We start from the raw sequence: 144,179 nt of genomic DNA on the forward strand, positions 1-144,179 counted from the left end.
AGTTCTTTGCTGGGACCCCGATTTAGTTATTAAGTGGAAGTCCGAGCTGAGTTCTTCGCTGGCACATGTTGGATTTAAGAGAGCTGTATAGGGGATCAGCTCCCATATATATTATGATTGATATTACTGGGTGTGTGAGTGCTCCAAATTACCTTTTTGCTGTTATGATGTGAATTTATTGCTGATGTTGCATTTCACTCTACAGGGTGTATTAGTTTTAGATAGTTATAGAGATTATGATTAAAATTGATATTTTACTCTCTGAGTCGAACTCTCACTCCTGTTCAATATTTTTCCAGGCCACAGGAGGATATTTTGAGGTTAACCTGCTTTTCTCCCTCGCAGGTTATTTATTCATGTTTGTGTAATTCTATAAATTTCTAGAATTTCCGCATGTGTTAGAAACCTTCATTTAAATTGGATCTGTAATATAAATTCTTATTTTGGATCTGTAAACTTACTATTTTATGCATGTTGATGGACTGGATAAGGGAGCAGAGCTCCCATTTATTTGATGTTCTTATGAGTATGTGAAGGGTGAGCTGAGCTCCCCAAATTAATATATACATTGTGTTTATAGGTCGGATGAGTCAAAAACTCCTCGTTGAAAGGTCCATTTTATGGCCGGACTCTGTCCGGTTGATATCTTAAAATTGGGCCCAAATGGGCCTTAGGGTTGGGTTAGTGAATAATTAGGCTTACTACGGGCCTCGGGGGCTTGAGGCAGGCCTAGGTCCTAGTGCCGGTCCGGCCCATAGGTTGGGTCGTGACAATAACTTTTTAATTGGATTGTACACAAATTTTGGGATCTTGAATTAAATCGGAGAATCGTATTGAACTAATAAAAACTGAATTTATTTTGATATTTTGATTTGATTATTATTCATTAAAAATTATATTAGAACTGTATAGGAACCAAACCAAAATCATACCCAATCAAGAATAATTTTTTACATATATATTTTCCATGAGTATTTATATATATCATATACTTTCAATATAATTACAATTTTAAATGTACCTAAGTTAATACTTTATACATGGCAAAGAGTCAGACTAGAATTGATCCACAGCCGATTGTTGATTTAAACTGTAGAATCCTTATTTTTTTGTTTAATTTTAATTTAATTCTAATTTTGATAAATTTAATGATTGTTCTTTTTTTATTTTATTTAAAAGATTTATTTTTAAACAGATCAAACAGATTGATTTAATTTAATTTAAAATAGTTTTGATTTTAAATTGAGTTGATTAAGTAGATTTTGCTTAAAAAAAGTTTAATAGATTTAAATGAAAATCAATTGTGACGAAAAAGTTTATAAAATATTTACATTTTACTTTTGAATACATGAATATATTTTACTTATTTAAAAAATAATTAAGTTAATTTCAGTAAATAAAATTTTTTAATATAAAATTTCAATTAAAAATAAATATAGGATATATTTTATTTAATAAATATATTTTATATAATAAATAAAAAAAATTAAATATAAGGTTTAAAATAATAAACTATCTTATTAATCAAATAAACTTCAAGAATTATATTATAATTTATTATTAACTTTTCTGAATTCAATTTAGTTCTTTGGATATAATAGTAACAAATGTTAAAGATTTGATATTTTTATATAAATTAAAAGAATTAAATATAATCATAAATTCGTGTAAAGGTTTAGTATTTTTTTTTATCTAATTAGCCTTAAATTAAGTTTAAAATTTTCGCTCTTAATTTAATATTTACTAAAAAAAAAATAAAAAAATTCTTGACTTATTTTTTGTATTCTTGCATTGGAGTAGTTATCGTAGAGTGTACTTTAAATTATTTAGCAGGCAAAATTGGTTAGCCAGTCAGTTGAGCTGGAATAGAAGTTTGCTAGATTTGTTAGAGGCGGCTATCAGCTAAAGCATGCGATAAGCTGTGTATAAGACAGGGTACCCCAAGTTGATGCAAGTTCCCTATATTTGGAAGTTTTGGAGTTACTAGAGGGAGTTGCTTTCTCTGATCTTCTCATCTGTTTCTTTTTTTAAAATTAAGTAAGTAATGGTTAGAGCAGAATAAGAGAAGGTGACCTCATAGGTAGGGAAGGTGAAGCCATCTTTGATTTCTTTTCTCGTTCTTTGTTTTTTTTTTTTTTTTTTTTTCAAAAAGAAAAATTTCTAAATGATGATGAATTTATAAATTATAAAAATAATATTTTAATAAGTTAATAAAAAGTAATATTTTTTATTCAGAAGAGCATCTTCCAGCCATTTTCCCCTAGGTTGGTGACACATATACTGAACTCCAGATATCAAATATAAGAATTTATCTATAAATAAGTTTTGCTATTAAATTCAAGGAAAAATGAAAAAAATTATTTGTTAATTTTATTCCAAACATAGCATTAGTACAAACCAAAGTTGTTCTTTAGAACACGTAAATTTTCTTTTTATGCAGGCTGATATTAATTGGCACAAGAATTAGAGCTTCTTTCTTGTAAGTTGTAAAACCAGCAGCCTCTTCCATGTTAATATCTTCCTCCTCCATATTGTAAGCCAACTTCCAATCATAGCAGAAGAGAAGGTTTGCAAGTAGCTACTCCCATGGAAATTCCAGGACAGCCTCTCCTGCCACCGCCAAATGGTAACAATTCATAATGCTGCCTTTAAAGTCAATGGGATTGTCTATAAACCTCTCTGGAAAAGAACTCTTCAGGGTTTCTCCAAATCTTGGGTTCCCTTCCTATTGCCTACACCTTGGCTTGGATTCGAGTCTTGGGCTGAATCTCATAGCCATTGATGCTGAATTTGGACATCGTTTCTCTTGGAATTAGCAGTGTGCCTGGTGGGTGCTTTCCTTCACTACCATCTTTAGGTATCCAAGTTTCTTAATGTCATTTTCAGAGACTCTTGTTTTCTTTCCAATACAAGTTCTGATTCCTTCTTGCGCTTTAAAGACACACTGATTATTTAAATTTTAAAAGAATTTGATTAATAATTTTTTTTAAAAATTATATGCCACATGACATTTTTAAATACTTATATTAGATTATGTGGCAACTATTGAGAAAGTCATTTCAAAAATTTATGACACATGGCTCTTTTTTAAACACCATAACTAAGTTAAATGACTTAATTATATAAGCCATTCTTTTAATCTCAGTTTACATATATGTATCTCAGTAAAAATAGTATATGTGCGAGTTAAAAAAAAAAAAAAAGAAAAATAGTATCATTTTATTATTATTTTTTTTTTGTTTTATGTTGTTTTATTTGAAAGCTTCAATGATTTGTAATATTTCTCTGCTGTAATTGCAGAATTGAGCATGTGTTTATTCCACAGGTTAATGAATTAGCTAATCAATTTGCCTCATAAACTTGAAACTCTGAATGAACAAATTTACAAAATCTTGATCTGGGTTCTGGTTAAATCTTCATGCCTGTAATGCAGAATTTTGGAGTATGGACCGGTTAGCCATGTCCTTCAGGAAAAAACTCTAGTGGAAATCTTAGAAGAGAATAACCAATGTCGGTGCCATTGCTATATTTTCATGCGCAACTCGGGAAACTTTTGAGGGGAATATTGTTGTGGTGTGAAGCATGCATACCACCACCAATGGCGTATCGCCTGGCCCGGTTCCAGTTGGAGCAACTAGTATCTTTATTGCAGTATCAACTGTTCATTGCACTGATGCTTGTGAGTTTGTTATTAATGAGCTAAAGGCATCTGTTCCAATATGGAAGAAGAGGTTTATTCTAATGGAGAGGAAGGAAGGAAATAGGGAAGCCTGGAAATGGATTGTCAGGAATTTTTTTTTCCTGACTTCTGTTTAAAAACAGAAGGCAAATAAAATGGGAAATAAAAATGGATGATGAAACCTGTTTTGCACCAGTATCTTATGTCAACTCTTAAGTAAATTTGTTGGTTCGTCCCATTCTTTTTTCTGGTTTGTTTTTCGCTCAAATTCAACTCAAAGCCAAGCCAAATTCGCTTTTTGCATAATCTAGTTGATAAACAGATCATTCCAATAAACATTTAATTTTCTAGATAATCAAAGTTAGCATTCCTTACATATAAAAAAATCCAATAACACTGACTTAAAATCAAAGCATTTCGTATGCATCTTTACAACTCTTTCACCCAAAAAAGTATATGGGAGAAATGTTCTTCAGGATGATTGTGCCAAAAGACTTTTGGCTGGGGTAAGAAGAGCCACAGCTCCGCGATCTGCACCTGAGAATTTCTTTTGCACAGCCTTGAGCTTGCTTTCAGCAGATGCAGAATGAAATTTAACCAGAAGCTTTGCACAATCCCTGTCACATTAAAAAGTAAGAAGAGTTTGTTGTTGTGCTCTGCTACCAAATAAATATTGTGCAAATTTGGTGCATAGGGGTCATAAATTAAATGCAAGTAAAAATTACATTAACATGTCTTCACTGTATCCTGTGTGATGCTTTAGAGTTTCAGTCCAAAATGGGCTCTTATCAAGGGTACAACGTGCAGCATACACAGCCGATGCAGCAATCAACGAGGGGCAGAACATGATGACCACTGGATATTGCATCAGACCAAGTTCAGCCAGGAAAAACACCATATTCTCCATCTATATCGTTGAGATAGTTAATCAATTAATTAATCTGGGACAAATCTAACTGGAAATGCAGAGTTAGAAAAGCAAATCTTGAAAAGGATATATATATTCTGTACCTCCTTATCAGATAGAACTGAGGCTTTGATGTATCTAACAAGGAAGACATATGGCGTAGGAACAGTTAAATACCATTCCAACTTTCCCAAGATAGCTTTTTCCATTGTCAGAACTTGTTCTCTGATATAGGCATTATCCGATATGCAGATAAAGTCACCAACCTGCAAATTTCAAAAGCAAAAATTATGCCAAGAAATGCATGTCAGTTTGCACAATTACTTCAAGGACTTAATAGGACATGACAGAGAATACCTCTGGTGCCCATATTTCTTCATACTTGCATGCAATGAGCATTGAGCTGATGCCAACCAATTGAAGTTCCCTCCTTGGTACAACTTTTACGGCAAGGAATCTATCAATTATATTTATGGTAAGGTAAAGAGTTTCCGGCATGAGTTCAAATTTGCGATGAACTTCAACCAACCAATCCACGAGAATTGATCTCATCTTTGCATTTATGTCAGGCTGCAAGTGCATATAGTCATGCACCCTACCATCAGCCTACAAAGGGCATCCATCAGCTTTAATCTTTGAAAAAGGGAGAAGGAGAAAATGGAGAGTTGAAAGATATGATTACTTCTGTGAGCTTGTAAAACTTGTAGATATCATCAACATATTCAACCGCTGCCAACTCATTTTCAAGATCAGTTGCATCTATGTTCACCAGTGATTGCTCTGGCTTTTTGGCAAGTCCACATGCAGCCTGAGGTTAATTGAACCAAGTCAGCACCCCCCAATCACAAACCAACAACAAAATAGAACAATTTAAAAAATAATAATAGAAAAAGAAAACCTTGCTCCGAGCAGTCAGGATTGAAGTGAGGGTTTTGACATCCTTTCTTGAAGACCCTTCTTTTGACACTCTTCTGCCAACAAGTTTACTCTTCTCACTTTCATCATCAGAGCTTATCACAATCACCGTCTCTGGTACGTGCTTCTTCTCAACTAGCTTTTTAGTAGCTACCCTTGTTGCCACAGGGCCTTTTCCAGCTCCAACCACATTACTAACATCTGTGACTGGTTTCTGCCAATTGGGAAGTTAAAGAAATTCAATAGGATGCTATTCTAGATCTGGTTCTATTTGGTAATGAAGTAGAAAACGATTTTTTCATCACCTTACCTTCACTTGCAGAGCACGATCATTCACCAAATTACCAATGTCTTTAAGTACTCTTCTATTCCTTCCATCTGCTACAACGTTGTTCTTCTGCTTCACTTCTTCTGAAAAAGCAAAAATAATATGGATAAAAAAAAAAATTAGCAGCTCTGGAGAATTCTCAGCAAAACTTGAGTCAAAATACATAAAAAAGGAACATATAAAATAAGCAATAAATGTACCAACTGAAAACATAATATTAGAAAGAAAATTCCTTCTTTGATGATCAAAATCTGACAGAAGATTAAGAGGGGAAAGGACCATTCATTGAATCACATTCATAATCTCGAAGAAAAGAAACTATAAATTAACTTTCCCTTAAGATGAAAATTTTTACACCAAGAACCAACCCTCTTACAGATTTTGCAAAATAGTTGAAAGAAAAAGAATGTTCCAAGAAAAAGACAGTGAACGTGAAGAATATCTAATGATAAATTCCTCTAATATATTCGAAAGGTACAAATCAAAAGCTCAAAATTGAATACCCTGTTGTCACTGTGAAATTTAGGAGAAAAACACATATAAGTGGAAACCCACCTACAATGTCAGATCTTAAAAAGAATACAAATTAATCAAAGAACTTATCCCATGCAAAATCAATGAAGAAAGAACTAACCAATAAGATTATTAGCAACAAGAATTACAGGAAGACCAATCTCAGACTCTAAGGATCGAAAGTAAAAACTCCACAAGAAAAACTACGGCAAGTAAGATCCAACCGCCACACCAACCCAATCATTCTATAAAAAGGCCGAGAATTATCATATTGTAACAATATCTATAAGATAAAAAGAATAAAACCCAATTTTCAGCACGTCTTTAAGGAATATAATACTCCAATTACTAAATGAATAAAACCATAGAAGAAATCAAGAACAGAACAAAACTCAAAAAATAAAACAGAGAACCCCCACCGCTGTTTGCAGTTAATTGAAGAACCCTTTAACTCCCCAAAAAAGGAAAACAAAGAAAATTAAAAAGAAAAGAGGAAAAGTAACCTTTTAGCTGTTGATGAGGAACATCAGCTTTCGACGCCATTTCAGGATCTTCTTCTTCTTGGTTTTTGCCAAATACTCTTGCCAACAGTGATGAAAGAAACTCTTGGAGAAGACTAGTGCGCGTCTCTCCTTCTTCTGCGTCTACGGTCGCCACTCTTCTCTCTCCCGGTTCTATCAATACAAAAGCCCCTTTTGTAATCCTTCTAAAATCCTTCTTTTTTTCTCTGTTTCTTGTTCGTTTTCTCAACTTCTCTGGAATGGGAAAGGAAGAGAGGGTTAAAATCCTTCCTCTTAAATTCTCTCTCTGCAAATCCTTTCTAAGGAAGGGATGCGAGCATCCCCAACGGTCTTATTTTTTTTTTGTTTATTTTCAACCGTTGGATCTTTCAGGATCTAATGGATATCTAGTGGTTAACGCTGCTGAATGCTGGGGTTCGAGTTTTGGAATTTTCTAGCCGTTAGTGGTACGGGCATTTCTACTGGACCGGTTCGGATCGGATAAATTGCTCCGAACTAGTACCGGATTTGTGGATCATGGGCCATTTTGGAAGCAAATCACACAGCTTGTTGAGTTACACTCAATACCATTTACTTGCCTTTTTCTTAATAAATTTTTTCATATATATTTATTGAAATAAAATAATTGATAATTTTTTGTTGAAATCAATGAGTTGAAAAGCGAACCACAAAGCATTTCAGATATCAAATTAAGCACCTTAATTTAAAATATAGGGGCCTAGAATACATTGAATTGATAAACTAAAATCACAGAGATCCAGTAAAGCAGAGAATGGCCTGAAACTTTAGACGAATGGGAAATATACATACAGTGTAATAGCACAAGGCATATCAATGCAATAAACCTCGTATTTCTAGGAATTGTTCAGCTTACAGCGATGGAATGCTTCAAATTGCAGTTCATTTACCCCAACAACTCCATTTTAAGTAATCTAGGATTCCTGGATGCCCAAATCTAGGATTCCTCTATCATAATGACATGGCACAGAGCATAATTACTAATGCAAACTTGTGTTTCAACTTTCTTTATAGAATCACAAACTTTAGCTTTTCTATCTCATTCAAGTTTAGGAATTGAACAAAACCCAATTAACTTTCTTTCAATAAAATCACAAGCCAAAGTCCTTGCCTATTTTTCCACAGGAACATTCATAACCTTTTAGTGGTCTGCTACACATACGATTTCTGCAGAATGTGGAAATATAAACAATAGCACTGCTTAGCATACCAGAATCTACAGGGGCTACATGACCAATGGATGATTCACCAAAGCCAGGATCCAGAACTTCTTCAATATGCTACCATGCAGGCAACAAGCTAATTTATTACATTTTAGAGATCAGATAGTTTTAATTATTCACGCTGCATAATAAGCAATAATCTTTTATGGTAAAAAATGCAACATTATAGCAAGAATAAGATTGATGCTTAGTTTAGTTGAGTTAAACTGAAGTTCCACTTATTACATGAAGAATGTAATTCAACTTTGTGAATCAGCAAAGAGAATTTACCCATAGCATAGCTAGAAATGCAGATGAACATAAATAACCTGCAACTGAGATGTGTAAAGAGGCCAATAAATAATTGATCATGATTCACTGGATGCTTGGCAGGAGGATCATTAGCACAGCAACATTCCCCACTTGAAGTAATTCACAATAGCACCTTGAAGCAACTTTCCAAGCCTCGTTTCGAATCCCAGACACTTCTCTCTCAATCTTGGGAGCAGTCTCATTCAAATAATCTATGTTTACACCAGTCCCATTAATCTCTTTGACTGCATTATTTCCTGTTTCAATTGTTTTTCCCATCGCCTAAGGCTTCACATTTTAACCTTTTTGAATGCAAATTGTTCTCAAATCCCTTCTCATTAACGTGAGACTCTAGTGAAGTTGAATGGTTCATGGGAATTACTAAAACACGGGCATGTGACCCATATCTGCTTGAAAACAAGATGTAAAAAACTTGGATTGACCCCATCTTGAATCAGAGGCATTAAAAGCTCTACAATTTGAATTGACCACACATTTGTTAACAACGATTCTGGACCTATCAGTGACCCACTCACCATGGTAATGGAATCTACAGTGATGTGCTGATCTCGATTGTGATATCAGCAAATTGGAATTGAGATTTTTCATATATATAGAAGAAATATAATGTCCTTCAAATGAACACAATAGACTAAACACCTTATCAATTCAAAGGGAAAGACATATGAAAGTGGCAATGGATTCCTTGCTGCCTGGAGTTGAAGAGGACTCCAGTCTGATAATCAGGGGAGGAAACAATGAGGAAGAACTGAATATGGAGAGAAAGGAGGGAGCATAACCGGTGACTTGACGATCCGGTTTATTACTATTATTTTTTAATCTTTATATCAATGTCCAAGATTTGCCAGAAACGCATGATGCTTGTCTACAGCACCAGAAGATCCCACCTTTTAAGTCCATAGAAGCTCAAAGCTCCACCGTTGCGCAGCAAAATAGGAAACTTGAGTCCATGTCAGACAGCTGCAATTCTCGCCACTTCTCGTGGCTAATGAAATCTTGCTTCCCCAACCCACAAGACACCAACAAATCTCTCTCTCCAAATCCCATTCAATCCATCACTATCTCCCCTTCCTCCTCCACCACCCTCTGTTCTCTCCCTGATGACCTTCTCTTAGAATGCCTCTCCAGGGTCCCCTCTGCCTCCCTTCCTTCTCTCTCCCTTGTCTGCCGCCGGTGGTCCTACCTCCTTCGTTCCCCATCTTTCCTATCCCTTCGCCGCCTTCATAACCTCCTCCACCCTACTGTCTTCGCCTTCTCTGCGTCCGATTCTGGCGTCTTTGCTGCCTCTCTTCGCTTCCAAGATGATCAAATCAACATCCATGGACTGGGGAAGGTTGCTTCGTGTCTTCCATTTCAAATTGCTTCACTGGATAATATTTCTCATTCCCGATTGTCTGCAATTGGACCCAGAATCTACATTATTGGGCGGAATGGATTGCTTTGTTATGATACTTGGAGCGGCACTGTTTCTCTCAGGTCTCCTATGATTTTTTCCAGGAAGAAATTCGCCAGCGCCGTAGTCTCTGGCAAAATCTACGTAGCCGGAGGTGGATCACGGGTGGCAACGGCGGTTGAGGAGTATGACCCAGAAAGCGATACATGGACAGTGGTGGCACACGCTCCCAGGAGAAGATTTGGATGCATTGGGGCAGCCGTTGATGGTGTCTTCTATGTAATTGGAGGATTGAAAATTGGTGGAGTGACCGGAAATGAATTCTCACGCTTGGCCACGGCGGGGGCAGAAGCTCATGTGTATGCCAGCACAATGGACTTGTACGATGTGGAGGCAGGTGTGTGGCTTAGGAGCCGAGCGGTTCCCGGTGGCGGGTGTGTGGTGGCAGCATGTGCAGCAGCAGGGCATGTTTACATTTTAGCTAGCCACGCAGTGGAGCTATCATTTTGGCGATTTGACGCTCGTAGACAAACCACCGGCGGCGGTGGATTCGGGGAGTGGTGTAGGATGAAGAGCCCTCCACTGCCAGCTCAAGTTAGACTAGACAGTATAGTGAGGTTCAGCTGCGTAGGAGTGGAAGACAAGGTGGTGCTGATTCAAGTTAATGGTTGCATTGACGATTTGTTGAGGAGGAGCGGAAGAAATATCAGAGGATTAAGGGAAGGATTGATATTGGTTTACGATTCTAGCCGTGGAGAGTGGAGTAGGGGCCCGGATCTGCCGGAAGTGATTAGACGCGCCGCCTGTGTGACTGTGGAATGCTGAGGGGGCGTAATTTTGACTAAATTGAGCCGAGAAAGCGGTGCATGTTAGGGAAAGCTTGCATTATGGAGGCTAACTTGCGCAAATAGATGTCGTTTTGGTAGCAGACAACAATGATCAATGTAACATGTGTTTGATTGCCATTTACGATAAAGATAAAGCGAAGCCTCGGGGCACATATGGTCTGATTTTTTTTTTTTTTTTTAAATTAAAAATGGTGTTGATTGGTGTATTTTATTTTTTAATTATATTTATAATAATAAGAAAAGGAAAAGGGTCGGTGGGAATCATAGATTTGTCCAATTGGATGGAGAGGTTGACCTCATGCTCATGTGCTCCTATAATTAGAGTCTTTATTCACATATTATAATTATGAGACGTTGGATTCCTTTTTTGTTTTAATTTGAATTTATATGACTTTCTTTCTTTCTTTCCATAATTAGAATTGGGATGGAAGTTGAAGAAACATTTGTAAATGAGAAGCTTTCCATTTCACTTTCTGGTTTTTTTTAAGAGGGAAATGCAATATATTTGAGTGTCTAAATATAACAGATTTCTGCTTCTACATTAGCTACGTATGTGGTAGAGTAAATCTAAACAATAAGAAGATGAAATTCTTAGTAAGGAGGGAAAGCCACTTCCAGATTTACTTTGTTGATCAAAGGGAGATGAAACCCAAAAAAAAAAAAATTGAAATCAAAATATGTTTGAATAAAAGTCTTTTGCTTTCCATCAAGGTATTTCCAGAGTGAATTGGAGAAAATTCTCTGTTAAAATTAAAAATTTTGTTAAATTTATTCAAACCTTTGGAAATCTTCATTCTAATGGAGGGTGGTGCCAAGAAAGAGAGCACAAAGTGGTGAGACTTCTGTTTAGAAAGTAGAGAGAGAAAGAGTGAATATGTTGATAGAGAGAGATTGAAAAAGATAATTAACAGAGGAGAGTCTCGCTGGAAGAAAATAAATGCAAAAAAGAATTAAAAAAAATAATAATTTATCTAAAAAGTAAAATCCACTTTTCCTTATTCTTTGCTTACAGTTTTTTTTTTTTTTATTTTAGAAAACGCTAATAACAAAAAAAAAAAAAAAAAAAGAAAACTTAAAACAGAGGCAAATGTGTTTTGCGTTTTTTCAAAGAAGAAAAAACGAAAAACATTAAAACAGCAATGATACTGAGTTTTGCTTACAATTTTTTTTTTTAATGCCTTTTAACTAAAAAAATAATAATAATAATTATTACATTTTTATTATTATTATTATTATTTTTTAAATAATGATCACATAATTGTTGAAAAATATTGTTATCGTTAGTCTAATATAAAGCAAAAGATTGGAGATGCAGGGGATCGAACCCTGTACCTCTCGCATGCAAAGCGGGCGCTCTACCATTTGAGCTACATCCCCGACAAGGCGCATTGAATAAAAATAAATAAATTTATTAGTTTAAAATATCTTCAAGCTGACCATCACCGGTGTCGAGTGATGTTTTAGCTTCTGCTGCTAATTGAACATGCAATTGGTCTGCGATGATTGGTTGTATAATCTTTTTGTTTTCACCAAATAACTAATAACAAACTAGTAGGAATTTGAAAGTGATTATTAGGTTAAAACATATTAGAGATGCAACTTAACTTTGTCCAATCATTTAACCAAGCATCCCGACAATCTAATAATACTATTACTGCCATGGACAGGCTGACGGAGAAAGAATTTTGCTCATTATGTCATTGTTTTGGCCCAAATCTTAATGGAAACAAAAAAAAAAAAAAAATGATATCGAAGTTTCAATAATGAAGATAAGAGAAATTGCAGCAGTGATGCAGAAATCATAATATATTATTTGGGGTATGTTTAGTTTAACTGTTGCCATTAGCGGTCAAATGTTAGCCATCGTAAGTCTTAAATTGGGTTGGTGAATGGGTTTTAGCATTATGGCTCGTGAAAAGGGTTACTCAGTGCACGAAGTATCCCCCACTTGTGGGTTGTGGGAGGTCTTTTATTTTTGTGCAATTTTAAATGTGGAAGCTGTCCTTTTGTGCCTTGTTCTGCTGACATAATTCATTTTCTTGGCATGATAAGACTGTGCTGTAATAATCATTCTTAAGTCTTATGTATTGTGTGATACTATTCTTATCTTAATATTGTTTTCTGCTGGGGGAAAAAATTAGAACTGAGACATGCTATATAAAACTGCAGGTTGCTGCAGTTCCAGACGATGTTGGAACCGGTGGTGCTCTTTGGGCCATTGCACACCATTTGACTGCAAAGGACATTCTGGTTAGCACTCAAATCTTTTATGATGTTTGGGTTCTCAACAATTGTTTATTTTACAGCCACTGGTGTTTCATCTTTCTTCAGGTTGTGACTGGTGATCTTCTTTCTGATGTTCCTCCCGGTGCAGTTGTGGCTGCTCATAGACGACATGATGCAGTGATGACTACAATGCTTTGCTCTGCTCCTGTAGGAGGACCTTCTGAATCAGGGTCCGCTGCTGGAAAAGGCAAAATTAAGAAACCATGAAAATACAACATCGCTGGGTTGGACCCTTCAAAGCACTTTTTATTACACATAGCAGCATGTTGGTATTTTGAGTTTATGTTGTTTTACTTTATCTGTTGATTATGTGTCATCTTGGAGCTTCTTGCAGGAGCTGAAGTTGAGAAAGATATTCGAATTCAGAAGAGTATTCTTCGTGCAGTGGGGCAGGTAATGGAGGTCATTTGCCCCTCTCATCTTATTACTTCTAATAAACATTTCCCAGCAGTTGACAACTAATGAACATTGGGTAAACTTAATTCAAGATACTGAATTGCTTGGTGTCTCCAACCCAACGCTTGATTCTTCATCATTTACTAGAGCGAATAAGCATCCGTTTACCCTTTCTGTGTGCTGGCTGAGGAAAATCCTCAGTTACTGAATTAATTGTACCCTTTCCTTGTGGTTTTCAAATCTTCGGTTTCTGTCTCAACTTTTATATGCTAGGAAGCATTGAAGTCTAGCAACATGTATTGATTTTCAAAAACATTTTTTATTCCTTGCCACTTTTTCTTTGTAATCCTTCATAGTGCAGTAAATAGTACAATTTTTTTTCTTAAAAAAAAGGTGAGTTATCTATGGAGACTCAAATTTAAATGTAAACTTGTTAGATGGGAATGTATTTAGAAAATTTGCTTGCTTCTTACTCTAATCTTCTTTTTAAATATTTTTCATTAGATGGAATACCATCTGATCTTATGGATGCTTATATGTATGCATTCAAGAGGTTTGCCTTTTTCAGCTGTCTTGGCTTCAGAATTTCTTTTTATCAGGCGTCCATAATCCTCATTTTTCCTGTTGATGTTTTTTAGGCCTGTTCTGCAAGAAGTTTTAGATGAGAAGGATAGATTTCAAAGCTTAAAACAGGATGTACTGCCTTATCTTGTTTGAAGCCAGCTGGTAAGTCTAATTAAGTCTCCATTTTGCATTTTTGTGATACTTTTTGCGGTTATGTAAAACTTAAAAGTAGTTTAAATTGTTTGACGGACATCAGAGATCACAGACATTACTGAATGGCATGCCACAAGCAGAAAAAAAAATGGAAATGAGAAGGTTGCTTCCAAGAAAAATCAAGTAGTGGTATCTCAAATACTGGCCAATGCTTCCACACCGGGCTTTCATAAACTTTATGCACTGGGTCATAGTGGTTCTGCTTCTGTTCGACAAGCTCATAAATGCTGTCCTTATATTGCAAGCAACAGTAAATATTGTGCACGCTTAAATTCTATTCAGGCATTCAGTGATGTAAATCGACAAGTTATTCAATTTTTAAATCAGGTCATAGGTGAGGCAAATCATCTGTCAGGCTATTCGTTCTCTGCTCATAATAACATCATCCATCCTTCAGCACAGCTTGGTTCAAAAACTACTGTGAGTACAATATGCTTTGCAAACACAACCAACTATTTTCAGTAATGATGCCTTATTCTAGGATTAGATATAATACATCGTTTAATGTGAAGGTTTGTAACGGCATGTTAGGTTGATGGCTTTTTATATTCCAGTTTCCCAATCCAAAAATTTATCTTTGTACTTATAGAGTAGTTGATGGCTGTAGGTGGGACCTCATCGTATGTTGGGAGAAGGTTCACAAATGGGTGATAAGTGTACTGTGAAGCGATCTGTAGTTGGTCGTCACTGCCGGATACGTTCTAATGTGAAGGTATTATGATTTTTCAGCCCTTAATGCGAATTACAATGTAAATTCAGAAATGGAGAATGACGTATTTTAGCTTTTTTTTTTCTTCATTTTATTTGTTATTTCAGGTTGTTAATTCTGTTATAATGAACCATGTTACAATTGGAGATGGCAGTTCAATCCAAGGTTGCATCAATGTACAGCTCCAAGAGCGAGCTGGACTGAAAGATTGTCAGGTAATCCTTCTTCTTGCTGAAATATGTTTGCCCTACAGTGCATGCATTCATGTGACCTATACTTGTTTGCCATGTGCTTCATTCCAGGTTGGAGCAGGTTTTGTGGTTGCTGCAGGCTGTGAGTACAAGGGAGATCCTTGGCCAGAAAAGAGAACTAAAAGCAGAAATGCTAATCTCAGGGATTCGTCTCAATTTTGTACAATGCGTCTTCATAGGTCGTGGCAAAATTTTCAGGAAGTGATAGTCTGCTACCATTGAATGCCGGATTAAACATACGGCAAGGAAAGAGAAATTCCCAATGTCTACAATTGTATCATCCATCACTTATCATTTGTTCTGTTTTTTAGTTCTGTTTTTTCGGTTGGGGGGTTGATAATTTTTTGTTGTGCTTCTTGTGTTGCTTGCCATGTATTTTATTGACTGAATTACGGAACATTAGGTTCAATTTTACCATATCATTGTAAAAGATATTAATTTTACTGGTTATTGAATACAAAAGCGTTTACCATTCTTAAGAATATCATTGTTAAGATGTCATATCATTCTACGGATTTGGATGTTAAAGTTCTAAACATAAGATTGAGGCAATTTCTTGATTGTTACTATTTCAAAAAGTTCTGCTAAGCTGCTGCTGGTGCAGAATCGTTAGGCCATTGATGCAGTTGGTTGACAAGGGAAAGACCAAAAACTTTCTGCCTCATCATAGTTATTAAAGGCTCAAGGCGCATTAAAACGCCAAGGAGTCCTAGAGCGCAAGGCTCAGGCGCGCGCCTGAGCAAGGTGAGGCACAAAAGTAAAATATTTAAAAAGTTCATAAAAATCAAATAGATGTAATGCTTTTCTTTTTTTTCCTTTGGCATATATATTGAATTGGGTTTGCTGGTTTGAGTTTAAGTGGTTGTCATTTTTGCCAATAAAAGTGCTCGCTAAAGATAGAAATAAAGAAAGTATGCCTTTTTAGAATCTTGTGCCTAGAACAAAGGCGCACACCTAGGCGCATAAGACGCTAGGGTTCGAGCCTGGTGAGCCTTGAGCCTAAGGCGTGCCTTTAATAACTATGTGCCTCATACAAGCTACATTTTTTCCAGGAGCCACTCCAAAGGCCGCTTAGAACCGCATAGACGTAATGCTCAAGCACACCTGAGCACACAGCTTCTCGTCTTCTAGACTTTTAACAGACAACAGAATTACATCCTCACCATTGCTTTCTTGTTACAGAAGATTTGAAGCCTAACACCTGGGTAGATCGGTATCATATCTTTGCAAAGCCGATCGTATTTTTCCCATCATGACCTTCGCTAACTAATCCGAAAAGAGAACTGGCCAATACATGGGTGCCTCGGATAACTCTACGCATGCCACAATAAGTATTTTCCAGTGTTTCTACAAGTATACTGTATCAACATTTACTTTTTCTAAATTGTCTTTCAATCATAAATTAAAAAAAAATATATAATTTATCACACAGTAAGAACTTTTTCAGCCATTTGCTTCACATTAAAGCATGCACTGTCAACATGCCAAGTCAACAATTTTTTAGAATTGATCTAATCTGAGCACACACAATTCCCCTGGTTTATTAAATATAAATGCAGTGTCCAGGTGGGAAGGAACGAAAACCCCGAACCATCTCCAGACACTATTAAATCTAAAATAATGTACAACCTAGCAGTGGCTTTAAATAATTGATTTACAAATATGTGTTATTGTACAACACTCATCAAAAGGGAGAAAGAAAGACGAGAGATCTTTAACACGACAGAAGAAACAAAAAGAAAAGTTGTGTGAAGTTGCACAATATCCTGTATTAGTACCTGTGGGAGGAGAATAAAAGGTTACTCTACTTGAAAGAATTGAAGAAGCTAATAGTGTCATTGAGTGCCTGTATGAAAGCATCAACATCCTCTTTAGTATTGTAGAAATAGAGACTAGCACGTGCACTTGCATTTACTCCTAAATGCCGATGAAGAGGTTGGGCACAGTGGTGACCTGATCTGATAGCCACTCCATGCTGAAATTTAGTAATGTTAGTTGCCATTCAAGATGAAATCCTTTCGCTGAACTCTAGCATCTTTTCCCATATTATTTAGAGAAATAGCTAATTATCTGGGAAAGAAATCTAATAAAAACATCATTAAGAATAGGTCCTTAACCTGTTGGTCCAGAAAGGTTGCAATATCTGTGGGGTGAATATTCTCAACATTGAAAGAACAGAGAGCAGCACGGTGAACAGTTTCTGAAGGTTTTGGTCCATAGATATGAACATTGGGGACAGTGCAGAGGCTTTCATATAAATAATTAGCCAACTCGATCTGTAAATCAACTCATCAGTGAACATTAATTTCGTTTAGAATGGTCATATTCATTATTCAATACCTCATGGATAGGTTTAAAAATGCTAATACGAAATAGCTGCCTTACTCCCATCCTACAACCACCCCATCAAATCCAGACCATATCATCCTTAATCATGCATATTCGAGTTTCTCCAATCCAAGATTAAATTGCTTAGCATGAAACAATTTCAATCCCACCATTAAAATGCCAGTAAAATGCAACTCATTTCATAGTCAAGAATGTCAGAAAAATATTGAATATAAATGTCATAAAAAATGCAACTCGCCTCATAGTCATGAATCTTTTGCATGCCAATTCCTGACAAATAATCAATTGCTGCTCCTAGCCCAATTGCTTCTCCAATTGCAGGAGTTCCTGCCTCAAATCTAAACCATATAAAAAGCACATTAGGCAATAAAGCATTAAATTTAAAACAGCACATAACAAGTACTTCGACACAACAATGGCAGGTGTTGCAAGCTGGGGTCCCTTTAAACATACAATTACATGAAGCATGGCCATCTTGAATTTCATTTTTCAAAAGTTGCTAATATTAACTCAACTTAACTCAACTCAACTCAATTCAGCTAAGCTTTTATCCCAAAAATTTATTGGGATCGGCTATATGGATTCTCTTTCTCCACTCTAAACAATTTTGGGTTAAATCCTCGGAAATGTGTAATACATCTAAGTCATGTTGTACTGCTCTTCTTCAAATCAATTTAGGTCTACCCTTTCTTTTCTTTCTATCCTCTAACCCAATGTACTCTACTTATCTAACTGAAACCTCCGTATGTCTACGCTTCACATGACCAAGCCATCTCAATCTCTCTTCTCTCAACTTATACTCAATTGGCACCACTCCTACCTTTTCTCTAATACTTTTATCACGGACTTTATCTAGTTTAATATGGCCACTTATCCACCTTAACATTCTCATCTCCACAACTCTCATCTTAGCCACATACGGCTCCTTCATTGCCCAACACTCACTAACATAAAATATGGCCAGTCGTATGGCTGTATTAGATTAAAAAAAAAATCCTTAATATGAAGAAATGCAGATAGAAAATTCGCAGTATGAAGGACTTTATAAATAGTATTACATCACTGATTAAAGCCATTTAGATTTTTGGTGAAGGAAGTTTGCACTTACAGGTCAAAGTGTACAAGAAAGGTATGAATCTGAAACTAGGATCTAATAATGGAAATTAGTACAACAACAACAACGTAGGGATAAGCATAACTTGTTTAGGGAGTTGAACAAAAATCTTTCATCAGTTTACCAGAAACAAATGCTCCATGCAGACAAGATCATCTAATTCAATTCTAATAAGCCAGAATGAAGAATAGACAGAAAGAATAGAATTCCTTTTATTATTATTATTACTATTTTGAATTTTCTCTTTTATTAATTCTTTTTGTTTCAAGGGAGAGAGAGGCATGTATTTAAACCTCTAAGACTGACTGGCTGGAGGACATGGAAGGTGATTTGACCACAAGGTAAAGAAGGACATAGACTGTTGAGAATCTCTATGAAGTGAATATGACATCAATCCACTGAACCAACAAACTCTCTTCACATTTAATTGCTAAAGCAAAAGACTGCATTTTAATTTTCAACAATAACAAATTGACAAATCACCTTTTAGATTGTTAGTTAATCCTAATCCTAACTAATCACAAATGCAGAAAAACATGAGTTGGGCGGTCAGCAGCCACATCATGAATGAATTGTCAAAAGGACACGCCTCATTTGTATCGCTCATTATGATGTGAAAAACCCATCACCTTCAATCTGCTAATGACATAAGGCTCCATTTTGATAGGTGATCATTTAAAATGAAAGTAAATTTGGATTTTTGTTTCAAGAGAAAATTTATAGAACATTGATATAATGCCAAATTCAAATGCTCATGCATTTCAAATCCTCATCTATCAATATGGAGCCCTAATGAATTTTATAAATTTTTATTTGAAAACAAAACAAAAGCATTGATGATCTAGAATATAAGAAGGAATCATGTACAAAGATTTTGCGTAGACTGAAGACTTGAAGAAAAGGGCAAATAAAAAATTACGAAAGCTGGTGAGAATTGTACAAGAAATGTTTATGCATCAAGTTTGTTTATTTCAAACATTTCCATGGGTTTCATAAGAATTTATGTACATCTCCTGAGTGTATGATAAATTTAAAAGAACTGTTAAGTCTGAAATTTAACACTAAGTTCAAGGTATCTAATAGACAATTGCTGGTCTGCAGGTGGGATTAGGTAAACAATAAATACCCTACAAAATGGGCATGACCTAATGCAAGGTAGAGGAAGGAAAGAGAAACTGCTAGTATTGTGTCAGTGCATTCATTCAGTTCTAAGATAATACAATTAAACAAGTTAACCAACCTTGATGGAGGATCTGCATAAGTAGAATGATCTAAAAATACATCAGAGATCATTTCTCCACCACCTACAAAAGCAAAACAAAAAAATCAAGGCATGTCAATGCACATTCAAATACCACTTCCTCTGATATACATAAACTTTTTGCAATGAAGAATTAAACTAACTATAGGGGGAGGAAAAGATCTGTGCAGCCCCTTAAAGTAATAACTTACCTAAAAATGGAGGCATTGTGGACAAGAGATCACTTTTACCATATAAGAATCCAATGCCTGTGGGCCCACACATCTGGAGAATGATTATTCCTTAACTTCATATAGTTGCCTGAAGTTTATATTTCAGTATACAAGACAATAACCTAACCTTGTGAGAAGAAGCAACAAGAAAATCAGTGTCAAGGCGCTGGACATCAACCACCATGTGTGGAACACTTTGACAAGCATCTATAAGCACTTTAGCCCCAACAACATGTGCCCATTGGATTATGTCTTCAACAGGAAGGAAAGAAGCTAAAGAAAAAACATGTACAGGTCAGTTAAAACTAAAAAATATAATTAAATCTTTGTGTTTTTCTATTACTTTAAAAGTAAACGAGTCAGAGTAAAATGTGCTTTTTGCTAAGCAATAAGTTAACATCCACTGTGTACTATAATTAAGATTGCATGAGAAAGAAATTTTAAACTATCCAAGATATCATTAAGTAATGTACTTCATAAGAAATGGGAAGATAACAGAGACAAGAAAAGAGAATTAAAACAAGACATCTTCTTACATGCATCCTCCCATAGCATCCATGGCATTAGTCTCCCACAATATATTTATTTAATAAAGATTAAAGGGTGCTAATAATTTTAGTCTCAGTATTCTAAGTTACTAGTAGAATTCTGTTAATTAGGTTAAATGGATATCTTATCCTCCAAGTTGTAAACTTTTTCCCCTCTCTCAATAAAATCTTTTTTCTTATAAAAAGAGAAAAAGAAAATGACTACATATAGTCAGCAGAAGCCAGAAAGATACTAAAGCAGAAAAACCCACCAAGGACGTTTGAGATGTGATGAACAACTACAAGTTTTGTCTTCTTTGAGAATATTTCTTTTAATTTCTGTATATCTGGAACTTCGTTTTCATTCAGAGTTACAAATTTCAGAACAGCACCAGTCCTCTGAGATACAATTTGCCATGGAACAATTGCACTGTGATGTTCAGCAACTGTAAGTATAACCTGGAAGAAAAGAAGATATTTGTAAGAGGTTGATTAGTCAAGGTTTAATAATAATATAAAGAACAAGAAATTAAAATGGTAATCTAGTTAAAAAATTTAAAAATTAACCATAGCACAATTCAATTCATAGAAGGTATACAATTATTCAAAATTTAATTCAGGAATACTATATGATAGGTTTCTGTCATCAAGACCATCCTAACATATTGCTCAGAATGATTATGTGAAGCACACATGGGTAGCATCATACTTATTTATGTTCTGGTAGAAGTTGCAATGCTCCATATTCATAAGAGTATAAGTAGGACATTAGAATATTAAAGTTGTAAAAGCAATTCAACCTCAAACTCCGCTTTCATTAGGCTAATAGTAAGAAGGATTAAAGCAATAATTCAAAGCAGTAAAAAAAAAGCAATGAGACCTAAAGAGGAAGCTGAAGGCTTTTGCTCCCATTTAGGTAAGCCACAATTATTTAAATAAATAAATAAAGAAGGTGCTTTATTCTCCCTTATTTTTCTCTCCTCTTTCCCTCCCTCCAACATGGAACAAAAGACCAACTAAAGTTCATAAGATCAAGAAATGGAATAGACGACCAGAATGCCCCAAATATTCAATTCATTAAACAAAAGCCCAAACTATTTGCTAGCTTTAATAAATCTCAAAAGCTGACTGGCTCCAGCTTCAAAGTGGCCTAGATACAACCAGAATAAACCTCCAGAACTTTCTAGAATGTACGGCTTCCTATAAGCTCCAATTAGAAAATTTAACCATATCTAACCCTAGCAAAAAAAAATTTGACAGAAAAAGTGAAATGTGCCAAAAATAGGTATGTAATTAAATTCATTTTCAGAACGAATACAACATTGAAAATAATAATAGACAGCATAAGTCAAGCCAAAAGAATAAACACACCTCATCTCCTGATTTTAAATTTGCAAGGCCCCAGGAGTAGGCTACCAAATTGATAGCTTCAGTAGCATTCCTGGTAAAAACAATCTCTCTGGACTCAGAAGCATTTATAAAAGCTGCCACCTTCTTTCTGGCCAACTCATACTCATCAGTTGCCTTCGCACTATATTGAAAGAAACATGCAAGTTATGGTTACTTACTACCAAAAGATAACAAAACAGAAACTCAACACATTAGCCTCCAAGCTGAAAATTTATACAAGTTTTGCTCACAATTTTAAGAAAACAAGAAGAATTTCCACCTTAAATAGTGAATTCCTCGGTGAACATTTGAATTGTAAGTTTCATAATAGTTCTGTAAAGCCTTCAACACTGAAATAGGCTTCTGGGACGTTGCAGCATTATCTAAGTACACAAGTTTTGAGCCATTTATCTCCTGCAACATCACACAGAGAGACATACTATAAAGCCTAATCACTACAAAATGATAAGAATGAGAATCAAATTAGAGCCCAGTACATATATCCAGCTCCAGAATAATACATAACAAAATTTCAACTTTATTCATAATTTGTTGCAGTAAATAACAAAACCAAAATTTTCAAAGGCAGAGATAGAAGAAAAAGCAAATAGACGGACCTGGTGAAGGATAGGGAAATCAGGTCGAGTGATGTGACCTAGGGAGAGGGAACCAAGGGCCTGGTCACCCTCTCGGCCAGTGGTAGCTAATGCGGGGATAGAAGAACAAGAGAATCTAGGCAAGCCACACCGTATAATTGCAGGGCTCCGAGAGGCGGCTGGGCTGGGGTTTAGGAACTTAAACGATGGGATTTTGAACACCACACCATCCATCATCATCATCATCTACCAAAGATAAAATTGGAAGCAAAGGAAACAGAAGAACTCAATCTCTTACTGCTGCTATACTCCTTCAGTGTTTAATGGTTCAAAATTTCAGTGAACTTGGATCGAGGGGAAAAAGAGAGACGAAGAAGCCGCTAACACAACAAAGCCGCCAATAATTGGAATTTGGAAACACAAGCACAACAACCCATTAGTGGTCTACCGGTCTTAGCAGTCCTTTCTGCTTCGAAACGACATCGTTTCAATGTTCCAAATCAAAGAAAAATACAATCATTTTGGCTTTTATCCGAGGTGTACCGGGATAGGGAAGTACACCAGCAAAAAATTAATTTATTTAAATTTAAATTCAATTAACAATTTTCCTTAAAAAATTTAATTAATAATATTAATATTTAAATTCATCTTAAGTTTCATTAAAATTGATCTTAAAATATTTAAATTTGTTATAAATTTAATTATCATTTGAATTAAATTAATAATTTTATAAAATTAAATTTTATTTATTTAAAATATAATATTTGAAAATAAAAACAAATATTATTATAAAAAATATAATTAAATTTATTTAATAAGTTATATAAATTAGTTTGGATGATGATACTTAACGCATCAAATTTGAATTTGATGTAAATTCAATGTGAATATTATTTTTTAAATTAAATTATATTATTGAAAGTCGTTTCAATTGAATTCAATTGAGTCTTTGATTAAAAAAAATTGAAATGAATCGAGAATTTAAAAATACTTAACCTATTTTTCATCCAGAAAATGTAGAATAGAAGACTTTTTAAAATTTGACAATATGATTTCACAATTTTTTTAAAATTATCTGAGGTGTAGCATTGGCGTCCCTCGACAAAGAACAATGAAAGAAGAGGCATAGAGAGCGAGGCACGTATCCTTAATTTCATTAATGAGTAATTTCTTCATTTTTTAGCCTGACTTTTCTAGATTAGGCTTTAATCTTATAACAAATTAAAATTAATGAAAAATTAGTCGTTAATCTTTGAATGAACCCTACAAGGAAGCCACCTAGGTTTGCTAATGTACCTCCACGACTGAGGGTGAGCAGATTTCGATTTGAATTAAAAAATTAAATCAAATTGAGTTAATTCGATTCAATTGGTTTGATTTTAAAATTTAATCGGTTTAGTTTGATTTTATATTATAAAAATTTCAGTTATTTCGATTCGATTCAATTTTAAAGAAAAAAAATCGATTAAATCAAACTAAATTGAATAATAATTTTATATATTCAAATTGAACCAAATCAATTTTTGAATTATTTTATTTTTATGGAGAATTTATGAATTATATTTAATTATATATATATATTATTTAATTTTATTAATTAATATTTATTAGGTTCAAATCAAAGTCAAAGTTAGATCAAATAACTAAAAATCAAATCTAAATTTAAAAATCAATAAAAAATCAAAATAAATCAATTTAAATCGAATTGAACCGAAATGAAACGATTCAATTTAATTTTTATCCATTTCGATTCAATTCAATTTCTAAAATATATAATTCAATTTTCATAATTTAATTCAATTCAATTTGATTTAATTCAATTTAAACCAAATACTCACTCCTATCCACAAGGATATAAAAATTGAAAAACTAAATGCACGATTCTAAATGTAAACTTCTTAAGGATAATTTCAATGATTATTTTATTTCACTCACTTAATGTTAAAATAAAATCTCTTCATTTTAATTTTATTAATTTTCGGATTAAAAGACTTTCTATAAATAAAATTAAAATTAAAAAATTTTATTTTAATAAATTAAAATTAAAATAACCAGTGCAATTTACCATTGTAGACAATAATCCACTTTTATGCTTGGAATTTGTTACTTATTTACCCATTTTAAAGGAAATTGTTCTGAAATTATATATGAGAAATGGCTATATATCAATATATATGAACAAGGATTGTTATTTTCAAATATTCCATTCATCAAATTCATGACATTTCACACTTTGATTTTTTTGCCATTGCATTATTGCAATGCAAATGAAGCAGACGTCCATTCTTATAGAGCTACTACTCATCAGCAATAGAACTCCAAGAAGTAATGCAATCAAATACTTGGTCAATTGATTATTACTAATGAAATTCAAAGCGGATCAGTTGAACATTATTCATTTAAATTCTGTAGCATTACAGAGCTTCAACCACTGCTTTCCCCTTAATGCCTAACCAAGGTCATAAGATAATGGATGAAAAATCCAAGAGGTAGCATATGTGCAACCTTTACAGCAGACAAAACTAGATGTAAAATTACCATCATGCTACAGGAAAATATAAAAGAAATTGATAATGATTGTATAATGTGATTTTTCCCCTCCTAACTTTCATTAGGATAGATCATTACAAGAAGATAGGATTACAACGACTATGAAATGGAAAATAAAACTAGACTACAGAAATTTCTTTGAATCACAAAAAGACGTGTCATGTTGCCAAAAAGATAAAATTTACCCCAGAACACAAGCTCATGAAATGTTGGTGTGACAAAGGAAAACAAAATGAGAAAACAAATGTGAACTAGAAATCACTTACTTTGTCGTACAAGCGACCACATGACTTGAGATGCTACACGCTTCTTGCAAAATTGAAGCATACAGCAACATTAAGAGAGGCTTTTTCCCCTTTTTCATAATTTATTTCCAGGCGAGGTCATTAGTAGAATTAAAAAAAAAAGGCTATCGCTGCTTTAAGGAAGGAAGCAAGCACTCGTAGACACGCTCCATTCGTGATGTCACTACAAGCTTATACGTAGTTTGAAGGCCGGGTTTTCCCAGATCAATAATATCCTGCCTCAAACTGTTTGACATAACACAAGTCAGCTACAGGGAAAAAAAATGCATACGCCTTACTCCATAAAATTCAAATAACAAGTTAACCCGGTAGATTATTCTAACCTTTGCCATTCACCAGTTGACTTTGCATGCCTCTCAACAGCATGAAATAGGCGATCCAAACTGTATAACACCAATCCAAACATGCATTGCGACTCCTTTTCCTTAAAAAAAAAAAAAAAAAAGAAGATTTTTATGAACTTCCAGTTCCAATAATTTATTTATTACATATATTCTCTCCTCTTGTTCTACCTTCCTCCTCTCACCCCCCACCCCCCCCCCCCAAAAAAAAAAAAAAAACCCTTTATTTTTGTGTGAATGTGGTTTCAGGAGAGACATAGGATTTGGCAAGCAGTTAGTTACAATTTATACAGATACAGTGTCTTTTTAATTTTTCAATAGCAAATAGTCGCAATTGCTTCAAAAATATAGCTATCAAATCACATGGGGTTCTTGAACACTAGCCGCTGAGAATTTTTTTTTGCTTACGCACAGATGCAGGAAGAAAATCAGATCATGCACCACATACTTATAAATGTCAGTCAAATCAATTGAGATGATCACATTTGCACGTCAAGATGCATGGGCAAGCCACAAGAATCAGTCGGTAAAAGAAAAATTAAGGCCCTAGTGCTTTTGGCAGAGGTTGAGATAGAAAATGGATAGCCCTCAGCCCAAATCTTTCCAGAAGCAGAAGAAATAACTACAATTTGTACTGGAAAAGGTCATTAGGAGAAGGTCATTATACGTAAAAGTTGTATTATACGTAAGGATGATTATACACAAATGTGATTATCTAGTTTCTTACCAGTCCTTGGTCAACAAATGTTTGGTACTGCAAAATCCTTTTTTCAACTTCCACTAAGAGTAGCCTCCTTTGGCGCCGAGCAATTCTTCCCCTGCCTTCTGCTTTAGTGTCCTGATTTATGCAACCAATGTGATAGCAAAGAACAACAATTAAGCAATTTTCAAAATTTGGTGACTATAACAGAAAAACAAAAATTGATTAGGTTGAAATCTTTAGCACAATCAATTGATCTTTGATCTTAGTTACAGAAACAATCATATACATTGAGATGAGGTGTTACAGCACTGAAAATATTGATTTGTTACAAGTTAGTTAAACCCAAAATTTAACATACTCAACTCAACTCAACTCAACTAAACATTTATCTCAAAAATTTGGGGTCGGCTATATGGATTCACTTTCTCCACTCTAAACGATTTTGGGTTAAATCCTCAAAAATGTGTAATGCTTCTAGGTCATGTTGTACTACTCTCCTCCAACATGACTACTCTCCTCCAAGTCAATTTAGGTCTAACCCTTTTTTTCTTTCTATCCTCTAACCTAATGTGCTCTACTTGTCTAACTGGAGCCTCCGTTTCACATGACCAAACCACCTCAATCTCTCTTCTCTCAACTTATCTTCAATTGGCACCACTCCTACCTTTTCTCTAATACTCTTATTACGGACTTTATCTAATCTAGTATGGCCACTCATCCACCTTAACATTCTCAGTACGAACTTTCATTTTCACAAATCTTTACATAATAATAGTGCATTTGAATAATTTTATTGAAAGCAAAACATAAACAATCAAATTCTAAAAAATGTCTGATGAGGTGACATTTGGTTAGGGAATTTGAAATCCAAAGATTTAAGTTGAAATAAATTTGGACTTCTAATGGAGAATTCTTAAGTGAAAATCTTGGTCTCTTGTTCAACCATAAGAAAAGAGGAGAAATTTTTAAAAAAATAGGAAAAACAACAGGGAGTACACCTCCATGAGTATTTTAAACCTCATTCAAGCAATATAAATGAATAAGGGGGAAAAATATTTTACCAAATACCTCTATTTCAAACTTCTCCTGTCCAAACTATCTAAATGAAACTTCATTCTTGTAACATGAAATTTCCTAAGTTGCAATACATAAATTTACCATATTCACCTTTCTATGGAATATAATGTTTCTACAGCATTTTACAAGGTTTATGGAATTTTTGCTTTAGAAATTAAAATTAAATTCAATAAGAGTTTTTTTTTTTTACTGTGTACATAAAGTGAACACTATTTGTGAAATCAAGCAACCCAACCACAAAATAATGTCATAAAATAAGAGAAATTAAATGGATGATTCCATGAAAAGAGTCAGAAACTCAAGACAGTGTACACAAGCTAAACAGAAACTTCAGATATGTATTATCATTAGCCAGTATAGGGCACATAGTATAACATATAATTGAATTCAAGTGATAGCCCCGTGAAAAAATCATTACAATTTCCTTACCTGTTTGAACCATGCACGCACTAACATTAGCAGAATAATAGAGAGAAAAAATGCTGGCAAGGCAGCTAGAATAGCAAAGTTGATTTCATTTGCCTTGAGAATCTGATCCAGTTCAAGCATTGCCCTGTTCAAAGATTAAATGAGACAAACTAGAAGCTAAATGAGATTTGATCATCTTTCAAAGATACCAGTTCCTGAACTTACGTCTCAATGTCTAGTTTTAGCTTCTGAACCTGAAATGCAGAAAACCCATTATAATATGACAAGAATTACAAACAGAAATTTCATATTAAACTAGCCTGCAGCACCTGGATGAGCAAAGCGCGAGCAAGCTCCCCACTTAAAAGATTTTGAATAGGGTGCATAAGTTCTTTCTCATACCTAAATTTGACAAAAACCAAGGAAGTTACTATTCATTCAAGGAAAAAAAAAAATCAGCAAACATAAACCAGTAGTTCAAGGAACAAGGCATTACAAATAACAATAGCAAGGCATTAGTTTCAAGATACTTGAGAGTATCAAAAGTCTAAGTAATTTACTGCACTTCAAATCATTGAGAAATGAAGATCTGCGATTCATATACATTCAAATAGGGCCCACAGACTGGACCTTTGCAACCTTTCAGAACATATGCCAAGAATCAAGGCAGTTAAAATTGTTAAACATGTAATATGCTTTAGCATCTGATGAAAGCTAAGTAAACCAGAAATACATGCAACCTGCAGGCACACATAGATAAATTGTGTATGTATCCATACACTTGTATAAACATGCTATAATAAGATTTATCTCATCTTATGCAATGCCTTCAGCAATTTTAAAGAATTTAAAAGACTCTATCAACTTCTGCAATCAACCCATAATACCCAATCTCAGTTTTAGGACCTAGTGAAAATTCTCTCTATTCCCTGCCCAATCCCTAGTGCTGTTCTATATGCAACTTTCAGCATCTCATTGCCTCATTATTTGCAAATACAATCATAGGTAATTACCCATAAGATTTAAAAGGAAAACGACCTACCTTGCCATAACTATTTCAAGCATTTCCTGATCTGATGCATTCTCTGGAAACTTTTGTCCTTTTGTCTGCTCACTAAAAGCCAATAACATTCTGTGCCAAGCAAATAATCAGGTAGAGTTAAATGAAAGTTGAGCTCAACAAAGCCAAATTACTTTGTCAGAAAATTGAAGTTTAAATAGTCTTCATGGTGTGCATTTAATGGCAAAAATTTTCTACTATTTATGGCAGTTTCAGAGTTCCATAGACTCAAATTGTTACAAGCACAAGAAAAGTTCCTGAATGGCCCCAAATTTTTCTTATTCTTTAATAAATAAATAAATAAATAAAGGTCACAAAAGAGGTGCAACCTATGAGCAAAAGAAAAGGTAAACCAAGATTCGCATCAAGTGAAGTGAGTGAGAAAATTTTAATATCACCAAACCTTTCCAAGAATATAGTCCTAAACCAAGCAAAACGGAGCAAAAGTATCCATATGGACAATTCCAACTAAATTGCGATAGAAGCTGAGAATGCTAATGTAATAGCATAAATTCATACACAAATATATGATATTCTTTACAAATAAACCATCTCCTTCACCATTTACTATGGTGAATAACTTATGCATTCTTCAGCATTCCTTGGTCGTCCTTTGTCATAATTAAACATGCATCTAACTCAAAACTACATCTAAGGGAATGAATTTTGAGTGAGATTATATGCAAATAGTCTAAGGAGAAAAGGGGGACAAAAACATATTGACATTATATGATTCTGGTTAACCCATAAGGCATATATAGGGTACTTTTTAGAGGAAGGTAAGATGTAAATTTTTGCATAATGAGACATCACCATCCAATGCTATGAGAAAAAAGATAGAAAAATTGGAAAGAAAACTTTGACCTGTGCAAAGAATTTGCAGTCAGCTGCACTTCTTCTATCTCCATCACTCCTTTGTGTCTCTTCCTGAATGTATCAAAAAGTTCATCTCTAATAGACAAAAGCTGCCCATAAATCAAGTGAAACATGATTAAATCACTTGAAATTTTCACATAATCCCTTGATATAATACATATGAATATTATTTAGAGAGAGAGAGAGAGATAGAGAGATTTTGGCATTCAAAATAAATGATTTGCAAAACCAATAAACAAAGAGACTAATACTGACACAGAACCTAGCTCCCTGCACCTTAAATAATTTTAATCAACCAAAAAATGGGGCATATAACTACATCCTGCCTACAAAGAAAGAAAAATAACAAATTGCTAACTGGGACTTGGGTTTCATGGTATGGGGAAGTAGGTACACTTCATCAAATAATTCATGTGAATGTTCAGAGGAACCCAGAAGCTAATGGCAGGTCACCATGAATAAAGGGTCACTCTGCCATTCAAAAAATCCAGCATTTACCCATGATTTCAAGAAGCATATTACATGTACTTAATATAGTCCACTTAGGCAAACTGAAGTTTACAATAAAAGGAAACATAGAGCCAAGCTAAATATTTTGAGTTTATTAATGGATTAACAATATGATTCCATGGCAGAAATTTTTTCTTAAAAAAAAAAAATTATCAACCAATTACCATATTAAAACCACTAGAAGATGTGTTAAGATTGGGATTCACATTTCTAGAACCAAATATATATTAAGATTGGGACTGATCCTCAAGCAAACCAGTAGAAGATGTGTTAAGAATGGGATTCACATTTCTAGAACCAAATATATATTGAGATTGGTTCTGATCCTTAAGCAAGTAGGAACTCGATATCCCTATTAGCATTTACTTTACTTTTCCAACTAGTGAGTTGGCCTTTCAAAATTTCTACGACAGTAGAAGTAAGTCACAGGTCCTTTAAAATGCAAACTACACAAAAACAAGAGTTCATTGGTCAAAGCAACTTAATAATGAGAAAAGGAAGCTAGAGAATACTGGCTGCTCCACATGTTCATTAAAGAAGCTAACAGTTGAGTCCTTTGCATCACGAATCCAATTGTCAATATCAGGACTTCCCATCAAACGACTATGCCTCAGGAGCCACATAGAACAAACAGATAGACCAACTGCACCACATGTGTAAGGAATCCAGTACTGTGTTACTTTCTTTGGCTTTTGGTGTTTGGCCACCTAAGAAAATATTACTTATGCATTATATACCTCAAAAACTCAAATTTAAATCGCTAAGACAATCAATTACAAGATGTCAATATGAATTCAATCCACAAAATAAAAAGATTATATAAGTATTCTTACTATAATAGATAAGTAGGAGCCCAATTTCTGTATATTTTTATTAACCAAGTTGATGGCATCTGCAATTTCACATTCAGTCCACTGAGAGCCTTCTTGATTAACTTCTGGCAGTGTCTCAAACAGCAAAGGGAACGAATAGCTTCCATCAACAGAAGAATCAGCCTGCATAATCATTGCATATTGAATTAAAAATGTGAAAGCCTATATAACAATTAACAAGTGAATATCTAAAACATTTAGGATATCAGAATGAGCACAAGAATAAAATGCAAAAAGTGAAGGAAGGGGGGGGAGGGAGGAAGACTATCACGAGAAAGAAGAAAAGAAAAAAATTCATAATCATCTAATGTTTTTATAATTACCCTGCGAATTGCATGTAGATGGCCAATTGATGCCTCCAAATTTGAAAATAAACTATTAATAGTAACTAGCAATGATGGGAATGACTTTTCTGGATCCTTCACCAACTCTTCTCCACATCTGTCAACTTCCATGTAAACCTGTAAATACAAGCAGGAAGTCCATTCGCAATCAATTCTACATGTTTTTGAGAATATGCAGTGCTTATATGTGCATCATTAACATGTATAATGAATTATGCTGCTGGGTAGACTCAAATAGGCTAGAAATAAAAACTTCACAAAGTTTACCACAATTGAGGTAAACCTTCCTTGTTGCATAGAAAGAAAAGGAGCTAAGACAAACCAAGACAATGTAACAAATTTACTAAGAGAGAAAAGAAAGAAAAAGAGACAGACACCAAGTGCTAGTATACCGGCAAACTTTTTTAGTTGGATAACTGTATCCCTAGAAACTTAACATGCTAACAGATTTAAGCAGATGCACTTAAAAGCCCTCAGCAATTTAAATCAGCACCATCCCAAGGAATGCTATGGAACTCCTCTCTTCATAAGAACATTTGTGAACCACACCTCCTGTCTTTGACACTTGGATCTTAGGTAGTATTACTAACTCGGGAAAAATGATCAATTTAAAAATTACGACTTCTGTATGTATGTGTGTGTGTGAGCATGCACCACATAAATAGAGTCTACTATAGAGGAATATAGGTTCAACTTCAAATTGAGAAATGAGAACCAAATCAAGCTGTAAGAGTCAACATAAGTTCTCAAAAATCAGTTACAAATAGCACATACTTAGTAAACACATAAAATATGTTGAAAAATAAAATATTTTAACAAATATAGATTGACCAAGTGGCCAATTGAAAAGACGTGCTTTTGATGCAAGTGATATGGGACTAGTCACACCATGATTAATCCTTTTTAAACATCTATAGAATCTATAAAATAATTCCATGAAACAAATCAGTGAAATACATTATCATATTAACTTAATAAAAAATGATATTTATATCTGCTCATATTGCAATGTAGAGAAAGAGATAATATTCCTTTATCCAAGCATGACTTTCATACTATTACTCTCACAATTTCTCCTATCAAGTAAACCATCTGCGTCCACATCTATAATTCTAGTATTTCATCATCAACTCAAGTAAGCCTTTATTTCAAATAAGCCTTTATCTCAAGAATTTGGGGTCGGCTATATGGATTCTCTTTCTCCATTCTAAACGATTTTGGGTTAAGTCCTCGAAAATGTATAATGCTTCTAAGTCATGTTCTACTACTCTTCTCCAAGTCAGTTTAGGTTTATCCCTTCTTTTCTCTCTATTCTCTAACCTAATATGCTCTACTTGTCTAACTAGAGCCTCCGTATGTCTACGCTTCACATGATCAAACCACCTCAATCTCCCTTCTCTCAACTTATTCTCAATTGGCAACACTCTTACATTTTCTCTAATACTCTCATTACGGACTTTATCTAGTTTAGTATGACCACTTATCCACCTTAACATTTTCATCTCCGCAACTCTTATTTTAGACAAATACAACTCCTTTAATGCCCAATATTCACTACCATATAACATAGCCGGTCGTATGGCTATACGATAAAATTTTCTTTTTAACTTATTGAGAATTTTGCGATCACATAAAACTTCCGTGACACTTCTCCACTTCAACCATCCGACTTTAATCCTATGACTAACATCCTCCTCACATCCCCCATCTACTTGAAGGACTGAGCCGATATATTTAAAGTGATTACTTTGGGACAGTACCACTACATCCAAACTAACTCCTTCCCTATCACCAGTTTGGTCTTCACTGAACTTGCAATGAATGTATTCTGTTTTTGTTCTATTTAACTTAAAGCCCTTTGACTCTAGAGTACTTCCCCAAAACTCTAGCTTTTTATTGACTCCTTCTCACATCTCATCTATCAGAACTATATCATCCACAAACATCATGCACCAAGGGATACTATCTTGTATATGCTTTATCAATTCATCTAAAACTAATGTAAAAAGGTAAGGACTTACGGCTGAACTTTAGTGTAATCTAACTAAGATAGGAAAATCTCTTGTGTCCCCTCCCACTGTGCGCACAATAGTAGTTGCTCCTTCTTACATATCTTTCAACACTTGTATGTACCTAATAGATACCATCTTTTGTTCTAACACTCTCCATAAGATATCTCTTGGAACATTATCATAAGCCTTCTCCAAATCGAAAAAAACCATGTATAGATCTTTCTTCACATCTCTATATTTCTACATCAAGCTTCTAATGAGAAAGATCGTTTTTATAGTTGAACGACTAGGCATGAAGCCAAATTAATTGGGAGAGATAGAAGTGTCATGACGTAGTCGATGTTCCATAACTCTCTCTCATAACTTCATAGTATGGCTCATGAGTTTAATTCCTTTGTGGTTTGAGCAACTCTGTATGTCTCCCTTATTTTTAAAAAAAGGTACTAAAATGCTCCTCCTCCATTCATCAAGCATTTTCTTTGAGTTTAGAATCTTATTAAACAATTTAGTTAACCATGCCACTCTCATATCTCCCAAACACTTCCACACTTCAATTGGTATTCCATCGGATCCACAGGCTTTATCCACTTTCATTCTCTTAAGTGCTTACTTTACTTCTAAAAATCTAATCCTTCTAGCATAATTCACATTCTTTTCTATTGCTCTATAGTTTATATTCATTCTATTACCACTTTGACTATTGTTAAAGAGGTCATTAAAATAATTTCTCCATCTTTCTTTAATGTCCTCATCTTTCACCAACATTTTTACTTCTTTATCCTTAATGCACCTAACTTGATTGAGATCTTGACATTTCTTTTCTCTCCTCCTTGCTAATCTATAAATATTTTCCTCCCCTTCTTTAGTTACAAGTTTCTCATATAACTTTCTAGTATTTCATCATCACAATAGCAAAAAAAAAAAAAAAAAAAAAAAAAAGCCTATATTGCGTTCCAAAAACCAAAATAAAACAAAATCAAACTAGTTAGGAATCCTGATTTTGACTTATTATCAACTTTAGCAATTCCCGTCTCCTCTTCTTTAATGGAAACAATAAGAAGAAAAAGGAGACTATGAGAGGAAAAAGAAAAAGTGAAGGTACGCAAATAACTTTTTTTCTTTTAAATAAAGGTAAAGAAATAATTAGAGAAAGAAAATAGCGGAAGAGCAATTAAAGATTTGATTCAAGCAAGGGAACAATCTACCTAGTTCATTTCAAACTAATACTCAACTAAACTAAACTAAACTAAACTTTTATCCTAAAAATTTGGAGTCGACTATATGGATTCTCTTTCTCCACTCTAAATGATTTTGGATTAAATCCTCGAAAATATTTAATACTTCTAGGTCATGTTGTACTACTCTCCTCCAGGTCAGTTTAGGTCTACCCCTTCTTTTCTTTCTATCATCTAACTGCTCTACTTGTCTAACTGGAGCCTCCATATATCTACGCTTCACATGACCAAACTACCTCAATCTCCCTTCTCTCAACTTATCCTCAATTAACACCACTCCTAGATTTTCTCTAATACTCTCATTACGGACTTTATCTAATCTAGTATGGCTATTAATCCACCTTAACATTCTCATCTCCGCAACTCTTATCTTAGACACATACGACTCCTTCAGTGCCCAACACTCACTACCATATAACATTACCGGTCATATGGCTGTATGGTAAAATTTTCCTTTCAACTTATTGAAAATCTTGCGATCACATAAAACTTCCATGGCACGTCTTCACTTCAACCATCCAGCTTTAATCCTATGACTATCATCCTCCTCACATCCCCCATCTATTTGAAAGACTGAGCTGAGATATTTAAAGTGATTATTTTAGGACAATACCACTCCATCCAAACTAACTCCTTCCCTATCACCATTTCGGCCTTCACTGAACTTGCAATGCATGTATTCTGTTTTCGTTCTACTTAACTTAAAGCCCTTTGACTCTAGAGTACTTCTTCAAAGCTCATGCTTTCTATTGACTCCTCGCGTCTCACCTATCAGAACTATATCATCCGCAAACACCATGCACCAAGGAATACTCTCTTGTATGTGTTTCGTCAATTCATCTAAAACTAATGTAAAAAGGCAAGGGCTTACGACTGGACTTTAGTGTAATCCAACTGAAATAGAAAAATCTCGTGTCCCCTCCCACTGTACGCACAATAGTAGTTGCTCCTTCATACATATCTTTCAACACTTGTATGTACCTAATAGATACCCTCTTTTGTTCTAACACTCTCCATAAGACATCTCTTGAAACACTATCATAAGCCTTCTCCAAATCGATAAAAACCATGTGTGCTCCATATTTCTCCATCAAGCTTCTAATGAGAAAGATCGCTTTCATAGTTAAACAACCGGGCATGAAGCCAAATTGATTGGGAGAGATAGAAGTGTCATGACGTAGTCGATGTTCCACAACTCTCTCCCACAGCTTCATAGTATGACTCATGAGTTTAATTCCTCTATAATTTGAACAACTCTCTATGTCTCCCTTATTTTTAAAAATACGTACTAAAATATTCCTTCATTCATCAGGTATTTTCTTTGAGTTTAGAATTTTATTAAACAATTTAGTTAACCATGTCACTACTATATCTCCCAAACACTTCCACACTTTAATTGGTATTCCATCGGGTCCACAGGGTTTAACCACTTTCATTCTCTTAAATGCTTCCTTTACTTCTAAAGATCTAATATTTCTAGTATAATTCATATTCTTTTCTATTGCTCTGTATTCTATATTCACGCTATTACCTTTTTGACTATTATTAAAAAGATCATCAAAATAATTTCTCCATCTTTCTTTAATGTCCTCATCTTTCACAAACTCATTTCAAACAAATACAACTACAAAATTAATTTGATTCAAGATTTTAATGGTAGATTAATCTATAATTCTTATTCCATTCAATTTCATTTTCATATGCTTGATTGGAATTGAATGACATCAAATAGAATCTAATTACACGATTTGATAACAAGAATAACCACATTAGACTGAGAAAAGCTTAAAAAGAATTAAAATTCAATATTAAAACAAGACATGCTCCAGTCAATAATTAAAATAATATTATCCAACAATCTAAAAAAAAAAACCCCTATATCTTTTAAAAAATACAGAATTATTACTCAAGTCATAACTTTCTCAAAAAAAAAAAAAAATCTAACCCTATGAGGTCAAGGACTCAAAAAGCTTCTAGTCATATACTTGACAAAGTGTTAGTCCTAAACTCACTGGGATGGCTACACGAATTTTTTTCCCCTTGGTTCAGCTACATTGGCTTTTTCTGGTGATAGACTGGAAAGAAGATTCCAGCACAACTGAACTATAGGGATTGATCATTAGTTATATAAAAAAGATGGCTGAAGTTCTATAAATATATTGTCAATCAAGTAGCTAACGCCTAGCACAGTTTATATAGGTTTGTTTGACGTGAGCATGTTAATAAGCATATAATTTTGACTCATGCCTCACATTTTTATGCTTCCTAAAGACCGTATCTCACCATCCATGGCGGGGAATAATCAATCAGTCAACATTGAACAGTTTCACACGGGGATGTACCGTGCATCTATTCTACTGAAACACACTGGAGGCCTCCAATCCCACTGGATGCCAGCATATGATTAATGATGATCAAGGAAAGTATACGCACATAGACAAATCAAAGAAGGGAGAAAATCAATATAAGCACATGGACAAATCAAAGAAAGGGAAATGAATAGATTAAGATTGTTGATGAAGAGGAAGTACAAACGCTAGCAAAAATCGAAACAAGTGAACAAACATTATCAACACTGAAATACACAAATGAAACGAGACAGAGAACAAGATGGAGCAAACCTCAGCCAAGAATGTAGCAAGCACACGTCTTAATGTCGTTAAAACATCCAGCCTCTCAGATATATAAGCAGATGCAGATTGGCAAAGATGGTGCACTGAAGGACCATCAGCAATGCATTCTTGCACCAACTGAACTGTTCCATAAATGAAAGCTCGAGGCCCTCTCTCGAAAATCATGAAGCATAATTTTCGAGAATTAGAACTCTGAAATTTAATGGAAAAACCCAACAAGAAATTATTCACATGAAACATAAATAAGAATGCACATATACACTAAACTATGTTCACCTCTGCTCTAGATTGCCAAAATCGCAAATTCTTTTCTACATTATGCAAATTTACTAAGATGTGGCCCATTATATCCTCCAATACTTCATATACCACAGAAGCCTCTTTCACGACCCTGAATAAACAGAGAGAGAGACCGAAAAAACAATTTGATCTTGTATCAAATTTTTGATTAAAACACAGAAGATTAAGTGTTATATATATATATATATATATATATATATATATATATATAAGAAGAGGTCATACAGAGAAGATTCAGGAGAGTAGGATGGCAAGGGGAGAGGGAGGCAAGGCCTTCGTCTGCGAGAAGAGGCGCGAGCTGTTTGGCGGGAGAAATTGAAGATTTTCCCGATAACATTGGAGTTGGACGAGGGAAGGAAAGTGAAGAATCGGTTCCATAGATAGTGGGAGTAGAATGAGACTAGGGTTTTGACCCCTTGGGGTTCGTCTTGAGAAGGACGATCCTCCATGGATACTCTGCGTTTCTTCTGGGTCTGTCAGTCGGTTTATGAGTTTTCAACTGATGTGATGTGGCCTCCAAGTTAAACATTGAGGCTTGAGCACAATGATATGCAAATCCGAAAGTTACCCCTTCTTGTTTTTAAATTACGATCATGCAACTCCTTTTTTTATTATTTTTGTTTTTACATTTATAGCATATTTGATATATATATATATATATATATATATATATATATATATATATATGATTAAATGGATTTGAGGTCCTATGTCTGGCATACTTCCATTCCATGAATCACTTTCTTCTTCCATTTTCCTGAATGCAATCCTCCGAGTCCACCACAGGAGCTTTGCCATATTTAGGACATGTTTGACATTATCGTTATAATACAAATGGCAAAATGTTATCAACAGCTATTTATAAAAGCTTCAAATGCATACTTTAAAAAAAAAATGTGAAATATAGTCTATTACCAAAGAGAATTTCCTTTCAAGCTTTTGTCTAAAACTGACAACTAGCAACAACAATGGCAAACAAACATTGTTTGCTTAAAATATAAGCTTGGCGATAGAATGAAGGTCCTCTTGAAGCATGCTGCATTAAGGCACATCCCCTACAGTAAGGAAGAAAAACTTCCACAATTTTGATAATTCAATTCATAACCCAGTTTTCACCTATTTCCACAATGTAACTCATGTGGTTTGAACAAAATTCAAAAAACCACCTGCTTACATTTTCAATATGAAAAATTTGATATTTCAATTGCAGTTTTGAGCTTCTGGAGAAACAAATATCTGTAGGGCCTTCATGAATTCTCTCTAACAATAGTTAACATGATGGATTTTGAGCTATATGAAAATTAGCACAGCCAAAATTAATAGTTAACGTCAATTTGGTCAATCAAGCATTGAGAATATATGAAAAAATTGTTTGGGTCTATGGAATTCCGGGTAGAATACTTATTCTCTTACTTTGGTTTGGATTTTGAATAAGGCATAATAAATACATAATCACAACTTTGGTTCATATCTTAAATATGGAATAGTTACTCCATTTTACAGCTCTTCTGCAAATTTTTAGAATATACATATATCCCATTTATATGAAAAGTAGTCATTCCATGGACACAAAACAACAATTCTATTCCACTAACCAAAGAGGCAAAGAGAGCCTTTTAGTGTAGCTGCATCAGCTGAAATATCTTACCTTATTTTCATGTAACTGACATCAGTTTAGATGTACTTAATATTTGTATGAATGAATTATATGCATCAGAACCTCAAGGCAACATATAATAACTCTTTCACTTCAATATGATCAAACATACATCAGAAATCATCAAATAAATCTCAGCATCTTAAGCCACATTAATCTTCAAAAATACCAATACAGAAGCAGCCAAAGCAGTCCCTACAAGTGTGCACATCATATTCTGTTCTAGAGATGTAGCATAAAGCAGTGTCTCACCAAACATTGCAGTTTAGATCTAATGATTATTAAGCTTGTTCTCATATGAGGCCAAGCTTATATTAGATACACCCCAGAGTAAAAGCTCATCTAAACCATGACAGATATCCAAGAAGTTTAGACAGCTGGAATTTACAGGTGGTTTCTTTCTTTCCTTCTTCCTTCTTTTCCCCAAAGTTATATAATAAACATAAGTTAGATACTTTTCATTCTAATTGAAATGTGTAAATCCAGTGTATCATATAAGCAAATATTAATCAATGAATTTTATATTTACAGACATAGTTGCCTCCACCACCTGTCCTAGAGTAAATAAAATAAAACAATGGATTGCAAGGGAAAGATATTAGGAAGAGAAACTGCAAAAAAATTAATTGCAATAAGAATTTAATTTACAATTAGATATCTTTTGAGTTAATAGTGATAGAAAAACTTGAAGCTTCATTAGCATCGTGAAGCATTAAAAAAGTGCACAAAATTACAGGCAAAGAGGCAAAGGTTAATCAACTAAAACTTGTTCCATTTTGAAGCTGAGGGAATAGCTGTCCCCTTCATCATGGATGACGATTGGTTAACTATAGCACAAATTTTGATTGACGAATGAGTAAACATGCCAATAACAACTCACTACCCCCTATTCAACACACATTTGAACAAAATTAAATTTACTAAATGCATCCACCAAAACTAGGTCTTATGCACCAAAAGAACCTACACCGAGAAGAAATTTATGAAAGAGATAGTAGCATGTCAGATGGAGATTTTAAGTAACAATGAGGCAAGTTTTATATTGAATAAATTGTCATTCCAGCTGCAGCTAACATACATAAGTATGATCACTAACCTGCCACGAAAACTATTTTTTCTAGTAAATTCAGAATTTCACCTTGATGCCTAGTGCCATAAATTGAGGAAACTTTCCTCATAAATCATATAATATATAAATTTGATGCTGAGAAACTAAAAAATCCCTTCCCTCTCAAAATAATGACCACCACTCATTTCCCCAATTTAATCAGGAATCATTAGAAATTTTAAACTAATTCCTAAATATATCAATCCAACAAAACCACTTCCATCTCCATCAACATCCGGAGAACTACATATGCTTATTCTTTATGGTCACCCCAAGTTCCCCTGCAACAATGACTGTAGTTGCCATATCAAGAAACATGCCATGCTCAACAACGCCTGCCAGCCTCAAAATTGCATCACTTGCAGCTTTCAAGTCCCCAATATCTCTCTTGAAGTACAAATCCACAATATAATTCCCATTATCAGTAACAAAAGGCTCCCCAGCATTCTCCTTGCCGTTAGAACCCTTGGTCCTCAGCTTGGCCGCACATCCTGCGTACCCAAACAACTCTTGCAACTTCTTGGCAGTGAATTTCCAACAAAATGGCACAATTTCAACAGGCATAGCTAATCCGCTACCCCCAATATATTTCACCATTTTGGACTCATCAACAATTACAACGAACTTCTTGCAAGCACCCTCTATCATTTTCTCCCTCAACAAAGACCCACCTCGGCCTTTCACTAAATTGAGATTGGGATCAACCTCATCGGCCCCATCAATTGCGAGATCGATAATCGGATAGGAGTCAAGGTCTGATAAGGGGATTCCCAAAGAAAGAGCTTGTTCATGGGTCTTTTTTGAGGTGGGTATGCCGATAATATTCTTGAGCTTGCCTTGGCGCAAAAGCTCACCAATTCGGTCCACAGCATGCTTGGCTGTCGAGCCAGTGCCGAGGCCGATAACCATGCCGGATTCAACATACTCAACGGCTTTATAGGCAGCGATTTTCTTAAGCTCATCTTGGGTAAGTATTACTGGGGATGGAGACAGAGGGGACAAGCCTGTCTCCATGGATTCTGAGGCAACAAAACTGAAATGAGGATAAGGAATGGCCATTTCTTAAATATGGGAACCCCCCAAAAAAAAGGAACAAATGGGTTAATTCAGTTGAAAAGAATATGGTTAATGAAAATCTAAACCAGAATCATTTGCAAGGCCGAGAAAATCTAGATGAAAAAGGAAAAGGATTTGAAAGAAAGGTGACGAAGAAGGAAACCCACATGATAAAATCAGGGTTGAAGAGAATGGAGGCTAGAGGGAGGGGCGGAGTTGGGATCATGGAAGAGAGTATATATAGAGGAGGAGGAAGAAGGGTTGAAGGCGCGTTTAGTGAGAGATTCCTGGAAGGAAGGAAATCTCATCTTGACTGTCCAGGAGCTTTTAATATTTAATATTATTATATGAATTTAATAAAAATTATTGGCCATGTATAAAAATATAAGTTAATATTAAATTTTTTCTTTTAATATTTTCAGTAATGAAATCTAACTTATTCAATTCAATTTAATTATTATCAAAATTTTAAATAATTATTATTTAAAATGTTAAATTAGCATTTAAATGAACAAAAGAAATGAAGTTGAAATGTAGATTTTTAAGCCACTAAATTTTAATATTTTGACTCGACTCATTAACCAAGTTCAACTCAATTAAAAATTTCAAATTTAAAAATCTATAATTCAAATAAAATAATGTACAAGTAGGTGATTCATTTACACGCTTGTTGCCGCTAAGGGTAGTAATTATTTTTTTTTTTTTGAAAACAAGGGTAATAACTATCTTCTTTTATATTTGTTTTTTTTTTCCAGAGTATAAATTGATTTTAGCTTTTTTTTTTCAATAGAATTTAACTAATTAGATAGAAGCATGAATCATGACTAGTAATTGGATTATGTCACAGCTGTTCTTTAAATAAATCAAATAGAAACCCATAAATTTATTTTCCTTTAGAAATTATAATTTTGTAAAAATTTAATTTAATTAATTATTTTTTATTAAATTTTATATTTAAAATGAAGAAATTTAATTATTTTAATTTTAAAATTATTTTAAAAAATAAAAATTTTAAAATAATTATGTGAGAATTTTTTAAATTTTTTGTATAAATAATTTATTCTAAAAAAAATCATCATAAAATAGCCATGAATTTTGCTTACCGCATCAAATGAATGGTGAGAGGCAGTAGATAACACCAATTATTTATATTGCTATTGGAGGATGGTGAAGATAACATTTGTTTAGTAGGGGAAGTGGGGAATGGAAATTCGATATTAAAACTACCAGTTGAGTGATATGCTTTCAAATTATTTCTATAATTTAAAATGATATTTTAGAACTAAATTTACATAATAATAATGATGTAATATCTTGAGTTTTTAAATAATTATTTTATGTGAGAATTAACTAGTTTACAAGGTTCAGAAGGGGCATTATGTAGTTATTGTGTTGTGAGCCTGAGACTTTTTAGATTGAGAAGTGTTAGTTTAAGTTATTTTGCAAGTTGGGCAGATCCTAAGTACAGAAAAAATTTTGCTAAATTTCCGACATAAACCTAGGGTGTCTTAGGCTCTTTAATTATTTGTTTTGAGTTAATATTGATAAATTTCTTGAATATAATTATTTAAGGGATCCAAGTCAAACTTCCTCATCTTCTCAGTCATCCCAGTGATATTTAGCTAATCTGTGAGTAGATATTGATTTTATTTATAATTTTAATATTATTATATATTCAAGGCATGCTCATGCATTCACTTATAAATATATTTATGTAGTTAAATACTAGGCATTCCTTGTATTGCATTTTTATTTTATGAAACTATTGTGGATGTCACCTTAATGTAATTTGAAGCTAAGTGTGTGTATCGGCGTGCATGTGGTATGATATTAGATATAGGTAGGACGGGTAGAACGGTTGGAGCTTGACTCGCTAAAACCAGATCCTTTTTGTGGATAAATCATGATGAATACGGCTTTGAGTTGATCTCGCTGACCCCCGCATTTGGATTATTAAGAGAAAGTCCGACTCGAGTTGATCTTGCTGGCAGAGGTTCGAATTAAGAGAGTTGTATAAGAGATCAACTCCCATATATATATGATATGATTGATGTGACATACAGGTGTGTGAGTGCTCCAAATTATCTTTTATGCGAATATTGTTTCACTTGTTTGGTAATATGTGTGTAAGTTGCATTTCATATATAGAAATGTACTAGGATTAGATAGTTACAGAAATTGTATTTAAAAATCAATACCTTACTCTATGAGTCAAACATTCACTCCTGTTCAACTATTTTTCCTCAGGTAATAGGAGAGCTCTTTGTATTTAACCTGCTTTCTTCCTTGCAAGTTTACTAGAGGTAGATTTATTATGTTCTTATTTCCTTGTTTATATTTTAGAAACTCTGCATGTACCATTGGTGTATTAAACTTTCTGAGACTGTAATAACTTATTCTGTTGGATGTTGTAAAGGTTATTATGTGGTTGTGCTTGGATGAGGGAGCTGAGCTCCCATTGGATGATATGTATTTCTTTGAAGATTGTGAAGATAAACTGAGCTTCCCAAATTGAGATATATTGTGATTATAGGTCGAGTGAGCTATTGCTCCGTTGGGTAGTCCAATTTATGGCTGGACTCTGTCCGTTTAAAGTGGTCTATAATTATGGGCCTTATAGTTGGACTAGAAATAGTTAAGCTTACTACAGGTTTTGGGAGTCTTATGCTAACCCAAATCCTAGTGCCAGTCCGACCCAGAATTTGAATCGTGACAAAGTTGGTATCAGAGCTTAGGCTCTAGATTCATGGGAAAATGTATATCTAGAGTTATCACATGCGAAGTATAGGATCTTATTTCATCCACTTCTGTAATTCCTTGTTTCTAGACTTTGCGTTATTCCTTGGGTAGTATAAGAGTGCTTTAGTTTAGTATCTTGATTTTTGTAGAGTACATGGTGATGTAAACTAGGGCTAGCAAACGTGTTGAGGTCTATCATGGGAATACGTACTCTAAGAAGTTTTGTGTTTTTGTCTGTATGGGGCTAGGTGGCATGCCTATCTAGCACAAGGCATGAGTACAAAAAGGTGAGTTATGGCAATATAGTTGCCCTAGATAGGGGTGAGGGTAACGCTGCTGATAATCGTCAGTGGATAGCCCAGTCAAAGTAAGTTTATGATATTAGTGAGTTTAAGAGAGATGAGAGATTGAGAAACTAAGTCTGTTGGAACGCACTGTAGTAACTATGCAATGTTCTCGATATTTGTGCTGTAAGCTGCAGATTACAGTACCAACATGAAATTATTGTGTAGAGTTGTGTGTTTCTCCGCGGTGCACTATGATGAGGATGGTTGCAGACAGCCTCTATTTTAGTACAGTTATGCCAGAACAAAGTTATATTTTTGCAAAAAAGTTTGAAACTCCTAATTAGGGGTTTAAACCCTTGAGCTAGAATATCAAAGGTCACAGTTGGGCAGTAACTAGAGTCAATAGCTTAGTCACCCTAGCATGAACTAGAATTATATCAGGAGTTGCCATAAGACTAAAGGTTTTAGTATAATCACAAAGTAAGGGTAACACCTACAGAGTGAGACCATTTAGTTCTGATATGGGGTCTTAGACAGTTTTAGCATTACAATGGACGTTCTGCCTAAAGTTTAGTAAAAATAGTATCTTCTTTGTGTGACAGCAAGGCACAGAGTACGACTTTGCTTCCTTAAAAAAGACCGGATGCTATGAATAATGTTCATAGCTTGTGAAACGACACTTTAAGGGGTTTGCAGTATGATAAAAAAGAAGATAGCCTGACATGATTGTGGCAAGGTGGCAGATGTAATATCTCTTTTGTAGTCAGTTGTGATGTAGGGTATGGTCTTATCCTTTTAAAAGGGATAGAAGGTTACTACTGATGATGGTGACCTATGGAATAGTATCCTAGATGGGACAGTAGAGTGTGGTAGAGAGTTGTTGACTCATGTATCCTAGAGAGGATACAAGTTCCATTATAGGAACCATAAGTAATCAGATCATGATGGATGAAAGGTCTGTGAATTGAATGACGGGTTATGGTACCCAATATCTTAAATTTTGGCTAATTGAGTTGATATTGGAAAATAGAATCCCTGTAGATCCCCTCCTCGAGGTAGTAGAGGGTAGCATGTAGTCTAATGGACAACAACAAAGATCTCACAGTGAATATATGACTACTATTCCCTGAGTTTCTCCTTAAGTTCTTATTGCTCGAGACAAAAGTATACTCTAAGTAAAGGAAAGGATAAGCACAGAAGTTAGCATAGATAAATCATAGAATATATATATATATATAAAGTGTAGAAGAGAAAGATAAAATAGTTAGATCAAATACAGCAGGAGAGATAACCTAAATGCCAGTAGAAGTACTAGCTAGAGTAGTTAGAGGACCAATTCTGAGTAACATCAAGGTGTTGATGACTTGATAAAGACAGTTAAGGGATATAGGCTTCTGATATAATAGTCAAGTCAAGAAAGAGAATATAGTTAAAGAATAGAATAATTAAAGTTCAGATTTGGGTAAGATAAAAGGAGTTGGCTAAAGAACAAACTGAAAGGCCCAAATTAGAATAAGATTAGGAAGAGTAGAGTTAAGATATAGAGGAAGCAAAATGCGATTCTAAGAAAGGTAACAAGATAAATAGAGAAGTAAGGATAGAGAGCTTAGAAAAGGATGGCATTAGGGAGAATGTTTATCAAGGTATAAAACCCAAGAGTGCAGAACTTAGAGCAAGTCGTAGTTGATATAGTGTTAGGAGCCAAATCATGGAGCTTAGAGTTGTAAGATCTGGAATAATTTTTGTCTATTTTCTATCCCTAAGGTAGAATTAGAGGCAATGGCTATTATTATGAGATAAGAATATGAATGACTGAATATATGAGACATTTGCTATAAATCGGAGTTCGCAGCTAAAGGATATTTTAGTAGGCACATTATATCCAAAGAGTTGTCACCTCTATTTATCTCCATTGATCAGTATGTGATGCTGATATATATAGGATGGTGAGTCTCATACCATCTGATATGAGATATCGGGATAAACACAGTGGGCACTTATGAGATAAGTAGGCCAAACTTGTGATGTATAGATAACAAGAATATGGTGTTTACTCAAGTCAATAAAATGTTATCTGTGTCATACTAGTGCATATAATCCTCAGACTTGAGATGACACGATTGTCTCTTATATAGGTGGTTTGAGTTTAATATCACTTACATATCTGTACTGTGTATGGATATTTCGTTGTGTGTTGGCTTAGATCAGTTATATATTGGGACACGTGTTCAGTCAAGAAGGGATCCATAGCCTTGAGTAAACAGGGTTAAAAGTCCTATGCGGATTTGAGCTGTTCTTGATAAGATTAAGTTTCTGGCCAAGACAGATGACTTTGTCAGGAAAGATGTTTCCTGATAGTAAAGTCTTATATGTCAAGAATTAGATTTCAAATGAGTGCATAAGATTCCATGATAAGGGGTTTGACTCTACCATGACCCTTAATGGGATTGGGACATTATACGAAGGGATTTTAGTGCACGGTGACATATGATTAAAGGTTCATATTTTAAGGTATTCCTTATTACTAATTGGGTGGCCGTGACATGCTATGCTAAATGTCAACCATGGTCTATGAGATACGTAAAATGATTTAGAGAAATTATTTACGGTAAGGAAAAGTTTCAATGATATTAGGAGTTAATATCATTGAAACTCTTCCTTACCATTTCTTATTGCCAATTAGTAATGAGCCTAGAAAGTCACACACCTACACAAGTTAACTATCAAGTAAATTATGATTTAATTGATTAATTAAAGAGTTTAATTAATTAATTAAATACATTTATTTTGCAATAAAATTGTAAAGTCCCTAGCATGACTTGAAACCAAATCTTGAATATTTGATGTATTATATAAATTGGATTTATATTTAAAGAGTTTAAATATAAATTTAATTGTGAAGTTAATTAATTAATTAATATGTGATATAAATTAATTTGAGGAAAAAATTACAATTTTGAGTTGAGAACTAAAAAATGCATACAAGGGCATTTTGGTAATTTCATATAGTGACACGTGGCACCAAGAGATTGTGACACATGGCATTCATAAAAGTGTGCCACTTGTCTTCCATTAATGGAAGATAACTTTTGATGATTTAATCTTGGCTTGACAAGTGGCTTGATGTGACTAAGACACCTAAAAGTTAGATTAAATAAGAAAATAGAGTCTGTAATTGGGAGTTAGGCAAGTGTTTTTAATGTGACCAACCAAGCAACTTTGCGAGGAAACATGAGTGATAGTTTGATAATAGGTAATAGAACAATAGTAGAGAATAGGACAGGTATAAATGTTACTCACAAGTTACTAAGAAGTACAAAGATCAAAGTAATGAATGGAAGACTAAAGATAGTTCTAGAAGGATTTGATAGTAAGAGATATCTTCTAGAATATCGCAGAAGACAAAAACACATAATAATAATGCTAGGTATGAAATACAAATGGAGTGTAAACAGATATAGTAAATTATGAGATTATATGCCAGGCAAAGTAGTGGTACAATAAGGAGTTGATGCACTGAAATCCTATAGGTAGAGCACAATAATTGCGATGAGATGATGAAAATTGAAGAGGAGGATCAAGAAATATGGGTAAATTTGAGACTGAAGTCTGGAAAGCCGTAGGCAATAGGTGTGGCTATATCAAGAAGAATGAATGCATAAAGTATCTTGTCTGGGATTGTGGTACAACACCCATTTCTCACTACCACAATAGTTCAGGTGGAAATTATAAGTTCAATGATACCTATATAACCATGAAGAGTAATTCCTTACAAAGGATAGTAGGGAACGATAATGTTTTGATAGTCATGTTAAGAAGGAGATACAAGAAGAATCATCCATGGTGAATGGCTTCTGTTTCATAAAATGAGTAGTATGTTAGTATTATAGTATGATACTATATGGTGGATGTGCTAATGAAAACCAATCACAGAGTTAGAATTTTAAAAGTAATAGAGTTGGCAATCAAGCTAGAATTAAGAAATAATAAAAATGTGTATTTTCCCATTCCTAGAGTGAAAGAGTTTAGCTTTGATGATGACAGAAGTGTAGCTCCATACAATCTAGTGTCAGCCATAAGTGCCAAAAAAATGTTAAAGCATGACTGTCAAGGTTATGTGGCTCTAATGAGAGACACATCTGTTGAAGGTACTTGTGTGAAAAGTGTAACTGTTGTTAGGGAATTTATGAATGTTTTTCATGAGGAACTTCCTGGGATGCCACCTGATAGGGAGATTGAATTCTGCATAGATACTATGCCTGGTACAAACCCCATTTCTATACCACCCTACAGGATGGCACTAGCAGAGCTAAAAAAATTGAAAGAATAGCTACAGGAGCTTTTGGACAATGATTTTATCTGCCCAAGTACATCACCTTAGGGTGCTCCTGTTTTGTTTGTAAAGAAGAAGGATGGGTCATTGAGGTTGTGCGTTAACTACAGACAAGCTGAACAAGGTGACAATTAAGAATAAGCATCCGTCACCTTAGATTAATGACTTATTTGACTAGTTGCAAAGAGTAAGATACTTCTCTAAGATAGACCTACGATCGGGCTATCATTAGCTGAGAATAAGGAGTTAGAATGTGCCAAAAATAGCATTCAGGACTAAGTATGATCATTATGAGTTCTTGATGATGTTATTTGGACTCACTAATACACCAGCGGCATTTATGGATTTAATGAATAGGGTGTTTAGGCCGTTCCTGGATTGCTTTGTCATTGTTTTTATAGATGACATTTTAGTATATTCTCAGACCAAGGAAGAACATGCTTGGCATTTAAGGATGGTGTTGCAGACTTTGAGGAAGCATCAGTTATATGTTAAGTTTTCAAAGTGTAAGTTCTGGCCAGAAAGTATTTCATTATTATGATATGTGGTCTTTAGTAAAGGTATTCAAGTAGATCCTAAAAAAATTGAAGCAGTAACTAATTGGCTTAGGCCTACTATAGTCAATGAGGTGTGAAGTTTTTTAGGCCTAACAGGTTATCACAGGCGCTTTGTACAGATCTTCTCTAGGATAGTAACTCCTCTGACACGGTTGACTCGAAAGAATATTCTGTTTTTCTGGTCAGATGAGTGTGAGGAAAGCTTCCAGAAGCTTAAGGACTATTTAATTTCAGCTCCTGTGTTAACTTTGTCTGTGAGTTGAGAAGGGTATACAGTATACTGTGATGCTTCTAGAGTTGAATTGGAGTGTGTTTTGATGCAACATGGTAAAGTGGTGGTTTATGCTTCAAGACAGTTAAAGCAAGTAGAACTACCCCACTCATGATCTGAAAATGGTGGCTCTTGTCTTTACACTAAAAATCTAGAGGCACTACCTATGTGGTGAGGTGTGTGAGATATACACCTACCATAAAAGCTTGAAGTATATCTTTCAATAGAGGGATTTAAATTTGAGGCAGAGGATATGAATGGAGCTTCTGAAGGACTATGACTGCACCATCCAATACCATTCAGGTAAAACAAATGTAGTAGTGAATGTTTTGAGCAGGGAATCTTCTGGTAGCTCGGCACATATGTCAGCAGAGAGGAGACCATTAATTCGGGAGTTGCATTAGTTGATGGATCAGGGTTTGATCTTGGACATAACTGATTTGGGTGCACTTTTGGCACAATTTAGAGTAAGGTTGGATCTGCGAGATCGGATTAGGTTTCCTAACACACAGACCCACAATTAATGTAGATTGTGGAAAGAGTACAGCAAGGGAAAGACTATGACTTTGGGTTTAATGGAGATGGTACCTTTGTGCAAGGCTCCAGGGTTTGTGTGCCCAATATGGATAACCTAAGAAATGAGATTATGCAATAGTGTTCATCCAGGATCTACAAAGATATACCATGATGTGAAATATAGGTATTGGTGGAATGACATGAAAAGAGACATAGCAGATTTTGTGTTAAAATGCTTAACTTGTCAGAAAGTAAAGTTTGAGCATCATAGGCCATTAGGGAAGTTGCAGGAGATCCCCATCTCAGAGTGGAAGTAAAAAATGATCACCATAGACTTCGTGACTGGGTTGCCTTGTACTACCCAAGGGTATGATTCTATATGGGTGATTATGGATCATTTGACCAAGTCAACTCACTTTTTACCTATACGAATCACCTATTTTGTTGCTTAGTATGCAAGATTGTACATCCGTGAGATAGTCAGATTGTATGAGATTCCTGTTTCCATAATATTTGACAGATGGCCCTAGTTCACTTCTCGGTTCTAGAGGAAACTTTAGGAAGCACTTGGCACACAACTAAATTTTAGTACGGCTTTCCACCCACAGATAGCTGGACAGTCTAAAAGGACAATTCAAACATTGGATATGCTTCAAATGTGTGTCATGGATTTTAGAGGTCAATGGGATAGTCAGCTACCATTAGTGGAGTTTGCTTATAATAACAGCTATCATTCCAGTATTAGAATGATACCCTACAAGGCATTATATGGCAGAAAGTGTAAGTCTCCTCTGTGTTAAACAAAAGTTGGAAAGACGAAAGTACATGATTTAGATCTAGTGCAGTAAACTTCAAAGATGGTTCCTTTGATCAAAGAATGTTTAAAGACAACTTTCAGCAAACAGAAAAGTTATGCAGATCCAAGGAGGAAAGATGTAGAATTTGCAGTGAGTGATTATATATTCTTAAAGGTCTCTCCTATGAAATGGGCTATAAAATTTGAAAAAAAAGGTAAGTTGGCACCCCATTACATAGGACCTTTTGAGCTCACGGACAGAATGGGAGCAATTGCTTATTGGTTGGAGTTACTACCAAACCTTTCTTATGTCCACCCAGTGTTCTATATTTTCATGCTTAGTAAATATGTTTCCGATCCTTCTCATATGCTGCAACCAGACACAGTGTAATTAAATGATAACTTGACTTTTAAGGAATAACCAGTGGCTATAGTGGATTATCAGATGAGGCAACTTCAGTCAAAACAGATCTCTATGGTTAAAGTCCTGTGGAGAAATCAATCGATAGAGGAATGCACTTGGGAGTCAGAGTGAGATATGCGCAACAAGTACCCATACATGTTTAGTATGTAACTCAGTGTTTTTTTCTATAATGAGGGAAGAATGTAACGTCCTGAATTTTTAAATAATTATTTTATATAAGAATTAAGTAGTTTGGCAGGCCCAGTAAGGGCATTGTGTAGTTATTGTGCTGTGAGCCCGAGGCTTTTTAAATTGAGAAGTGTTAGTTGAGTTATTTTGTAGGTTGAGTATGTCCTAAGTACAGAGAAAATTCTACTGAATTTTTGACATAAACCTAAGGTGTTTTAGGCTCTTTAATTCTTTGTTTTGAGTTAATATTGATAAATTTCTTAAATATTATTGTTTAGGTAATCCGAGTCAACCTTCCTCATCTTCTCAGCCGCCTCAGTGACATTTGGATAATCTGTTAGTACACATTGATTTTATTTATAATTTCAACATTATTATATATTCAAGACATGCTCATGCATTCACTTATAAATATATTTACGTAGTTAAATACTAGGCATGCCTTGTATTGCATTTTTATTTAATAAAACTATTGTGGATGTCACTTTAATGTAATTTGGAGCTATGTGCATGTGTCTGCGTGCATATGGTGTGATATTGGACATGGATAGAACGGCTGGAGCTTGACTCGCTGGGACCAGTGTTATCAAAGGCGAGCGAGGCGCCCCTCTGTCGCCTCGACTGAAACGCCTGGCTAGACTTTGGGGAGGCGACGCCTCAAGCCTACGAGGCGAGAGGCGACGCCTCTTCATAGTTTTTTATTTATTATGTATAATTTTATAGCATCACTTTTATCATATACATAAGCTGAAAATTCAGGTATGAACTATTTCTTTTTTTAACATCTCTTATTATTATGTGTGTTGTTACTTATGCTATATATTTTAATTTTACAGTCTCATACTCTCACTTGTATCTTATACTTAAGCTGGAAATACAGGTATGCACTATTTTCAATTTCTCTTATTTTAAATATAGACATAGTGTAAATAATATATATTTTTTTCTTTTTAATATGCTTTTTTACTTATCAACTATTTAAAAGTGTGTGTGTGTGTATATATATATATATACAAAATTTAAACAATTAAAGTTATGGCGCCTTGCTTCAAAAAGGGCCTCGCCTCGCCTCTTGCCTAAGGCCATAGAGTACTCTATCGCTTTAGTGTCGCCTTTCGCCTTGATAACACTGGCTGGGACCCGATCCTTTTTGTGGATAAGTAGGGATGAGTACGGTTTTGAGTTGATCTCGCTGACCCCCGCATTTGGATTATTAAGAGAAAGTCTGGCTCGAGTTAATCTCGCTAGCAGAGGTTGAAATTAAGAGAGTTGTATAGGGAATCAACTTTCATATATATATATATATATATATATATATATATATATATATATATATATATATATATGATATGATTGATGTGACACGAGTGTGTGAATGCTCCAAATTATCTTTTGTACAAATATTATTTGACTTATTTGGTAATATGTGTGTATGTCGCATTTCATACATAAGAATGCACTAGGCTAAGATAATTATAAAAATTGTATTTAAAAATCAATATCTTACTCTATGAGTCGAATGCTCACTCCTGTTCAACTATTTTTACTTAGATAACATGAGAGTTCTTTGAGTTTAACCTGCTTTCTTCCTCGCAAGTTTACTAGAAATAGATATATTACGTTCTTATTTCCTTATTTTTATTCTAGAAACTCCGTATGTACCATTAGTATATTAAACTTTCTGAGACTGTAATAACTTATTCTGTTGGATGTTGTAAAGTTTATTATGTGGTTGTGCTTGGATGAGAGAGCTGAGCTCCCATTGAATTATATGTATTTCTTTAAGGATTGTAAGGGTGAGCTGAGCTCCCCAAATTCAAATATATTGTGATTATAAGTCGGGTGAGCTATTGCTTCCCGTTGGGTAGCTCAATTTATGACCGGACTGTATTCGTTTATTTTCTTAAAATTAGACAATAATTATGAGCCTTATAATTAGGTTAGGAATAGTTAGGCTTACTACAAGTTTTGGAGATCTTATGCTGACCCAAGTCCTAGTACCGTTCCGGCCTAGAATTTGAGTCGTGACAAATAAGTTCTATAAATTTTAAGGAAACATAGCATCAAATTATAAGTAGTTGATTTCCCTCCGAAAAATCTCTATTTTCATTATTTACTCACAAAAAGAGGTAGAATATTGCCAATTCAGATTTCTCTAATATAGTAATTCTGAACATTATAGATTATAATATATTTACAGGCCTCAATGTTAAAATTTGTTAACTAATAAAATTACAGAAAAAGTTTGATTAATTGAACAACAAATTCATAAAATTATTTGCAGTAAAATAATACCCAATGACGAAAAAAATCCAGATCTCTATGCACATTAATCAATTCTTTTTTCAATTTTATTAATTCTACCAGTAACTTTTTACGGTACTAAAAATCTATGCATGAAAGATCACGAAGGACGGAACAAGCATGTCAAGTATCAACACGGACTCCTCAATCCTCCGTTACTAGTTTTGTTTGTGTGATTGCATGTGACAAAAGGGTACATCTAAGCTAAAGACCCCACAAAATGGAACCAATCATCTTATAGATTGAATGATAGCTTCTTCAGAATAATCCCAATTTCATTTTTGCAAGTCATGGTATCAAACTAGTCCATATCAAGTTGGAGAAGTGAGGTTGGTGTCCAGATATTGATACTGACCCACCGAGTCTTGAGTAATAAGAAGAAAAAAAATCTAAATATAATTATATATTTTTATATTACAGCAAGGTAGCGTTCGGGCTAGCTTCACACACGCCTCAATTACTCTACCTCTTCAAGTGAGTCCAAAGGCATGTTCTCACACTCAACCTATGTATTTAGGAAATATCTTTAGAGTGCTAGTTATGAAAATCAAACCCAGAATGATAGATTTGAAAGAAAATACATGTGCCAATTTAAAGGAAAAGCATTGATCACATTGGATATGCTTAAATTGCAAAATTCTAGCTCCAGCCAGTACTTCTCTCATCTAAGAATGGCATATTAAAATTTGTGATTCAAGATGATTATCATTCAGAGTCTAGCCAAAGGTTTTGATTTTGTTTTCCTGTAGAACAGGATAACCCAACAAAAAAATTAAGAGTGAGAGAGGATAGGAGAGTTTTAGGGGGGATATTTAACAATGTAGTTATGTTTGATATAAGATTTCTACCAAACTCGCATAATGTGGTTGATGCATGTAGAAGCAAAAGATACATTATGACACACTTTGCTTCTGTAAGGTTGAAATAAGTTAAATAAGATTCGTCAACCAAAAAGAAGAAAAAAATGCTGGGCACGGAAACATCACTGAAAAATAAGTGAGAAAACAGAATAAACATTTTTCAACAAAATAAATATTATGAACGCCCTAAATCCCCTAGTCAGAAAAGAAACTGTTAAAAGCACAATGAGTACTTAATTTCCTTTTCCCTTTTCTTATCTATATATTTACTTTTTGTTTCTATGTTTTGTAGGGACGTAGAAGCACAATAAGCACTTTGACTTTGCAATTAGAATTCTACTACAACATAGTGAAGTGTCATGTGTTCAAGTTATGCTGGAGCTAAGGCTAATAAAGACATGTGGTGCTTAAGGTCATGATATACAATACAAAGCATCCTCCAAAATGCAAAGTCATGATTTCCCTCAACATGCAACTTACTGCTGCAGGTCTACAATTATGAAAGGTTATACGCATTATGCTCATAGTAATCATAGTAATACTAACCTTATCACTAAACGCTGTAGCATTCTGTTTTTGTATCCTATTCCGACAGAGCAATTGGAGCCGTTGTAAGTATATCACACAAAATTACTCATCAGATTTCAAGAAAATCCAGATCTTCATTTTGTGATGGAGGAAAAGAACTCTTTGATTCAATCAAGCTATACCCAGGTACCTTAGAGACATTCTTTTCTTTCATCAAGTCCCTAATTATCTCAGCCTCGTCATATCTACCCGCTGATGCATACATGTTGGACAAAAGCACATAATATCCAGCTTTCTCTGGCTTCAACCTAATTAATTTCTTTGCAATTCGTTCTCCTACCTCAACATTATTATGAATTCTACATCCTGCTAATATGGCACCTAGCACTGCTTCATCAGGTTCCATGGGCATTTCTTCGATAAATCTCTCTGCCTCTTCCAAAAGCCCAGCTCTCCCTAGACAATCAACCATACTAGAATAATGTTTGAATCCAGCCAACAGCCCATAATGTTTGATCATTTTGAAGTGGGAACGTGCTTCCTCCACCAAGCCCCCATGGGCACACGCTGATAAGACACCAAGAAAAGTTACATCATTGGGTTTAATCCCTCTCATATGCATCTGATCAAAAAGCGCCAAAGCAATACTAACATTGCCACTCAATCCGTAACCCAAAATTAAAGAGCTCCAAGAAAACACGTCTGTTTCAGTCATTTCAACGAAAACTCTGTGCGCATAAGCTAGCGCTGCACATTTAACGTACATATCGACTATGGCGTTCCCTAAACTTAACTCGAACACCAAGCAATTTCTCACACACCACCCATGAACACTTTTTCCATGCTTTAAGCATCCCAATTGACCACACACCAAAAGCAAGCTCACCATAACAACCCCATCAAGCGTGACACCCACATCAACCATCTCCCTAAACACTTGCAATCCCAACATTGGTTCCCCATGTTGAGCATAACCAGCCAGAATTGCAGTCCATAACACCGCATCTCTCTTAGACATTCCATCAAACAACACTCTAGCATAAAACAAATTGCCAAAAGTAACGTACATAAAAATCAAAGCAGATGCAACAAATAAACTCACTGCCCAACCCGTTTTCACACACAATCCATGTATTGAATTCCCAAGTTCCACCGATCCCGAGCCAGCACACGCCCGTAAAACAAGAGGAAGAGAGAAGTCATCGGGTCGAACATGGGATCCCCTCCACATTTGAAGAAACAAGTCTAAAGATTTCTCGGGAAAATTCGACCGAGAAAACTCACCAATTATGATGTTCCAAGAGTAGATATTTCTACATGGCATGTGAAAAAAAACCGGAAGAGAATGAGGGATGAGTTTGTTATGATGGGAATACATCAAAACGAGCTTAGAAGTGAGGACTACATTGTCGTATAGGGAGGTGCGGAGTAAGCGAGCATGGAGGTGGCGCAGATGAGTTGGGTTAGGGGAAGAGTGAAGAAGGGAAAAATAGTGTGAAATGAGAGAAGTATTTTGTGGGTTCGTGGAAGTGGTGGTGGAGAAGAAGAGCTTATTTAAGAGAAGAAACTTTGTTCTTGCCAAGAACAACGAAGCTAAGTGCATAGCCAATCCAGCCACTGCCGTTGAGCGAGAGCAGACACTATCGATGGCTCCAATATGATTATTTATATATGATCCGTAAGAAATAATTTAATATTACAGCATAATTCATAAAAATGAGAGAAATTTATTCTTTGAAAAAAAAATAGAGAAATTTATTATCTCAATTAAATAAAAAAATATGAATTTATTATAAAATTTTATGGGGAAATTATTAAAATTTTGATAAAAGTTTATTTAATTATTTAAAATTTAAACCAATTTTGTATTTAGCAAAAATAATATTCGTTTTTTAACAAACATTTTACCTTACAATCAAAGATTATAGATGGGGATTGTAGGGGAAAAGGGGAAGAATTCTACTAATTACCTTTCTATATCTCAGACTATGTAGTGCTGACCGGAAAATCATCTCTGCAAGTCCCTGCAACATCAAAGAAAAATCTTACATGGATTCTACCATTTCCCTTTCATTATATTTTACAATGAAATATGAACAGAGATGATAATTTCCATTCCATTCAATTAATTGGAAGCAGATAATATACCTATATTTGTGCTCCAATTTCTGTGTCAAAACTCTCATGCCTCTTGTGAACAAGTGCAGCCAAAGAACCATCCTTCATGTCACAGCAAGAGAATTCATTTAGTATCAACATCAAGAAAAGAAGATGAAGATTAAAAATCTGACCTCAATCAGATTGGCAGCATTTCTAGGTCCGCAAGCCAGGGTATCCATTCCAGCAATATGAGCAATAAATAGGTCCTCAACATCAATACTCTCTCTTCGCCTATGAGCATTATGAAATCATAAGATTGTAAACACACCTCCATTGCTTTCTTGAGCTGCAGTATATGCGAAAACACCAACCTCAGAACTGAGAAGAAAAAGCCCAAAAGTTCAATGATTATGCAATCTAGATTCCATTTGTACTTCAGCATTCAACTAAAGATAAGAGTCAAAGTACCTATTAGCAGCACTATGCATAAATCGAGGAGGGACAAACAACTGAGCCGTACCCCCACAAAGGACGGATTTTGGTTCCCTGTGTGGTCACAAAATTGAGGTGCTTAAAAGGGCATAGGATTTTGTAAGCTCAATATATGCAACTGGAAAAAGAAAGAACACTGCTACTGTCTGATAAAAGAAGCATCCAACAATAGGCCAAGTCCAATTCCTAGGTCCCATTGAACCAATGATATCAAATATGGATAAAATTGTCCAAGCCCGATGGCCCATTGAAGCAAGACAGGATACATGAGTTAATTGCTACTTCATTCATGTAAAACTACCTGAAGCTCTTTAGCGAGGGCCACCACTTGATCCAAGTTTGCATTGCTTTCCTGTTAAAAAAAAATAAAGAGCACCGGATTACTAGTTTCAGTAGGCAGACCTATGTTCAATGAAAATCTAAATCATCAGAAGCAAAGATCAATTTTAGAAGGAAAAGATTTGCTTCCCAAATGCTAAAATCATGACCAAGCAACCCTTTTTCTTAAAATCTTAGATGGACTCACCTCCAGAGTTTTGCCTTCAGGTGCAATATCCCTATCATGGAAACACCACCTATCAACTCCAAGCTTTTCAAGGAACTCAAAATTGGCTCTCACTGAAATGTTGTAAATAGATCAATTATTGCCATTTATACACTACATGATCCTTGATATGATGCTTAATCTTTATCAATCTTACTTCCCCTTGTGGCCATAGCCAATGAATTGGTACCATCCCCCCAGGGCCAATATTTGGTTGGTGCACCAAATGGGTCGCCTCCTGCCCCACGGAATGTATGCCAAAATGCTACACTGAACCTCATCCATTCCCATGGACATAAATCACTCTCAGGAACATCAAGCAATGGATACAATGTACAATATTAAGAATGAAATACCACCTTCATTGTCTTCCCAAGAATAATTTCTTCTGCGTTATACCATTTGAATGCAAGTGGATTTTTACTAGAAGGGCCCTGTGGATAAAAACAAAATATGCATATTTACACCACCACAAAATTGCAAAGAAAGATGCAGAGTGAGAACCGCAAATGGAGAGACTGTTACGATAAGACACAAATCTAAAGCATACACAAATTGCACAATCACACAATATATAGAAAAGAGAGAAGAATATTATTATCTGGTTTACGTCCATGGGCAAGATAAAAGAAAAAATATTATTATCTGGTCCCCTAAAGGCAGACTATTATAATATTTATACTAGTCTATACCTCGGAAGCATTGCCCCCGCACCCCCAAAGAGAGTCGCAGCCCGAAATTTTCGGGTTATATCACAATTCAGACATATATAAAAGGCTAAAATAAATTGAAATAGCATAATCCTGAAACAACTTTCAGAATGACTCAAAAAATGGGGTTGAAGAGATTTTAATTAAAAAAATGCTTTTAAACCAAACAATGGCACTGTAATTAGTACAGTTTCAAATGATTGAACATACAGACACAAAATAGTATATAAACATACTTGCCTCATACTTAATTTTGGGAATGCCAGGGAAAAATTCCCCTCTCCATTCATCTGAATCACTGCATCCACTGCTAAGACCAGGAGGGCATGTTGGGGGACTACCAGCGATCTCAGTGCAAGACAATGAAGGGAAAGAAATGAAATTGTGGTTGAATAATAAGTAAAAACGACTCCAAGGAGGATAATAGAATGTACATATTGTGTGAGTTTGGTTGTTCATAGTCATACCTACCAAAGCAAACACATTGATTCTAACACTAGAAAGTAAAATGCACATCTAAAATTCTAGAGCACATGGCCCCATACAAAATACAAATGCGATCTTTATTGAGGCTTACCACTCCAGAAGTGATTATATTCAAGAAAAGAAGAATCAGCGATATCTTCCCATCCTTCATTTTCCTCATCTTACACAAATCATTCAAAATATGCAAAATCTACACAAGACGAAGCAACCAAGTCAGCATCAAAATATATTCAACCCATTTATATATACTCATGAATAGCAATAAAAGGGATGCATAATATAAGACAAAACCATATGATGCTAATATTCACATACAAAAAATGTGTATTTCTATCAACCCATAATCCAATTTGAGAATTTTATCATGAGAATTTTGTGATCTAGCACACAGCTACAAATGGGTAGACAACAAAAGGATGAGATACTAACCCATAATCCAATTTGTGAATTTTATCATGAGAATTTTGTGATCTAGCACACAGCCACAAATGGGTAGACAAGAAAAGGATGAGATACCAACCCAGTAGTAAAGCTGGCAACAAGGGAAACAAAAGAAACCACTCAGCTTGATTATTTTTTAATAGAGATCAACCAAATCACTAGAATAATGAGAAACAGTCAGAGTTTTTATTTAACAATTCAAAAAATAAATAAAAAAAAACCATTATCACAAAGATGAACAAAAGAAAGGAACACCAAAACCCAAGGAAAGATCAGAGGGAGAACTGGGAATAGTGTGGACTGTGGATTACAATAGATACAAACTGGAAGTATGTTTCAAAATGGTAATGTGGAGGTGAGGATGATAGAGATTATTTTTTAATCTATTTTCTAATTTTTAAAATTTTAACTTAATTATTTTTTTGCAGCATTAAAAATTGAGAATACTTTTCTATTCAGGATTAAGATAAAGCATTTTAGAGTATCCTCTTGAGGATGATAGAGGTCAAAACACATCTGCATGCAATTTCTTTCTTCTACAAAGCATGTTATTGATAATTAATTGCTCAATATCTATTATTCATGAAAATAGATAAACATGAAATATTAAAGCGCAATTAGCTATTGATAAATGAATTTTAATAAACAAATAAGAAAATAAATTACGTAGAAATTAAGTTGGCAAACAGTAATTAACAACTATGTTTTGATGGTGAACAGTTCAATTATTGATCTTTCTAACTCAAAATCAAAAAATATTTTCTATTAATTTATTAATATTTAGAATATATATATAATTTATTAATCTAATGCACACAATTTTTTTTTTTTTATTCAAAGGAAGGGACAGAATCCCAAAAGAAACAAAAGCTCAATGAACAACCAGAACCACCCTCGGGCAAGAGATCCCTTGCATGTCCCAGAGAATGAAGAAGCGAAGCCGCTTCACTGGGAGGACTGGAAAGCCTTTGACAGCCAATGGACGACCCAACAGCAAGATTAGAGAGACAATCTGCTGCCTTGTTGACAATGCCGAAGATGCACACTCCAATAACACCGCTTAAGTGGCTCACAAACAATAGCATTTTAGAATTTTTTTATATTAAAATTTACAATTTTAGATGTAATAGGATAATTTTTTATAATTAAATCTCATCACTTGTTATTTAATTTTTTATATATAATTTTTTTTATATGATATAATATTATCATAATATGTAATGTATTTTTTTTTATTATTTTTATATATTTAAGAATCATTTGTTTCACAAAAAATAATTTTTTGAAAAATATTTTTTTTATATTTTTTAGTATTTATGATACTAAAAAAAATGAGTTAACCAAAAATATTTTAATATTTATGTAATTATCATTAATTTGTTTTAACTACATGCCCCAAATTCTGCCTTATTATTACTCTTTGAATGTGGCAATGTGCGCTGTGCTCATCATTTGTATTGTGGATTTCCTTACACGAAGATATTTCCTTTGGGTTTTCATTATATTTGTATAATTTTGTTATTCAAAATCTCGAAAATACTAATACTTGATAATTATATTAAGTTCGCAATACTATGTGTAAAAATATGATTATATTTATTGAAAATGTTGCTTTTAATTTAATATGATAAGTTTATAAATATTTAAAATAATTAAAAAAATAAATAAGTGAAAATAGATTTGGTGTTTAAAGTTTTCTTATTAATTTTTATTTATAATAAATTAAATAATAATTAATGAATTAATAACAATTATAAAATTAAGATTATAAAATTAATAAACTTTTAAATTATAATTTATAATAAAATTTTTGGTATAAGTAGAATTATTATTAAAATGATATTAAAATTTTAATTTATATTAGTTATAAAAATATTATAAATTAAGTTTCTTTACAGACTTATTTTGTCGCGAAAACTCTCATCCCCAAAACCTAGCTAAGAAAATTAGACTAAATTGAAATTGCCTAATATAAGACTAGTTATCGTCAGGGATAATTATTAGCGACAAATCATCTTTCGCTAAATATATTAGCAACGGCTTTTTCGTCAGTGATGCATAAGTATGGGTTAGTGACTAATTGTCGCAAAACAGTATTATTAGCGGCGAACATTTCTGTCGCCAAAAAGTTTTTAGTGGTATTTTGTAATTAATATAAATAATAAACGGTATTTTTATTTATCCTAATGTTTTCCTTTTCACCTTTATATGTTATATAGATTATTCAAATGTTATTTAAATCTATTTAATTTATATATTTTAATAATAACTTAAATAAAAGATCTTTTTATTAATCATTTATATTTTAAAAAAATTAATAATCTTATAAAATATCTAAAATTTAATTATGTCAAATATAATATTTTAAAATTTATAAATATTATTATTATAAAATTATAATTATTAATTTATTTATATACTCAAAACATAAAATTCAAACTCGATACGAATATTATTTTTCTAATTCGAATCCATCTCATATTTTATTATATACAAGCAAATGTATATTATTGACTTTTTTCACATCAATAAAGATCATATATAAATTATTAGTAAAACATATTTATATAAGTCTCAATATAATATTTATATAATTATTAATTACAATATATCTCTATTATATTGTTTTCCACAATAAAATTGTAAGCATATGCACATTTTCCTAGTGCATAAAAAAAGTATTTATTACCATGTGTTAATTGTTTTAATTTAAAAAAAATGATAAAACATCATGAGTGCACAATAAAAATAAAAAAGTCATGAGCGCAAAATAAAAACGAAAAATGACGATAATGTTTTTATTTTTAATTTTGTTCGAATTCATATATATTTTAATTTTTTATTTTTTTTATTACTTGAATGTCTTATCTGAAAGAATTAATAAAATGTTTTTTATACTAAAATTGATTATCTCTTTTATATTATTTAAATTTTGTTATTAAAATATTTAAATAATATTTTTATATAAATATAAAATAAATCCAACAATGAATTCAATAACTATAATTAAAAAAATATATATAAATATAAATAAAGGTTTAAAGCAATAAAAAGAATGCATATTTGTAGGATGATTTCATATCTCGGAAAAAAAGCTCTCAAGTTATTAAAAATTGTAAATATCAAAAAAAAAAATGTTAATGAGTGTTTATCATCTAATTGAAGAAAAAAAAATGATGGATTGAAATTTTATAAAAAAAAAAAAAAGATAACTTAAAAAATTAATTAAAAAAATAATAAAATTATTTTAATTTAATCTCTCAAATTCAATGGGTTAATGAGTGGATTGTTATTTTTATGTAAAAAAGGTAAATAATTTTTTTACAAAAAGTAAAAAAAAAAATTGTAAGCAAATGTCTTGAATACTGTTAAACTTAGAAGATTTTAAACAAATTTAAAAATAAAATCTAAAAAAATTGGTGTTCAAGAGTGGAGTGGTGGAGTCATGGAGGAAAAGGGGCATTGGGTTAGTATTCCAATAATTCTAATTGATTTAAATAAAGATATATAAATTACTTTTAAATAGTTTTAGTTCTTAACTAACTCAAATAATTATTTAACGGAAATTATAAAAATATCAAAATGCAAATATATAATTGGATTTTAATTATATATGACCCTTATTCTATTATTTTTTTTCTTAAAATTTTGATTTTAGCTTCTAATGGCATGGTTTTAGCTCACAATCCTAAAAATTGTTTACCTTAATTTTACGGTTTTCACTATAGCTAGAATTTTTAAAAAAATTAAATAAATAAAATTAGCCAATGACGAAGAGTCAGGCTTCCGTATTCAAATGTATACAACTAATCAATTTATAAATATTATATTAATTAAAATTATGATAAATTATATATATATATATATATATATTATTTTCATGAAAAAAATATTGGCAACCGATCGAATTGGTTATTAATTCATTAAAATCAATTTAGCAACTAATTTAATAAATTACAATGAGACTATTTGTTAAATTGATTCGCAACTAATTGATAAATCAGTAGCAAATAGTAATTGAAAATTGAATTAATTGCTAAAATGATCAAATTCTAAAAATAAAATTTTTAATTAAAAATTATTAGTTACTAATAGCAACTAATATATAATCGGTTAAATAAATTTTAAAATAACAAATAAAAAATATCGTAAAAAATTATTCTAAAAATTACAAAATAATAATTTCTTAATGGAAAATTATTCTAAAAACTACTAAAATAATATTTTATTAATGAAAAATAAGTACTAAAAATTAATATAAATACAAATGGCTAATAATAATTATTAATCAAAATAATAACTAAAAAATTAAATATAAAAATATACTTATAAAATAAATTAGTAAAAAAGTTGACATATATATTATATCAAAAATTAAGAAAAAATACTAAAAAATAATATTATAAATAATTTACTAACAAAAAATATATGAACAAAAATAAATTATAATAAAAAATAAATTAAATAAAAAAGATAAGAAAGAAAAAGAAGATGAAGAAGAAATTAGATGAGAAAAAAAAAAGAATATGAAGAAGAAAAATGATAAAAAGAAATGATAAAAAATAAAATAAAAGAGAAAGAAAAATAAGAAAGAAAAAAAATGTTGGAAAAGAAAATAAATGAGAAAGAAAAAAATATTGAAAAAGAAAATAGATGAGAAAGAAAAAGATAATAGAGAAAATTATAACAACCCAATTATATATAGAGAGAGAGAGAAAAAAAATATTTTAAAATTGTGATTGTAATTTATTACTATCTTATTCAAGGTCCTAAATTAGTATTTTTAAAATAATGATATTTTACCTTATCAATGTCATTTTCTACATGTATTATTATTATAATTATTTTAAATTGTTATTCGTAATTTTGTTTTTATTAAACATAAATTATTGTTAATTTATTAAATGAGAATAAAATAATTAAATTTCCCTAGAGTATAGTTATTTTTATCTTTACTAAAGTTTTATTAAATTTTAACATAATAAAAGAATTTTGGGCCTAATTGTAAACACATAAAAAGTTGGGGGACTTATTGGTAATTAAAAGTTTAGAAAAAAAATTTTTGGGCTGTCCCTCCCCACCATCCCCCCTCCCCCCCCCCCCCCCTCCTCTTCTCTTCCCCATCACTCTTCCCCTTCCTCTTCCCTTATTTTCTCCAACGGTCCCTCATCCCCACGGCCAGTGAGGCTCCTAGTGACTTCCCCTTGGCTGGACGATGGCGGACGGGGAATAGTGGCTCACCGGCAAGGAGATCGAAGAGAGAGAGAGAGAGAGAGAGAGAGAGAGAGAGAGAGAGAGAGAGAGTTTTCCAAGCCATTTCCAGCCAACTCCGGCGACCCATCGGCATGGGAAAGGTGGGGCTCGACTATTGGGACCATGGACTTCCCATCCCGACCAGCGATGTCCCGTTCCATGGAGGTTTTCGAAAGTTTTCAAAGAGAGAGAAAGAGGAGAGAGAAAATAGTGGCATCACCTTTTCGGACACTTTTTCGACAATCCAACTTTCGGATTGAAAATTCAAGACTACCGATAAACTCAGAGTGATGAAATCTTTGAGATGGGACCGGCCCTGCTCCAATTGGACATCGTTTAAAAAAAGCGATCATCGACAGTCTCAAAAATTAAAAATAATTTTATGATAATTATTAACAAATTTTGGACTTAATTTAGGTGCAATCAGATCGATGATAGCTCACCGGCGCCGGGACTACATTTTCAGCCAGATCCAGTTGCCTAGTGGCCTGTCTTGGAACGTGATCGATATTATACTCAATCCTAGCGTTTTTAGATGTTTTGGATGTGTTTCAGGTGTCAGATTTGACATAGGTAAACTCGAACTCTAGGTTGCTCAATTCGCCTAATACCGGTTTATAATAAAACTTCATAAAAATATTCGTGGGTGATTAGAAAATTATAAATCTTTTTGCAATAGTCTTATAATTTTATTAAGGGCTGCGAGGTAAAATTTTAGAATTTTTATAGCTCGTTTGAGTAATTTTTACAGAGTATCAGTTTTAGGGGCAAAAACATAATTTTTTATTTTATGAGATTTGCTTGGATTGAAGGGCGTAGGAGGGGTCATGTGATATTGATGGGATGTGAATGTGAGATTTGTGATTTTAGAAGTGTTATTTGAACTACTTTGCAAGTTGGGTAAGTTCTTGGTATAGGGGAGACTCTACCGGATTTCTGGTATAAATTAGGGTGCCCTTATTTCTTTAAAATTCTTGATTTGGGTTAGCACTAATAAATTTATAACATAATTATCTAGGTGATCAGGGTCATCCATCCTTTTCCCCTCAACCACCATAGCAGTTTCTGATCAATCTGTGAGTAGATATTGATTTTATTTATAATTTCAATATTATTATATTTCAGGCATGACTATGCATCACTTATACATATATGTATGTAGTTAAATATTAGGCACACCCTATTTTGCATTTCTACCTGATGATATTGCTTTGATTGTTGTGCTATGACAATCTGGAGCTGTGTGTGTGAGTTGATGTGTATGTGGTATATATAGATATGGGTAGGACAGGTAGACGCGGCTGGAGCTTGACTCGCTGGGACCCGATCCTTATTATGAATAATTCGGGATAGGCACGACTTTGAGTTGATCTCGCTGGCTCCCGCATTTGGATAATAAAAGAAAGGTCGACTTTGAGTTGATCTCACTGGCAAAGGTTAGAACTAAGAGAGCTGTATAGGGGGATCAGTTCCCCATATATGTATGTGTGAGTATGGATTTGACACGGGTGTGTGAGTGCTCTAGATTGACTTTGATGTGACATGATTTGATTTGTATGGCTGGAATGAAGATGGTGCATTTCATTTTTAAAGATGCATTAGAATTAGATAGTTATAGGAATTATATGAAAATCAATATCTTATTGTATGAGTCAAACACTTACTCCTGTTCATCCTATTTTTCTAGGATACAGGAGAAATTCTTTTTCATAGTAACCTGCTCTCTTTCCTGCAGGTTTATTAACAGTTATTTATTTGTAATATATTTTCTAAATTTGTAAATTTAGAACTCCGTATGTAATTGCAATATTATGGATCTTATTAGAGATATTGTTAAATTGAGTTATTGGTTTTTACTAAACAAAAATTTTTATGATATATAAATAACTTGTAAATGGTAGTAATAGGATTGAGCTAGGCTCCCAATCATCGGATTAGGCTAATCCGAATTAAAATGAATATTTTATTTTTATTTTATTTACATGTTGGGCCTCAGTTTTTAGGCCTTGGTTATGGATTTGGGAACAGTAAGGCTTACTATAGGCCTCGGGAGCTTTATGCCAGCCTAGGTCCTAGTGCTAGTCAGGCCCATGGGTTCGGGTCATGACAATAATGGTATCAGAGCTTAGGCTCTAGATTCATGGGAAAGAGTATAATTGGGAGTGTAAAAGGGGTCTTTTTAGGAGGTCACATGTGGAGTATAGGATCCTGTTTTATCTTCTTTTGTAACTCCTTATTCCTAGCTTCTGTGTTATACCTCGGGTAAAATAAGAATGCTTCAATTAGTGTCTTGATTTTCATGGAATACATAAAGATGTAAAATAGAGTTAGCAGACGTGTTGGGATCTGCCATGGGAATACATACTCCAAAGAATGTTGTGTTTTTGTCAATATAAGGCTAATGATGTGCCTATCTAGTGTAAGGTGCTAGTATTTAAAGGTGACTTATAACAGCATAACTGCCCTTGATGGGAGTGAGGATATCACTATTGGCAATCGCTAATGGATAGCCTAATCCGTGAAAGTTATAGTATCAGTAAATCCGAGAGAGATAAAAGATTGGGAAATTAGTCTTTTGGGACATACCATAGTAACTATGCAATATTCTCAATGTTTGCACTCTAAGCTGCAGATTACAGTACCGACATGAAATTATTATATAGAGCTACGTGCTTCCCCGTGGTGCACCATAATGAGGGTGTTTACAGACTGTCTCTGTTATGCAATATTCTCAATGTTTGTGCTCTAAGCTGCAGATTACAGTACCGACATGAAATTATTATATAGAGCTACGTGCTTCCCCGTGGTGCACCATAATGAGGGTGTTTACAGACTGTCTCTATTTTGATATAGTTATGCCAGAACAAAGTTCTATTTCTGTAGAAGAGTTTGGAACTCTTAGTTAGCGACTTAAAACCCTTGAGCTAGAATATCAAAGGCCACAGTTGAGCAATAACTAAAGTCATTGACTCAGTTATCCTAACTTGAGCATAGAATTAAAGCATAAGTGGCACGAGACTAGAGGTTTTTAGTATAGTTACAGTGTAATGATGACACCTACTTAGTGGATCATCTGGTCTTTGAAATGAGATCATTGGTAGTATTGGTGTTACGGTGGACATATTGCCTAAGGTTTAATGAAGGTAACACCTCCTTTGTGTAACAGCGGAGTGTAGGTATGGTTTTACTCCCTAAAGGAGACTGGAGGTTATGAATAATATTCGTAGCCTACAAAATGGAATTATAGGAAAGTTTACAATATAAAAAGAGAGTTGATAGCCCTATATATAGTTGTGGTAATATAGTAGATGTAGTACCTCTCTTACAGTCAGTTATGCTATAGAGTATAGAAATGTCTTCTCAAGAGAGAAAGAAGAGTACCATTAATATAATAATCTATGGAATGATGTCATAAATGGGATCATAGCGTGATAGAGAATAGTTGGCTCAGGTACCCCCCCCCCCCCTTCCCTTAGGGAGAGTACGATTTTCGTTGTAAGGATCATAAAAGATCAGATCATGATAGACTCAAAGCTTTTGAGTAGTAAGGAAAAAGGGGATCCTGGAGATTCCCTCCTTGAGATATTAAAGGATAGTTTGTAGTTAAGCAAAGGAAAGGACAATGATTGCAGGTCAATGAAAATAAGTTATAGAATATTAGTTGATAAAAAAAATATAAAAATGAAAAATTAAATAGTTGATTTAGATGTAGCAGGGAAATAACATGAATGCTAGTGGAAGTGCTAATTAGAGTGGTTAAAAGAACAAACCTGAGTAGTAAAAAGATGAAGATGACCTAGCAGAGACACTGAAAAGTATAGTTATTGGGCATAGCTGTCAGGTCAATAAGAAGAATGGAGCTAAAGAATAAAGTAATCAAGGTTCTATTTTGGGTAAGATAAAAGAGATAAATTAAAGAGCAAACTGAATAGCCAAGAATATGACAAGATTAGAAAAATCAAAGTGAGAGACCAAGTACATAAAGTGCCATCCTGAGCAAGGTAAATAGGATGAACTGAAGAGCAATATTAGAAAACCTAGAACCAGAGTACATGAGTGAGGATAATTGTCATGATATAGAATCCAAAAGTATAGGACTTAGAGTAGGTCATAGTTCAGGCAGTGTCAGGAACCTAAACATGGAGTTCAAAGTTACAGGATATGGATCAAACTCTGTCTATTCTTATTCCTAAGATGGAGTAGGTAGTAAGGGGACAAGTCTATTTATACTTCTAACAATATGAGGAAAGTTAGGAGGATTACAACCAAAGCAAGCAAAAGTTAATAGGATGTGCAATGGTGTCTTGAACTATTCTATCAGGCAAATGAGTGAATTAATAAGTAGTAAGTTAAATAAAAGTAAACCTAATGGTTCAAATAGGTATTACGAACAAAAAGGATGGTGGAAAATGGCACATAGGCTTAGGACCTGAGTAGAGATGGTGAGATAGCAGTTATGAGATCTGTGATTAAAGGTTAGGTAAGCATTTTCAATATGACCAATAGGATCACTTTATAAGAAAACATGAATGAAAATAAGTGAATGAACGATAGTAAGAGATAGAGCAGGAAGAGATATGTATGAGTGATAGTCACAAGTCACTAAGAAATACAAGGATAATAGTTATGACAGTAAGTATGATTGGAATCAATTTTAAAAGAGTCTATTAGTGAGAGGTATCTTCTAGAATACCATAAAATGTAGGGATGTAAAAAAGCGAGGGTAGACAAAAAAGGGTAAAAATGGAGTATAAGTAGAGATAGTAAATCTTGAGATGATATGTCAGCCAATCGATGGTACAATAGAAGGATGGTCGCAGCTGATATCTTATAAAAAGAGATTATGAAATTTCAAGAAGAAGACCAAATAAGCAAAGGAAATTGTGTTGAGGTGACCCAGTATTTAAGAATTTGGTAGGCACCAGTATGTACACATTCTCCTTAAAAGGAAATGATGTTAAGTGTATACTTAATGTTAAGTATGAAAGAATGATCAAATCAGTGACAGGAATTAAATCGAGTTAGTTACTAGGGCTTGCAATCCTTCTGAACTATAAGCTGGAAGAAGGACTATTTGTGGATGAGTTTCAGTAGATGAAATTACTGCTGATGGATAAATTTGAGGCTGAAGTTTGGAAAGTTATGGGCAGTAAATATGGTCATATTAAGGAGAATGAACACGTGAAGTATCTTGTCTAGAATTAAGGCATAGCACACATTTCCCATAACTGTGTTAGTTCAGATGGAACTTGTAGTTTATGAGGCTCCTATCTAATCAGGATGAGCAATTTCCTACTAAGGATAGTAGGGAATGGTAATGCTATAATGGTCAAGTTGGGAAAGAGATACAAGTTGAATTTTCTATGGTCAATTACGAATGTTACAGGATGTGCTAGTAGGAGCCAATTGTAAGGTTAGAATTCTAGGAGTAATGGAACTAGTAGTCAAGATAGGACTAAGAAATAAAAAGAAGGTTAAAGTGGATGATAGGATGGACATCCTTAAAGGAAAAGGTATGCAGGTGAGAGAGGACAAAGATTAAAGAATAAGTACCATAGATTGGGAAGATATTAACAATAGTAGAAAATAGGAAGACGAAGTGGATAAGATTCAAAGGACAGGAGAAGAGCTCAATAGATTTGTTTACAATGATGAGAATAAGAAGGAATAAGTATGCTAGGGACACACTAAGGAATGTTTTAAACAATTTATGGTGAGATGGTAGATTAAAGAAATAGTAGAGCCTCGATTTAAGTATCAATGTGTCAAGAAGCACGTCAAATAGTAAGAAATTTCAAGTAGAAGTCAAGGAACTTTCTTCTTAGAAAAGGAGCAGGATATGATAAGTTGCATTGACTGGGTGGCTTAAGAATACGTAGACTTTTGACAGGTCAGAGAAGATGCCCAGTCCACTTTCTAGTTTGATAGATAGAATATGGATGTTCAACACTGGGATGAAGCTTTACATAACTAGTTAATCTAAAGACCTTAGTAATGACATAAAGTAAATTAGAAATTCGAGGTATCATGGGAGTGAGAAGATGCATAGGTATTGACCATTGAGACCATAGGACAAGTAAAAATTTAGAACAAGATGCCTATGATAGGTGCTATAGGAAAGCATTTCATAGGATATTATAGGATAAGGAACATAAGTCATATCTTTGGGGAGCAGAAATTACTGAACCAGAGGAATGGGGAATGAAGTCACCAAGAAACACGTTAAGGCACAGTGGAAGAGAGGTAAACGCTAAGGTTGATTGAAATTATGAAATATCGAGTCAAGCACGATGGAAGTATAGTGAGTAATTGAGATGTCAGCAAAATGATCAGTGAATAGTTGAAGGTAAGAGTTCCACTATGAAATGGCGCTGATAGCGAGGACACTACAGTAGAGTTAGAGAAGCAACGAATAACCACCTTCTTTTTCTTGGTGTTTTTTGTTTAAAATTCAAGGATAAATTTTTCTTAAGGGGGAAAGAATGTAACAATCCGATTTTATATATCTGCATATATATATATAGTGAGAGAGAAAAAATATTTTAAAATTGTGATTGTAATTTATTACTATCTTATTCAAGGTCCTAAATTAGTATTTTTAAAATAATGATATTTTACCTTATAAATGTCATTTTCTACATGTATTATTATTATTATAATTATTTTAAATTGTTATTCATAATTTTGTTTTTATTAAAAATAAATTAAAGTTAATTTATTAAATGAGAATAAAATAATTAAATTTCCCTAGAGTATATTTATTTTTATCTTTACTAAAGTTTTATTAAATTTTAACATAATAAAAGAATTCTGGGCCTAATTGTAAACACATAAAAAGTTGGGAGACTTATTTGTAATTAAAAGCTAAAAAAAACAAAAAAAAATTTTCGGGCTATCCCCCCACCTTCTCTTCCCCGTCACTCTTCCCCTCCTTCTTCTCCTATTTTCTCCGACAGTACCTCACCCCAACAGCTGGCGAGGCTCCTAGTGACTTCTCCTTGGCTGGACGACGGCGGTGCACGGCAGGACAGTGGGGAATAGTGGCTCGTCGGCAAGGAGAATGAAGAGAGAGAGAGAGAGACGGCGTGAGTTTTTAAGGCTATTTTTGGCCAACTCCGACGGCCCACTAGCATGGGAAGGTTGGAGCTCGACTTTTGGGACCATGGGCTTCCCATCCAGACCGGGGATGTCCTGTTCCATGGAGGTTTTCAGCAGTTTTCGAAGAGAGAGAAAGAGGAAAGAGAAAATGGTGGCAGCACCTTTCTGGCTACTTTTCTGATGATCCAACCATCAGATCAGAAATCCGAGACTACCGATGGACTCAAGGCGATGAAATCTTTGAGATAGGACTGGCCCTACTCCGATCGAACACCGTTTGAAAATGGTGATCATCAGACGATCCAGATCGCTTGGTGAGATTTTCGAACTTTTTCGATTTCTAAAAATTAAAAATAATTTTATGATAACTATCAACAAATTTTGGACTTAATTGAGGTACAATTAGATCGAGGATAGCTCACCAACGTCGAGACTGTATTTTCAGCCAAATCTGACTGCTCGGCGGCTAGTCTCAGAACGTGGTTTATATTATAATCAATCCTAGTGTTTTTAGATATTCTGGATGTGTTTCAGGTGTCAGATTTGGCATAGGTAAACTCGAACTCTAAGTTGCTTATTTTCGCCTATCGATTAGAATAAAAATTTATAAAAATATTCGTGGGTGATTAGAAAATTATAAATCTTTTTGCAATAGTCGTATAACCTTATTAAGGGCTACAAAGCAAAATTTTAGAATTTTTAGAGCTCTTTTGAGTAATTTTTATAGAATATCAGTTTGAGGGGCAAAAATGTAATTTTTAATTTTGCTAGATTTACTTGGATTGGAGGGCCCAGGAGGGGCCATGTGATATTGATGGGATGTGAATGTGAGATTTGTGATTTTAGAAGTGTTATTTGAACTACCTTGTAGGTTGGGTAGGTTCTTAGTATAGGGGAGACTCTGCCGGATTTCTGGCATAAATTAGGATGTCCTTATTTCTTTAAAATTCTTGATTTGGGTTAGCACTAATAAATTTAGAACATAATTATCTAGGTAATTAGAGTCATCCATCCTTCTCCCCTCAGCCACTACAACAATTTTTTATCAATCTGTGAGTAGATATTGATTTTATTTACAATTTTAATATTATTATATTTCACGCATGACCATATATCACTTATACATATATGTATATAGTTAAATATTAGGCACGCCCTATTTTGCATTTATACCTGATGATATTGCTTTGGCTATTATGTTATGATAATTTAGAGCTGTGTGTGTGAGTTGGTATGTATATGGATATGGGTAGACACCGCTGGAGCTTGACTCATTGGGACCCAATCCTTATTATGATTAAGTCAGAGTAGGCACGATTTTAAGTTGAACTCGCTGGCCCCTGCATTTAGATAATAAGAGAAAGTTCAGCTTTGAGTTGATCTCACTGACAGAGGTTGGAACTAAGAAAGCTGTATAGGGGGATCAGCTCCCCATATATGTATGTGTGAGTGTGGATTTGACATGGGTGTGTGAGTACTTCAGATTGACTTTGATGTGACATGATTTGATTTGTATGGCTGGAATGAAGATGATGCATTTCATTTCTAATGATGCATTAGAATTAGATAGTTATAGGAATTGTATGAAAAATCAATATCTTACTGTATGAGTCGAAAGCTCAATCCTGTTCACTCTATTTTTCCAGGATACATGAGAAGTTCTTTTTTCAGAGTAACCTGCTCTCTTCCTCGCAGGTTTATTAACAGTTATTTATTTGTAATATATTTTCTAAATTTGTAAATCTAGAACTTCACATGTGTTTGCAGTATTAGAGATCTTATTAGAGACAATGTTAAATTGAGTTATTGGTTTTTACTGAACAAAAGTTTTTATGATAATAGGTGGTAATAAGGCTGAGATGGGCTCTTCTCATTTTAGTAGCTGATAATCATCAGGTTGGACTAATCCGAATTAAAATGAAATATTTTATTTTTATTTTATTTACATGTTGGACCTCAGTTTTTTGGGCTTTAGCTATGGATTTGGGAACAGTAAGGCTTACTACGAGCGTCGGGGGCTTTATACTGGCCTAGGTCCCATGTGTCAATTTGGTTCATGAGTTTGGGTTGTGACAAAAATGAAAAAAAAAAAAGAAGAATGAGAGAATAAAAAATGAATAGTAGGAAAAAAAAAGTAGTGGTTTATATAAATGATTTAGAAACTGATTGTGCTAATTTTTTTAAAAAATTGAGCGAAAATTTTTGGGGGAAAAATTATGCAATTGATTCACAATAGGTTACAAAATAAGTTACTAATAGTAACTGATTTCAATTGATTGTAAAAATCAGCTGATGTTGATAATTGATTCCCAAATTGGTTACAAATAAAAAAAAATTGGGTAAAAATTTTTAAGGATAAATTTAGCAACTGATTTTTACAATCGACTTAAATCGGTTACCAATAACAATTGATTTTTACAACTAATTACAAATCGATTATTAAATTTTCGAGTCAATTAAAATTACTTATTAATTTGGCAATTGATTCTCTAAATCAGTTGCTGGTAGCAACTGATTTTTAAATTGGTTGCTATTATTGATTTTAGCAACTAATTTCTTAATCAATTGCTAATCGTACATTCAATATTTTTCTAATTTTTATTAGTGACTGATTTAGCAATTAATTATAAATTAGTTATTAATTTTTTTAAAAAATTAACTATTTAAAAAAAATAAAAATCACAAATTGATTGCAAAACTTATTATTTTTTCAGTGATTCTATTGGTTGAATGAATGAACACATAAGTATGTGTAAAAATTTTTACAATAGTAAAATTAAGTATTCATTTTATAGTATAAAAAATTAAATTAAATTAAAATTTGGAAATTGTAAAAAAAAATTGTATGTTATAAGTGGTGTCAGTGCATTAATACCTATATTTATTTTTTTTAATTTAATGTAGTGAAAATTTTGATTAATAAATAAGTTAATTGAAAGAAAAAAAAATTAAATGTTATTATTACATTAGATACAACAAAAATGTAAAATGGAATAAGGTTTAATTTGCCCCTGTATTTGTTTGGAAGGTTCAATTTAGCACATTTTTAACTTTTAGTCCAATTTAATCCATATGTTTTGATTTATGCTCAAATTAACTCAATTAATAAAAATGTGTAATTATTTAATTATTTTTTTAAATATTAAAATATTATTTTTATATTGTATAATTAATTAATAAAAATAAAAATATTATTTTTATTATTCAATATTATTAATTAAACTGAAAATATAAAAAATTATTTTTATATTTTCATATAATTAATTAAAATTAAAAATTATTACTATTCCAATTAATAATATTGAATAATAAAAATAATATTTTTTATTTAATTAATTATAAAATATAAAAAATAATATTTTAATGTTAAAAAATAATTAAATATTAAATAATTTATTTAAATAAATTATTTGATATATAAACAAATTTAGTTAATTATACAATATAAAAATAATGTTTTAATATTAAGAAAAATCATTTTTTAATATTATTTAAACAAAATAATTAAATATTTTAAAAATGATATTAAAATATTATTTTTATATTATATAATTTGTATAATTAAAATATTAAATAAATTATTTTTATATTATATTTTAATATTTAAAAAATAATATTTTTATTAATTGGACTAATTTAAATAAAAATCAAAATTTATGAATTAAATTAAATTAAAAATTAAGAATAAACTAAATTAAATCTCCCCAACAAATACCATAAAACAAATTGAACCTTATTCCAATGTAAGACAAATGTGATAGGCGTTTGGTTTATTATATTAGTCAACTATGATAAAAGCACGTTGAAAAACAAATGTTTTTAAAATAAAAAAAATATTTAACAGGTTTCTGTTGCATGCGTTGCATAGTATTATACTTATTATACATATCTATGATTTAATTTTTTTTAAAATCTATCCCATCATCAACTTTAACCTTCTTTTTATTTCTTAGTCCTATTTTGATTACTAGTTCCATTACTTCTAGAATTCTAACCTTACGATTGGCTCCTATCAGCACATCTTTCACATTAAGTAACACTTGTAATTGACCTTAAAAAATTCTTCTTGTATCTCCTTCTCAACTTTACCATTAGAACATTACCATTCCTTATCACCTTTAGTAGGAACTCACTCATCCTGATTAGATAGGAGCCCCAAAAACTATAAGTTTCATTTGAACTAATATGGCTGTGGGAAATGTGTGCTATGCCTTGATTCCAGTTAAGAAACTTCATGTGTTCATTCTCCTTAATATAACCATATATACTACCCACAGCTTTCTAAACTTCAACCTTAAAGTTACCCATGAGCAACAATTTCATCAACTAAAACTTATTCACAACTAGTTCGTCCTCTAGCTCATAGTTCAGAAGGGTTGTGAGCCCTGGTGACTAACTCGACTTAATTTTGGTCACTACTCCGATCGTCCTTTTATACATAACATAAGGTACATGCTTACCGTCATTTTCTTTTTAAGAAGAATGTGTACAAACTGGTGCCCATCAGATTCTTAAATACTAGGTCATCATAACGTTATTTCCCTTGCTTATGTAGACTTCTAGAGCCAAAGGTATGATCTAAACTTGAAGAGAATGAGAAATCTCCTCCTACTGACATCAACACACCATTCATGTCTCTTGGTCTTCTCCTTGAAATTTCATCATCTCTATATAAGACATCAACTACAACAATCCTTTTATTGTACCATCGATTTGCCTGATATATCATCTTAAGATTTTCTATCATCACTTGTACTCCATTTCTACCTTTTTATGCCTTCCTTAACTCTTTTGCATCCTTATATTTTATTGTATTCAAGAAGATACCTCTTACTAATAAACTCTTCCAAAATGGATTCCAATCATGCTTCCTGTCATAACTCTTATCCTTGTACTTCTCAGTGACTTGTGACTGTCACTCATACATATCTCTTTCTGCTTTATCTCTTTCTATCGTTTTGTCACTCATTTTCATTCATGTTTCCTTAGAAAGTGACCCTATTGGTCATACTAAAAATGCTTACCTAATCTTTGATCGCAGACCCCATAATTGCTATCTCACCATCTCTACTTAGGTCCTGAGCCTATGTGCCATTTTCCACCATCTTTTCTATTTGTCATGCCTATTTGAACCATTAGGTTTACTTTTATTTAACTTACTACTTATTAATTCACTCTTTTGCCTGATAGGACAGTTCAAGACACCATTGCACATCTTATAACTTTGACTTGCTCTAGTTGCATTCCTTAACTAACTTTCCTCGTACTGTTAGAAGTCTAAATGGACTTATCCTATTGCTACCTACTCCATCTTGGAAACAGGAATGGAAAGAGTTTGATCCATATCCCATAACCCTGAACCCCATGTTTTGGCTCCTGATACTGCCTGAAACATGACCTACTCTAAGTCCTACACTTTTGGATTCTATATCTTGACAGCTATCCTCACTCATGTACCCTCGTTCTAGGTTTTCTAATATTACCTTTCAGTTTATCCTATTTACCTTGCTTAGGATGGCACTTTATATACCTTATATCACACTTTGATCTTCTTGACCTTGTCCTATTTTTGGCTATTCGGTTTGCTCTTTAATTCATCTTTTTTATCTTACCCAAAGTAGAACTTGACTATTTTATTCTTTAGTGCTACTCTCTTTCTTGATCTGACTATCATGTCAGGAACTTATATCCCTTCACTGTCTCTATCAAGTTATCAACACCTTGATGTTACTTAAAATTGGTGCTCTAACAACTCTAGCTGGTACTTTCAGTGTCATTCGAATTTCTCTCCTATTGCATCTAAAACCAACTATCCAAATTTTCATTTCTATATTTCCTTTTATCTACTGATATTTTATGACTTATTTTCACTGACTTGCAGTCATTGTCCTTTCCTCTGTTTAACTCTAAATTACCCTCTAATAACTCAAGGAGGGAATCTATAGGATCTTTTTTTTCCTTTACTACTCCAAAGCTCTGCATCCATCATGATCCGATCTCTTATGATCCTTACAACGAAAATTATACTCTCCCTAAGAGGATACCTAAGCCACTATTTCCTACCACACTATAGTCCCATTTAGGACATCATTCCACAGATCATTATATTAGTGGTACTCTTCTGTCTCTCCTCAAAAAACATTACCATACTCTATAATATAACTGACTACAAGAGAGGTACTACCTCAACCCTATTACCACAACTATATAAAGCTGTCTGCTCTCTTTTTCTATTGTCAACCTTCCTAGAATGTCATTTCACAGGCTACGAATATTATTCATTGCCTCCAATCTCCTTTAGGGAGTGGAGTCGTACTTATGCTCTAATGTCACACGTAGGAGGTGCTATCTTTATTAAACTTTAGGCAATACGTCCACTATAATGCTAACACTGCCAATGATCTCATACCGGAGACCAGATGATCCCAACAAGTAGGTGTCACCATTACACTGCAATCATACTAAAAACCTCTAGTCTTGTACCACTTATGCTTTAACTCTACGCTCAAAATAGGATAAATGAGTCATTGACTCTAGTTGTCACCCAACTACGACCTTTGGTATTCAATCTCTAGGGTCTTAAACCCTAACTAGAAGTTTTCCTAACTGCTCTGCAGAAATAAAACTCTGTCTTGACATAACTGTATTAAAACAGAGGTTGTTTACAAACACCCTAATCATGCTGCACCACAGGGAAGCTCATAGCTCTACACAATAATCCCATATCAGTATTGTAATCTGCAGCTTACAGCACAAATATCGAGAATATTGTATAGTTACTACGGTATGTCCCGACATACTAGATCTCTTGATCTCTTATCTCTCTTGAATCCACTGGTAGCATGAACTTACTATGAATTGGTTATTCACCGATGACTGCCAGCAATGGTACTCTCACTCCCACTTAAACCCATACTGACAAAAACATAGCATTTCTTGGAGTACGTATCCTCATGGTAGACCTCAATATGTCTACTAACTCTATTTCACATTTTTATATACTCTACAAAAATCAAGACACTAATTGAAGCACTCTTATATTACCCGAGGTATAACGCAGAAGCTAAAAATAAGGAGTCATAGAAGAAGATGAAATAGGATCCCATACTCCGCATGTGAACCCCTAACCAGACTTTTTTTAAGCCTTAGATATGTACTTCCCATGAATCTGGAGCCTAAGCTTTGATACCAATATTGTCACGACCTGATCCCACAAGCCAGACCGGCACTAGGAGTTGGGTCAGCGTAAGGCCTCCAAAGCCCGTAGTAAGCCCAATTAAACCCTAATATATCAGTAAGCCCATATTGAGCCCAATTTCAAGAAATCAACCGGATAGAGTCTGACCATAAAAGGGACTATCCAATGGGGAGTTATTAACTCACTCGACTTTTACTCTCAATAAAAGTACATTTGGTGAGCTCAGCTCACCCATCAATAATCCATAATTCAAAATAAAATCAATGGGAGCTCAGCTCCCTCATCCATCATAAGTATTCAACCACACATTTACACATACCTAAAGTTTATAGATTATAATCCCAAATTGATAAATATTATAGTTTCAAGCTAAATGATATATTTCCATGTATGCAGAGGACTAGAATTTATACTTAACAGTACAAAGCATAAAATTAATAGCAAAGGGACCTACGAAGAATGAAAGCAGGTTAAACTCAAGGAAAAAGCTCTCTTGTAACCTAGAAAAATAGTGAACAAGAGTGAGTGTTCGACTCAGAGAGTAAATATTTATTTTACATACAATTTCTATAACTATCTAATTCTAATGCATCCTTGGAAATGAAATGCATCATTTTCATACAAGTCAAACAAATCATATTAAGTCACATCAAGGATAATCTGAAGCACTCACACACCCGTGTCAAGTCGATACTCACGCGTACATATATGGGGAGCTGATCCCCCTACCCAACACTTTTAATTTAAGACCTGTTAGTGAGATCAATTCGAGCCAGACTTTCGCTTAATAATCCATATAAGGGGGCAAGCAAGATCAACTCAAAGTCGTGCCTATCCCGACTTATCCATAATAAGGATTGAGTCCCAGCGAGTCAAGCTCCAGCTGAGTCTACCTATCCTACCCATATCCATATACTCCACATATACACCAACTCACACACACAGCTCCAGATTATCAAAACATAGCAACCAAAGTAATATCATCATGTATAAATGCAAAACAAGGCATGCCTATTATTTAACTACATAAATATAAGTGATGCATGAGCATGCTAGAAATATAATAATATTAAAATTATTAATAAAATAAATATCTACTCACTGATCGACCAGAAACTGCTGCTGTGGCTGAGGAGAGAAGGATAGATGACCTTAATCACCTAAATAATTATGTTATAAATTTATTAATGCTAACCCAAATCAACATTTTAAAGAAATAAGGACACCCTAATTTAGGCCAGAAATCCGGCAGAGCCTCCCCTATACCTAAGACCTACCCAACTTACAAAGTAGTTCAAATCACACTTCTAAAGCCACACACCATCTCAACAACAACATATAGCCCCTCCTAAGCCCTTCAACTCAAGCAAATCTCACATAATCTAACAATTCAATTATAAGGATTAAAATGGATATTTTGCAAAAGTCATTCTAGCTAGCTCTAAAAATTCTAAAATTTTATCCTGTGGTCCTTAGAAATATTATAGAGCTAATGTAAAAGGAATTATAATTTTATAGCTACCCACGAATATTTTATGAAATTTTATTCTAAACATAGCACTATAAAATTGAAGAAACTCTGAGTTTGGGTTTACCTATGCTAATTCTGACGCTTGGAACGCGTCCGAAGCGTCTCAAAATGGTGGGGTAGCTTATTACTTTGACCCGGTTTTGAAGTGATTCCGACAACTTATCTGCTTGGCCTGAAATTGTAAATTAGGGCGACGGTTGAATTGCCACGAAACGAAAGTAGCTACGCAAAGCCTACAATACCAGGGGTTAGACTAAAATGTTTATATTTACATATAAAATAATTATTTGAAAATTAGGGGTGTTACATAAATATTTTTGATATCATTTTAATTAATTATATAAATAAAGATACTTGTCTATTTAAGACTTATTATTTTTTTTATTGAATCATATTTTAGTGAAAGTTATGTAATTATTAACCTATATTATAAACTTAATTGTAAATTTAAATGTAATATAATAAAAACATACATTTTCAAAATGTAAATGTACGAAAACATTTAAAAATTAGAATAACTATTGAAAAATTAACTAGCTAATTGAATTAAATTTATTCAAATTATTTTATTTTAATTTGAAAAAAAATTGATTTGCATATTGTTTTTTTTTTCTCACAACTTAAAATAATGTTAACCCACACAATTAGGTTGCATAGCAAAATTAGCGTGTGAAAGAAAATTATTTATAAAATTAAAAAATAAAATAATTTTAAAATGTATTTTATAATTTAATGTATTACCATTATGAAATTTTTATTATCATTATATTTTTCTTAAAATTTTATATTGTTATATTTGTTTAATACAAATAATATATTAAAACATATTTAATATATTAACTATTTAATATATTTAATGAATTTTATTTTTATAAATTATATATTATATTATATATGTTATAAAAACATTATAGATTAAAATATAAATATAAATTTAATTATGCACTTTTAATTATTTCATAATAATTATATAATTAATACATTCATGTAGTCAAATTATTTTTTTTCTTTTCATATTTTCCTCTTATTTTTATTATTTTAAAATCTTTAAAATGATAACTTAAAATTAATATTGGAAGGAGCATAATTTCACCATAAATATATGCAAAATATAATTAGGCTTTTTTTTTATAACTTTATAGTTAAAATAAACAGTCTAACTAAAATTGACTAATAAATTAAAAATAAAAAATATATTTATACGCATAAAGATATTAACAAATTCTAATTAATATACATTTAAATTAAGTACACCCAAGAAAATTAAAATCTTATACAATCACATCTAAAATATGCTTTTTATATAAAAATGATATTAACCGCCCTAAATATTATCGGATGCATCGATATTAAATCTGAGAAAAAAATAGAAAAATTAATTTATCTTAACTATATAAATATCATTGAATTTGCAACGATATTGATTTTCGTTTAGAGATGGTAATGGGCCGAATATTTGCAGGTACTCGATTGACTGCGTTACAACCCGAACCCACGAGTCGGACCGGCATTAGGACTTAGATTAGCATAAGGCCTCCAAAACCCATAGTAAGCCTAACTATTCATTAGCCCAACCTTGAAGCCCATGTACAAGCCCATTTTCAAGAAATCAATTGGACAGAGTTTGGCTATAAATTGGATTATCCAACGGGGAGTTTTTAGCTCACCCGACCTATGATCAACATACATATATGTATGGGGAGCTCAACTCACCCTTACAATCATTAATAAATTAATATGAAATCAATGGGAGTCCAACCCCCTCATCTAACAAGCCATCCATCCACACATTTATACATATATAGATTAATAAGTTTATAACTTCAAAATAATTAATCTTATAGTCCCAAGCTAAATAAAATAGTTCTACACATGCGGAGATCTAGAATTCAAATTTAATAATATAAAGTGCAGAAATAATAACTAGTAGACATGTAAGGTAGGAGGCAAGTTAAACACAAGAATAAGCTCTCCTGTAACTTGAAAAAATGGGTGAACAGGAGTGAGCATTCGACTTATAGCGTAAGATATTGATTTTACTTACAATTTCTATAACTATCTATGTCCAGTGCATCATAAGAGTGATATGCATCATCTTCACATATTTCAAATAAATCAAGTCATAATTACATCAAAGGCAATCTGGAGCACTCACACACCCATGTGTTGAAGGAGAGGAAGCATAAAAAATATAAGTTTAGATCATTGAAATCAAAAATTTTTCATCTAGGGTCACATGCATCATGCAAGATTCATTTTTATTTATTTGATTACAATGATAAATAGCATATTAAAACTCTTTTAATATGTTTTTGGATCTATATTTGCCATTTAAGATTTTAGAATTAATCAGATTAATTTTAGAACCCTATATTAGATCAAGAACAAGTGCACTAACCTCTTGATGCACTGCAGTGTGTTTAGCACCTTTGGGATGCGTCTTTAGGACACCAGATGTTGTCCCTCTAGCTTGTCCACACCAAGATCACCTATGACAGCCCTTGAACAACTTCTAAAGCTTTTTCTATGAATTAGAAAATCAAGTTTTGCCTTTGAGAGATTAGAGATGTAAACAGAACACTAGAAACAATTTCTAGTATTTTTAATTCAAGAGATTGTTTGCTAATCTCTTTGAATTGATGAGAGATGCAGAAGAAGAGGGGAAAGGGCAGCCAAGGGCAGCGGCACAAAGTGAGAATGGCAACTTATATTTTTGTTCTTTCATCCTTACACTTATATAGCTAGGTCACCACTTAAAACCCTTGCCACATGTCACCTTTTGATTAGCTCTAGGTTTAATTGACCCAATCACATTGTGCCAAGTGTCAAATCTATATTTAATCTTGACTTTAATCATCTTACATGATTAAAAGACATTTGGCAAGCTTATGTATAGTGCCATGTGTCACCATCTCATGGTGCTAAATGTCACCCTGTGAAATGACCAAAATACCCCTATGTCTTAATTTTGAGTTCTCAACCCAAAATAATTATTTCTCTTCTTTTAATCAATTTATATCAAATATAAATTAATTAATTAATCTATATTAATTTATTATTAATTAAATTCATATTTAAACACTCTAAATATAAATTTAACTTATATTATACTTCCAATAACCTAGATTTGGTTTCAAGCTATGCTAGGGACTTTGCAATCTAATTGCAAACCAAACCTATTTAATTAATCAATTAAACTCTTTAATTAATTAATTAAATCATATTTAATTTGGTGATTACTTGTGTATGTGTGTGACTTACTATGCTCATCACTAATTGGCTATGAGACATGATATCAACTCTTAATATCATCAGAACTCTTTCTTACTATAAATAATTTCTGTAAATCATTTTATGCACCTCATAGACCATGGTTAACACCTAGCATAGTATGCCATGACCACCTAATTAGTAATAAGGTTTACCTTAAATGAACCTATAATCATATGTTACCATGCACTAGAATCTCTCTGTTACAAAATCGCAATTCGAGCTGGAGTCATGGTTTATGTCAAACCCCATTTGCTATGAATATTATGTTCTCTTTTAATTTCAGTTATTGATTAAAAGATTTTTCTTATCAGAAACTCTTTTCTGAATAAATCTATCTGTCTTGGCAAGAAACTTGAAACATCAAGAACAATTAAATGAACATAGGATTTTATCCCTATTTACTTAGAGGAATAGATTTCATCTTGATCAACACCTACCTCCATATATAACTAGTAGGAGCCAACACATGCCCATATAACCATACACAGTATAAGTATGAAAGCAGTATCAAACTCAAACCACCTATATACAAGATAACTGTGCTATCTCAGGTCTAAAGATTATATGCACTGATATGATTTATGACAATGCATTGATAAGAGTAAACTCTATGTGCTTGTCATAAACGTCACTGGTTCGGCCTACTTATCATGTATAAGTGCCTATAATGTTTGTTATATGGCATGAGACTCACCATTCCATCTTATTTACATCTCATATAAATAACTTGGGAACAAACATAATTATAATCTTTCTGGATAAGTCATGTCTTTATTGTGAAGTATCCTCGATTGTGAACCTATTTATGATACTTTGTGCTAGAAATACTGTCACTCATATTCTTAATAACTTAAGAATAGAATTTCTAACAAAATATCAGTGGACCTTTTCTATTACACATAAATATATTATGTAAACGGAAAAGTAAAAATGCCTTTTATTAATAAAAGATGTACAAGATACATCCTAAATGATATGCTCTAGGGCATACTACTAACATGTGTCACATCCGTACTCACACACACATATATATATGGGAGTTGATCCCCTATACAGCTCTCTTAGTTCTAACCTCTGCCAGAGAGATCAACTCAAGACTGGACTTTCTCTTAATATCCAAATGCGGGGATCAACAGATCAACTCAAAACTGTACCTACCCCGACTTATCCATAATAAGGATCGGGTCCCAGCAAGTCAAGCTCCAGCCGCGTTAACCCGTCCTACCCATATCCATGTATACACCACATACACACCCACTCACACACACAAGATTGCCATAAAATAACAATCACAGTAATATCATCAAGAACAAATGCAATATAAAGCGTGCTTAATATTTACTACATACATATATGTATAAGTAATGCATGAACATGCTTTGAATATAATAATATTAAAATTATAAATAAAATCAATATCTACTCACAACTTAACCAAAGGTCACTGGGGCAATTGGGCAGAGGAGAAAGGCTGACCCGGCTCACCTAAATAATTACATTACAAACTGATTAATATTTACTTAAAACAATACTTTGAAAGAGTCAGAGATAATCTAGATTTTGTTAAAAATTTGGCAGAATTTTCTCTGTACTTAGGACCTATCCAACTGCAAAAAGGCTCAAATAACACTTTTAAATCATACACCTCAATCCATATGTCCTCAATATCATATCGCCCCTCCTGGGCTCTCCAAAACAGGCAAAAATCATATAATTATATATAAAATAATTATTTAAAAATTAGAGGTGTTACATTCTTCTCCTCTTACAAAAAATTCGTTCTCGAATTATACACAAGGCAAAATAATGACACAGAGTTGCATATCAAATAAATATGGATACTTGCTGTGCATATCCCGCTCTGACTCTCAAGTGTATTTCTCCATAAATTAACTCCTCCATAGGACTTTAACCTTAGGGATCTACTTTAATCGAAGCTGTCTTATATGATAGTATACTTTTTGCCATAAAGTCATTGTACCAACTCCTGCCTATCTTATGTAACTAGCTATGTAAAACTCCAGCCATCTCCTCTGCCTCAAATTTAAATTCCTATATTAAAAAATATATTTTAAGCTTTTATGGTCGGTGTATATTTTGTACATTTAACCATATAGGTAATACCTCTAGATTTTTAGTGTAAAGACTACAGTTGCCATTTCCATATCATGGGTGGGATAGTTCTGCTCATGCTTCTTTAACTGTCTTAAAGCATAAGCCACTACTTTACCATGATGCATCAAGACGCACCCAACCCAACTTTAGAAACATCACAGTACACTTATACCTTTCTCCACTCACTAGCAAGGTGAACACAGGAACTGTAGTTAAACAGTCCTTAAGCTTCTGGAAGCTTGCCTCACATTCATTTAATCAGAAGAATGGGACATTCTTTCAAGTCAACCGTGTTAGAGGAGCTACTATTATGGAGAAATTCTGCATAAAATGCCTATAGTAACCTACTAGGCCTAGAAAACTTCGCACCTCAGTGACTATAGTAGGCCTAAGCCAATCAGTTACTGCTTCGATTTTCTTAGGGTCCACCTGAATACCTTTACTAAAGACCACATATCCCAAGAATAAGATGCTCTCCAGCTAGAATTCACACTTTTAAAATTTTGCATACAGCTAATGCTCCCTCAATGTCTGTAACACCATCCTCGGATGCCATATATGCTCTTCCTCGATTCGAGAATACACCAAAATGTTATTTATGAATATAATGACAAAGATTTTCGAGAATGGCCTAAACACCATAATCATTAAGTTTATAAAGGCCGCTAGTGCATTAGTGAATCCAAAAGACATCACTAGAAACTCATAATAAACATACCTAGTCCTGAATGTTGTCTTTGGTACATCCTCACTTATGATCCTCAACAGGTGATAACTTGACCTCAAGTCTATTTTTGAAAAGTACCTTGCTCCTTGTAGCTGATCAAACATGTCATCAATTCTAGGAAGTAGATATTTGCTCCTAATAGTCACTTTGTTCAACTGTCTATAATTAATACACAATCTTAAAGTTCCATCCTTCTTCCTTATAAACAGAACAGGAGCACCCCAAGGTGAAGTGCTTGGCTAGATGAAACCCTTATCCTGCAGCTCTTGTTATTGCTCCTTCAGTTCCTTTAGCTTTGCTGGTGTCATCCTGTAAGGTGGCATAGAAATGGAATTTGTACCTGGCATAATATCTATGCAAAACTCTCTCCCTATCTGATGGTAATCCTGGAAGCTGCTCAGGAAACACATTTACAAATTCTTTGACAATAAGTACATTCTCCACATCATTACCTTCAACAGATGTATCCCTCACTCCACGCCTCAACATTTTTCTGGCACTAATGGCTGACACTAAGTTGTATGGAACTACACTCTGTCACCATCAAAGCTAAACTCTCCTACTCTAGGAATATAAAAATACATCTTTTTATTATCTCTTAATCTTAACTTTGTGATTTGTTTTCACGAACACATCCATCGTATAGTATCATACTATAGTACTAACTTACTACTCATTTTATGAAACACAGGCCATTCACCATGGATGATTCTTCCTGTTCCTCCTTCCTAACATGACCATCAAAACATTATTGTCCTCTGCTATCCTTTGTAAGGAATTGCCCTTCATGGTTAGATAGGTATCTTTGAACCTATAAGTTCAACCTAAACTGTCATAGCAGTGAGAAATGTGTGTTGTACCACAATCCTAAAGAAGATACTTTATATATTCATTCTTCTTGATGTAGCCATATCTATTGTCTACAGCTTTTCAGACTTCAGCCTCGAATCTACCCATTAGCAAAAGTTTCATCCAAATGAATCTTATCCATAGATAGCACTCCCTCCAGCTTATAGTTCAGAAGGACTATAAGCCCTGGTAACTAACTTGATCTAACTATTGTCATTACCCTAATCGTCCATCCATCCTTGACATTAGGTATGCACTTAGCGTCATTCTTATATCAGAAGATTGTGTATGAACTGGTGCCTATTAAAATCTCAAATAACTGGGTCATCTTAACCTAGTATCCATTCTTTACATAACTATCTAGAGCCAAAAGCATAATCTAAACTTGAAGAGAAGGAGAAATATCCTCCTACAGTTAACTACATATGATTTTGTACAATAATGTTTAATCCATGTCTCTTTTTTTTTTCTTAATTTTATCATCTTAAGATTTGCTATCTTTACTTCTACTCCACTTATATCTTTTATGCCTACCCTCATTCTTTTGCATCCTTACATCTTACTGCATTTTAGAAGATACCTCTCACTAACAGACTCTTCCAAAATTTATTCCAATCATACTTACTGCCATAACTCTTATCCTAGCACTTCTCAGTAACTTGTGACTATCACTCATATGTATCTCTTCTGGCTCTATCTCGTACTATCGTTCTGTCACTTATTTTCATTGATGTTTCCTTATAAGTTGAACCTATTGGTCATACTAAAAATGCTTACCTAACCCTTGATCGTAGACCCCATAAATGCTATCTCACTATCTCTTCTCAAGACCTAAGCCTATGTGCCATTTTCCACCATCTTTTTTGTTCGTCATACCAATTTGAACCTTTAGGTTTACTTTTATTTAACTTACTACTTATTAATTCACTCCTTTGCTTGATGGGATCGTTTAAGACACCATTGGACATCCTATATCTTTTGCTTGCTCTGGTTGCATCCCTTAATTAACTTTCCTCACATTATTAGAAGTTTAAATGGATCTTATTCTAGTGCTACCTACTCCATATTGGGAATAGGAATAGACAAAGTTTGATCCATATCCTACAACTCTGAACTCCATATTTTGGCTTCTAACACTGCCCCAACTATGACCCGCTCTAAATCCTACATTTCTGGATCCTATATCTTGACAACTATCCTCACTCATGTAATCTCGTTCTAGGCTTTCTGATATTGATTTTTAGTTCATCCTATTTACCTTGCTTAGGATGGCACTTTATGTATTTTATATCTCACTTTGATCTTCCTAATCTTATCATATTCATGGCTATTCGATTAGCTCTTTAATTCATCTCTTTTATCTTACCCAAAATAGAACCTTAATTACTTTATTTCCTAGTTCCATTCTTCTTCTCGACTTAACAACTATGCTAGATAACAGTACTTTCAGTGTCTTTGCTAGGTCATCTTCACCTTTGTACTATGCAAAATTGGTCTTTCGACTACTCTGATCAGCACTTTCACTACCATTCGAATTTGTCTCCCGTTACATCTGAAATCAACTATCCAAATTTTTATTTCTATAATTCCTTTTATCTACTCACATTCTATGACTTACTCTCATTGACTTGCAGTCATTGTCCTTTCCTCTGCTTAGCTACAAACTACCCTCTAATACCTCAAGGAGGGAATCTACAGGATCCCCTTTTTCCCTTACTACTCCAAAGCCTTGCATCTATCATGATCTAATCTCTTATGAAATTTTACAATGAAAATTGTACTCTCCCTAAGGGGGGTACTTGAATCACAATTTTCTATCACACTACAATCCCATTTAGGACATCATTCCATAGATCAATATACTAGTGGTACTCTTCTGTCTCTCCTGAGAAGACATTACCATTCTCTATAGCATAACTAACTGTAAGAGATTTATTACCTCTATCGCATTACCATAACTAGACAAGGCTATTTGCTCTCTTTTTATATTGTAAACTTTCCTAGAATGCTACTTTGTAGGCTGCGAATATTATTCATAACCTCCATTCTCTTTTAGGGAGTAGAATCATACTTATGCTCCACTGTCACGCAAAAGAGGTGCTATCTTCATTAAACTTTAGGCAATACGTTTACAGTAACACCAATACTGCCAATGAACTCATATCGAAGACTAAAGGATCCCACTAAGTAGGTGTCATTATTACACTATAATCATACTAAAAGCCTCCAGTCTCGTACCACTTATGCCATAATTCTGTGCTCAAGTTAGAATAAATGAGTCATTGACTCTGGTTACCATCCAACTGTGACCTTCAATGTTCTAGCTCAAGGGTTTTAAACTACTAACTAAGAGTTCTAAACTCTTCTGCAGAAATAGAACTCTGTTCTGGCATAACTATACTAAAACAGAGATAGTCTGCAAACACCCTCACCCAGGTGCACCACGGGAAAGCACGAAGCTCTATACAATAATCTCACGTCAGTACTGTAATCTGCAGCTTATAACATAAACATCGAGAACATTGCATAGTTACTATAATATGTCCCACATACTAGATTTTTTTAGAGTATACTGATAAAAACACAGTATTTTTTTAGAGTACATATTCCCATGGCAGACCTCAACACATCTACAAACTCTATTTCACATCTCCATGTACTCCATGAAAATCAAGACATTAACCGAAGCACTCTTATATTACCTAAGGTATAACGTAAAAGCAAGAAACAAGGAGTTATAGAAGAAGACGAAACAGGATCTTATACTCCGCATGTGACCTTCTAACAAGACTCCTTTTAGACTCTCAATTATACTCTTTTCGTGAATCTATAGCCTAAGCTCTGATACTATTATTGTCACGACCCGAACCTATAGGCCTAATTGGCACTAGGACTTGGGTCAGCATAAGACTCCTAAAACCCTTAGTAAGCCTAACTATTCATTAGCCTAACCTTGAAGCCCATATACAAGCCCATTTTCAATAAATTAACCAGCCAGAGTCCGATCATAAACTAGACCATCCAACAAGGAGTTTTTAGCTCACCCGACTTGTGATCACAATATACATATGTATGGGGAGCTCAAGTCGCCCTCACAATCATTAATAAATCAATATGAAATCAATGGGAGTCCAACCCCCTCATCTAACAAGCCATCCATTCACACATTTACACGTACATAGATTAATAAGTTTACAATCTCAAAATAATTAATCATACAGTCCCAAGCAAAATAAAATGGTTCTACACATACAGAGATCTAGAATTCAAATTTAACAATACAAAATATGGAAATAACAACTAATAGACCTACGAGGTAGGAAGCAGGTTAAACATAAGAGTAAGCTCTCCTATAACCTGAAAAAATGGGTGAACAGGAGTGAGCATCTGACTCATAGAGTAAGATATTGATTTAACTTACAATTTTTATAACTATCTATGTCTAGTGTATCATAAGAGTGAAATGCATCATCTTCACATATTTTAAACAAATCAAGTCATAATCACATCAAAGGTAATTTGGAGCACTCACACATCCGTGTGTCACATCTATACTTACACACACACACACACACACACACACACACACACACACATATATATATATATATATGGGAGCTGATCCCCTATACAACTCTTTTAGTTCTAACCTCTGCCAGCGATATCAACTTAAAGTCGGACTTTCTCTTAAAATCCAGATGCGGGGGTCAGCAAGATCAACTTAAAGCCATGCCTACCCTGACTTTTCCATAATAAGGATCGGGTCCCAGTGAGTCAAGCTCCAACCGCGTCTACCCGTCCTACCCATATCCATATACACACCACATACATATTTACTCACACACACAGCTCTAGATCGCTATAAAACAACAATCATAGCAATATCATCAAGAACAAATGCAATATAAAGCGTGCCTAATATTTATTATATACATATATGTATAAGTTATGTATGAACATGCTTTGAATATAATAATATTAAACTTATAAATAAAATCAAAATCTACTCACAACTTAACCAAAGGTCACTACCGCGATTGGGCGGAGAAGGAAGGCTAGCCCAGCTCACCAAAACAATTACATTATAAACTAATTAATATGTACTTAAAACAAAACTTTGAAAGAGTCAGAGACAATTTAGGTTTTGCCAAAAATTTGGTAGAATTTTTCCTGTACTTAGGACTTACTCAACCTGCAAAAAAGCTCATATAAACTTCTAAATCATACACCTCAATCAATATTTCCTCAACATCATATGGCCCCTCCTGGTCTCTCCAAAACAGGCAAAAATTATATAATTATACATAAAATAGTTATTTAAAAATCTAGGGCGTTACAGACTGAACCCTGATATGATGGGTTTGAGTAATATATAATAGGATTTGGGATGGATTTGGTTTGAGAAATAATACCCATGTCGGGATCGGGTTGGATTCAAGTTTTGCATATTGAATATCAATTACTAACTCATTTATATAAATAATTAATTAAATATAAAACATATTTCTTATAATAATATTTATAAATTTTTATGTATTATATTTTAAATAAATATAATTTAAATATTATATAAAATTATTAAAATTTTAAAATATTAATTATTAATAAAAAAATTTCTATAAATTATTAATTAAAATTTTATAAAATTAAACGATTTCAGATATTTTTCAGGTATTAATAATTAATCAGGTTTGAGATGGCTTCAAATAGTTAAGGATAAATTTCAATTGAGTTAATTGGGAGAAGATCAGGTATCGAGAATATTAATGGATTTGGAATTGAATTTGAATAAGGTGCTTTTCACAAGTATACTCTCATCCTTAATTTTATTTGATATTGGTAATAATAACAAAATTCTAATAATCAAATTCAAGTATAACTACTCTTATAAGAATAATACTTGTGAGATATAAAAACTTAAAAAATTTAAAGACTTATAAATAGATTTTACTCATTAAAAAAAGACACAAAAATGTAATGACGAAAGAAAAAAAATCATATTATACGTAGTTGATTAGGCTTTGGTTTTATTACATAAAAATAAAGTGTATAAATGTAAAAGTTTATAATTATTAGTATTTCTTAAAAAACTTATAAATTTAAAATAAATAAAATATTTATCATTAAATAGAATTAGTATTTCATATACAATGATATAAATACAATTTTTTTATTTAATTTAATAGTTAATTTTTAATAATAATTCTATAATTATGTTAATTAAATATTTAATTTTTAATTATAATTTTATGATTTAATATTATAAATTCATAAATATTTAGACCAATTAAAAAAACAAATGAGTAGAAGTGAGATTCGGTGTTAAGATTGTTTATTAATTTTATTATAATAAAATAAATAATTTCAATAAATTAATAATATTTATAAAATTAGGAATATCGAATTATAATAGAATTTTTTGTATAAATATAATTACTATTAAAACAATATCAAATTTTAATTTATATTAATTATTGCAATATTAGAATTAAAATTATTTACAAATTTAGTGACAAACAAGTCGTCACTAAAAATTATTAGTGACAATTTTGCATAGATTAGCTCTAAATTAATGAAAGTATTAGCGACGAATACATTGTCATTGAAAGTAATTAGCAATGAATTAATTTGAATCAACGACGGAGTTTCGTCACTAATATATATTGTTAGTGATAAATACATACATATGTCACTATAGATAAATTTTTATTGGTATTTTCATAATTAATATAAATCATAAAGTGCATTTTTAACAAAGCCTTCCATTCTTATATTTATATATAGTATAAATTATAATATTACCCAAAACCATTATACCAATGGTGGTTTAAAAAAAAATGGGATCAATTTACTTCCTATTGATCCATTTAAAAATTTATGAGGGTCAATATATATATATATATATTAATTAACTCCATTTTAGTGTGTTATATTATAATTGAATTGAATTGAGTATTGAAAGTATCTGAATCGATACTTTCTCTACTTAGATGGATAAATTTCAAGAGTTGTAATAAATATGTTTATGAGTTTAAAAATATAACATAAAACCTATAAATTTTAAAATTTTTCACAGTAAAAGTGTTCTAACCCTCATAGTCTATTTATAAGTATAAAGAAACATGTTAATATAGACAATCTACTACTCTAAATTGTATAAATCGACTATTGGGAGTTCAAAAGAATTTATTGTGTAAAATTTCAAAATTTAAGAAATTTTATATTACATTTTTAAGTTTAGAAATGACTCTATTATAACTCTTAAAGTTTAGGAATAACTAATGAAATTTATTCTAGTAAGGAAAGAGCCCATGGCAAGAAAGGAAAATAAAAATTGAAAAAGTATTTAAAATTTTTTGCTAAAAAAATAGTAAAATTTCTCATACTCAACAATTTGGTTTAGTCCACGTTTTTTTTTTCTCCTATTCAACAACTACTCTCGTAAGAATAATATTTGTAGCATACCAAAAACTCAAAACATTTAAAGATTTATAAATAGATTTTGCTCAATGAAGAAAAAAATCATATTACACGTCAAAGTTAATTAGACTTAGGTCTTATTACACAAAAATAAAATGTTTAAATGTAAAAGTTAATAATCTAAAAGTTTATTCGTTATTAGGATTTTTTTTTAAAAAATTTATTTATAATAAATAAAATATTTGTCATTAAATAAAATTACTATTTCATATCCAGTGATATAAACATAAATATTTTATTTAATTTAATAGTTAATTTTATAATTATGTTAATTAAAATTTTAATTTTTTAATTATAATTTTATAATTTAATATTATAAATTTATAAATATTTAGAACAATTAAAAAAAATAAATGAGTGGAAGTAAATTTCGGTGTTTAAGGTTGTTTATTAATTTTACTATAATAAAATAAGTAATTTTTAATAAATTAATAATATTTATAGAATTAAGAATATAGAATTATAATAAAATTTTTTATGCAAGTAGATTTATTATTAAAATAATATAAAAATTTTAATTTATATTAATTATAATAATATTAGAAATAGAAAGTATTTTTAGATTTAGTAATGAATAAGTCGTCACTAAAAATTATTAGTGATGAATTTGTGTAGAATAGTTTTTAATTGATAAAAATACTAGTGATCGATACATTGTCGTTAAAAGTAATTAGCGACGAATTAATTTGAATTGGCAATGGAGTTTTGTCGCTATGTAAATTACTAGTAACAAATACATACTTTTGTTGATATTGATACATTTCATTGATATTTTCATAAATAATATAAATCATTATGTGCATTTTTCTCCTTCCTATGTTTATTTATAGTATAGATTATAATATTGCCCAAAATAGTTATACCAACGACATATTAAAAAAAAATTCAGGATTGATTTATTTCTTATTAGTAAAAATACATCATCCATTTAAAAAGATAATTTAATATATGAATTTATGAAGATTAATTTAAATAAATATATTAATATTTATGAATAATTTAAGAAAAAAAAGTCAATTAACTCCCATTTTAGTGTGGTAAACCTGCTACTATGTTATATTATAATTTAATTGAATTGGGTATCGAAAAATTGCAAAAGGATTTAAAACCTTTTTCTTAAAAAATAGTAAAATTTCTTATACTCAACAGTTTGGTTTGGTCCACGTTTTTTTTCCGGAAACCCTTGTCTTCTCTGTCCCATTGAGGCCTGACACAAGGCATGGAGTTCATGCAGGATGTCTCCAATCTCCATATCTCAAAGACAGCGAAATTGAAAAAGTGCGATTTGGTTCCATCTATAAATATCTACCTATATTTCTTGGCGTTCCATATAACAATAACTGCAGCTTATCTTCTACCATTAAAATTTTCCAAGGAAATGTCAGAACCAGGAGGATACGAACCCGTGGATCCCAACAGCCCTAAGATCCAAAGCCTCGCTCACTTCGTTGTCTATGATTACAACGATGAAAAGGTTCTCAATCCAGTTTAAGATCTAAATTTCATTCAATTTGGCATTGAGGATGAGGATGATGGATTTCCAGTTTAAAATATTTTCTTTTAATTGCGCATTTCATTTCTTCATTTTTTTTTAAAATATTTTTGTTTCTCGGAATTTTGATTTGTTTAGGTATTTATTTTAAAAAAAATGAAATTTAATATCTTTTCAGTTTAATTTTTTAGCTTTCAATTTCTTATTCTCTGAAAATACATGGTATAAACTATGAACAGAGAACGATCCGCGCTCGAAAGTCCCGAAGCGTAAAAGCAGGTGGTGGATGGGACCATCTACCGTCTTACTTTGGAAGTAAGTAATGGCGGTCTTATCGAAGTTTATGAAACTATTTTCTATGTGAAGGTCGAGGAATTCAATTGTGCCCCATTGAGGCTCTCTTTAGCTGGGTAACTACTATGCAAAAAGTATAGAATAATATCGACAATCATCTCAAAAATAAGAAGTATAGAATAATGTCGACAGTATTTCCCTTTGATGGAAGGGAAAATAGTATTTTTTCTAAATTTGAATTCCAACTATGTAATTGGAATTTTCTATAAATAATTACATCTATCTTATCTGTGATCTTCATTCTCCTCATTTACTTTTGTTTCCCTGTATGTATTGGGATACGTTAATGCATGTGTAGACATACATTAATTTTTTTAACTCTATATTACCTGTTTCTACCCACTACAAGAATGGAATTGAACCATTCTTGTAAATCTACCTCCAGAATGAGGACTAGCGCGGCGGATTTTAGAATTAGTGGAGACCTCACATTATGATTTTCTATTTTGTGGATTTTGCACAACACAACAATTGCAAATTCTGATTCATCATAACTCAATGCCTCCAGTAGGCGTGTAATATGCTTTCAATGCACTTCGAACTTAAAATTCAATTGAACTCCATAATCTTTATGCGAACATAAGTTGTGATTGATTTCAAGAATTCCAACATTTTTATGTTCTTATTTACATGAAAGTTTGAATTCCATATATAGTAACTTGAATTTCCTACTTTGGTATCTAAATGCTGAAGGGGAGTTTGGCTTTGATCATTCGATGGGTGGCATTATCAATTCTTCGCAGAGAAATTAATTTCCTGAGCAGATTTTGCTTAATTAATGATAAAAATACTCTTATAGTCTAATATTATTATAAGAGTATATATTAAATTATTTATATGGCACCACTAAAACAATTTTTTGATCCCTTTAAAATCTTTGAAGTACTATTATATTTAATAAATTTAAACTTATTTGACACTTCACCATAAAACTCTACTATTTTAATTTTTTAAAATAAATAATAAAACCTATCTTTAAAATTCTAAAAAGTACAATCATCTCTTTTTCTCTCTAATTCTTCCTTTTCTATCTAACTTTTATCTCGTCTCCATTTCATATTTGCAGAATCATCATTTTCCCCTTCTCTCTCTTATATTGTTGTTGATATTATTTATTACAACTTACAAGGATTGAAAAGGCATTTTATAAAATGAAAACTCAATTGCGGAACTGAATAGGAGATCAATTATAGATTATATATATAGAAAAGATGCTTTTGATAACATTGATAATTAAGAGATTATGTGATGCCTTATAGAAAATGAAAACTCGTCATTACAACTATAAATTCAAGATTTGCAATGAATATTTATTATTTTATAAAATTATTTTTTCTATTAAAATTATTGTAATATATTGAAAATTTACATGCATTATTTTTTTCTCTTAATAGATAGTTTATTATTATATATATATTTTTTAAATTAAGTAAAATAATTTTCTTTTATTTCACTGACACAAATTCCTTACTTCACTCCGGGCAATAATATTTACACAAGCTAATGTATTTGATGTTGGGTTTGTACAAGATTTTCACTAATAAAATCAAACAAATATAATGAACTAAAATTGAAAATAGTGTCACATTCTATTTATCAACGCTTCCTTATTTAACCAAAAAATGAAATATTAATTCCCAAATCGAAAGGAAATAGCTTCAATTACTTTTACAATTTTAGCGAAATGAAAAAAAAAATTCCAATTAATTAAGAAAGAAAGAAGAAAGTTGAAAAATAAATTACTCAAATTCACACTACTCAAGAATAATGCTAGTTTTATGAAACAAGCATAATTGTACCTTTGAATCCAATCTTCTTCTTGTAAGTAACATCAGCTTCCAGAAACTTTATCTATAGTGTGTACCAATTGCATAAATTGATAGAAAGAGCAAATGATTCATATTATAAACTCTGGGACTAACAATCACTAAACAATTACAAGATATTTAATTGCATACACCAACCCTATAATGCCCCTGCTCCAACCACTACAGCCGCCTATCACCTCCGATCTTCGGCTTGCTAGAGTTGCCTGAGGTCCCTGGTCACTTGCCAGTCAGTCACCATCCATGGGGTTGGTGTTGGCAGGAGCAAAAATGGGGAGGGAGGGAGGGAGAGATATGTGAGAGAGAAAGAGAGGTTGAGAGAGGGGGGGGGGGGGGGAGGGGGTTTGGTTATTCTGGACTATGGTTTTGTTTTTTTGTTTTTTTTCCCCTTGCTGCTTTCTGCTGAGCATCCCATCAAGAAATTTTAATTTTTAATTAATTTTTTTTCTCTTGATGCACGTTGCATGGCCACCTTTCTCTCTTTTATTATTATTATTATTATTATTATTATTATTATTATTAACAAAACCAATAAAATAATTTAATAACATTTATTTAAATTTCTTTATAATGTAACTAGTTTATAATTTAAGTAGCACTACTCAATCCTGTAACATCTCATGCAGAAAGAGAAGGTCTCGGCTTGAGTGGTCCTTTGGGAGGGTAAGGCTCGCTGGTGCCCTTGTCCAAATGGGGGGCAGGAATGAATCGAATCATACATTGAAATGGGGGAAACTAATCACTAGAGGCGCCTTTTGGTGGAATGGCCTGGAGAGTTGAAAGAACTCTAGGGTTAAGCGTGCTCGCCTAGGAGAAATCCTAGGATGGGTGACCTCTTAGGAAGTTCTCCATTCCACCTATGGGACAAAACCGTGAAGCTCAGGATGAGGTGGGCCAAAGTGGACAATTCCTCTAGTGGTTGGAGCAGGGGCATTACAGATGGTATCAGAGCAAAGTAGGGATGGAGATACGTAACGCCTACAATTCCTGGGAACTCTCACGCGTGAATTGTTGTGAAGCGTAGCTCTCCGCCTAGGGGCTTATAGGGACGACGATACATAATGCTTGCAAGTGCTCTGAGAGGTACCCTCTTTTGCCACCAAAGACAGTGAAAGATGGTATCAGAGCCGAACCCCCTCTAGTAGATGTTTGGTTTAGGGATGAACCAGGCAAAAGCTGGTGGGCCTGTAACATCCCATGTGAAAGGGGAAGGTCTCAGCTGGAGCAGTCCTTTCAGAGGGCAAGGCTCACTGGTGCCCTTGTCCAAATGGGGGACAGGAATGAACCAAATCATACATTGAAATGGGGGAAACTAATCACTAGAGACGCCTTTTGATGGAATGGCCTAGAAAGTTGAAAGAATTCTGGGGTTAAGCGTGCTCACTTGAGAGAAATCCTAGGATGGGTGATCTCCTAGGAAGTTCTCCATTCCACCTATGGGGCAAAACCATAGGCTCAGGATGGGGTGGGCCAAAGCGGATAATTTCTCTAGTGGTTGGAGCAGGGGCGTTACAGATTAAGATCAATGTAATGGATCGTATAGGTATGATGATAGAATAGAAGAGTAGGAAATGACACATAGGCATTAGGTTAGACTATGGAGATAAGGAAAGGGTTGTATAAGGAGTGGGGACTGAGTCAAGGTGACCCAATTATTTGAGAGTTTGGTAAGTACCAGTTCATACACAATCCCCTGATGTAAAAATGATGGTAAGTACATACCTAATATTAAGTATGAAATGATGATCAAAGTGGTGACAATAGTAAATCGAGTTAGTTACCAAGGCTTGTGACCCTTCTGAACTATAAGCTGGAGGAAGTATTATTGGTGGATGAATTTCAGTGGATTAAATTGTTGCTGATGGATAAATTTGAGGCTGATGTTTGAAAAGCCATGGGCAGTATATATGATTATATTAAGGAGAATAAACACATGAAGTATCTTGTCTGGGATTATAATATAGTATTTTTTTTTCCCACAACCATGTTAGCTCAGGTAAAACTTATAGTTTAAGAGGCTCCTATTTAACCATGATAAGCAATTTTCTACAAAGGATAGTGGAGAGTAATAATGTTCTGATGGTCAAGTTGGGAAAGGAGATATAAGAAAAATTTTCTATGGTCAATTACCAGTGTTACATAATGTGAAGGATGTACTGGTAGGAGCCAATCGTAAGATTAAAATTTGCAAAGTAATGAAACTAGTAATCAAGATAGGACAAAGGTTAAAGAATAAGTACAGTAGGTTGAAAAGATATCAACAATAGCAAAAGCAAGAAAAAGGAAGTGGATAAGGTCCAAAGGACAGGAGAAAAGCTTGGTAGAGTTGGTTACAATGATGAGGATAAGAAGGAATAAGTATGATAGGAACACTAAGGGATATTTAAAATAAGTTATGGTGAGATGATAGATTTAAGGAGTAATAGAGCCTCGAACTAAGTGCCAATATGTCAGAAGTGCATCACATAATAAGAAGCCTTACGAAGAAGCCAAGATACTTCCATTCTAGAGAAGGAAGGGGAAATGATAAAGTTACGCTAATTGGGTTGTCAGGGAATACAAATACTTTTGTCATATAGGAGAAGAGACCCAGCTCACTTTCCAATGTTGATAGATGGTGTAGGGTATACTTGGCACTTAGATGGAGCTTTACATGACTAGTTACATAAGATGGACAAGAGTTGATCTAAGGCCCTTAGTGATGACACAAAGTAGATTGGAAATTCGAAGTATCATGGGAGTGAGAAGATGCATAGGTGTTGACTATTGAGGTCATAGGACAAGAAAAGATTTCGAACAAGATGCCTATAATAGGTGTTACAAGAAAACATCTCATAGGATACCATGGAATAAAGAACATAAGTCATGTCTTTGGGGTGCAGAGATTATTGAAATAGAGGAATAGGGTCTAAAGTCACAAAGAGATACATTAGGGCGTAATAAGGAGAGATAAGCACCAAAGTTGATTGAAGTTATGGGATATTAAGTCAAGCGCTGTGGAGGTATAGTGAGTACTTGAGATGTCAGAAACATAGTCAATGAATAGTTAGAGGTAAAAGTTATCGAGCAAAGAATGTAATCTATAGTATACGAAGAGTTTGAACAATAACACATTTTAACAATCTCTGCACAGCTGGAGGAATAAATGCTCGCACCTATTCCAATAACCTTTTTTTCTTTATTTCCGGTTTGTTTGAAAATTCAAGGACGAATTTTTTTTAAGGAGGGAAGATTGTAATAACCCAAATTTTTTTAAAATATAAATTTTATATTTCTATACTTTATTCAAATATTATTTTAATATTATCTAACTCAATTATAATTTTTACAATCCATTCATTTATATATTTCTAATGTTATTCTTAAACATATTTTATAAAAATTATTTTAAGGTTTCAATTTTAAATATATTTTTTTAGTATTTAAACAAAAACATTTTAACACATCTACTAGATGGGGTCGGTTCTGATACCATTTTTCACTGTCTTTGGTGGCAAAAGAGGGTACCTATTAGAATACTTGCAGGTGCTACGAATCATCGTTCCTGCAAGCCCTTGGGCGGAGAGCCACACTTTGCCACAGTTCACGCATGAGAGTTCCCAAGAATCGTAGGTGTTACATATCGCCATTCCTACTTTGCTCTGATACCATCTGTAATGCCCCTGCTCCAACCACTACTGCCGCCCATCACCGCTGATCTTTAGCTTGCCGGTGTTGCCTGAGGTCCCTGGTCACTCTGTAACACCCCCGTTTGCATAGCCTGGTAGATTTCACTGTTCCGGTGACCGGTGTCGGTCTGGACAATTAAGGGGATTAGAACTACACTTAAGTCAATTAGACAAGCCATAAACACAAATAATTAGTAATGTTCAATTAGTTAAGTATAAATAAGAAAAACAGAATATAAGAAGTTAAACGAGCCAAGAGTCACAACGATGGGTGACCGTCTCGAGAATGACTGCGAAGTCATTTTAAACTCAAATTTCGAATCGTAAAATGTGACGCTGCGGTCCTTAGGACCCTTATGAACACAGTGGAAAAGAGAAAATCATGAAAAATGACTGTTAAGTCAGTCAAATAATTAGGTCAGAGAGCCAGAAGAAATATTGGATTATTTGCAAACCGGGATGGACTGGCGAGGGGCAATTTGGTCAATTGACCCCGAGAGCTGACTCCTGACCTAACTGTCAAATAAAATCGAAGAAAAGAAAATTTCGGAGTCGGGAATTAAATTAAAGAACTAATAGAAAAATAAATAAAAAAAAAGAGAAAAAGAAAAAGTGTAGGGAGATGACATCATGCATGATGTCATAAAAGTTATAATTAATAAATTAATTAAATTGATTTTTTGGGGTCTTCCATAAGCTAAATAGATAAAAGAAACAAAAAGAAAAAAAAATATCATTTTGGTCATCTTTTTTCCCATTGTTGCCGCCTCACCCTTTTCCTCTCATCTCCATGAATGGCCCTCCATTAAAGCTTGCACTCAAGCTTTAATTTCTTCACTTAATCTTAATAACTCCCATAAAAACCTTACAAGAGCTTGTTATCTCAACTTAAGAACAAGAAAGAAAGAAGAAAAGAAGAGAAAAATTGAAGATTGGATATTAAAGTTGAGGTAAGCACATCAATTTGAAAGTTTGTGATTATTTGTTGTGTTTTTAGTTTGAATTAGCTTGAAATATGCTTAAAATAAAAAAAAATAGTGAGGGACCATTACTGAAATTTCGGCCAGCAGGTGATGGGAGTATGATTTGCATGGTTTGATGGATTTAAATGAGTTTAGAAACTTTATTTAGTTGAATGGTTAGGATTAAAAGCATTAAATGTGGTTAAATACAACAATTTAGTAAGTTAGGGTTTTGGGACTTAGGGTTTATGAACCAAAAATGTAAGAAATGAGTAAATGGCGTCTTGGACCTATTGTGAAGTGAAAAATGGTCATTTGTGACCAAATGAGTTATGTTGGAATGGTTGGAGTGAAAGCTAAATTCGGAGGGAGTGTGGTCATGCTGCTGGCAGCATGACCAAGTCAGCTTTGAAGGATCAAAAATGAAATTTTACAAGTCCAATTGATATGGGACCAATTGGGGATGAAAATAGACATAAAATGACACAAAATTCATTTAGGAACCATGCCCAAAAAGTGACCAAAACCTAGTGAACAAATTGACCAAAGTTGGATAAGTGCAGGCTGCCCTGTACAAACTGACCAAATGAACAGTATTTATTCATTTGGTCATAACTCGAGCTAGGCAGGTCCAAATGACCTGAGATTTTACCAGTAGCTAGATGAGATATAGACCTAAAACTTTAATGAAGAACACAAACTCAAATTCTGCCAGCAACCAAGTCATTTGGCCACCCCAAGTTGGTGACCCAAAACTGCCAGCACCAAATTTGCCCAGAAAATCTGGGTTGTTTCCAATCCGGTAGCCATGGTTCAAATGGCCATAACTTGAGCTACAAAACTCCAATTGGGGTGATCCAAAAATGAGAATAAACTTAAGACAATAAGGAACATTTTCTATGAAGGAAGTTTTTCCAAATTCCAACAGTAAAATTACCAATGGAACAATGCAACTAGGAGCACCAAAACTGAAAATTTGACAATTTTGCCAAAAGGACTTAACCTTTGAGAAAATGACCAAAACCAACAAATTTAATGACCAAAATCTGGTATGTGAGTGAAGTTGGAGTTCCCATACCTATTAAGCTTTAGAAAGTCAACAAATTGACTTGAATAGTATAGTGAATAGTAACCCAAAACACAAAAATTTCAAGAACGTCGAGTTTAGCACAATAGAGTTAGTTAAAAGTGAAGTTAAATTTATTTTTGGATTTATGCTAAGTTATGGTACTGAAACACTGTGAAACTGTGTGTTTCAGCTGAAAAAGACTTGGAAACTCGAAGAGACTGAGTCAAGGCCTAAAGGTGACTCACGTCAGGTCTGTGCACAGTAATTTTTGTTTAAACATATGATTCTTGAAAATTTGATTTTTTTTTAGTTAATTATGAATTGTGTTACCATTTATGATTGTGAATATGACTTTGAAAATTGACCAGATTTCTCATAAATTATTTGAATAAATTGCTTTGAATTGATTTTTGTATTCACACTTAGCATGACAGTATCACATTATTTCTCCTCCATTTATGGGGTTGAGATCGTTTATTTTCCTCTCTCTCGGGCTTACCAGTTGAGGTTGAGATCGGATGAGTACTCATTAGCTAGCTAGCCACCTCCCTCATTGATTTCGATTAATGGGGTTGTAGATTGCTTTGTCGTGGTGTACAACACGGCATTGATCGGAAATTTTGTGTCATGGCTTAAGTTGTGTATGAATTGGCAATACTGTGTTTCTTAAATTATTTGACTAAATTGTGTTATTATGAGCTTTGATAATTTGCGAAATATGATTGAGAAATATTTAAACTGTGTTTTGATAATGAATGATTTGTGTATTGCATTTCAAATTTTTTTTTATTGTGCACCACTGAGTATTTTTATACTCAGCGATAGCTTATTTTGCTGTCGCAGATAAGAGTAAGGAGAAAGCAGCAGAGTGAGCTGCTATTGAATTGAGGACTACACCAGTCTTTTTGTACGGGTATTATTTTATACCCTTGTAATTAATTTTGATGTAAATATAGTAATGTCGTATGTATCAATGTAAAGTTGAGCAGTTGTAAATAAATTATAATAATATTATTTTTTTGGATTTCCTTATGTAAATAAATATTTGTACTTGTGAATTTCATACTTTATGCCATGTGAATGAAATTATTAAATATTTTGTGATGATAAATTTTGATTGAATTGTGGAATTATTTTGAAGTGAATTGAATTGAGTTGATTTGAGGTTTATTGGAGGTTGGGAGTTGTGAAAAATTTTTGGAAGTGTTTTTCTCAGGTATTTGAAGAACTGTTTTCTCCAATTACAAACGGAACTCTGTCAAAATTTTTATAAAATTTGCGGCAAAATTAAAATGGACAAAAATTTTTACTAGTATTTAAACTTTGAATAAATGGTTTTTAATTCCTACCAAAATGCTCACTACTTCCAAAATGTAAGAAAATTGTTTTAAAATCCCTTGTAGGGTACTTAATGAGTTATCGGTAGGCGAAGTTCGGTAGTTCATTAAGTATTCTACGGGATCATGTTATGCCTTACAGAGGGGTAAGGTGTGACATGTTTTAGTGGTATCAGAGCATGGTTTTTCAATAAATTTTGACTATGTGTATGAATATTTCTTTGATAAGTACAACTGCTCAAGTATCTTTAATTGATACATATGACGTATTTACATCATGAATATGTACTAACGGAGGTCAACCTCCTTGTGTTTGATCTCAGGAAGTGGAAAATTTGGGAAAACGGAATGGAAGGAGGAGATCATTCTGAAGAACAATCTGTTGAGGCTGAGGTTCAAGGGGAGGCCCCAGCACTCCAGCTCCTACTCTAGCACCGCAGTTCCCTGCTCAGTTTGTACAACAGATGGCTACGTTTTTCCAGCAAATGGTGGGTAATGTGCCACCCCAAGCTCAAATGCAAGCACCTGTAGCACAACCACAGCCCTCAGCTCGGCAATATGAAAAATTGATGAAATTTGGGGCCACCGAGTTTAAAGGCACTATGGATCCACTGGAGGCAGAACAGTGGTTGGAAAGAATGGAACGGGTTTTCAGGAAGCTGCAGTGTACAGAAGAGCTAAAGTTCAAGTATTCCATTTCCTTGTTGCAAAGGGATGCATATGAATGGTGGAAGACCATTCCCCATAGCCTGGTTGAGCCACCTGTGTTAACCTGGTCAGACTTTTTGAGAGAGTTTCGACAGAAATGGGTTCCCGATGCATATGTGGATATGAAGTTGCAAGAATTATTGAGTTTGAAACAAGGGGACCGAACAATAGCAGAGTATGAGAGAGACTTCTCAAGGCTAAGCCACTATGCTGGAAGCTTAGTCTCCCCCCCAGAGATAGATGTAAGAGGTTTGAGTCCGGGTTAAGGCCGAATCTGAGAATGCAAGTTGTGGGTTTCCGACATCAGAATTTTGCTGAGTTGATCTCACAAGCTCTGGAACTGGAAAGGATAGAATCTGAAGGGGCAGTAAAGAAGGGTACACAAGAGAAAGAGAAAACTGAAAAGACTACGGGACAAACATATGGGAGTGGTTCTGGCAATAGGAAACAGTTTGGGGGATCCAGCTCCTGTAAATCTGGCAGAGGCAGATTTTCTGGCTAAAGACCACCCCGCTCTAGTTAGCAGAACCAGCAGGCACCCCGAGGAGCTCTATTAGTACGGCAGTGCGAAACTTGTGGTAGAACTTATGGTGGGGTTTGTTTCAAAGCTACCGGTGCATGTTTTAACTGTGGAGGGAGTGGACATTTCGCTAAGGATTGCACTAGTCCGCGTCGGTCTAGACCTTCTGCTACATCTAAGGGATCAGCCCAAGTCTCTGCACCTAGAGGGTCACAGTCAGCTGCTAGAGGTAGAGGCAGAGGTAGGGGTCCTGGTAACACTCCTGGAAGTCAAAGCACTGTTAACCAGCCGGTACCCTGTGGCGCACCAGTCAGAGTGTATACCATGCGTCAGAGGGAGGAGGCTGAAACATCAAACGTTGTAGCTGGTAATTTTTCCATCCTTGACCAAGATGTACATGTGTTATTTGATCCTAGCTCCACACATTCATATGTTAGTGCTAGTGTGATGTGTTCTACTGCTATTCAGTGTGTACCAATGAACTATGATGTGCTAGTAACTAGTCCATAAGGCCAGGAGGTCAGGGTAAATAGGTCAGATAGGACTGTCCTTTGGTGATCCAAGGACAAACTTTTCTATCTGATTTAATTGAAATGCCCTTCAGAGATTATGACATTATCTTGGGCATGGATTGGTTAGCCAGGCATCACGCCATGATTGACTGTAGACTGAAGACAGTCACTTTTGGTCTTCCTCAGTATGATGATGTAGTAATACACGGGGAGAGGCAGTTATTGCCTTCAAACATCATTTCAGCTGCACTGGCCAGAAAAATGATTAGGAAAGGGTGTGAGGCGTACTTGGCACATGTGATAGACACCCAAGTGGTGAGTCCAGCGTTGAGGGACATTCCTACTGTATGTGACTTTCCGGATGTATTTCCTGATGAATTACCAGGATTACCTCCAGAAAGAGAAGTGCATTTTGAAATTGATGTTATGCCTGGTGTGGAACCAATCTCCATAACACCATACAGAATGGCACCTGCAGAATTGAAGGAGTTGAAAGTGCAATTGCAAGAATTGCTTGACAAGGGCTTTATCCGCCCTAGTGTGTCACCTTGGGGAGCGCCAGTGTTGTTTGTAAAGAAGAAAGATGGCACCCTTTGGTTATGCATTGACTATCGGCAGTTGAATAAGGTGACAATAAAGAATAGATATCCATTGCCCCGCATTGATGACTTATTTGATCAGTTGAGAGGTGCAACTGTGTTCTCCAAAATTGACCTGAGATCAGGTTATTATCAGTTGAGAGTACAAGAGCAGAGTATTCCTAAAACTGCCTTCAGAACCCGCTATGGCCATTATGAGTTCTTGGTCATGCCATTCGGGTTAACTAATGCTCCGGCTGCTTTTATGGATCTGATGAACACTATCTTCAGACCATACCTCAACCAGTTTGTTGTGGTATTTATTGATGATATATTGGTCTATTCGAGGAATGCAGAAGAGCATGATAGACATCTGCGGATTGTACTACAAACTTTGAGGGAGAAACAATATATGCCAAATCATTTAAATGTGAATTTTGGCTGAAGGAGATATCATTTTTGGGGCACATAGTATCAGCAGAGGGTATTAAGGTAGATCCTAGCAAGATTGAAGCTGTCCTTAATTGGAAGCCACCTAGAAATATCATAGAGATTCGCAGTTTTCTGGGGTTAGCTGGATACTACAGTAGATTTGTGAAGGGATTTTCCATGTTGGCATCTCCATTGACCAAGCTGCTTAGAAAGGATGTAAAATTTCAGTGGACGGACAAATGCCAACGGAGTTTTGATGAATTGAAGAGATGTTTGACTAAGGCTCCAGTCCTGACTTTACCTACACCGGGTAAAGAATATATAGTTTATAGTGATGCTTCTCACAATGGGTTAGGCTGTGTATTGATGCAAGATTGAAATGTCATTGCCTATGCATCATGTCAGCTGAAGCCGCATGAGAGGAATTATCCGACACATGATTTGGAGCTTGCAGCCATTGTGTTTGCTCTTATGATCTGGAGGCACTATTTGTATGGAGAGAAGTGCTACATCTACACAGATCATAAGAGTTTGAAGTATTTGGGCACCCAGAAAGAGTTGAATTTGAGACAGAGGAGATGGTTAGAGTTGATAAAAGACTATGATTGTCTAATAGACTATCAGCCAGGGAAAGCTAATGTTGTGGCTGACGCCTTAAGTCGCAAGACTATAGTAAGTCTACGGGTTACTCCTTTGTCTTTGGTGCATGAGTTAAGATCACTGCATGCCAGCTTAGAGATTAATAAGGATGGGCAGACAGCAGTTGCATGGCAGGTACAACCAGTGTTGATTGAACAGATCAAAATGGCTGCTCAGAATGATGAAAGGTATCAAAAATTATTAGAAGAAGTTCAGCAGGGCAAGAAACCAGAATTCTCAATTAGAGATGACGGTCTATTGCTATATCAGGGTAGAATGTGTGTTCCTAATGATGTTGATTTGAGACAAATCATTTTAAAGGAAGCACATGAGTCTCCTTTTGCCATGCACCCTGGTAGTACAAAAATGTATAGAGGGCTAAAGGAGCATTACTGGTGGATGGGTATGAAGAGAGATGTGGCAGAGTTTGTATCCAAATGCCTAACTTGTCAGCAAGTAAAGGCAGAGCATCAAGTACCCACTGGGTTGTTTCATCCACTACCAGTGCCAGAATGGAAATGGGAAAGAATAATGATGGATTTTGTAATGGGACTTCCGAGGACACAGAAGAGTCATGATGCAGTATGGGTCATTATTGACAGACTGACTAAGTCTGCTCATTTTCTGCCAGTCCGAATGGACTACAGTTTAGACAGATTGGCCAGGTTGTACATCGATGAGATTGTGAGACTTCATGGAGTGCCAGTGTCCATTGTATCAAATAGAGATCCTAGGTTCACTTCTAGATTTTGGGGTAGTCTTCAGAGAGCCCTAGGAACTAGATTGAACTTCAGTACTGCATTCCACCCACAGACAGATGGCCAGTCTGAGAGGGTAATTCAGATCTTGGAGGACATGCTACGGGCTTGTGTGATTGAATTTGGGGGTAGTTGGGATACACACTTGCCTTTGATTGAATTTTCTTACAACAACAGCTACTAATCAAGCATTGGGATGCCTCCATATGAAGCTTTGTATGGCAGAAAATGTAGAACCCCATTGTATTGGGATGACATGGGCGAAAGAAAGATGATTGGACCTGAAATTGTTCAGCAAACTGAGGAGAAGATCAGGGTAATCAGAGATCGACTTAAGACTGCATCAGACCGTCAGAAGTCCTGTATTGATTTGAAAAGAAGGGATATTGAGTATGCAGTGGGTGAGAAAGTTTTCCTCAAGATTTCTCCTTGGAAGAGGATTATGAGATTCGGCAGAAAGGGGAAACTAAGTCCTCGTTTTATCAGGCCATATGAGGTTCTGGAAAGAGTGGGTCCTTTGGCATATCGGTTGGTACTACCTCCAGAGTTGGAGAAGATACATAATGTCTTCCATGTGTCTATGTTGAGGAGGTATCGATCAGACCCATCTCATGTACTATTAGTAGAAGATATTGAAGTAAATCCAGACCTCACATATGAGGAAGAACCCATAAAGATTCTGGCTTATGAGGTGAAGCAGCTACGGAACAAGTAGATACCATTGGTAAAAGTGCTGTGGAACCATCATTCGGGCCAGAAGGCTACTTGGGAACGAGAAGAGGACATGAGGAGACAACACCCATAGCTATTCAGATATTAGTACCAGGTAAAATTTTGAGACGAAATTTATTTTAAGGGGGGGAGAATTGTAACACCCCCGTTTGCATAGCCTGGTAGATTTCACTGTTCCGGTGACCGGTGTCGGTCTGGACAATTAAGGGGATTAGAACCACACTTAAGTCAATTAGAGAAGCCATAAACACAAATAATTAGTAATGTTCAATTAGTTAAGTATAAATAAGAAAATCAGAATATAAGAAGTTAAACGAGCCGAGAGTCACAGCGATGGGTGACCGTCTCGAGAACAACTGCGAAGTCATTTTAAACTCAAATTTCGAATCGTAAAATGTGACGCTGCGGTCCTTAGGACCCTTATGAACACAGTGGAAAAGAGAAAATCATGAAAAAGGACTGTTAAGTCAGTCAAATAATTAGGTCAGAGAGCCAGAAGAAATATTGGATTATTTGCAAACCGATGGATCAAGCGAGGCAATTTGGTCAATTGACCCGAGAGTCGACTCGACCTAATCACAAATAAAATCGAAGAAAAGAAAATTTCGGAGTCGGGAATTAAATTAAAGAACTAATACAAAAATAAATAAAAAAAAGAGAAAAAGAAAAAGTGTAGGGAGATGACATCATGCATGACATCATGCATGATGTCATAAAAGTTATAATTAATAAATTAATTAAATTGATTTTTTGGGGTCTTCCATAAGCTAAATAGATAAAAGAAACAAAAAGAAAAAAAAAATCATTTTGGTCATCTTTTTTCCCATTGTTGCCGCCTCACCCTTTTCCTCTCATCTCCATGAATGGCCCTCCATTAAAGCTTGCACTCAAGCTTTAATTTCTTCACTTAATCTTAATAACTCCCATAAAAACCTTACAAGAGCTTGTTATCTCAACTTAAGAACAAGAAAGAAAGAAGAAAAGAAGAGAAAAATTGAAGATTGGATATTAAAGTTGAGGTAAGCACATCAATTTGAAAGTTTGTGATTATTTGTTGTGTTTTTAGTTTGAATTAACTTGAAATATGCTTAAAATAAAAAAAAAAATAGTGAGGGACCATTACTGAAATTTCGGCCAGCAGGTGATGGGAGTATGATTTGCATGGTTTGATGGATTTAAATGAGTTTAGAAACTTTATTTAGTTGAATGGTTAGGATTAAAAGCATTAAATGTGGTTAAATACAACAATTTAGTAAGTTAGGGTTTTGGGACTTAGGGTTTATGAACCAAAAATGTAAGAAATGAGTAAATGGTGTCTTGGACCTATTGTGAAGTGAAAAATGGTCATTTTTGACCAAATGAGTTATGTTGGAATGGTTGGAGTGAAAGCTAAATTCGGAGGGAGTGTGGTCATGCTGTTGGCAGCATGACCAAGTCAGCTTTGAAGGATCAAAAATGAAATTTTACAAGTCCAGTTGATATGGGACCAATTGGGGATGAAAATAGACATAAAATGACACAATTTTCATTTAGGAACCATGCCCAAAAAGTGACCAAAACCTAGTGAACAAATTGACCAAAGTTGGATAAGTGCAGTCGCCTGATAAACCGACCAAATGAAAATTATTTATTCATTTGGTCATAACTCGAGCTAGGCAGGTCCAAATGACCTGAAATTTTACCAGTAGCTAGATGAGATATAGACCTAAAACTTTAATAAGAACACAAACCCAAATTCTGCCAGCAACCAAGTCATTTGGCCACCCCAAGTTGGTGACCCAAAACTGCCAGCACCAAATTTGCCCAGAAAATCTGGGTTGTTTCCAATCCGACAGCCATGGTTCAAATGGCCATAACTTGAGCTACAAAACTCTAATTGGGGTGATCCAAAAATGAGAATAAACTTAAGACAATAAGGAACATTTTCTATGAAGGAAGTTTTGCCAAATTCTAACAGTAAAATTACCAATGGAACAGTGCAACTAGGAGCACCAAAACTGAAAATTTGATAATTTTGCCAAAAGGACTTAAGCTTTGAGAAAATGACCAAAACCAACAAATTTAATGACCAAAATGTGGTATGTGGGTGAATTTGGAGTTCCCATACCTATCAAGCTTTAGAAAGTCAACAAATTGACTTGAATAGTGTAGTGAATAGTAACCCAAAATACAAAAATTTCAAGAACGTCGAGTTTAGCACAATAGAGTTAGTTAAAAGTGAAGTTAAATTTATTTTTGGATTTATGCTAAGTTATGGTACTGAAATACTGTGAAACTGTGTGTTTCAGCTGAAAAAGACTTGGAAACTCGAAGAGACTGAGTCAAGGCCTAAAGGCTACTCACGTTAGGTCTGTGCACAGTAATTTCTGTTTAAACATATGATTCTTGAAAATTTGATTTTTTTTAGTTAATTATGAATTGTGTTGCCATTTATGATTGTGAATATGACTTTGAAAATTGACCAAATTTCTCATAAATTATTTGAATAAATTGTTTTGAATTGATTTTTGTATTCACACTTAGCATGACAGTATCACATTATTCCTCCTCCATTTATGGGGTTGAGATCGTTTATTTTCCTCCCTCTCGGGCTTACCAGTTGAGGTTGAGATCGGATGAGTACTCATTAGCTAGCTAGCCACCTCCCTCATTGATTTCAATTAATGGGGTTAAAGATTGCTTTGTCGTGGTGTACAACACGGCATTGATCGGAAATTTTGTGTCATGGCTTAAGTTGTGTATGAATTGGCAACACTGTGTTTCTTAAATTATTTGACTAAATTGTGTTATTATGAGCTTTGATAATTTGCGAAATGTGATTGAGAAATATTTAAACTATGTTTTGATAATGAATGATTTGTGTATTGCATTTCAAATTTTTTTTATTGTGCACCACTGAGTATTTTTATATTCAGCGATAGCTTATTTTGCTGTCGCAGATAAGAGTAAGGAGAAAGCAGCAGAGTAAGCTGCTATTGAATTGAGGACTACACCAGTCTTTTTGTACGGGTATTATTTTATACCCTTATAGTTAATTTTGATATAAATATAGTAATGTTGTATGTATCAATGTAAAGTTGAGCAGTTGTAAATAAATTGTAATAATATTATTTTTTTGGATTTCCTTCTGTAAATAAATATTTGTACTTGTAAATTTCATACTTTATGCCATGTGAATGAAATTATTAAATATTTTATGATGATAAATTTTGATTGAATTGTGGAATTATTTTGAAGTGAATTGAATTGAGTTGATTTGAGGTTTATTGGAGGTTGGGAGTTGTGAAAAATTTTTGGAAGTGTTTTTTTCAGGTATTTGAAGAACTGTTTTCTCCAATTACAAACGGAACTCTGTCAAAATTTTATAAAATTTGCGGCAAAATTAAAATAGACAAAATTTTTTACTAGTATTTAAACTTTGAATAAATGGTTTTTAATTCCTACCAAAATGCTCACCATTTCCAAAATGTAAGAAAATTGTTTTAAAATTCCTTGTAGGGTACTTAATGAGTTATCGGTAGGTGAAGTTTGGTAGTTCATTAAGTATTCTACGGGATCATGTTATGCCTTACAGAGGAGTAAGGTGTGACACACTCGCCGTCCATGGGGGTGGTGTTGGTAAGAGCAAAAATGGGGAAGGCGGGAGAGATATGTGAGAGAGAAAGAGAGGTTGCGCGGGGGGGGGGGGGGTGTTTATTCTGGACGATGGTTTGCTTTTTTTTTTTTTCTGGCTGCTTTTTGCTGAGCATCCCATTAAGAAATTTTAATTTTTAATTTTTATTTTTTTTCTTCCTGATGCACGTTGCATAGCCACCTTTCTCTCTTTTTTTTTTCTTTATTATTATTATTATTATTATACACTATCAAAACCAATAAAATAATTTAATAACATTTATTTAAATTTCTTTATAATGTAACTTATTGATAATTTAAGTACCACTACTAAATCCTCTAACATCCTATGCGGAAAGGGAAGGTCTCGATTGGAGCAGTCCTCTGGGAGGGCAAGGCTCATCGGTGCCCTTGTTCAAATGGGGGGTAAGAATGAATCGAATCATACATTGAAATAAGAGAAACTAATCACTAGAGGCACTTTTTGGTGGAATGGCCTGGAGAGTTGGAAGAACTCCGGGGTTAAGCGTGCTCACTTAAGAGAAATCCTAAGATGGGTGACCTCTTGGAAAGTTCTCCATTCCACCTAGACAAAACCATGAGGCTCAGGATGGGGTAGGCAAAAGCAGACAATTTCTCTAGTGGTTAGAGCAGAAGCGTTATAGATGGTATCAGAGTAAAGTAGGGACTGCAATATGTAACGCCTACAATTCCTGGGAACTCTCATGTGTGAACTGTGACGAAGCGTGGCTCTCCGCCCAACGGCTTGCAGGGACGGTGACACGTAACACCTGCAAATGCTCTGATAGGTACCCTCTTTTGCCACCAAAGATAGTGAAAGATGGTATCAGAGCCAGACCCCCTAGTAGATGTGTGGTTCAGGGATGAACCAGGCAGAAGCTGGTGGGCCTGTAACATCCCATGCAGAAGGAGAAGGTCTCAACTAGAGCGGTCCTCAGGGAAGGCAAAGCTCGCTGGTGCCCTTGTCCAAATGGGAGGCAGGAATGAACCGAATCATACATTGAAATGGGAGAAACTAATCACCAATGGCGCTTTTTGGTGGAATGGCCTGAAGAGTTGGAAGAACTCTAGGGTTAAGCGTGCTCGTTTGAGAAAAATCTTAGGATGGGTGACCTCCTGGGAAGTTCTCCATTCCACCTATGGAACAAAATCTTGAGGCTCAGGATGAGGTGGGCCAAAGTGAACAATTCCTTTACTAGTTGGAATAGGGGCGTTACAAACCCAATTTAGGAGTTGCATGAATGAGTATACCAAATGATTTGCATGAATGAGTAAACCAAATGATCAAGCTCCCTTTCCATGTTTATGTTCAAAGGAAAATAAGAAATAAAATGCAAATGTCTAAGAAACAAATTAGCCTAATTTAATATAATTCAATTTCATAACTTTGAAGATGAATCCAATAAAATCGATATCACTAAATTAAAGTAACTTATAATATAGAAGTTTCTTTCTTTTTAAAATTTTTAATGTTGCAACAAGAGAACAAATTTTTTATTTTTATTAAATGTAATACCATAAGCAACAAGAACCACCCTCGGGCAAAAGATCCCTTGCATGTCCCAGGCAAGAAGTGAAGCCACCTCACGGAAAGCCTTTGACAGCCCACGGAAAGCAAAGATTAGCGAGACAATCTGCTACCTTGTTGGCTTCACGGAAACAATGCCGAAGATGCGCGCTCGAGTAACACCGCTTAAGTGGCTCACAAACAATAGCATTTTAAAAGTTTTTATATAATTTGTCTTATCATCCATATTAATTAAAATTTACAATTTTAGTTGTAATAGGATGATTGTTATTATAATTAAAACTCATACTTGTAATTTAATTTTTTTTATATAAAACTTTTTGATATAATATAATATTATCATAATATATTAATATCTAATAATTAATATAATACTATAAATGTATTTTAATCATAATTGAAGTTAGTTTGTAATGTATTTTTTTATTATTTTTGTACATTTAGTCTGTTAATTTTAAATAAAGTTATGCGTATATTTTTTTAAATATAATTCTCTTTGGTTCTAATATATATATATATATATATATTAGTTTTTAATTATATATCTCTATCAATTTAATATTTATGTAATTATTGTTAATTTGTTTTAACTACATGCCCCAAATTTTGCCTTATTATTATTCTTTGAATGTGGCAATGTGCACTGTGCTCATCATTTGTATTGTGGATTGCTCACATGAAGATATTTTCTTTGGGTTTTGGAATTAATATTTCATTTTTTTGTCAAATAAGGTAACATTGATAAATAGAATGTTACGTTATTTTCAATTTTAGTTCATCATATTTATATAATTTTATTAGTCAAATTCTCGTGTGTATATATATATATGTATATAATCTCATGTAAATACTAATACTTGAGAATTATATTAAGTTCCTAATACTATATGTAAAAATATGATTATTTTATTAAAAATGTGATTTTCAATTTAATATCATAAGTTTATAAATGTTTAAAATAACTAAAAAATAAATAAGTGAAAATAGTTTTGTTGTTTAAAGTTTTCTTATTAATTTTTATTTATAATAAATTAAATAATAATTAATGAATTGATAATAATTATAAGATTAAGATTATAAAATTAATAAACTTTTAAATTAGTTATAATAATATTACAAATTGAGTTTATTTACAGACTTATTAAGTAACAAAAACTATCATCACTAAAACCTAGCAAACAAAATTAGACTAGTTGAAATTGAATAATGTGAGACTAGTTGCCGCCAAAGAGAATTATTAGCGACGAATCATCTCTCGCTAAATACATTAACCACAGCTTTTTCGTCGCTAATGCTATTAGTGACGTATATGTATGGATTAGTGACAAATTATCACAAAATGGTATTATTAGCGGCGAATATCTGTCGCCAAAAAGATTTTAGTGGTATTTTGTAATTAATATAAATAATGAAGGGCATTTATGTCCATCCTAATGTTCCTCTTTTTACTTTTATATGTTATGTAGATTATTCATATGTTATTTAAATCAATTTAATTTATATATTTTAATTAATAACTTAAATAAAATATATTTTTATTAATCATTTATATTTTTAAAAAATTAATGATTTTATAAAATATTTAAAATTTAATGATTACAAATATAATATTTTAAAATTTTATAAATATTATTATAAAATTATAATTATTAATTTATTTATATACAGCTCAAAGCATAAATTCGAACTCGATATGAATATTATTTTTCTAATTCGAATCCATCTCATATTTGATTATATATATAAGCAAATGTATATTATTGATATTTTTTACGTCAATAAAAATCATATATAAATTATTAGTAAAATAAATTTATATAAATCTCAATGTAATATTTATATAATTATTAATTACAATATATATATCTATTATATTGTTTTCCATAATAAAAGTGAAAGCATATATACATTTTCTTAGTACATAAAAAAATAAGTATTTATTATCATGTCTTAATAATTTTAACTTAGAAAAATGATAAAAGATTATGAATGCACTATATATAAATAAATTGTGCATACAAAAAAATATAATGCACAATAAAAATAGAAAAGTCCTGATAACAGCAAAAGTATTGCACAACAAAAATGAAAAATGACGATATTGTTTTCATTTTTAATTTTGTCCGAATTCATATATATTTTAATTTTTAATTTTTTTATTGCTTGAATGTTATTTTGTGAAAGAATTCATAAAATGTGTTTTATATTAAAATTGATTATCTTTTTTATATCATTTAAATTTTGTTATTAAAATATTTAAATAATATTTATATAAATATAAAATAAATCCAACAATGAATTCAATAACTAGAATTTTAAAAAATAAAAGTATAAATAAAGGTTCAAAACAATAAAAAGAAATGCATATTTGTAGGATGATTTCATATCTCGGAAAAAATGCTCTCAAGTTATTAAAAATTGTAAATATCACAAAAAAAAATGTGTTAATGAGTGTTTATCTTCTAATTGAAGAAAAAACAAGTTAAGATATCACTTATTCTTAATCTCTTAAATCAAATCAATTAATGATGGATTAAAATTTTATAAAAAATAATAACTTAAAAAATTAATTAAAAAAATAATAGAATTATTTTAATTGAATCTCTTAAATTTGATGGGTTAATGAGTGGATTGATATTTTTATGTAAAAAGGGTAAATAATTTTTTTTTAACAAAAAGTAAAAAAAAAAAATGTAAGCAAATGTCTTGAATACTGTTAAACCTAAAACATTTGAAACAAATTTAAAAATAAAATCTAAAAAAATTTGTGTTTAAGAGTAGAGTGATGGACTCATGGAGGAAAAGGGGCATTGGGTTAGTATTCCAACAGTACACTCCAAATTCTTATTGATTTAAATATAGATGTATAAATTACTTTTAAATGGTTTTAGTGCTTATCTAACTCAAATAATTATTTAATGGAAATTATAAAAATATCAAAATGCAAATATATAATTGGATTTTAATTATATATGACCCTTATTCTCTTCATTTTTTTTTTCTTAAAATTTTGATTTGAGCTTCTAATGGCATGGTTTTAGCTCACAATCCTAAAAATTGCTTACCTTAATTTTATGGTTTTCACTGTAGCTAGAATTAAAAAAATAATAATAAATAAAATTAACCAATGACGAAGAGTCAGATTTCCTGTATTCCAATGTAGACAACTAATTAATTATAAATATTATATTAATTAAAATTATGATAGATTATATATATATATAAATATAGTTTTCACCAAAAAAATATGTCAGCAACCAATCGAATTAGTTGCTAATTCATTAAAATTGATTTAGTAACCGATTTGATCAATTACAATGAGACTAGTTACTAAATCAATTAACAACCGATTGATAAATTACATTCACATATAGCTGCTCTCATAAGAATAATATGTCACACCTTACCCCTTTGTAAGGCATAATATGATCCCATAGTATACCTAATAAATTACCGAACTTCGCCTACCGATAGCCCATTAAATACACTACAAGGAATTTTAAACCAATTTCCACCTATTTTAAAATAATAGGTAATTTTAAATAATTATTAAAAACCTTTAATTGAAGTTTATGTTATGAACTCAAATTTTGATTAATTTGAGATTTTGAAAATTTTACATAAATTTCAACAAAATGCCGAATATAAATTGAGAAAACAGTTCTTCAAAACCTGTTAAAACACTTTCAATATGCATACAATACCCATCTCAATTTAAGAAAAAGAGAATAAAATCATATTATTACAATTTTGATTGTACAACTGCTCAACTAGTTCTATAGATACATATGTATAAATATTTTACATCAAAAAGGAATGTACAAGGGTACAAATATTATATCCGTAAAAGATCCCAAAATATGTTCCCTGCAGCTATAGTAGCTCACTTTGCTGCTTTATCCTTTTTCCTATCTGCGACAACAAGAAAAAGCTATCACTAAGTAAATTTTACTCAGTGGTGAACAATAATAAATTTAAAAGTCACAAAAAAAATATAATCATTCATTAATAATAGAAATTTAAAAATTTTTACAACTATAGTTCTCAAGTTGAAGTCAAGATTTTTCACAACAATTTATCAAAACAAATGATAAACAATAGTGTTGCCAATAAATATACAACTTAGGTTATGACACAAAATTTTACGATTAATGCCGTGTTGTACACCACGACAAAGTAATCTATAACCTCACTAACCGAAATTAATGAGGGAGATGGCTAGCTAGCTATATGAGTACTCATCCGATCTCAACCTCAAACTGGTAAGTCAGAGAGGGAAGAATATAATCAATCTCAACTCCATAGATGGAGGAGGAATACAATAGATTTGCCATGCCAAGTGTGAATTCAAAACCCAATACAAATCATTTGATTCAAATATTTTATACAATTCACAAATCATATTTAATTCCAATTTTTTATTTACAAAGTAGACAACACACTATTTTTCAAATAAAATTTTCAAAGCCATAACAATCAAAATTATTTGCAACATTTATTTCAAGAAATTTTAAGTAGAAATAAAGAATTTACGTTTTTTGTGCACAAACCTCTTATGTTGCCTTGACTTAGTCCACTTTTTCTTCTTCTTTGCAGGGCTCTTTTCCAACTGAAACACATAATTTAAAGTGTTTCAATACCCATCCAATTCATTTCTACTAATTAATCCAACCATTAAATTTTGCATAACAAATTTTACTTATTAGTTCTCCTAAGGGTTGAGTTCTTTGTATTTGAGAATATTGTAGTTACTATTCACATTACTATTCATGAAAATTTTTGACTTTTTCATAATTAATTGGTATACCATTTCTAAACACATGGTCATACCACATTTTGGGTCACAAATTTGTTGGCATTGGTTGTCAATTACAATTCAAGGCCTATTAGATGAAATTCCAAAATTTCAGATTTGGTCACTTAGGTTTACTATTCAATTGGACCAATATACAGTAGAAATTTGGCTAAACTTTCTTCACTAAAGTTGTTCCTTAATGTGTCTACTTTAATTCCCTTTTTGAATCACTCCATTTGGAGTTTTGTAACTTAAGTTATGGTATTTTTACCATAACTAGCCAGATTGGTCATTTCCAGATTTTCTGGGTAAATTTTGATTCTGGCAGTTTTGGTGACCAAAATTTGGTTAGTAATTTGACTAGGTTATGGTCAGAATTTGGATTTCTATTCCTCATGAAAGTTGTTCTACTATGTATAAGCTTTCTAATGGTTCAAAAATCAGGTCATTTGGACCTCTCTACACAAAGTTATAACCATTTGAACATGTACTATTCATTTGATCAATTCTGCCCAGAAACAGGGTACTAATTTCGGATTCAACTCAATTTTTGACTAACTTATGGTCAACTTTTGGGCAAGGTTTCTTCATAAAAAATGTAACATTATGACCCTAATTTTATCTTCAATTAGCCTCACACCAATTAGAGCAACACAATTCAACTTATAGCCCTTTAACCTATGTGGACTCATTAGTCCAGAATTCAACACTTCAACATTCATGACTTATCTCAATTTCAATCATCAATTCACAATGATAAGCACACCAAATGACCAAAATTAAGCATCAAAACATCAATTGGTCATCAATTCTCAAAAATTCCCAATTTCTCCCAAAACCCTAATCACCATAAACCCTAATTTTTTCAATTGTCACCAATCATGCATACTAACTATCTCAATCATGTCTACTACTCCCAACAAGTTCAAATTCATGTTTAATTAAATTAAAACACTTCAAAACCCTAGAATTTCAGGGCTGGCCGAAATTTCATCTCTTCCCAACGTGCATAATTTTTCAAATTTTAAGTTAATTTCTACTTGCTCACTTCATTTCCATAAGTAATAATCAATTTAACTTAGGAGAAAGAGACTTACCTTATATGGAGCTCTTCAATCTCCACTTATTTCTTGAAATTCTCTCTTCAATTCTTCTTACCAAAGTCTAATTAAGGGTTTTTAGTGGAGAGACTATAAAAATTAGGGTTAAATTTGGGAGTTTGGAAGCTTGAAATTGAGTGTTAATGGTGAAATGTTGAGAGAGAGAGAGAGACGGCAAGGAAGAAGAAAGAAAGAAAATTTTTTTCCTTTTTAATTTTTTTGTCTCTATTTATGCATAATTATCCCCACATTTATGTAAATTTAAAATTATAATTTTATTATGTCATGCTTACATAATAGATGATGTCATAATTCACTTTAAAATTAAAATTTTCTTTTTCCTTATTCTTTCCTTCCATACACCTCTTCAATTTAAATCTATTTTTTATAATTTTAATTTCCTAAATTTTAATGGACATTTAGGTCAAGAGTCACCTCTAAGGCTAAATTGACCATATTGACCCTTATCGGTCTGATCAATTTTTCTAGTAATACTGAGTTACTTCCTGAACTCTAATTCAATTATTTGAGCTTATTCTCTATTCTTTTCTGTGGTTTTCACATTACCATTAGCTTCGCAATTATCCTTAAGTCTGGGGTGTCACAGGGTCTTACACGAATTTAGGGTAGCAACTGAGCTCGCAGTCACTTCCCGGTTCGGTCACCCATCGCCAGGATATCTACTCATTTAACTGATTATACTTTATTTTATTTCCATTTCACCTTTTTATAATTTCTATTAATTTTTATTTATGACTTTTCTAGATGGCATAAATATAGTTCTAAACATCTTGACTGTCCGGACGGACACTAGTCACCGGAACAGTAGAATATATAAACTACTTAGTATGGGGGTGTTACATAATACCTAACATATAAAAACTCAAAAGATTTTAAAACTTATAAATAGATTTTACTTATTTAAAAAAAGACACAAAAATGCAGTGATAAAAGAAAAAAAAAATCATATTATAAATTTATTGACAAATAAGTCTTCACTAAAAATTATTAGTGATAATTTTATGTAGAATGGCTCTTAATTGATGAAAGTATTTAGCGATAAATTAATATGAATCAGCGATGAAGTTTTGTCGCTAATGTATATTATTAGTGACAAAAATATACATCTGTCACCATCGATACATTTTTATTGGTATTTTCGTAGTTAATATAAATCATCAAGAACATTTTTGGCAAAGCTACCCATCCTATATTTATATATAGTATACGCTATAATATTAACCGAAACCATTATGCCAATGGCGGACGTCAAAAGAAAGGGTGATCAATCTACTTCCAATTGATAAAACTATATCATCCATTTGAAAAGATGGTTCAATATATAAATTTATAAGGGGTCAATTAAATAACCCCTTTTTAGTATGGCAAACCAGTCACCGTGTTTTACTATAATTTAATTGAAAAGAGTGTCAAAAGTATATGATTTGATACATTCTCTATTTGGATGGATAAATTTCAAGAGTTGTCTCTAAATTAAAAATATAATATAAAATCTATGAATTTTAAAATTTTTCATAGTAAAAGTGTTCTAATCTTTATAGTCTGTTTATAAGTATTAAGAAACAAGTTAATATATAAAATAAAAATTACAAAAGGATTTAAAAATTGTAAAATTTCTCATGCTCAACAGTTTGGTTTGGTCCACGTTTTTTTTTTTTCCCCAAACAAGGCATGGAGTTCATGCAGGACGTCTCCAAACGGCGCGAAATTGAAAAAGTGTGATTTGGTTCCTATCTATAAATATCTATGTATATTTATTGGCGTTCCATATAAACCCGTGGAACTAAATTTTTCCACAAAATTTTTCCAAGGAAATGGCAGGATCTGGAGAATATAAACCCGTGGATCCCAACACAACTGATATCCAAAGCCTCGCTCAATTCGCTGTCAATGATTACAACAAAGCAAAGGTTCTCAACTCAGTTTAAGATCTAAATTTCATTCAATTTGACTTTGAGGATGAGGATGATGGACTTTCAGTTTAAAATATTTTCTTCTAATTGCGCATTTCATTTCTTCATTAAAAAAAAAAAAAGAAAATTCGTTTCTCGGATTTTTGATTTGCTTACATATTTATCTCAAAGAAATGGAATTTAGTATCTTTTCAGTTTAATTTTTTAGCATTTAATTTCTTATTCTCTGAAAATACATAGTATGAACTATAAACAGAGAGCACATCTGGTGGTTTAGAAAGTTCTGAAAGCAGAAACACAGGTGGTGAATGGAACCAACTACTGTCTTACTTTAAAGGTAACTAATGGCTGTCTTGTCGAAGTTTATGAAACTATTATCCATGTAAAGGTCGAGGAATTCAAGCGAATTGAGCCAATTGAAATTAATTATTTATAACAACTCAATTTAAAATTTACTAGGATTATTATGTGAAAATGTGAATATATAAAATTAATTAACAAAATTATTACTGTGGAATTATTAATGATTAAAATTTACGAGTAGCAATGAAGTTTAATACATATATTATTATATTTTTATAAAAAATATTATTAAAAATCAATATATTTTAAGCAAAATAAGAATATATTCTTAAAATTTTAAAAATAAAGAAATTAGGATGGATAAAAATGTCCATGGTAATTTAGTATTATGAAAGTAAATAACTAAATTTAATTGATTACGTAATTTGATATTATGAAAATGAAAAATAGAATTTAATGGATTAAAATCAATATATTTTAAGTAAAATAGAAATATTTTTAAAATTAAAAAAAATCCTAAACAATAGGTTGAGGAGGACAATATTTTATTTCTAATTAAAGTGGATTTGTATTTTTTATATTAAATTAACGTGAAAAAATAAATATTTTATGATAGAGTTATATTATATATAAAAAATTAATAAAAAAATAATACATAAAAAATAATGAATATATGTATCATGAATATAAATAATATATAATGCACATAAAAAATAATATATATAAAAGTGAAAGGAAGAGAACAATAGGATTGGTAAAAAGGACATAATTATTTTGCGTTATGATAATTAAGGACTAAATTTAATTAGCTATTAAAAATTAATCTCCATTATATATAAATGTGCAAAGTAGGGGGAAAATTAACTTTTCTCAAATTGCTTTTCATTCTTAAAATTAATTATAATATATTTTTATTATTTAAATTAATTTTAAAATTTATATAAATTTCAAATTCTTAATTTTAGAGTTAACATAAATTTAAAATTTTTAGTCCTATTTATATTTAACTTTAATTAAATATAAAATCTTACAAAAAAATAATTAACTAAAGTAAGAAATTAATAAGAAAAATATAAAATATTATTAATCTATCCATTATTTATAAAATTATAAAAAAACGTATTTATAATAGCAGATAAATAATTCATCGCCAATAATGCATACCAAAGATGTCAACTATATAAATTTGTCACTAATACTATTTAGCGAATAAAATATGTATTGCTAATAATTTTAGCAACTTATGCCTTCAAATATTATCGTTGCTAATTAGTGTAAGAAAATTTGTCCCTAAATCTTTTATGATGCTAATTCTATAATATTTTATATTGCCAATAATAATTTTTAACGACAAATTATTTATCACTAAATATGTAATAATTTCTTTTTTTAATATTACAATAATTAATATAAATTAAAATTTTAATATTATTTTAATAATAATTCTACTTATACTAAAAAAACATATTATAATTCTTAATATAATAATTCTATAATTATAATCTTATAAGTATTACTAATTCATTAAAAATTATTTAATTCATTTTAATAAAATTAATATATATATATTTATAAATATATTATAATCCTCTATATATATTAAATTCAATAAAAATTACTATTAACTATATATTAAAATCAAAATTTTAAATTTTTAATTGAATTTAAGTAGATAAAATGGATTATTGGTCATAAATTTATAGTATTTTTTTAATTATTTATATCGATAAAAATATAGCTTTAATCAAACTTAAAATTTATTTTATATATAAATAAATTTTACTTATTTCATTTTATTATGAATAAAAATAAATAATTTTATATTCTCAAATTATTGTTTAATATAATAAACTAAAAAATAATTTTATTGAAAACTTTAATGAAATTGTTATAATTGCAATGCAATCTTCACTAATTTAGGTAAATAGAATAAAACTAACACTAATTTAATAACTAAAACCTTAAATAACACTAAAAGTGCTTTGAATTTTTTTTTATTAATTAGTACTACTATCAAATTAATTTTATTCTTTATATCAATAAAATATTATAATTTACAAATATATTTAAAACTTTAAAAAAATATTATTCATAAAACTATTTAAACTCTATTTGGATAATTAATTGTTTTAAAAAATAAATTTTAATTTTATATTAAAATATGATAAAAAAAATCATAATATCAAAATTCAATACTTATTCATTTTAAAATTTTATCTATTTATATAAATTTTATATTATTATTTAATAGCTAAATGACTAAAAAAATCAAAACTTTCATAAATTTTTCAATTTTAGCCAAATATTTTAATTTTATTATTTTAATATCAAATTTTGACATTAGTTTTAATTTTAGCAATTAGTCTGATTGAATTACTTAATTGATAAAAATAATTCAAATATTTGCATATATTATTAATATTAGCTAATCTTTTTATTTTTATATCATTTTTAGTAGTTATTTTTAAATTGATAAAAAATATTATTTTAATTAATTTACCTATCATTAAAAAAATTATAATTACATTTATTTTGGTTTTATTATTTGTTCATATTGTATTTTTTAAATATTTAATATTACTTTTTTTTTGCCTTAAATTTGAAATAAAATGATAGGAAAAATGAAAATTAAAAATTCAAATAATAATATTAGATATATTTCATTTATTATTTTTTTATCAACATGAAGTTTGTTAAAATTAATAGAAATATTACAATTGTTGAATATATTAATAGAACTCAAAGGAGTAGTTAAAATTGATAATAAATGAAAAATTTTGAATTATTTTTACTAATTGAAAAGTTAATTATTTTTAATCAAATTTATTATTAAAATTGAAAGCATTTGAAAAGGTTCATGATTAAATTGATATAATTAAAATTATTTACTAAAATTGATAATTGACATATTGATTTGATTTTTTTGTTTTAGCCTTTTAACCTTTTATATATATATATATATATATATATATATATATATATATATATATATATATATATATATATATGAGTATTTAGAGTTATATTAAAGGATAAAATTAATATATAATATATAATTATAACAATGCATTTTTAAATTATATAATTTAACTTTTCATCAATATATTTACTACATATACTTTTTTTTCTAAATATTTCAATTTTTTATTTTTTAATTTATATTATATATATATATATATAATAAAGTTCATTCAATCATTAATCTAACTTTTTACTTATAATAATGTATTCTTTTCTAATAATTAATTAATAAATATAAAATATGAATGAAAAATTTTATGAAATAATTAAATTATTTTATAATTTTAATTCACAATAAATAATAATTAACATATTAAAATATTTAATTAGTATGTTATATATAATAAAGTTATATGAGTTTAAAATTTAAATAATATATATTTATTTCAAAGCATATAAAACAAATTATATATATGAGAAAAAAATTTAAATAGATACCATATATTTTTTAAAAATTAATAATTAACATAATATTTTATGCTTGAGTTTAATTATAAATTTAATATAATTAATATGACAATTAAAATTTATAATATTGATTTTTTTATTTTAAAATAGTACATTATTAAAAATTTAAAAATATTAACTTATGTATATGGAAAAAAAATATAACAATTTTTTAATACTATAATTTTATTCTAATTTGGTAAATAATAAACACATATAAAAAAATTAGCAACTATACTTTAAATATAAAATTATTATTTTAATTTTATAAATTTATATTAAAGATATTTTTTTATTTAGAAATAGTTCAAATTTCATATAAATACAAGTATTACATCATTTAATATAATTTTTATTTATTTAAATTTAATAACTTTTTATTAAAATTTAAAGTTTACATTTTGAAAAAATGATTATAAAAAATTTAATTTAAAAATATGATATAAGTCAGTTTCGCAAAGTGTTTTACTGTAAACTGAATAATTGTTTACACATTTTGTACTATAATTATTCTAATTAAAAATAATAACATACTAACGTCAATATTTTTTATTCTATCAATATTTTTTTTATTTTTTATACAAAAATATTTTTATTTATTAATTTATTATTATAAATAATATTAAATTATAAATACATATAACAAATATAAAAAAAAGTGCAACACATATTTAAAAAAAAAAGTATATTTTAAGTAAAAAAAATATTTTAGAATTAGAAATGAATTAGAATCCTAAAACACGTATAAGTTTGGATTTACATTATTTTCTATATATTTTTTTTTATCTCTTATCGTAAGTTTTTTACTATTACAGCTTATTTAACAAATTTTATTTTTATTTTTCATAAAAAATTATACATAAAAACAGTTCTTTTAGAATTAGGAATATGTTATAATTATATATTTTTATTTATTAATTAAAACTTAATATGTAACTAAAATTTATATTAAAAATATTTTTATTAGTTCACAAGTTTACTTCTTCAAATAATAAAGTTTAAATGAATTATTGTAAATATTTATAAATAAATAAAAGAGATAAATAATTTATAATTTATAATATAGATAAAAAAGTGAGAAGGGGAATAATGGAATTGTCAAAATACTCATGATAATATAATATTATCACAATAAAAGATTAAATTTATTTATTTTAATTATATTAGAAAAATTAAGTTAATCAATATATTTTAATAAAATCCTAATAAGGAATAGAAATCTTAATTAGAATAAAATTAAAAAAATATTAAAAAAAACATAATAATAAATTCAAATGTAAAGCTAACCGTTACAATTAAAAAAAAAAAAAAGCTGAGCTAACGTAAAATAAAAGTGAAAATAAAAAATTCTTACTTAACTAAGAATGCCAATGGGTTTCATGTAATTGAAACACTATCTTCCCTAGATATTCATCATCTGTTGCATATCCTAGAGTCGGATTCACCTGTTGCCTCTCTGTTGCTGTGTGCCGCAAAATCTAGACTCAAAGTGCCACTCTTTGCCCTCTAACAAGCAATTTTGTGCAGACTTCATGGCTTGATACTTCGCGAAAACGTTGTTGTTAAAGCCGTTGATACTTCCCCCTATAAATTTATTGTTAAAGCCGTTGTTTAATAATTAAGTGTTTATTTTATAATATAAAAAATTAAATTTTTGAAATTGGAAAAAAATTTTGTATCTTATAAGTGGTGTCAGCGCATTAATATCCACATTTATTGTTTTTAATTTAATGTAGTGAAAATTCTGATAAATAAATTAAGTTATTTGAAAAAAAATGTTAATTAAATATTTAATTTTTTAATTATAATTTTATAATTTAAAGTTTTAAATCTGTAAATATTTACAACAATTAAAAAAATAAATTAATGGAATTGAGATTTGGTGTTAAATAATTTTATTATAATAAAATAAATAGTTTTTAATGAATTAATATTACTTATATAATTAAGAATATATAATAAAATAAGATTTTTGATAAAAGTAGAATTATTATTAAAATTATTATAACTCTATAATAAACAACATTAGAAACTGCTCTATTATAACTCTTAAAGTTTAGGAATAACTAATGAAATTTATTCTAGTAAGAAAAGAGCCCATGGCAAGAAAGGAAAATAAAAATTGAAAAAGTATTTAAAATTTTTTGCTAAACAAATAGTAAACTTTCTCATATTCAACAGCTACTCTCATGAGAATAATACTTGTAGCATACAAAAAACTCAAAAAATTTAAAGATTTATAAATAGATTTTGCTCAATGAAGAAAAAAAAAAGACATACAAAAATATAGTGATAAAAGAAAAAAAATCATATTACACGTCCAAGTTAATTAGACTTAGGTCTTATTACACAAAAATAGAATGTTTAAATGCAAAAGTTTATAATCTAAAAGTTTATTTGTTATTAGGATTTTTTTTAAAAAAAATCTATTTATAATAAATAAAATATTTGTCATTAAATAAAATTACTATTTCATATCCAGTGATATAAACATAAATATTTTATTTAATTTAATAGTTAATTTTTAAAAAATTCAGGATTGATTTATTTCTTATTAGTAAAAATACATCATCCATTTAAAAAGATAATTTAATATATGAATTTATGAAGATTAATTTAAATAAATATATTAATATTTATGAATAATTTAAGAAAAAAAAGTCAATTAACTCCCATTTCAGTTTGGTAAACCTGCTACTATGTTATATTATAATTTAATTGAATTGGGTATCGAAAAATTGCAAAAGGATTTAAAACCTTTTTCTTAAAAAATAGTAAAATTTCTTATACTCAACAGTTTGGTTTGGTCCACGTTTTTTTTCCGGAAACCCTTGTCTTCTCTGTCCCATTGAGGCCTGACACAAGGCATGGAGTTCATGCAGGATGTCTCCAATCTCCATATCTCAAAGACAGCGAAATTGAAAAAGTGCGATTTGGTTCCATCTATAAATATCTACCTATATTTCTTGGCGTTCCATATAACAATAACTGCAGCTTATCTTCTACCATTAAAATTTTCCAAGGAAATGTCAGAACCAGGAGGATACGAACCCGTGGATCCCAACAGCCCTAAGATCCAAAGCCTCGCTCACTTCGTTGTCTATGATTACAACGATGAAAAGGTTCTCAATCCAGTTTAAGATCTAAATTTCATTCAATTTGGCTTTGAGGATGAGGATGATGGATTTCCAGTTTAAAATATTTTCTTTTAATTGCGCATTTCATTTCTTCATTTTTTTTTTAAATATTTTCGTTTCTCGGAATTTTGATTTGTTTACGTGTTTATTTTAAAAGAAATGAAATTTAGTATCTTTTCAGTTTAATTTTTTAGCTTTCAATTTCTTATTATCTGAAAATACATGGTATAAACTATGAACAGAGAACGCATCTGGCGCTTCTGAAAGTCCTGAAAGCAGAAAAGCAGGTGGTGGATGGGACCATCTACCGTCTTACTTTGGAAGTAAGTAATGGCGGTCTTATTGAAGTTTATGAAACTATTTTCTATGTGAAGGTCGAGGAATTCAAGCGAATTGTGCCCCATTGAGGCTCTACCGCTTAGCTGGGTAACTGCTGTTAAAAAAGTATAGAATAATATCGACAATCATCTCAAAAATAAGAAGTATAGAATAATGTCGACAGAATTTCCCTTTGATGGAAGGGGAAATAGTATTTTCTTCTAAATTTGAATTCCAACTATGTAATTGGAATTTTCTATAAATAATTACATCTATCTTATATGTGATCTTCATTCTCCTTCTTTACTTCCGTTTTCTTGTATGTATTGGGATACGTTAATACATGTGTAGACATACATTAATTTTTTTAACTCTATGTTACCTGTTTCTACCCGGTACAAGAATGGAATTGAACCATTCTTGTAAATCTACCTCCAGAATGAGGACTAGCGCAGCGGATTTTAGAATTAATGGAGACCTCACATTATGATTTTCTATTTTGTGGATTTTGCACAACACAACAATTGCAAATTCTGATTCATCATAACTCAATGCCTCCGGTAGGCGTGTAATATGCTTTCAATGCACTTCGAACTTAAAATTCAATTGAACTCCATAATCTTTATGCGAACATAAGTTGTGATTGATTTCAAGAATTCCAACATTTTTATGTTCTTATTTACATGAAGTTTGAATTCCATACATAGTAACTTGAATTTCCTACTTTGGTATCGAAATGCTGAAGGGGAGTTTGGCTTTGATCATTTGATGGGTGGCATTATCAATTCTTCGCAGAGAAATTAATTTCCTGGCATTATCAATACATACTCTTATAGTCTAATATTATTATAATTAATATAAATTAAAATTTTAATATCATTTTAATAGTAATTTTATTTATACCAAAAAGCTTATTATAATTTCTAATTTAAAAATTATTAAATTTATAATTTTAATCCTATAATTATTATTAATTCATTAATACTTTTTAATTTATTGTAATAAAAATTAATAAAAACTTTAAATACAGAATCTTACTTTTTCTAATTTATTTTTTTTTAATTTTTATGAATATTTTAAAACTTATAATATTAAATTTAAAATCACATTTTTAATAAAATAATCAATTTTTACATATAGTATTAGACACCTAATATAATTCTCATGTAATAGTTAATGGCGATGCAATATGTTGGTAAGTGGAGTCAATTAACCCACTTAATTTTTAGAAGTAAAACAACTTTCGTATTAATTATATATTAAATTATTTATATGGCACCACTAAAACAATTTTTTGATCCCTTTAAAATCTTTGAAATATTATTATATTTAATAAATTTAAACTTATTTGACACTTCACCATAAAACTCTACTATTTTAATTTTTTAAAATAAATAATAAAACCTATCTTTAATTTTTTGATCCCTTCTCTCTCTTATATTGTTGTTGATATTATTTATTACAACTTACAAGGATTGAAAAGGCATTTTATAAAATGAAAACTCAATTGTGGAATTGAATAGGAGATCAATTATAGATTATATATATATAGAAAAGATGCTTTTGATAACATTGATAATTAAGAGATTATGTGATGCCTTATAGAAAATGAAAACTCATCAATACAATTATAAATTCAAGATTTGCAGTGAATATTTATTATTTTATAAAATTATTTTTTCTTTTAAAATTATTATAATATATTGAAAATTTATATGCATTATTTTTTTCTCTTAATAGATAGTTTATTATTATATAATTTTTTTTAAAATTAAGTAAAATAATTTTCTTTTATTTCATTGACACAAATTCCTTACTTCACTCCGAGTAATAATATTTACACGGGCTAATATATTTGATGTTGGGTTTGTACAAGATTTTCACTAATAAAATCAAACAAATATAATGAACTAAAATTGAAAATAGTGTCACATTCTATTTATCAATGCTTCCTTATTTAACCAAAAAATGAAATATTAATTCCCAAATCGAAAGGAAATAGCTTCAATTACTTTTAGAATTTTAGCGAAATGAAAAAAAAAAATCCAATTAATTAAGAAAGAAAGAAGAAAGTTGAAAAATAAATTACTCAAATTCACACTACTCAAGAATAATGCTAGTTTTATGAAACAAGCATAATTGTACCTTTGAATCCAGTCTTCTTCTTGTAAGTAACATCAGCTTCCAGAAACTTTATCTGTAGTGTGTACCAATTGCATAAATTGATAGGGAGAGCAAATGATTCATATTATAAACTCTGGGACTAACAATCACTAAACAATTAAAAGATATTTAATTGTGTACACCAACCCTGTAATGCCCCTGCTCCAACCACTACCGCCTCCCATCACCTCCGATCTTCGGCTTGCCAGCGTTGCCTGAGGTCCCTGGTCACTTGTCGGTCAGTCACCGTCCATGGGGGTGGTGTTGGTAGGAGCAAAAATGGGGAGGGAGGGAGGGAGAGATATGTGAGAGAGAAAGAGATGTTGAGAGGGGGGGGGGGGGGGTGTTGGGTTATTCTGGACTATGGTTTTGTTTTGTTTTTTTTTTTTTCCCTTGCTACTTTCTGCTGAGCGTCCCATCAAGAAATCTTAATTTTTAATTAAATTTTTTTTTCTGTTGATGCACGTTGCATGGCCACCTTTCTCTCTTTTATTGTTATTATTATTATTATTATTATTATTATTATTATTATTATTATTATTATTATTATTATTAACAAAACCAATAAAATAATTTAATAACATTTATTTAAATTTCTTTATAATGTAACTAGTTGATAATTTAAGTACCACTACTAAATCCTGTAACATCCCATGCGGAAAGGGAAGGTCTCGGCTAGAGTAGTCCTCTAGGAGGGTAAGGCTCGCTGGTGCCCTTGTCCAAATGGGGGGCAGGAATGAACCAAATCATACATTGAAATGGGGGAAACTAATCACTAGAAGCACCTTTTGGTGGAATGGCCTGGAGAGTTGGCAGAACTCCAGGGTTAAGCGTGCTCGCTTAAGAGAAATCCTAGGATGGGTGACCTCTTGGAAAGTTCTCCATTCCACCTATGGGACAAAACCGTGAGGCTCAGGATGAGGTGGGCCAAAGTGGACAATTCCCCTAGTGGTTGGAGCAGGGGCATTACAGATGGTATCAGAGCAAAGTAGGGACGGCGATACGTAACGCCTACGATTCCTGGGAACTCTCACGTGTGAATTGTGGCAAAGTGTAGCCCTCCGCCTAGGGGCTTGTAGGGACGATGATACGTAACGCTTGCAAGTGCTCTGAGAGGTACCCTCTTTTGCCACCAAAGATAGTGAAAGATGGTATCAGAGCTGGACCCCCACTAGTAGATATGTGGTTCAGGGATGAACTAGGCGGAAGCTGGTGGGCCTATAACATCCCATGCGAAAGGGGAAGGTCTCGGTTGGAGCAGTCCTCTGGGAGGGCAAGGCTCGCTAGTGCCCTTGTCCAAATAGGGGACAGGAATGAACCAAATCATACATTGAAATGAGGAAAACTAATCACTAGAGACACCTTTTGGTGGAATGGCCTAGAGAGTTAGAAGAATTCTGGGGTTAAGCGTGCTCGCTTGAGAGAAATCCTAGGATTGGTGATCTCCTAGGAAGTTCTCCATTCCACCTATGGGGTAAAACCATGAGGCTCAGGATGGGGTGGGCCAAAGCGGACAATTTCTCTAGTGGTTAGAGCAAGGGCGTTATAGATTAAGATCAATGTAATGGATCGCATAGGTATGATGATAGAATAGAAGAGTAGGAAATGACACATAGGCATTAGGTTAGACTATGGAGATAAGGAAAGGGTTGTATAAGGAGTGGGGACTGAGTCAAGGTGACCCAATTATTTGAGAGTTTGGTAAGTACCAGTTCATACACAATCCCCTGATGTAAAAATGATGGTAAGTGCATACCCAATATTAAGTATGAAAGGATGATCAGAGTGGTGACAGGAGTGAATCAAGTTAGTTACCAAGGCTTGTAACCCTTCTGAACTATAAGCTGGAGGAAGTATTATTGGTGGATGAATTTCAGTGGATTAAATTGTTGCTGATGGATAAATTTGAGACTGATGTTTGAAAAGCCGTGGGCAGTATATATGATTATATTAAGGAGACTAAACACATGAAGTATCTTGTCTGAAATTATAATATAGTATATATTTTTTTTCCCACAACCATGTTAGTTCAGGTAAAACTTATAGTTTAAGAGGCTCCTATCTAACCATGATAAACAATTTTCTACAAAGGGTAGTAGGGAGTAATAACATTCTGATGGTCAAGTTGGGAAAGGAGATATAAGAAGAATTTTCTATGCTCAATTACCAGTGTTACATAATGTGAAGGATGTACTGGTAGGAGCGAATCGTAAGATTAAAATTCCTAAAGTAATGGAACTAGTAATCAAGATAGGACAAAGGTTAAAGAATAAATACAGTAGGTTGAAAAGATATCAACAATAGCAGAAGCAGGAAAAAAGAAGTGGATAAGGTCCAAAGGAAAGGAGAAAAGCTTGGTAGAGTTGGTTACAATGATGAGGATAAGAAGGAATAAGTATGATAGGAACACTAAGGGATATTTAAAATAAGTTATGGTGAGATGATAGATTTGGAGCCTCGAACTAAGTGCCAATATGTCAGAAGTGCATCACATAATAAAAAGCCTTACGAAGAAGCCAAGATACTTCCATTCTAAAGAAGGAACGGGAAATGATAAAATTATGCTAACTGGGTTGTCAGGGAATACAAATACTTTTGTCATATATGAGAAGAGACCCAGCTCACTTTCCAATGTTGATAGATGGTGTAGGGTATACTTGGCACTTAGATGGAGCTCTGCATAACTAGTTACATAAAATGGACAAGAGTTGATCTAAGGCCCTTAGTGATGACACAAAGTAGATTGGAAATTCGAAGTATCATGGGAGTGAGAAGATGCACAGGTGTTGACTATTGAGGTTATATGACAAGAAAAGATTTCGAACAAGATGCCTATAATAGGTGTTACAAGAAAACATCTCATAGGACACCATGGGATAAAGAACCTAAATCATGTCTTTGGGGAGCAAAAATTGTTGAAACAGAGGAATAGGGTCTAAAGTCACAAAGAGATGCATTAGGGCGTAATAAGGAGAGATAAGCACCAAAGTTGATTGAAGTTATGGGATATTAAGTCAAGCGCTCTGGAGGTATAGTGAGTACTTGAGATGTCAGAAACATAGTCAATGAATAGTTAGAGGTAAAAGTTATCGAGCAAAGAATGTAATCTATAGTATATGAAGAGTTTGAAAAATAATGCATTTTAACCATCTCTGCACAGCTGGAGGAATAAATGCTCGCACCTATTCCAATAACCTTCTTTTCTTTATTGTCGGTTTGTTTGAAAATACGGTCTAAAGTCACAAAGAGATGCATTAGGGCGTAATAAGGAGAGATAAGCACTAAAGTTGATTAAAGTTATGGGATATTAAGTCAAGTGCTGTGGAGGTATAGCGAGTACTTGAGATGTCAGAAACATAGTCAATGAATAGTTAGAGGTAAAAGTTATCAAGCAAAGAATGTAATCTATAGTATACGAAGAGTTTGAAAAATAACGCATTTTAACCATTTCTGCACAGTTGGAGGAATAAATGCTTGCACCTATTCCAATAACCTTCTTTTCTTTATTCCCGGTTTGTTTGAAAATTCAAGGACGAATTTTTTTTAAGGAGAGAAGATTGTAATAACCCAAATTTTTTTAAAATATAAATTTTATATTTCTATACTTTATTCAAGTATTATTTTAATATTATCTAACTCAATTATAATTTTTACAATCCATTCATTTATATATTTCTAATGTTATTCTTAAACATATTTTGTAAAAATTATTTTAAGGTTTCAATTTTAAATATATTTTTTTAGTATTTAAACATAAACATTTTAACACATTTACTAGAGGGGGTCCGGTTCTGATACCATTTTTCACTATCTTTGGTGGCAAAAGAGGGTACCTATAAGAATACTTGCAAGTGTTATTTATCGCCGTCCCTGCAAGCCCTTGGGTGGAGAGCCACGATTCGCCACAGTTCACTCATGAGAGTTCCCAGGAATCGTAAGTGTTACGTATCGCCATTCCTACTTTGCTCTGATACCATCTGTAATGCCCCTACTCCAACCACTACCGCCGATCTTTAGCTTGCCGGCATTGCCTGAGGTCCCTGGTCACTCGCTGGTCGGTCACCGTCCATGGGGGTGGTGTTGGTAAGAGCAAAAATGGGGAAGGCAGTAGAGATATGTGAGAGAGAAAGAGAGGTTGGGGGGGGGGGGTGTATTCTGGACGATTGTTTGCTTTTTTTTTTTCTTGCTCTTTTTGCTGAGCATCGCATCAAGAAATTTTAATTTTTAATTTTTAATTTTTTTTTCTCCTGATGCACGTTGCATGGCCACCTTTCTCTCTCTCTTTTTTTTCTTTATTATTATTATTATACACTATCAAAACCAATAAAATAATTTAATAACATTTATTTAAATTTCTTTATAATGTAACTAGTTGATAATTTAAGTACCACTACTAAATCCTATAACATTCCATGCGGAAAGGGAAGGTCTCGGTTGGAGCAGTCCTCTAGGAGGGCAAGGCTCGCTGGTGCCCTTGTCCAAATGGAGGGTAAGAATGAACCGAATCATACATTGAAATAGGAGAAACTAATAACTAGAGGCGCTTTTTGGTTGAATGGCCTGGAGAGTTGGAAGAACTCCGGGGTTAAGCGTGCTCGCTTGAGAGAAATCCCAGGATGGGTGACCTCCTGGGAAGTTCTCCATTCCACCTATGGGACAAAACCATGAGGCTCAGGATGGGGTGGGCGAAAGCGGACAATTCCTCTAGTGGTTGGAGCAGAGGCATTACAGATGGTATCAGAGTAAAGTAGGGACGGCAATATGTAACGCCTACGATTCTTGGGAACTCTCACGCGTGAACTGTGACGAAGCATGGCTCTCCACCTAGGGGCTTGCAGGGACAACGACACGTAACGCCTGCAAATGCACTGATAGGTACCCTCTTTTGCCACCAAAGACAGTGAAAGACGGTATCAGAGCCAGACCCCCTAGCAGATGTGTGGTTTAGGGACGAACCAGGCGAAAGCTGGTGGGCCTGTAACATCCCATGCGGAAGGAGAAGGTCTTGACTGGAGCAGTCCTCTGGGAAGGCAAAGCTCACTGGTGCACTTGTCCAAATGGGGGGTAGGAATGAACTGAATCATACATTGAAATGGGAGAAACTAATCACCAATGGCGCTTTTTGGTGGAATGGCCTGAAGAGTTGTAAGAACTCCAGGGTTAAGCGTGCTTGTTTGAGAAAAATCCTAGGATGGGTGACCTCCTGGGAAGTTCTCTATTCCACCTATGGAACAAAATCTTGAGGCTCAAGATGAGGTGGGCCAAAATGAACAATTCCTTTACTGGTTGGAATAGGGGCATTACAAACCCAATTTAGGATTTGCATGAATGAGTATACCAAATGATCAAGCTCCCTTTCCATGTTTGTGTTCAAAGAAAAATAAGAAATAAAATGCAAATGTCTAAGTAACAAATTAGCCTAATTTGATATAATTCAATTTCATAAGCTAGAGTAGCTAAAGCATCAGCAAATTGATTCTTGTCTCTACTAAGGTGAGTAAAAGAGATTTCTTCGAATTTCTTAATCAGCTCCAGTAAGTACTTCTGATATGGAATTAGTTTAGGATCCTTAGTTTGCCATTCCCCTTTGACTTGATAAATAATCAGGGCTAAATCTCCATATACTTCCAATTTCCTGATTTTCATTTTGATGGCAGCTTGTAGACCCATCACACAAGCTTCGTATTCCGCGACGTTGTTGGTGCAGTCAAATCTCAACTTGACAGCTATCGGAAAATGTTTTCCATCCGGGATATCAACACGGCTCAATTCCATTACCGGACAAATTGATGACTCACAAAATACATCTCCCATACATCGACTGGCCCCCCTTCCGCGCAGTCTACTTCATTGATGTGCTCATCAGGGAACTCAAAATCCAGAGCTTCATAATCCTGGATAGGATTTTCTGCTAGGAGGTCAGCGATCACACTACCTTTCACCGCTTTCCGGGTCATATAGACTATGTCATATTGGGAGAGTATGACCTGCCATTTAGCTATCCTTCCTGGCACGAATGGGCTTTCGAATACATATTTGATAGGATCCATCCTGGAGATGAGCCAGGTCTTGTGATTCAACATGTAGTGTTTGAGGTGGTTTGCTGTCCAGGCTAACGCGCAGCAAGTCTTTTCTAAGAAAGAGTACCTTGACTCACAATCATTGAACTTTTTGCTCAGGTAATAAATAGCCCTTTCTTTTCGGCCAGTATCGTCATGTTGTCCCAAAACACATCCCATCGAAGTTCGTTGGATCGCCATATACAGATCGAGGCCTCCCGCCACGTGGAACCAACACCGGTGGGTTTGATGTGAATCGCTTGATTGTCTCAAAAGCCTCTTGACAAACTGAATCCCATTGGGTGGTGTTGTTCTTTCGGAGCAGTTTAAAAATAGGCTCGGCTTTAGCGGTGAGATTGGAAATAAACCTTGATATGTAGTTCAATTTTCCCAGGAAACTACGCACCTCCCTTTCTGTTCTTGGGGATGGCATCTCTCGAATAGCTCGAACCTTGTCTGGATCTACTTCTATTCCCTTTTCGCTCACTATGAATCCCAACAATTTCCCTGACCTAGCTCCGAATATGCATTTGGCAGGGTTTAGTTTCAACTGATATTTCCTGAGTCTCTCAAATACTTTCCTCAGCACCTGCACATAACTTTCTTCTCCCCGGGATTTGATAATCATATCATCCACGTACACCTCCACTTCTTTATGCATCATATCATGGAATAATGTGACCATAGCGCGCTGATAAGTGGCACCAGCATTCTTCAGCCCGAAGGGCATGACCCGATAGCAAAATACTCCCCATTGAGTGATAAAAGCGGTTTTCTCTTTGTCTTCCTCATCCATTGGGATTTGATTGTACCCAGATGCCCCATCAATGCATGAGCACCTGCCCAATCCCGCAGCATTGTCTACTAACACATCAATGTGGGGGAGAGGGAAATCATCTTTTAGACTTGCTTTATTAAGATCCCTGTAATCAACACACACTCTAACTTTCCCGTTCTTCTTCATTACCGGGACAACGTTAGCTATCCATTGGGGATATTTGACTACTTCTATGAACCCAAATGTCAGATCGCTTTCTTTACCTCATCCCTAACCTTGAGCAAGGTGTCGATTCATTCTTCTTAGCTTCGCTTTACCGGATTGTCCCCGGAATTAGGGAATTTTGTGCGCCACTATCCGGGGTCCAAACCAACCATATCATCATAGCTCCGTGAAAATACGTCCGTGAATTCTCTCGAGCAAACCGATCATATCTCCCAATTCCTCACTCTCCACAACCTTAAGTTCCTCTTTACTTCTTCCGTGCCTAAGTTTATGGCGCGTGTTTCATCTCCACAAGGCACGAGGAAGGTTCATCGTTTTCATTGCTTTCCTCTGAGCTCCACCTCGTAATCACTTGAAGTAATGGCGGTTATGGGGATTTCAAAATTAACGCAGGAATCTCTGAGTCTATTGGATTATTAGGTGTTAGATGAAAGGTCCTGGATGAACGAAAATAGAATATATTATAAAGATGGAATTCAAATGAAGAGCATAAAAAGGATTTGGAAATAAATGCGCTATTAATTCATTAAAAATTTATGTCATAAGAAAAGGATCCATTTACAACGTTACACTTGCCACCATGGACAAAATGATCAAGTGTAGATAACCAAAGGTACTTTACTCGAAATTGAGTACAGGGATGTCCTCTGCCGTCCAGTTGTCCAGTTCTTGCCCCTCAGCTATTGGAGAGACCAGAGTCTCATACAGGGAATCCAGGTGAATGACATCAACGGATGGTTGATCTGGTGATTCTTCCACATCTGCCGGATTTTCAATGACCGGTTTAGTGAATACATCCGTAATTCTCGGGACTACTTTCATCCTCCCGATTTTTTGGTCGAATCTCTGATCCCGAAGTCTGTTTCTCATCCAGAATCGCCCATCCATGAGAGCATCTTCCTCATAACCCAATCTGCAACGGCCTATCTTCTGGATAGTCGGTATAGGTTCCACGATCCCTTGCAAGGCAGTGCCTAGGCCTTTGCCCTCTTGATACCCATTCCTTGACATTACTTTGGCCACCATAGCCATAGCCCCCTCCCTTCCGGTGTCTTGTAATTCGAGGGCCTGGAAAGAACTTTCCAACGACTCTTCAGCAGCTTCCACATAGGGAAGTGATTGTGGCTTGGTGACTAATATGGCTTCTTCTCCTTTCACCGTGATGATTTTGCCGTCCATGATGTACTTTATTTTCTGATGCAAAGTTGAAGGAACAGCATTTGCGAAATGGATCCATGGCCTCCCCAACAACATAGTGTAGGCTGGCTCAAAATTCATCACCTGGAATGTGACGTTGAAGGTACATGCACCGATTTGAAGTGGTAAGTCAATATCCCCCAGGACTTCTCTTTTTGTACCGTCAAAGGCTCTTACTACCATAGCACTTTGACGTATATCTGAGTGGTCAACTGGCAGCCTAGCCAAGGTAGCACTAGGCAGTACATTGAGAGCGGATCCGTTGTCAATAAGTACCTTGGCTACTATACAACCCTTACATTTCACTGTCACGTGCAGAGCTTTATTGTGCCTTAAACCCGTAGGGTCTATCTCGTCTTCCGAGAAAGTAACAAAACTGGATGCTTGGATTTGCTCTACTATCTTTTCAAACTACCCCGGTGTGATGTCGGGGTTTACAAAGGCCTGATCTAGGATTCTCTGCAAGGCTTGTCGGTGGACTTCTGAGCTCAGGATCAGTGATAACAATGAAATTCGGGCAGGTGTTTTTCTCAACTGCTCCACTACATCATACTCACTCTGTTTCATTATTTGGAGCAGGAGCTCTTCCTCTTCTTTATGTTCAGCAGGTTCTGCTTCCTCTGTCTTCTCAACCTCCTCTTCTGTATTCTTTAATGACTCTCCCATTTTTACTTTCCCTTTTCTCTTTTCTTTCTCTTTGTTCCCGTAACACCTCCCACTTCGAGTTACGAACTCGACTTCTTGCTCAAGCGAGGAGGATTTTGTGGTAGTCACGGGTTGAGGATTAGTTCGGGGAGTAATACTGATGGTAGGTCCGGCATAAGTCATTTTAAAATGTTCATGAGGAGCAAAACACGGTTTTGGTGGTGCTGGAGGTGAGGCAAGATTAGGAGCTGATGTACTGCTTGACGCTCCTTGGGTGAAGACTTGGAAATTGTAGTTCCAAGGTATGGCGTGGGTGTTGGTAACAGGGAGCTGAGATGGGGCTCGGATAACCGTTACTGGCGGTGAGGCTACTGGGGGTGAGAAAGTAATTCTGGGTTTAGAGGTAGAAGCATTCTGACTATATCTGGTCGTGTTCACTCCCCCTTCTGTCTTTGACTTTATCAAGCATCTCAGAATTTTAAGGGATAACAAGTTCTGAACCTCGTGCTTGAATCCCTCACAATCCCGCAGCTCATGATCAGCTGCCCCTCCATGGTAAGGACATCCCGTATTCTTTTATCGACCCTGATATCTGAGGGCAAAGGTAGCATTCTTTTACTGCCATGGCAAAGATCCCCTCAAAGTGAGGGATGAGCTCATCTACCTCCGGTGCCAACCTTTTTCTGCCAGATTCTATCATATTTACACCATTACCCGAATTATGGTTGGGCAATGGGTTTGAGGTAACATTAGGGAGGGAACCATTTCCCTCAATTTTCAACCATCCGTTTCGGATTAAAGCGTGCACCCTTCCTCTGAGTGCCCCGCAGTTGTCAGTTGAATGCCCTTGTGCCCCTCCATGGTACTCACAACGGGCAGTGGCATCATACCACCTGGGGTATGGCGGCTGGATCGGGTCTAGGGGAATTGGTACAATTTGGTTTATACCGATAAGGTATCGGTATATTTCACTGAGAGGGAGGGGAAGAGGTGGATCAGGGTTTCTTGGGGGTCTTGGGTTGTTTTGTGGTGGTCTTGGTTGAGCAGGAGGAGGAGGTGGTCTTGGTTGGTAATTTGTAGGTGAAGGGTATTGTGGGCGTGGGTGTGGATAATTTGGGAAAGGCGGTGGAATGTTTGCGATGGTTTGGCCATGAGGGGAAGGATATGATCGGTAGTTATTTTGGTGAAGTGGGGAGTAATTACTCTGCCGGGTGATGGAATGCACATCACCCTCCTTCTTCTTCCCAAAATTGGCAGTCTTCTTTGCAGGATTCTCAGCCAACTCCTGCAGTCGCCCCATTCTTAAGTTGGCCTCTATTCTTTCACCGGCCTGGATGATGTCAGAGAAGCTGTTGGAAGTGTTTCCAATCATCAAGTTGAAGTAGGGAGCTTTTAGAGTCTCGATGAACAGAGAGCACAGCTCATTGTCAGTCACCGGAGGGTGTACTTCTGCCGCCTTTTCTCTCCATCTCTGGGCATACTCCTTGAAGCCTTCCCTGTCCCTCTGCACCAGGTTTTGAAGATCTCTCCTTGTGGGGGCCACATCGCAGTTAAATTTGTACTGTCTTAGGAAGGCATCAGCTAAATCCTTCCAGGACCGCAGCTTGCTCCTGTCCAACTGAATACACCACCTCAAAGCTGCCCCGGAGAGGCTCTCATGAAAGAAGTGAACCAGCAGTCTGTCGTCCTCTGTCAGAGCAGACATCTTGGCGATATAGGTGGCCAAGTGAATACGAGGGTCTGAATTCCCAGTGTACTTGTCGAAATCAGGGACCTTGAACTTGGGTGGCACCACCACATCCGGCACTAATCTTAGTGATGCCACGTCGACCGAACCATACATGTTCAGCCCCTCTATTGCTCTCAGTCTCTCTTCTAGAGCAGATAGTTTCTCATTTTCTTTCATCTTATTTTCCCCTCCCACTGCATGATATGCTCCCCCGGCCGGGAGCTGAGGGGTGGAGTAAACTGGAGGGATTAGGATTGAAGGGTGAGGCTCGGCATTTGAGACAGCCGGGTAATAAGAGAAAGGCAGGTCATTATTCATGGCGACCGGATTGACAGTGACTGTCGGGTCCGGGATAGGTGATTGAAAGGTGAAAGAAGTTGTAGCTTGATGGGGATCCATCGTTGTAGGTGGTGGAGGAGGTAGTGGTAAGCTAGGTTCTGAGGTAGGTTTATTTTGGGACATTTCCCTCATTAACCTCATAAGTTCTGAGACCTGGTCTTTAAGTTCAGACACTTGCCCTTGTAGGTTCTGTACTTGTTCCTGGTCTTCCATTATCTTCTTTGTCCGGGATCTTGTTAAGTACACTCTCTTGGGTTGAACCGTGTGCTTGGTCAGACTTGCCTTGTTTGAAGCAATGTTGATTTCCTGTAGGGGAAAAAAAAAGGTTTTTAATGAATTTCAAATTTTGTAAAAAGAACTAAAAGTCCTGGTCCGGATGAAGGATACAGTGGCGTTTGGGAGCCAGAATGAAATCTGCGAAAGGATGATTGCATTAACTTTATCATGGCATCGTTCTATAGTCTGACCGTGAATGACTGGATTGAATGCGTATTCATGATACCTGTCCATATAGCGCACTCAATTTTTCACATAACCCTAGCGAGGAAGTTCCTACGGGAGTCATATTATTCATTCACAAATTTGCTAAA

The 144,179-nt window shown here is 33.1% G+C and overlaps 8 protein-coding genes, 1 non-coding gene and 1 pseudogene across 9 annotated transcripts; 3 read left to right on the forward strand and 7 right to left on the reverse strand.

The window, feature by feature from the left end:
- Nucleotides 1-4,005: 4,005 nt before the first annotated feature.
- LOC110639250 (G2/mitotic-specific cyclin S13-7) lies at nucleotides 4,006-7,180 on the reverse strand. Its single transcript, XM_021790118.2, has 8 exons — nucleotides 6,846-7,180; nucleotides 5,812-5,912; nucleotides 5,485-5,715; nucleotides 5,269-5,394; nucleotides 4,944-5,192; nucleotides 4,691-4,852; nucleotides 4,405-4,586; nucleotides 4,006-4,296 (listed from the first exon to the last, which is right to left on the reverse strand). Exons 1-8 carry the CDS (start codon nucleotides 6,883-6,885, stop codon nucleotides 4,152-4,154), a joined length of 1,236 nt encoding a protein of 411 aa, XP_021645810.2. The 5' UTR covers nucleotides 6,886-7,180; the 3' UTR covers nucleotides 4,006-4,151.
- Nucleotides 7,181-9,041: 1,861 nt separating this feature from the next.
- On the forward strand, nucleotides 9,042-11,057 carry LOC110672020 (F-box/kelch-repeat protein At5g26960). The gene has a single exon (XM_021834677.2). It carries the CDS (start codon nucleotides 9,366-9,368, stop codon nucleotides 10,632-10,634), a length of 1,269 nt encoding a protein of 422 aa, XP_021690369.2. The 5' UTR covers nucleotides 9,042-9,365; the 3' UTR covers nucleotides 10,635-11,057.
- A 904-nt stretch (nucleotides 11,058-11,961) lies between these two features.
- Nucleotides 11,962-12,034, reverse strand: TRNAA-UGC (transfer RNA alanine (anticodon UGC)). Its single transcript has one exon. It is a non-coding gene; the product is annotated as a tRNA-Ala (tRNA).
- A 527-nt stretch (nucleotides 12,035-12,561) lies between these two features.
- Nucleotides 12,562-15,730, forward strand: LOC110639248 (uncharacterized; annotated as a pseudogene).
- A 982-nt stretch (nucleotides 15,731-16,712) lies between these two features.
- Nucleotides 16,713-22,953, reverse strand: LOC110639254 (cysteine desulfurase 1, chloroplastic). Its single transcript, XM_021790122.2, has 10 exons — nucleotides 22,546-22,953; nucleotides 22,209-22,342; nucleotides 21,911-22,070; nucleotides 20,812-20,998; nucleotides 20,140-20,285; nucleotides 19,992-20,064; nucleotides 19,780-19,843; nucleotides 17,664-17,763; nucleotides 17,194-17,352; nucleotides 16,713-17,051 (listed from the first exon to the last, which is right to left on the reverse strand). The coding sequence occupies exons 1-10, from the start codon at nucleotides 22,768-22,770 to the stop codon at nucleotides 16,881-16,883; spliced, it is 1,419 nt and encodes a 472-aa protein (XP_021645814.2). The 5' UTR covers nucleotides 22,771-22,953; the 3' UTR covers nucleotides 16,713-16,880.
- Nucleotides 22,954-25,070: 2,117 nt separating this feature from the next.
- Nucleotides 25,071-38,328, reverse strand: LOC110639255 (protein DGS1, mitochondrial). Its single transcript, XM_021790123.2, has 14 exons — nucleotides 37,976-38,328; nucleotides 37,727-37,841; nucleotides 37,439-37,642; nucleotides 31,550-31,687; nucleotides 31,188-31,349; nucleotides 30,867-31,061; nucleotides 29,833-29,933; nucleotides 28,951-29,040; nucleotides 28,238-28,310; nucleotides 28,134-28,162; nucleotides 27,930-28,053; nucleotides 26,448-26,558; nucleotides 25,703-25,803; nucleotides 25,071-25,604 (listed from the first exon to the last, which is right to left on the reverse strand). Exons 1-14 carry the CDS (start codon nucleotides 38,197-38,199, stop codon nucleotides 25,484-25,486), a joined length of 1,788 nt encoding a protein of 595 aa, XP_021645815.2. The 5' UTR covers nucleotides 38,200-38,328; the 3' UTR covers nucleotides 25,071-25,483.
- Nucleotides 38,329-40,420: 2,092 nt separating this feature from the next.
- Nucleotides 40,421-41,873, reverse strand: LOC110639258 (probable ribose-5-phosphate isomerase 2). The gene has a single exon (XM_021790130.2). The coding sequence runs from the start codon at nucleotides 41,572-41,574 to the stop codon at nucleotides 40,759-40,761; it is 816 nt and encodes a 271-aa protein (XP_021645822.1). The 5' UTR covers nucleotides 41,575-41,873; the 3' UTR covers nucleotides 40,421-40,758.
- A 12,347-nt stretch (nucleotides 41,874-54,220) lies between these two features.
- On the reverse strand, nucleotides 54,221-58,828 carry LOC110639264 (xylose isomerase; the record flags this gene model as incomplete). The annotated part of the gene is given in 9 exon segments (XM_058137930.1): nucleotides 54,221-54,471; nucleotides 57,325-57,378; nucleotides 57,503-57,574; nucleotides 57,646-57,832; nucleotides 57,923-57,975; nucleotides 57,977-58,000; nucleotides 58,248-58,298; nucleotides 58,473-58,564; nucleotides 58,648-58,828. Coding segments are annotated over 6 exon segments (471 nt in total), but the record flags the coding sequence as incomplete, so codon positions are not given.
- LOC110639262 (pentatricopeptide repeat-containing protein At4g14170) lies at nucleotides 55,053-57,318 on the reverse strand. Its single transcript, XM_021790136.2, has one exon. The coding sequence runs from the start codon at nucleotides 56,955-56,957 to the stop codon at nucleotides 55,464-55,466; it is 1,494 nt and encodes a 497-aa protein (XP_021645828.2). The 5' UTR covers nucleotides 56,958-57,318; the 3' UTR covers nucleotides 55,053-55,463.
- A 71,132-nt stretch (nucleotides 58,829-129,960) lies between the features above and the next one.
- On the forward strand, nucleotides 129,961-130,741 carry LOC110651303 (multicystatin). Its single transcript, XM_021806595.2, has 2 exons — nucleotides 129,961-130,121; nucleotides 130,379-130,741. Exons 1-2 carry the CDS (start codon nucleotides 130,026-130,028, stop codon nucleotides 130,541-130,543), a joined length of 261 nt encoding a protein of 86 aa, XP_021662287.1. The 5' UTR covers nucleotides 129,961-130,025; the 3' UTR covers nucleotides 130,544-130,741.
- The last annotated feature ends 13,438 nt before the right edge of the window (nucleotides 130,742-144,179 follow it).

This window comes from Hevea brasiliensis, chromosome 16 (genome assembly GCF_030052815.1).
Source record: "Hevea brasiliensis isolate MT/VB/25A 57/8 chromosome 16, ASM3005281v1, whole genome shotgun sequence".
Taxonomy (NCBI): Eukaryota; Viridiplantae; Streptophyta; class Magnoliopsida; order Malpighiales; family Euphorbiaceae; genus Hevea; species Hevea brasiliensis.

Bases quoted from the DNA above. Each gene is read 5' to 3' on its own strand.
- LOC110639250 (XM_021790118.2), bottom strand. From the start codon at position 6,885: ATGGCGTCGAAAGCTGATGTTCCTCATCAACAGCTAAAAG. The intron at 5,716-5,811 runs GTAAGGTGATGA...CCCAATTGGCAG, and splicing joins ATCGTGCTCTGCAAGTGAAG to AAACCAGTCACAGATGTTAG. The intron at 4,853-4,943 runs GTATTCTCTGTC...TGAAATTTGCAG, and splicing joins AAGAAATATGGGCACCAGAG to GTTGGTGACTTTATCTGCAT.
- LOC110672020 (XM_021834677.2), top strand. From the start codon at position 9,366: ATGTCAGACAGCTGCAATTCTCGCCACTTCTCGTGGCTAATGAAATCT.
- LOC110639254 (XM_021790122.2), bottom strand. From the start codon at position 22,770: ATGATGATGATGATGGATGGTGTGGTGTTCAAAATCCCATCGTTTAAG. The intron at 19,844-19,991 runs GTAAGTTATTAC...TTGCTTTTGTAG, and splicing joins CACAATGCCTCCATTTTTAG to GTGGTGGAGAAATGATCTCT. The intron at 17,353-17,663 runs GCGAGTTGCATT...GTTGATTTACAG, and splicing joins AAAAGATTCATGACTATGAG to ATCGAGTTGGCTAATTATTT.
- LOC110639255 (XM_021790123.2), bottom strand. From the start codon at position 38,199: ATGGAGGATCGTCCTTCTCAAGACGAACCCCAAGGGGTCAAAACCCTA. The intron at 37,842-37,975 runs GTATGACCTCTT...CTGTTTATTCAG, and splicing joins TACTCTCCTGAATCTTCTCT to GGTCGTGAAAGAGGCTTCTG. The intron at 31,062-31,187 runs GTAAGAATACTT...ATATTTTCTTAG, and splicing joins GCTCCTACTTATCTATTATA to GTGGCCAAACACCAAAAGCC.
- LOC110639258 (XM_021790130.2), bottom strand. From the start codon at position 41,574: ATGGCCATTCCTTATCCTCATTTCAGTTTTGTTGCCTCAGAATCCATG.
- LOC110639262 (XM_021790136.2), bottom strand. From the start codon at position 56,957: ATGCACTTAGCTTCGTTGTTCTTGGCAAGAACAAAGTTTCTTCTCTTA.
- LOC110651303 (XM_021806595.2), top strand. From the start codon at position 130,026: ATGTCAGAACCAGGAGGATACGAACCCGTGGATCCCAACAGCCCTAAG. The intron at 130,122-130,378 runs GTTCTCAATCCA...AACTATGAACAG, and splicing joins ATGATTACAACGATGAAAAG to AGAACGCATCTGGCGCTTCT.